The sequence below is a fragment of the Megalops cyprinoides genome, chromosome 2 (genome assembly GCF_013368585.1).
Source record: "Megalops cyprinoides isolate fMegCyp1 chromosome 2, fMegCyp1.pri, whole genome shotgun sequence".
NCBI lineage: Eukaryota > Metazoa > Chordata > Actinopteri > Elopiformes > Megalopidae > Megalops > Megalops cyprinoides.
Genome location: NC_050584.1, coordinates 5755763 through 5899569, shown reverse-complemented (window position 1 = coordinate 5899569; position 143807 = coordinate 5755763). Strand labels below are relative to the sequence as shown.

The following is a 143807-nucleotide window of genomic DNA, read 5'->3' as shown; positions in this document are numbered from 1 at the left end:
GTACTAGCTCTGTAAGAGCTAGGTGAATTGGTAAGATGTTGCTTCAGTTCCAAATTTGCTAAATTTGCCAATGGAAATATAATTGATCATACCCCAATATCATCTTTATGCCCAGAAAGATTAAAGGTGAAGGAACGCCTTAATCATATCTCCTAGAGTGCGCCAGGTTCTGAATCAATAATTTAGTTTGAAATGAGAGTCCATTGCATTCCCTTTGAAGTCCTTTGGCTCCCTTTATGGCTATATTGTGCTGTGTTCTATACATCAGCTCCCCTTATCCCATAGACACATTCAGTCCCAAAGGTGGGAGAACATTTCCAAAAAGAGTAATGCCTTTAAATGCAGGACAGGACACAAACTGCACTCATAGGGGAAGGAAAGGCGGAAATCTCAAAAGGATTCTGTAAAGACGAGTTCTTTTTTTTTTTTTGATGGTGAAAAAAGAATCCTATAAATCATTTCAGCTGGACAGGTGAGGCAGGCTCCTTGCCTTTGAAGCTCAGGGTTGCAGATGTTTTAGGGCAAGAACATTGTTATCTTCAAAGGAGTTCTCTTCCTCTCTCTCTCTCCCCGTTTCTCTCTCTCTCTCTCTTGCTCACTCTTTCCTCTCTCACTCTCACTTTCTGTCTCTCCCTCTTTGTGCTCTTTTCCTCTCACTCCATCTCAAACAATGTGGAACATCAGAGCAGAGAAACAGCATCAAGGGGTCCTGTCAGTCACCACAAAGGGCCCTGTGGCTCAGCCTTCTGGTGATGAGAGAGACACCTGTCAATCTGACATCAGCAGCAGGGGTATGTGTTCTATATCTCTCTCATATGTGGCAGGGCTCAGACCATACTCCCTAAGTGATCTCCGTCAAGATGCTAGTGAAATGGGGCATCTAAATATTTTGGCCAGTCTTGGGGAAAAAAAACCTAAATTAGCTTTTTTCGCTTTTTCTGACATTGTGTCCAGGCCCGGCACTATGGGGATACTTGGGAGTGCTTGGGGGTGCACTGCGCCCCCAGATGGACCTCAGTGCACCCCCAGTTGTCTCCTTATATCTCAAAGTCTACATAGTATTTATGTGTTTTGTGCACCCCATGGATTGCAGTTGGACCCCTCTGTATTTTTGTTGAGGCTTAATTTCATGGAAGAATTAGACTGTGACACAAAGAGAAAGAGGGAAGTTCTTTTTGGAAATTGAGTTTTTATCCTTGTCACTGGTAGGGCTTGGCCATTGTGCCTCAAATATATGGTGATTTTGCAGGTGTGCAATACACTTTTTTGTAATTGGGCCTAACATCAGTTTCCCATGTGGTATCGTTATGATAAATAATGACCACACTGCTTTCCCAATGGAAGAAACAAAAATGACATCAAAACTAAAGACCCAAATGTTCAGATGTACATGTGACTGAAATTCAAAAAAAGAAATCACTGCTGGATAGAAATACTGTTATGGTTAGGTAAAACAGAACTTACAGTTAATATGATATTCCAATAATATCTTTGAGTTACATAGAATTCCTGAGCCAGTACAACATCTTTTGAGTTGTTTGCACTGTATTTTTGCTTGTGCACAGGATCCATTGCCAGTCCAAGCTGCTGTGACCCAAATTTTCAAGCAGGGGGAGTCTGCCTTAAAAAAATAAGTCACACTTCTCCCCTCATCAAGAGAAAGTCTGGACAAGGATTAGGTATAATCAAATCCCAACGGAAGTCTCTGTTTTGATCTGCGCTTTGGAGCATTTTTAGGCGCATCTGTGCACATTGTGATTGCGGCGTGAGGAACACAGGGTGGTTATTCTATTATACCTGTCTGTTTATCCCACATCCTCTTCTCCTCACATCATTTGTTTACATGCTGGAAACTTGAAGGCAGTGGGGGGGGGGGGGGGGGGGGGAGCTAAGGCTAGTCTTATCTCATTGAGACAGGCACAGAAATGAAGAGGGTCAGTGGCAAATAATTAAAGAACTCTGCAGTAAAACTTTTTAAACCATTAAAACTACTTAGTTTCACACAGAGCATGTACTCACCCACACAGCAAAAAGACATAAGTGACTTGTGGAATGCAACTTTGTTGCCTTAACTGGCCCCAATACTGCTGTTAAAGGACAACAATACAGTAAGCCAACAGAAAGGCCCATTGCACATTACAGTATTGCCTACAATATACTAAAATATATTCTATAACTGATTAAAATCAGTAAAATTCAACATTAAAGATAACATTCACATGCACTTCACTTTGCAGACTAAAGTTAAAACACAAAAAGATAAAAAGGTGCACTGGAGCCCAGGTTGCTATGGTTCCCAATGTCACAGAAAGCAGACCAATTAACTTTGAACCCACAAACTTTGCACTTGCATGCAAGTGCTCTCCAGAAAGCTTCGATTTGCTCATTCAACAAAAAGCACCAATCCTTAAATCAGGGGTTTATCATGGCTTTTATCATGACTGTCATGCCAGCTCACACAAAGAATATGCTCACCAATTCTATGAATAAACTGCAGAGTAGCATGTTTAATCAATGGAAATCCACACTGAGGAATGACACTCAAAAACACACGCCATTATATTACCTGTGGGTAAAGCTTTTGACAGACTGATTCATGCATTTTATTTAAACTATTGCTATTGTCTTTTTTATCTGCTAAATAACAGGCCCACAACAAATGAGTATGTCTGTATATTAGGCTTTATCAAGAAATTCAAGCCTGAATGTGTTGGTCTGTTTATTCTATATGTGGCACGGGGATAGGGCAATAGCCAAACTACGCCACCTCAGGGGCTTCACCTGAGGACCATTAAAAGGGGGAAGCCAACTCAAATGCCTCTACTGCACCAAATAAGTTTCTATGTTCATGTCATTCAAAAGAAGACAGAGACGTGGTTTCCAATATCAAATACAGTTTATTAAGCAAAATCAATAACTCACATTTACACCGAGAGCTTTATGGAGCTTCTCTAAATCCAAGTAAAATAGCTCTTTTCTGTTACAATATTTAGTCAAAATACGGTCGCTGTCAGCGCTATCAAACGAGCGGGCTGCGGGCCAGCTAAGGGGGAGGTATACTCACGGCTAAGGGGGGATCCCACCAGCGCAGAATGCTCACCACCACGCGTGCTCACACACTCTGGAACAAAATGAAATCTTGCTGGGGAAAAAAGTGAATGGGTGCAGTTACTTTTAACACGCGTGTGAAGGGGGCGTTCACCCACTATGACCAACCTCCCGCCGCAGCGGGACTAGGCTCCACTATTTAAACAGCGCTAATGCGCGCCCCATTAAATATCACACATAAAAGTACACCGTTGGATAAAATTGGGAACCAGTTGGTTTTCCCGAACAAAGAGATTTAATACCGTACTCTTGCAACGTAATTGGAGTTAGGAGCCGCAACTCCAGAAAGGATTATGCTAGCAGCAGAGGCAGTAGCTAGCTAGCACGGCGCTCGGTATGTCATACTACGCGAAGCTAACAGCAGCTTAAACTTAGCTGTGCATCACCAGCGACGCTAAATAACCGGAAGGCTAGCGAGTTCGCATGTGAAGTGAAATACCCAAATACTAAAAGAGGCAAAACAGCGCTGGAGATTTACAGAACACAAGAGGGGAATGAACGAGTCCGCAACAATCGCTATGGACAATGAAAATCTCAAGTGCTATAGGGGCAATCCTACTCACCGCAAGTCGTCTAATATAACAGTACCCCTTGCGTGAGGATGACTAATGCACCCACTTGTAGATGGCAAGATAGCACCAACCGACTGATACCTGTAAACAAACCAGGTTCATGTAAGCGAGTGGAAACTTGCCAAATCAATTTAATTTTGGAGTAGCCACCTACCCACACACAGCGGCAACAGTCTGCAGTGGTATCAGCAAGTCAAGACCCGGGAGCTATGAATGTGCAAACAATCAATTGTCAGATAGTTAACATCAGAAACACTACCTACGCGATTCCGTGGTACGGCTGCACATACCTCGCATCAAAACGGGACGACTCATGGGAAGGGAGGCGGACCGGATTAGAAGACAGTCAGATGGCAGGTACCTGCTAGAGCTACCAAACTTGGTAGATAGGTTCCTATGGTCACCCACTACTCAGGTAAAAAAAATTACCCCGATTGGCCAGATGGTGGCGCTATAGGAGGCCACAACGCGTTTTGGGCTATAACTCCTGAACCGTTTGGGGCAGAATCAACATTATTTTTTTTCTCCTGATTCCCTGGCTTCAGATGAACAAAAAAGCCAATTGGACCAAAATGATGCACCATATTGGATTTTCCACCATGTTGATTTTTTTGAAAAACCTTTAAAATCTATCTCCTCCTAGACGGTTTGTCCAATTTGTACCAAATTTGGTACACAGCATCTTCAGACCAAGATTTTTAATTCCAGCATCTTTTGCTATGTTAAAAGATGTGGCTGCAGTAAGCCAATGAAATTGGTGGGTGTGGCCTCTATTGATATAATGAGTTGTAACTCCTGAATGCAGTGGCTAATCATCACCGAACTTGAGATCCCTCATCTACAGGCCATTAGAGTCAAGCCTACCAAATTTGGTGTAAATCTATCTATAGGTGGCACTATAGCAAACAAATGGTCATAACTCCTAAAGGCAGAATGCACTTAGCACTATGTGGACAAAAGAAACTCATTTTGTAGACAAAAGTAATTCTGTCCACGTAACAGATATCCTAGGCCAGCATTTATGCTGTTGTGGCATGAATTGCAGAATGCACTACACTATCATCATTCTGTGCCATCAAATGTTCATTTTTTCCACTTAATTGTTTTGCTGTATTACTGATAATATGATGTGCACGAAAGGGATTCCTACAACAACTTAGCAACACCCTGGCAACCACCCAACAATGCACTAGCAACTGCATAGCAACCGCCTAGCAACACCTTAGCAAACGCCTAGCAACCACTTAGCAACACTTTGGTGACCACCCAGCAACACCCAGCAACCATATTGTTTACCCTGGCAACCACCTAGCAACACCTTGGCAATAACTTAGTAGCACCCTAGCAACCAGCTAGCAACCACTTAGCAACACCCTAGCAACCACCCAACAATGCCTTAGGAACCACCCCAGCAACTACCTTATATACCTTAGCAACCGCCTAGCAACCACTTAGCAACACTCTAGTCATTGCCTACCAACACCCTAGCAACCACCTAGCAACCACTTAGCAACACTTTGGCAACCACCCAACAACGCCCTAGCAACCAACTCATATACCTTAGTAACGATCTAACAACACCCTAGCAACCACCTAGCAACAGGTTAGCAACCACTTAGCCACATCCTAGAGATCGTCTCAAATACGTTAGCATGTTTTTGCTGCCAGGTTGCAATCACACTGCATTTTCTTCAGAAAATGCACTTTTCTAGTTCTAAAATGTGATCCTTTTAGCTTGACTGTGTTTGTGACAATAGAGGATTGTCGAGAGCTCTGTGACTGAGGAGACTAAAATAACAATTATATGTAGTTTTACTAACATTTTGGTTGTTCAGTACTGAGGGAAAACAGCTCGGTAAGGATGAGGGACTTTGATGGTTCGATATGTGCTAAGTTGTGCAGACTACACTGTCAACATAGTTTGAACCACAACCACATAAAGGTGTTGCACAGGTTCATGCTTCTCAGCTTCACACTTGCAGAGATGCATCACCAAGTGTTTTGCTCACTAAACACAGATGAAGATTGCCAGCAAAATGGTGTATTTCACAAATAAAGAAAGGTCAAACCTTTGATGTAAGCAAGTTAGCTTTGATGTAAGTTAACATACACCAACCTTCAGTAAAATGTACCTGTAAAATTATATTACATATACATTAAGTAATGTAGAATTGCTTCTTGGAGTGTTTGGGGAGTCCATGTACATTTTATGAGTGGTGAAATAAGGAAGTTTATTGAAAGCTGGTAGACTCAGCTTATAGATACAGAAGCCGTATTGAAAGAATTACATGTCATAATGAAGATGCTGATTTGAGTTAACTGGGCTGGCATCTCTCTTTTGAGAATAAAACTAATTTAAGATGACATTCTCTCATATTTCAGTAAGGCCCATTTGGAAGTTCTCAATCACATTACATAGCTGTAGGTTTCCCCCTCAAAGTCATGTGATACTGGATGACTTTACCTGATAGATTTACTGGCTTGGTACTTGCAGTGTGGAAATGATCAACTATGGGGCGCACTGAAATATTTAGCAAATTTGACATGGGAGTGATAAAATCTCTGCAGTCAGGCACGAGCATAAGAGCAAATTAGATAGTTGCACAGGAGAACCAGGAGAAGGGTTCTCTAGTATAATGGCATGATCATGCATGGCATTCCTCATCTGAATTATTCAGTTTCAATCATGGCTTCCCTGACCTGGATGAAATAAGGCCAACTTTTGTTTTTATCAGAGTCAGTGAAAAAACAACGTTAACAACAAGCATAAACATTAAGAAACTTTTCTATATATACTACAGATTTTGTGGCTCAGTGTGTAATTGTTCAGCATGTCATGTTATATAATCGAGATTCTTAATCCATCAATGTGGCAAGTAGTATGAGTACCTTATCATATACACTCCCAGGCAAAAAAAAAAGGACCAAGCCGAAAATGGCAAAACATTAAGCTTTTAATTATCTTAATTACAAATAACTTTTCAGGAAATTAGCAAGAATTAAACAAATAGATAAAGTAACTTAGTATGGGATAGCCTTGAGGGTAAACTTGCAGACAGCTTTTTACAGAAGGAAGAGTCAATACTGGCTTCAAACAGTTGATGAGTAGTTGAAAAACATTTCCTGGCTAGTTTGTGTTTAATGTGAGACCAAATATTCTCTATAGGGTTCAAATCTGGACTCTGGCCAGGCCAAAACATGAGCCTGATGGACTTATTGTCAAGCCACTTCTTGGTGGTCTTTGCAGTGTGGGCAGGAGCATTGTCTTGTTGAAAAATAATGTTTGATTGTTTCTCTTCAGAAAACAAGCAAGTCTTTCTCCTGTACTCCAAAGCATTAATTGACTTTTCACAGTGAAGCAGCTCACCAGTACCAGCAGCTGAAAAGGTTCCCCACACCATTACATTGTGGTAGAGATGCATATATTGTATTTCTCACCAGGTCTTTGAAGACACCTCTCTGGAGCATCACCATCCAACTCAAACCATGATTCATCACTCCACACAACTCTGCTGAACCACTCTGAATCAAACTTTCCATATTCTGCCAAAAACTTCATTCTGTCTTTGATGTTTTTCTCAGACAGCAATGGCTTTTTAACACATCTTCTAGACACAAAACCTGCAATAGACAACCTTCTGGTAATTGTTGTTCTCGAAAGATTCTTGTTGTATGAGGTCTTGAATTTTTCTGACAGTTTTTGTCCTGTCTTTGAGAACTGTAAATTTCAGCAGGTGGTCATCCCTGCATGACATGGCTTTGGGCCTTCCAGATCCTTTCTTTCTGGCAACATCACCTGTCGTTTCAAAGTGTTGACATATTCTCTTAATAGCTGATAGAGAAATAGAGATTTTCTCTGCCTTTAGGGTCTTGTAAATTTCAGAATAACTACAGTTGGCCTGATGAAGACCAGCTATACAATTTCTGACAGCAGCCCCTGCATGATATTTTGCTTTTTTTGGAGCAGATTTTCCTTGGGACTCACAACACTGCATATTGTAGATCTCTCTATCACTCCTGGCTTCACTTACGAGCTCATTATCAGGCCTTTGATGGGCTGCGTTAGGTGTGGCAGATCACCAAATAATGACTTATCTTTTCAGATTAAAAACATCCCAGAAGATATTTTTAGAAAATTTTGTACGTCCAGACATGTGTTAGTGTCAGGACTGCGGCGTCTTAGCCGGTTGTTTTGTTTTCCCTGGCCATGTGCTTTTGTTTTTCCCTGTGTTCCAGACCTGCCCTGCTCTCTGCCCTGTCGCCGCCCATCTGATTGCCTGACTGTCTTCACCTGCATCCCGTCTTCTCATCAGCCTTGCCCTATTTAAGTCCTGCTTGTGTCTTGTCTCGTTGCTAGTTCGTCCCGGTTCGCTGTGTCGTAACTCGCTGTCTTTTCATCGTGTCTGCCTGGCGGTTCTGTTTTCTTGCCTGTTTTCCCCACTTCGCTCCTCGTTCCTCCCCTGTGGTTTTGGTCGCCGTGTCTGCTCTGGTTCCTTGACTTTGCCTGCCTTGACTTAGTTTCTGGATTGCCCTCTGGGCTTAATAAACCCGTGTGCCCAGTTTTCTCTGTCTACGCTTGAGTCCCTGCCTGAGTTCTGACAGTTAGTTTGAATTTTATATCAAACATTTTAATCATTATCATTATTTTACCTTGTGCACAAGAACACTATATAAGTGAATTTCCCTGTTTCCAGCTTTCTCCCAAACTATTCACTGCAGCAAAAGCTAACCAGCAAATGGTGGCACAGAAGGTCTCAGGAGTGTATTTGTTTAATTCCTGACCAATGATTTGTTATTAAGACCATTAAAAGCTTAATGTTTTGCGATTTTGGGCTTGGCCCATTTTTTTGCCCGGGAGTGCATTGTAGGATGTTGTGGTAGAGGTTTGAGAGGAAGGGAGAGAGTAAGGTTGAGAATGATGCCTATGGGTGTGCAGGTGACTACAGGTGAGCTATGAGTTAAGCATTCAAGTGGGATCTGCTGCTGCTGCTGCAGAGATGTTTACCTGTTTAATGGTGCCATTTCCTGTTGTCATAGGTGGAAACATTTATTTTTCTGTGGTCTCATATAGTCTCTGCACGTACAGGTTCATGCTACCTGCTAACCACAAAAACAAAGCATTTTTCCACCGAATTTGATTAGAAGCAAATATTGACTTACAAAGACTGAAGATTAGGCTCAACACTGTGATAAGTTTCAATATTCCAAGCAATTTCAGTGTTTGTTAACAGAGTATACATATTTGACTTTAAAAAGCTGGTAGCACTGAGAGCATTGGCATAAAAATAAAGTAACTGCCATTACTTTATTTGCTTCTCATTGGGTGTGGAGACTGGAGTTTGCACAAGTGCCAAAACACGTCCTTATTCAGCAACCTGAACCCTTTTTTGCCAGTTTTGAACCTCTTAAGTTCCAGATTAAAGAATACCTTTGCAATTTTCCATAGCTGTGTACATCCAATCATTTAAAGTGTTCCTCTGCAATAATGGAGGTTACCTAAAGCTTTTCATATATCACTCCAGTCTCTATTAGAATGGAACCTGATGTAGAGGAGCCAGAGCAATGATTAGAGCTTTGTCGACTACGCCACCTACTGGAGGTCTGATCTCTATGTAGGAAATTAGCCTGGTAGAAACTAACAACCGGTTACCAAATACAACCAGCTTCCCGTATAATCCACACCAAGGCACACAGGTTCTTGCAAGGATGAAGCAGAGACAGGGTTCTATTAAAATTGTATACACTCTTTATTTTGATTGATATGATGGTTACATTTTCATTAGTGGGGCTAAACACCCAGTTAGACACAGAGGAATATCGTACCGATAACGGACGCCGAAGACACAAAATAAACTAGGATGAACAGGAGCAGAGCTTACCAGAGGGAGACCTTGTCTGGAAGGAGGGTCAGAAGGACCACACGTGCTACACACACACACACTGCACTGCACACCCCGGTGACACTACACTGCAAATGATGGTGGAGCAAAGACACAAATACCCACCACCAGGTGTCAAGCCTCCCTACTGGATGTCCCCAGTCCTGCCAGGAAAGAAAAGAAAGACACAATAATGAGACAACATAAAAAAAGGGCCCCACCAGTTAGGTCTGAGCCCACAGGGCTAACCAAATAGCAATTATGGACACAGGTAATAACACACGTACAGATCACAACAAATAACACTTCCCCAACGGGCACAACAAGGCGCCTTAACCAATCCTGGAATGTGTGAAAAGTCAAGGTGAAACACACGGGCCCAGGAGGGCAGACTAGTCACAGATGGGGCCTAGCAACAGACGCAAGACACCCAAACCGAAAATAAACAACAGAAAACAACAACCATGACAGCTAACAAGGAAGATTATGTTTTACAATACAATACAATACCACAGTAGACCATTCCTCATGCTACCCACCAGGAAACCCCATACCCGATGTCCATACACACACACACACGCACGAGCATGCACCCCACACCAACACGGAGCACGTCTACACACACTCAGCACCCTCAACACTAACTCACACAATCACCTGCACGCGCACACGCACCAACACACACGATCACACGTTACCACTCGGATGCTCCGGCCACCCTCGTACGGTGCCGCCGCGGTAGAGCATTCGCTGAATAAGAGTCATAAAACGAAAAGAATTATTGAAGACAAAACAGCAGCCGGTGACCAGAATGCGGCCTTGATCTTGTGCACTTCCGGTAAGCGACCCACCATGGCAAAAGACGAAGAGAGGTGAACTCCCGTTGCGAAGTACTGACACCGCAACACAGCAAAGCAGCCGGTAACATAAACAAGGACACGCACACACCGATTGAGTGGTACCCCAAATACGGCACACTGCGAATCACGATAGGGGCAATATTCCAAATGTTTGGCCCTTCACGGTTGAGACGTGGGCACCCAACTACTGCTCAACAGCGATAGCGACTGGAGCAGAGGACGCAAAATGCCAAATTGAGCAGAATTCAAATCGCCTACCTGGCTGCAGCAGTGCCGGGCTTTTAAAGGAATCCCACAGCAAACAATTGGCATGACTAGTGTCGCATACAGTGACGTCAGTCGATGCGACGCCGCACTGCTGCTGTTGCTTCTGCTTAAAGGTGCAGGTACTCCGTTACACTGAGATTAATTATAAGTATTTAAGTATTTTAAAAATGTAACCCAAGGGAACACATTTAGTTTGACATGCTAAGCACAACTTACAGAGCAGATTTTTTTTTACTTTCTCTATGCATTTCCCCCTTTTTTCACCCCTCTTTTTTTTCGGAATTGTCAGATATGTGTTGCTTGTCTTATTGTTGCTCATCCCGCCAAGACAACCTCTGCACTATCACAGGAGGCAGGAGTTCTGGATGTGGAGAATTCAATCATTCAATATACATGATAATACATGAGGATTCCTGTAAGTCAAACGGGGGAAAAAGAGGGAAAGAGTGGGGTACTATCTGCATAACCGTACTGGGAGACACCAATTAGCAGAGTTAATAGAACCGAGTGATCTGATGTCAGAAGGGGGTCTCTGACTGAGACCTGGGGAACTCCAGTAGAGAGACAGTGAGACATCAAGACTGGACCTTTCCAGATGACTTTGTATGACCATTTCAAGGGCAGGAGGAGAATTAGATTAGTGCAGTATTTGAAATTGCAAGGCCAGCCTGGGAGGACATGGTGATCAGTGGTGTCATATGAGTTCCAGAAGAATTATAACTGACGTGAGCCAACGTCTGTTGTAGAGTGGAGGGCTTAAAAAACTGAGCGAAAAGCTAAGAAATGTCTAGCTTGGAAATCAGGCAGGCTGGGGTCTAAGGGAATTGGACAATTTGTAGAGATACAGCATGTTCACTTTTTTTTTCTTGAGACTGAATAGGGGGAAGAGACAAGATGATAAATTTTGGCTATAGAGGGGTCAAAAGTGCATGCTTAGAAGAGGTGTGATGTCAGTCTACGTGAGGGCAGGAGGAGAACAACAAGAAAGGTGCCAATGAGGGATAAGATGAAAAAATCATGAAAAAGAGGAGAAAGGGGATAGCTGCCAGAGAACATGTCATTGTTTTGTAAGGCAGGAGAAGATAGGAGACATCAGAGTTTGTGTCGGAGAATGTCAAGGCTTTCTTTGACAATCTGGAGAAGGTGTTAGACCTACATTCACTGGGACCAGGGGACATCTGGAATATGGATGAAACTGGTGTGACGACTGTACAGAAACCAGACCGATCGGTGGTCAGGCTTGGGTTTAAACAGGTAGGGTCACTGACATCTGGTGAAAGGGGTACCCTAGTGACACTAGCATGTGTAGTCTCAGCAACAGGGAACAATATTCCCCCCTACTTCATACTCCCTCGGGTTAACTTCCGCAATCACTTCCTCAACAATGGGCCACCTGGCAGCAAAGGAGAAGGAAACCCTTCTGGCTGGATGAAGGAAACACACTTTGTGGGTTTCCTCAATCATTTTGTTGAACATGCCAAGTGTTCAAAGGAAAAGCCATGCTTATGTAACCGGCAGAATTACCCTTTTTGCCTCTCACAATTTTTCCTCCTTTCAGCCACTGTAGCTCCTTCCCTTCTCGGCCACGCCCCCCAAGTAGCACTCGAGTGGCTAACTGCTAATTAGTCAAAGTTCCATTTGTGTATATACAGTAGCTCTGTCGGGTATGGCCGTTCAAGTTCCCTGGTTTATTGCTTTCCAGTTTGCACTGCGATCGACGCTGACAGGTATGTGCTCCCTGTTTGGTTTTTAATCACCGTTAAATCATTGTTGTTGCTCACGTGTGTGTCTAAAATTGAATTGTTTGGTAACAGGTATTTGCATTTTATTCAATCTGTTGCACCCGTAGCTTAATTTAAATTCGTGTTACAAACGAGTGTTCTTGTATTTTAAATATGCGTGTATGTAACGGCGATGTTTTAATTTAGGTCTGTGCTGGAGACACAGAGTAAGCACCAGTCTTGCCCACGTTAACTGGAAGGCATGTAGAGGTAAAATTAAACTAGGGTTGCCTCTTCCTGTGTGTGTAGCTCGTGGCAATCGGGTAATGTGTGTTGTGTACTCATAGTACTGATATGTGTGAAGATTTGCCACTGCTGCTTTGACTCCTTTAATCTTAGTTAGCTTTTGCCTTGCTGGGTTTTTATATACAAGTGGCCTGAATTGGTGTGTTTGGCCACCTGTTGTGTGTGATTTTTTTTTTTTTTAATCTGTGGATGGACTTTAGATGTGGTACTGGCTGCCCCAGTGTTTCTCCTCCTTTATTTTGTTGTTTTTACTGTTTTGCCCTGTGTTTTTAGGTGAAGTTTGTCTTTAGTCCTTAGCCAGCTGGTTGGGGCTCTAATCATTCTCCTCCATAGCGTTATCAGGAAGTATAGCAGCTGGTCTGCGGGGCGGGTCACTGGATCTGGGTCCCCTCCTTCACATACTGCATGCAGTGTTTCGTAGTGGTAAAGTGCACTTCACCATTTACTGTGATCACTATTTGCTGGGTGTGTGTGTGTGTGTGTGTGTAAGCAGGCATCAGGAACAAGGGCACGCGTGGTGTGTTGGTCTCTCCCCCCTCCCAGCGAAGGTAACCTCCCCAGTGGTCAGCCTGCTCATCCCTTGTCATTTCCCATCCCAGTTATTGTCTGTGGTGGCAGCCATTACCCCTTCCTCTGGCAGCGTTGCTTGCCCTTATTACATTCTGTCCTGTTTTTAAAAGTTTGTAGCTATAACTTGTAGACTTGTATTTTAACTTCATTTGTTAAACTTTTGTATTCAACCTGGAATACCACGTCTCTGTCATCACTGCTAACTTACCTGCATGTGAGAACCTTCTTGTCTCCACACATTTTAGGAGAATAAATTGAAAACATTTCTTGGGGTGAAAGTCCTCAGGTGGCGTAGTTGAGCACCCTAGAGCAAAGACCTTTTACTTTATGCCCCCAGGTCACACTTGCTCCTTCTGGACAACCACAGCTCCCATCTTCCATTGATGGACTAAATTTTGCCAAAGAAAATGGCATAATTATGCTCTCCTTCCCACCCCACTGCTCACATAGGCTGCAACCTTTGGACGTGTAACAGGTGTGGGTCGGCAAGCGAGCGAGTTTCGAACCGAGGTTCTCTCTGCTCGCTGCCAACCCCTTATACAACCAGCGTCGTTGCCAGTTGAGCTAAAGGCAAATTGCCGTTAGCCTGTCGGCAACAACGCTACTTAACCAGGTCTCGGGGAGTGACGTAGCCGCTGCAACCGCTCGGCTACCTGCTACCCGCTACCTAAGGCTTTTCACGCAGGACTCACACGAGCTATTACTTTAGCTCTGCTACAGACAGAACCTTTTATGGGCCGCTGAAGAGGCACATAAACTCAGTGTCTGATTCCTGGATGAGGAACAACCCAGGAAAAACAATCACAATCTATGACATCCCTGGGATTGTGGCAATTGCATATCGTTTGGCTGCAACCCCACTGAATATTCAGGCCGGCTTTCGGGTGACAGGGATTCAACCTTACAACAGGGATGTGTTCTTGGAGACAGAATTTGCACCATCCTGTTTCTCAGATTGTCCCTTCCGGAACCCAGGCCTTCCAGGCCCCAGCATCAACCCAGCCCTTCCCATTAGCACCACCTCACCCTTGCCTAGAAATGCCAGCTCCACCCACCAATCAACTCCAGAGGACATTTGGCCATACCCAAAAGCTGGTCCAAGAAAACTAGCCTGCCAACCCAAAAAACAAGAAAAACTACTATTCTCACTGACACACGAGTGAAGGAGGCACTTGCGGCTAAAAGGCAGGCACAAGGTAAAAAGAATCTATTCCAAAAGAAATGTGAGGGAACCAAATCTAAAACACCAAAGAAAAAGAAGGCAGGTATAAAAAAGACTCCAGATGCCTCTTCATCAGATGATGAGTGCCTGTGCCTTATTTGTGTGGAGCCATTTGCGAACAGCTGTCCAAGAGAGACTTGGGTCCAGTGCCTGAAATGCAAACAAGTAGGCTCATGAAGAGTGCACCCCTGGCAAGGCAATTTATGTGTGCCAGAACTGCAGTTCTGATGACCAGTCTGACTAGTGGGGTTTGAGATTTGTTTGAATGCTTGACATGTTTTATTTGAAAGTTTGTTTGAAATGATTTTCCAGTTGTTGTAGTTGGGACTGATTTAACAACCATGTTCCAGGATTGATTCAAGTTCAGTGGTTAATCAATCTTTTTTCTGTATCTGAATTTAATTTTGAATTTGAAGTAAAAAAAAAATTGTAATAACCCAACAATGAATTGGGTCTTGTTTTATTTGTTGCAAAATCCAGTCTGGATATTGTGTGGCTGAGTAAGCTTTTGTCTGCCTCCTGAGCGGTGTGAGGCCATTTTGGCGATGGGAACAAGAAGTAGCCAGCGATCGCCTAGTTGCCACTTTGGGACTGAACAGACGGTGTAATTTTTCTGTTTCTACACTTACACAAGGATACCTGACAGCAAATGAAGTTTTCTTCAACTTCATTGTGTCTCTGCGCATTCAAAATGGAGACAGCGATGGGAATTAAAATGAAGCCGGCGATCGCCAAGCTCGTGCTTTGGGACTCAAACAGAGGGCCTAATGGTTTTGATCGACACCCAGCTAAGTTTCACACCCTGTGAGCATGCTAGCTGCAGCAATGTCATGCTTTTCTCTGCCTCCTGAGTGGTGTGAGGACATTTTCAAATATCGCGGCTCCGGCAGCAGTGACAGCCATGGGAACAAAACGCAGCCAGCGATCGCCTCGTTGCCACTTTGGGACTGAACAGACAGCGTCATTTGTTCTGTTTGTACAGGCGATCGCCGCTGGCTTGTGTTATTTCCCATGGCCGTCACTGCTGACAAAGTCGCGATATTTAAAAATGGCCTCACACTGCTCAGGGAGCAGACAAAAGCATGACATTGCTGCAGTTAGCATGCTCCCAGCGCGAGAAACTTAGCTAGGTGTCATGAGGTATAGCGAGCTCCGTTGGCTGCATAGAAGTTGACCTGAAAAGTCTAGGAATGTGTTGTTCTGACATCATTTGCAGCAAGGAGGTTCGAAAGGTTGGGGAGGTTAGCCTATATCTACCTTTATAATCAATAAATATCACAACTTTGGACGCTGCAAGTCAAGTTCCGCTCTGTTACACAGTCTGTCTGTCTGTTTTTTTTTTGTTTTTTTTTTTACTAAAAACACCTCCTTTTTCAGGGCGAAAATATTCGGGGATAGACTTAAAATTTTCAGGGCTATAGCCCTGAATGATCGGACTTAACGACGCCACTGGTGCAGGTATAAATACGCGACGATTCAGGCAATCGAGGCACGGGGGAGGCCTGTTGGGTAACGGGGGCTAACATCGGCGTTTGTGGCTCCTGACAGAAGCAAGGAGAGGGACCTGTATTCTTTCTGTATTCTGCTGTGAAGAAGCTGGTAACCAGCAAGATTTTTTTTTTAAAAATAGAAGAGCTGGGGTAAGAGCACAGCTTCTCTAGAGGTGGTTTAGTAATGTTAAATTTTGTGAGTTTCTTGTACTGGCAATTTTGAGCCAGTTTTTTCTGCAATAATTCTGATTTGGAGCCATTTTGGTTTGCACCACTCCATGTATCCCAGCCATCTACAACCTGGGTTGTGTTACAAAAGACATTGCAGCTCCTGCACATACCAGTTACACAAGCCATGAATGGGTGGTGTAACTGGTATGTGGGTGAGGCGACTGACTGACCAAGCGTCAGGTTGGCAGAGTGCTTGAATTAGCTCCATTTCTCTTTGTGAATCTCAGGAGGAATGCAAGAGGATCACAGTATCACTCTGTGCCATTGGAAGCTCAGAGGCCTGGAGGAGTCTGGTCATGTCTGGTCAGCTTTAAGAGGAGAGGGCAGTGCAAGTCAATGTGGGATGACAGCACAGACTTGAAAGTTCAAGTTCAATTTTATTGTCATGTGTATTAAAATACAATGAAATGCTTGTGCTCCATCTCTCTCTGCCTTAACATGAAGGGCACACCATCACAGAACCAACAAAGAAGGACAGTACAGACCTACATAGGCTATGTACACCTTGCACATGTAGATATACATTATATACACAGAATACAGTGCACAATAATGTTACATTATATACACAGAGTACAGTATACATTATATACAGTATACAGTATATGGATCCATTATATTATATATAGTGGATGTGTAAAAATTTGATGTGTTGCATTTCCCCATGAATGCAGAGTTAAGCTGCCTGCCTGCCTTGTGCACAAGACAGGACTGTAACAGGGGGGCTGCAGGAGGAACGCAGTAGCCAGGGCACTGGTGACTCTGTATGCTAAAGTTGCCAAGTAGCACCTGTGAAGTACCTTCCTCTTGCAAGCAGGTAAGGAGAAACTCCAGCTGATGAGAGAAGCTGTTAGGTGGACCTGGCATGACAAAGATTAACACTGAGATTTGAAGGCTTTGTAACAGTAACAGCGTGGAGTTCAAAGGAGAATGAGAGTGAGGAGAGAGAGGATAGTTCCAGGAAGTGGAGATGAGCAGTCCAGTGTCACCCCCATGGCCAGAACAAGGAGAGTGAGAGAGTGTGTACCCAGGAGGGTGCAACAAGACTGAATTGGGGGGCAGTGGCATGAGGGGCCTGCAGTCACAGGTATGCCTCCAGTAGAGGTGAATAAAGAGACTACAAAGGAAGAGACACTTATTAAAAGTGGGGCGGTGGAGAAGGGGGTGAGGGGCAAAGAGTAGACACAACCTTGAGCTCTTGGCCTTTGATGCTGTAGTGGCTCGTGGCTCCAACGGCAAGACAATGTCACTACTGTAACTGAAGGAGTACAATTTCCTCAGGAGTTTGCTCTGGTTCTTGTAGCGCATGACCTGATTTAGTAAAAACCCTGCTCTCCACACTGATAAACTTCAAACATATCACTTACTGTCATGGCAGCCAATTTTAAAGCTCTGACACCAATTAATGTCAGTATAACTATCACAATGCTCTTCATAATGATACACACATACCAGGGGAAGTCCAGGCTATTGAATTGTATTTTTACCATAGTTTTACTATATTACAACTATATCCTGAAATTTGTAGTAAAGTGCAACCCCCTTTGTCTTACTGCAGTGGTTTTGCTCCGTACAGGTGAACAGTGTTTTCAGTTCTCTGAAAAGCACTGGTAGTCAAGTTTCCATTTGATTTGAATAAAGCCAGCAAGCCACTGAAAAATAATGCTTGTTTCTCATGTGTAACCGATTCAGGGATATTAACATTATATTTAACTTGCACTGATACAGCTCATGGAGATTGAAACAATAAATAAAGGCATGTAACAGTAGACCAACCAATCTGCATAACAAGCATCTCATTTCTGCTTGTGTGTAACTGACATTGAGGGGGAACATAAACTCTTATGAACACGGATACAGGATAAGTGTGGGCTAGTCTTTCTCCCTACTGAAGAAACTGTGATTGGGTACTTGATCTCTGATTCACCTGATTAATTTTTTTAAATTCTGTTTTATTTTATTATTGTTCCAGTGTGCATTAGGAATTTTAAGGAATTATTCAACAATCACACTGAACCAAATAAAAAATGATTCACTGACATGTTTTGATACTGTGGTCAAAGACAAGGCGAAAGTGCAAGACAAACGTTTTGTGTCTGCGGCTGAATTTGCACCGTGGCGGTATGAAAATGCCAAGTCATACCCAGACAGGCATGAGATAAACTGTGAAGTGGGTTCTCAGAGCTTCTGAATGTCGCATAATCAATGCTTGTACTGAACAGTGTGAATATGGTTGTGTCAAAGGAAGTGCAGTCATTGTGAAAGCACTGTGCGAAGAATTTCACTGGATCACACACTCGGTTGCTTTCTAACCACTGCGTTAACGTTAGAAGTATTATCTTTCCTACTACCCTTTCCCACAAGACACTGATGCAAAACAAAACTCCACAACACCACAACTGTCAAATGAATTGATGAATCATCTAACTTTCATCAAATGTGATGCCAAAAGCCTGAAATCTATTTTCATGATAACTGACACTATTTTTCTGTGGTCTTGTTTCATAAGTCTTTTTTGTGATGATCACCCTGAGCCAATTCTAGTGCAACTGAGGCTGCAGTTCTCAACTCCCAGAATGCACTGAGAATAGAACAGTATAGAACAGTATTCTATTCTATCTTATTCTATCTTAGTGTTTTTAACTAACTTGAATCTGATCTTCTGCAAAAGGGCTCTCATCTGAGCTATAACTATGTAATACATAAATTTTATTGCCATATTAGTGACTTTAAATTTACTTCAATAATCACTTAATATATGCTTTTTAAAAATATATCCCATGTAAGAATCAATGTGTTTTTCATATCATGGCCAAGGTGGCATGCAAATTTCTATTAATATCAAATCTATCTTTATGCACAATTGCACTGAGATCCAAAATCACACTTCTGAATGTTTTTTCTTTTATTTCATGGTATTTACAGGTACATTATACACAGACAAAATTACTGAAGGGAAAAGAAAATACTGTGAGGACAAAGAGAAAAATAGCCACAAATGTTATCAAGTCTTATCAAGTTATTAAGTGGAAAATGAGGCATAATTCTCTACAAACATGGCACAGGGTAAAACTGTCACAATGAATATGCACACACAATGTATAGACATATCATTTACAAGGCTTTTATACAAGAGTTGGGAGCAAAAGTGGGCAGGTTGCTTAATTTATTACAGTCAATATCAGTTCACAGTGATCTCCAACAGGTAAATGTAAAAATAAGAAGGCAACCATAATCATCTACAAAGTCTACATCTTTGAAAACTTGAAAGTGTAAATCATATGCATGCTGTTCATTTTTAAGATTCATTTTCATTCTGTTGGTTATTCTTGGTAAGTCACAAGTAGAATTCTTGGGCAAAGGGAATTCCCCTGACCGCATTGGCACTGGCTTTTTGGGGGGATTTTAATTGAACACCGAATGAAGAAGATAAACCACCTGAAAAGTCATTCACCGAGGTTTCCCGTGAGTTACAGTATAAACAGAATGTGAAAGACAGAACAAAGAGAAAAAAAAAACACCAAGGCTGGCAAAATTTCCCAGCAGTCTCTCCATACAACACCCAACATGGACAAATCAGCACAGCCCTTTCCTCTGTCCAAAGCAGGTTTCATGAGAAATGCGAAGTGCCTGTTTAATTGCCTTTTTAATTGATTAGAAATGAGGGCCACGTGTTGAGGGCAGTGATAGGATCAACCCCATGGTGGCAGCCCTGGTTGAAATCTTAGCTCTCCAGTTCCTGTTTATATTGTGCGTAGCTGCTGTAATAATGCTCAGCGTGAGTTCGCACACATTTGGTGGTTATGTGCAACCGCAAACATATTTTTGCACTCACTGTGGTCCCTGGAGCTGAAAAGAATTATATCAAGGTCAACATTATCATGTTATAAAGGTTTGGTCTGCAGAGCAGAGCAGAAATAATGCTGTAATGCTGCAGGACTGTGGAGGGAATTACAGGGAGAGTATCTCGGTGTCGGACATTACAGACGGGCGTTTGGGGGCACTGTTCTGCTTGCTGAGAATGCCCTGGCCCAGACCACAGGCACAGGCCCGCAAAATCCTCAGCAGGTCCCTACGGAAGCGCACGCCGATGAAGACATAGAGGACAGGGTTGAGGCAGCTGTGGGTGTAGGCCAAGCTTTTCATCACCTGGGTGGCGATGTCGAAGTGGCGAACCACCTTGCAGTCAGTGATGGTGATGTTTGTCGCTTGTGTGGCCTCCACCACCAGCAGGCTATTGTATGGAAGCTGGGAGAGGACAAACACTGCCACCACGGCAAAGATCACCCGCAGTGCCTTGTGCTTCTCAAAGTTCCTGGCCTGAAGCAATGTGTGGATGATGACAGTGTAGCAGTAGAGCATGACCAAAAAGGGCAGACAGAAACCCATGGAGATCTGCAGGGATAGCACCAGGATCTTGGTGCGGTTGTAATCGTTGTTCCAGTAAACCATGGAACAGGAGGATCTGTCCCTGGCATCGGTCTTCACCTGCGCGAAAAGAAACTCGGGAAGGGATAATAGGCCAGACAGCAGCCAGATGGCCACACATACCAGCTTGCTGTAGAAAAGCCGCTTGTTCTTGAAGTTCTGGGCTTTGGTGGCCTGCACAATGGCAATGTAGCGGTCCACGCTGATGCAGGTGAGCAGCAGCATGCTACTGAAGAAGTTGATCTTGTAAACAGCTGACACCATCTTGCACGTGGCTAAGCCAAAGGTCCAGCCACTGTTGGCGTCAGTAGCCCAGAATGGCAGTGTCCCCAGGAAGAGGAGGTCGGCCAAAGCCAGATTAAAGAGGTACACATCTGTCATGGTTTTCAGGCGGTTGCGGACATTAACGTAGATCCAAATGACTACCAGATTGCCCACCGCACCCACGCAGAAGATCAGCCAGTATAGCAGAGGTTCGTAGTACTTGCGGAATGTCCGGACAGAGCTTTTGTCACAAAACCCGATGTCAGGTTCTGTGGTGCTGGTACTGTCATAATCTCCATAGTCCCCAGACCCCTGCAAGAGACAAAATATGTAAATATGGATCTGATATTCTGTTATATAAAGCTGTCTGTAATCCCTCTGTGTTGCATGATCATTTTGATAGCAATGCTTTTGGTGCCGTACTGTAAAGATCTCAAAAAATGTACCTTCTTTGCTGAGGGAAAGAACAGAAATTGCACTCTGCCTTCCTGCTTTGTGTTTGTTTGTCAAGACCCCCCCCTTGAGCATAGACTGCAGGTTGATGATATCAGACCTTGGGTGCATTGATGTCCCAGTTTAGCCCCCATAATCTCCACGCTCAACTCTGCACAGGTGTTGAACCTGCATAAGCGAAACCTCAACACTGCACCCGCTTCCGCCTGTGAACCTGTGTGGGTCGTACGAGACACGGGGGGTCGTGCCATCATGGGGTACAATGTACGTCAGCAGCGCTGTGCAACAGACACATTGACTGGCACAGTTGCAGGAGGTAAACACGTAGGGGGAGGGCTTCTGTCACGTGCAGTGGAAAAAATGATCTTTTTGTACCCTTCAGTATCAGCAAAATTTTCCATGCATTTAAGAAAATGTATAGCTGTAAGTATCCGTGCTAAACCCACCCTGTATGACCAATGTTAGTTGCATGTATAAAAAGTTACAAATCAACATATGTTAAATAATATTCCGCTAAACACTAAACCTCTGCACTTCTGTCATTTACAAGGGGTTGCAACTGTACCTTTTAAGAGTTATTTTTAGTAAAACTACATGGAGGCTTGAATGCATGTAGTATAAAGTCCCCATCTTGGGAAGAACAGCTTTTTAGGGTAGCAAACAACAAAATGAGAACTTGCAGCACCATGCTGGAGTGTGCATCTGACCTGTCGCACATGGATATATGCATGCACAGCACACATTCAGGGTTGTGTGTTCAGTCCACAGACACAACATGATCATCATACATGCACAAGAGCGTAATGTATTAATGTAAGGGTACATCATCAAGGCTTTACCAAAAGTTCTAAACCCCGGACACTTACGGTGTCTGTTGGAAGAATATAGTAGTCAACTTCCCTTGACATCCTACCGAATCTGAAAAAGAATGAATAAACATATTTTATATCCAGTTTTTTACAAGAACACTGTGTCTATTCAACGCACATACCTTTACATACTTTACAGAAAAATTACCATTCAATCTGAAAAGACACAACGGTCATCTTTCTGATCCCAGTGTTTCAATGTGCAATGTGCAATGTACATACAATACAAATCGAGTAACCATGTCACAGATATCAATCACAAACAGTAAAGAGTATAAGGCATGAGCACGTTAGAGGCGTAAGTAAGCCAGCTATGCTTCACGGGCACAAGCACCCTGTGTGCGCACCTTGCACACGAGTGCTTAGTAACAACTTCTACATGTTTATATTTAACTCTTCATCTCTGTGGAAATTCTGTTGTTGATGAAAGCATGGAATGTCACTGGTACTCACCGAAGCTGTGTAATGCCGTGGAATTTAAACCAAATTTCACAACCTCCCCTCTCCTCTGTTGTTTGACTAACTGGGGTGCTGTTTCGTTTTCACCTGCTTTTATGGTTATGGTTTCAGTCGCCTGTGACGCCATCTAATACTCTGCTTGCTTCTCATAAGCAGTTTTTTTTTTCTTTTTTCAGGATCGTTGAAATGTAGCTGTTGCAGTTGGTTGATCTTTTCAAATTAAAGGAGTACTGTACATTTATTTACAGCAGATGAGTATTGTCCATTCTCAATAGCTCCAGTTAAGATTTAAAAGTGTTTTAGCAGAGTTGTAGAAGCAGCTTTGCCACAGTGTAACTGGATTACATGTACGGTAGCTAATGTAATAAGGAAGCATTTATATGCATCTATAGAAGAAGTGAAGAGGTTTGCAAAATGGTGTAGATCTTAAGGCTGACATTTTAGAGAGAAAAAGGTAATCAGCCAAAACGGAAAAGAAAACCAATATGGACATTATTGTTACAGCTCAGCCCTCTGTTTCTGTTTCCTGTTATATGCAGCAATGGCCAGGTGTGAGCAACATATTTTCAGCTTTGTTTGTACAGCTGGGTCAAGTAATTCACAAGAGAGAGGCTTCAACAGAAGTCAAGAGCAATTCATCTTCTGAGAGAAGCCTGGTGGTGACAACAGAAAGCAGGGTTAAGCACCTGCTGGATCGTTGTGGCTTTCACTGCCTATTTCGCTGATAGTAGAGGTGAAATGCAATGCATTCATCAGAATTTCTACCTGGAGATATGGGTTGACCTTATGGAACAACCCATTAGATCATTATACACTATATGGACAAAAGTATTTGGCTACACCTGTTTTTCAGGGTTTGGGCTAGGCCCCTTATCTCCAGTGAAGGGCAATCTTAATGCTTCAGCATACCAAGACGCTTTGGACAATGCTATGCTTCCAATTTTGTGGCAACACTTTGGGGAAGGCCCTTTTCTATTCCAACATGACTGTGCCCCAGTGCACAAAGCAAGGACTATAAAGTCATGGTTTAATGAGTTCGGTGTGGAAGAACTTGACTGGCCCGCAGAGAGCCCTGACCTCAACCCCATCGAGCACCTTTGGGATGAACTGGAGCGGAGATTGCGAGCCAGGCCTTCCTCATCCAACATCAGTGCCTGACCTCATAGATGCTCTACAGAATGAATGGGCACAAATTCCCACAGAAACACTCCAAAATCTTGTGGAAAGCCTTCCAAGAAGAGTGGAAGCTGTTATAGCTGCAAATGGGGTCCCCCATATTAAAGTATATGTATTTGAATACAATGTCATTACAATGTAATGGTCAGGCTGTCAGGGCTCAGGCAAGGACTCAGTCACAGACCACAGGTGTGTCCGGGCAGATTTAATGATATCGTAAGCAGATCGTAAGCAGTTCACAAGCAGGGTCAAAACCAGAGAGGCAGTCCGAGGGAAAATCCAGGTACAGGTAAACCGGAACAGGCAGGGTCGAACAACGGGCAGGCAGAGAAATCGGGCGAACAATGCAGAGCAGCAGGTAGCAATCAGGTCGAAAAACGGGCAGGTCGAAAACGGGAAACAGCACACAGACGAGAAAACGGCGGGGACGAATCAGGTAGGAATACGCTGCTAGGAACTAGCAACGGGACAGGGACACACAGGGAAGATATAGGGCAGGGCTGACAAGGGGATGGGAAGCAGGTGCGCAGGCAGGCAGGTGAAAGCGATGAGCAATCAGGCGGGTGGAGAACCGGGCGGGGAGCAGGGCAGGGCTAGAACACAAGGAAAACAAAAGCACACAGACAGGGAAAAACAAAAACACCACAGCTAGGGGGCGGGAGCACTGACACAGGCATCCGAATACTTTTGTCCATTTAGTGTAATTATGACTATTAAATAGCTGTGCAATGAAGCAGACTGAATGGTTCAACATTTTTCCCTTTAGACAAATACTGTGTAATGTCACCTGTATAACTTAAATCTTTGTTACGAAAAATGCACTCAACCTGTGGGATCAGGGATGCCTGCCGCTGAGTGAGAATAACTATGTAGAATGGATACTTTTCCAAAGATGAAGAAAGAGGTCAAAAATGAATAAGAAGGCAAATGCAGTGGACTGGTGTTTGAAATTAGACTTAAACTCAAATGGATGAAAGGAAAGAGAAAGACTGAGAGGCACGGGGATGTGGGCTCTCTGACTGAACATATCTGCATCAAAAGTCCCAGAAATACCAGCTAGAAAATCTGATGGTTATGCCAAGGGACTGAGAGAAAGGCTTATTCCCTGCCAATCAGAGAAGAACTCAGTTTACAAGAAGTCTGGAACAATGGACACAACATGTGCTGTTAGTCCAAACCTGACCACACTGCAGACACTGATTTACACACTGTATGAAAGTGAATCTGATCATATATGTCAGAAGAATCAAAGGATTGATCAACCAAGGGGGCAGCCAAAAGGACTGATTTCTCTCAACAGAATTCAAGATTCAAGGCCTCAGAAACATCACATGGCTCTAGTGTTTACCACACTGGGGTTTTGCTCTGACGATCTAGTGATGAATCAGTTCAGCTGATTCCATGTATCCTCTGTTAGATCACTCGTGATGTCAGGGAGATGACCAAGTGTTGCACGTAACAAAAGCAGAAGTGAAATTTTGGTCCATCGCATTTGCGCTGCCTCGGCATTTCCACTCATCGATTTGCCACGTGAGTCTATAATGTACTAATGTTATCTGCAAATGATGTGAGTGAGAGTGGGCAGCCCACCTGTCATGGAACACATATTCACATAACACATAAAATTGTTGTGATTTTTTTGTAAAGTAATGAACATGAATAATTAACAGTAACCAATGTCACAATCTCTGCAGCCATGCGAGAGCACTGAATCAAATCTCCCCAATACATTTGCAAGTATGTTTTACTGCTATGTTTTTCCACGATGCAATCCCTCTGTGCACCAGATTGATGTGGGTGCCATGTCAGAAGAATCAAAGTTGGAGGATTGGTGCTAGTCCACTGACGTCATCAGAGCAACTCTCAAGTGCCTGATTACTCACACGGTGCCTTAAAGTCATGTTACAATGAGATCCTTGCCAATCTACTGTTAGAAGACAGTTTCGTGGAATGGCATGGCGTTTGATCCGGAGATACGCTATGTGTATTCGAATACAAACGCTGGAGACAAGCGATGTGTATCCGAATACAAAGCAATGTCGCTACATCCGACCGGAGCCAAACGGCGCCTCTTGTGAACCCTATGGAGCCAATTAGGTTACAGGGCTCAGGAAATACCAAATTAGAGAGGGAGCTGTTTAGCTATGCACAGCTCCACAGAACCAATCAGAAACAGCACCCCTGCTGGTCATCATAACTCTAACTCTGTGCCTGCTATTAACTGTATAAAAAAAGAACTAAATGTTATACTAGTTGAACTTCTGCTCAGTGCTGATGTTCCCACAGCTGGCTGTGCAAATAAGCCTACCTGTCTTTTGCTGTGAACATCGAATCTGCTTCTTTGTCGCAACGAAACACGTTTTACACAGACACACAGACACTTAAACAATTTTAAATGAAGCTGATTGAGAAAGTGCTACTGTTGTTAAATTTATAAAAATGGAAGACAAAGGATCCTCATTTTAAAAATAATACATATTAAACACAAAAATACTACTGACTACTACATTTTTAAAATTATTTTTAAGCGGGGATTGGTAAAAGTTGCTCCAATACTACAATACCTGTTGCAGCAGACCATGATTTTTTTTTTTTTTTTTTTGAGGCCCCGAGAGAGGATCGACAGCAAAGAGGAGATGAAAGTAGATGTAAGTGCATGTGTTTCCTGAATGTGTATTTGTGTGCTGAGGGTGCGAGAATCCCAGCATGGCTATTTGTGGGCAGGGGAAGCTGAAAGCCTTATGCTCCCTGCTCTTTACAGCAGCCCCTTGTGTGAGATGCTAATTAGAAGAAAACTGTGGAGGTGCTGGTTTGCCAGACAATAAAGGTTTTGGTACCCAAACTCCAGTTAAAGCTTAGACATAGTGTAATCTGTTTTACATCCTTTATCTCAAAGGCTGGTGGTGAGAAAGAGAACTCTGAGTCTTGTTGACTTTCTCACTTATAACCGCAAGGAAGTTTTCAAGGTGCCCCGAAAGCCTACGGTATCTGGAAGGTATGGTGAAATGCGGGTTTCAGTATCAGCACTATAACGAACACTGACAGTAAAATCCATTCAGACAGCTGCAACTTCTTCACACACTCTCTCAAAACAAGAGAAGACCCGCTTACACTATAAGGCAACCTGGATTATGGCTTGCTCAGCAATCAAATGCAGCCCATTCAATCAATGATGGCCCATTTGTTTGCATTATGAACTTCCACATGTCAGAGTTTGTGTACCCAGGTGTAAATGTGTCACTCATTCAGGAAAAAGACTCCGATTCCCTGGGTAACATTATAGATGTATCCGTTGGTGTTAGATGCATGTTTTAACAAAAATGAGAACAACCTCTGATTCAAACAGGAGGATTTATTTAGTCAAGGGCAGGGACTTTGCAAAGCCACCCAAGGTCTCCAGTCACCCATATGGTGGTCAGGCAGCTAAGATTCAGATTCCTCAGGATCAGAAAGGATGGTAGTTTCTGTGTGCTCCTCTAAGTGGAAAGACAACATGTTGAATTTAAACATTCCGCACAATTCTTGGCAGGCTGTATCACGGAGGGATTGTATAAAAGTAAACATCTAAGTTAGACCCTCCGAGGTCTGAGATACCAATGACACTTGCACAGGTCCCAGATGTCCTATTTGAATTTCATACAAAAATAAATTACCAAGACCAAGTTTGAGCCATTATATTCATTAATTTGTACCAAAATGTATGAAAATCAGATTAGGTAAGAGCTATTTGGTATTGCATTGTGAATGCATTTGAACAATGATACTCACCTGTGATGATTTCCTTGCTCTCAGTCTTACTTTCAGTCACTAGAAAGAGAGAGAGAGAAATATAAAACATATTTCAACATAGACAGGGATCCAAGACAGGGCAGCTGCAGTCCAGCACTACTGACTTCGTGCCTAGTAACATAAGGGTGTAAGAATGTATGTCAAATGCATTTTGGCCTGGAAAAACTTAAATTAACATCCTTATCCTCAACAATACCAGGCTGCCATTTTGTATGGATCTGACAGTGACGTTCTTGTGCACGCACAGACACATGCATATTAGCAAACATTGTTGAAAATGACTTTGGTATCTTCTGACAGACAAGCACAATTGAAAGCAGGGAACCGCACTGTGCTATGGCCCTGTGTCAGCTCTCTTCCTCATGCTACAGTTGGTGTGCTTGTCATGACTCTTCTCCATAGTCTCTTTGCAATGCAATCTACTCTGATCTACTAATTGCTCAAACCTAATGTACTCTATTTTGTAGTTTGTGCATGTGCTTGCTAAAGTGTCCAGTGTCCAGTTGCACTGAGTGCAGTTGTCGTTGTGCCAGTGTGACTCATAAAGTTATCTGTGCACAGACATATAGCCCTGAGAGATGCGCAACTGTGCAAAGCTGAGACGCTGTAAACGATCAGGCCACAAAGTAACGGAAAACAACGACTACTTTCACTTCACACCACACTTTAAACCACTACTGGAGCAAAACCCTCAGCACCTGATGTCATTATAATTGCCCTAGAACACAGAATAATTTAGTGTACTTTAATTTAGTGTACACAGTAACAATTTAAGAGGGATGGTGTTAAGGAATATTATTTCCTTTGCTTTTTACTTGCATGGCAGACTACCTTATGAAGCATAACTTACATAGCTTACAATGAACATTTTATATATTTGTACAGGTGAAAATTTGCTTAAGCAATTCCAGAAACAAGGACTGGAGTCCAGCTGGGATTTAAACCCACATCTTCCTAATGAATTTCCTATGAACCAGTAGGTAGGATAAAGGTGTTTGTAAAAAGGTTTGCTTAGGGATTTTCAGCCCATGTACAACCTAAAGTTGACCGTCTTCTTCAAAATCACTGTGGCAACATTGGCCTGTTTTATTTCTGCCATTCTCTTACCTGTGTAGCAGTAGGTCTCTGTGTATGAAGAGGTCTCCGCCGCTCTGAGAGAAAGATTGAAAACAATGGTCAATACTGATTAACAAATGTCTCAGTTGTTTATAGGCTAATGATTTACAGTTACCTATATAATACGATTGATTAAAGTTTCCTTGCCAGAGGTCATAAGTAGCTCAAAGTTCAAGGGGACATTTCCACCTGACCGAAATGGCAAAATAGCCCAACTTTCAGATTCGGGCAATAACTTTACTAACATAAATACAGTCTTCCCATTGCACAGGGTTTATGGTCGCTTTCAAATAAGTCTCCAAATATATATACTTTTCAGTATCTTCTGCTGTGAATTCCACATTTGGCAGTGCGGGATTGACAGTAGACTGGCTCTCCTCAGCGGCAGGTGGAGATTTGCTACGGGTGGGGAAGAGAGGGGAGCTTGATAGGTAGAATGATGTGGGCCTACTGCTGGACTGCACAGAGACGCTGCGATAAATGACAAAAACAAGGGCAAAAAATTGTAAACAAAGACAACCTGAACTGCTGTGGTTTACAGAAAGAAACCTTCATCACAATGAATGTCAGAATATGCTCTGGGTATTTCAAGATTGTATATTCGAACATCTTACCCGTAATACATTAGGACGACCAGAACATTTAAATTTGTGTATATCTGTTAGGAAAGTGGGCTTGTGGTCTATGCCCAGATTACTAGATGCAACATGAAACTATAACCAAAACACTGTATATATTTTACTATCTATGTACATGTCAGTTTGGCCATTGTTTATATTTGAACATAACAATGTTTGCACCTGCTCTCCTCTCTGATGCAATCATTGAACTTTGTTTTACCGTACTTTCAAAACCTGACAATGTTTTGGTTGATAAAAAATCGAAAAGCCAATCCATAAACCAAGCAACTGGATAAACATCTCAATCAACTGAGCTATCAATTCACAAATTGCAGCTCAAGCCATCCAATGAGGTCCTAAACATCCCTGAATCAACCAATGAGCTTGTGATGGCATTCACATATCTACCAATGACAGCACTCACTTGAAGCTGTCTCCTTCCAGCAGTTTCTTGTAGGTGGAGAGCTCCACATCCAGGGCCAGCTTGATATCCAGCAGGTCCTGGTTCACCAGGATTTGCTTGTGCAGGTCCGACTTTGCCGTCTCAATAGCTGACTCCAGGCCAGCAATCTGAGCCTGGTGTTCAGCCACACCAATGCTAGACTGGGCCTGTGCTTCTGCCAGGCTCTGCTCTAGGACAAGGTTCTGAAGGAGAAGAGGTAACAGTTACAACGGGTAGAAAACAGCTCTGGCTATGAATGTGGTTGTGGTGAAAAGAGGGATAACCAATCAAGTTTCTTAAGGTCCTGACTAGTTGGATTCACAGTTGCTAGGAATGGATACAGCTACAGAGGTGAAAGGGTAAAGAGTCAGACCAGAATCACTGCAGACACTTCAGTTTCTTCTCACAGCTATTTTGACTTCCTTGTGACTTTACTGATGAATTATAGTGGGGTGTGGTAGTGTGCTTGTATGAGGAGTGCTTCTCTAAGATAAATCCAGCATTATTACTTGGAATTATAACAAGGCTGCTTCCCTGAATAAATGCAAGGATCCCAAAATAAATATTTTATTAAATTTCAGGAATGCTTTCTCAGTCAGCAGAATTAAAGACTGTTTTTCTATAATAATTACAATAAACTCCTCTGACGATGAAGAAAGACCAAGGGCTTACAACATGAGAACCTGTCATTTCCGACTGTTCTTCTGTGAAATGATTAGATACACTTGCTGACAATTTTCTCCTCAGGAAGGTGATAAACCCCCTATCCCCAATTCTCGAACATGAAGTCAATCAGTGTGTAAACACAGAGACCCAGGTTTGTTCCAGGAACGTCCTATCGTGCTGCTATGTGCGTGTACGGCCGGGGACTCTGCCAGTTCTGACAAGGATGGTGTAACCACTTCCTCTCACATTTACGCATTGCATTTTTCTGTAAGCTGTGATTTACTCTATAGTCAGATCTTATCGGGCACATCTGGAGAGTCTTCATTACCAGAACACCAGGCTGCCAGTCCTTCCCAAAACTGTGTGATAGAAGTCTTTGCTTAGGACAGCATATGTAATGCCCGACTCCTTTGTTGCCTTTCATTCGGTAAGGCTTTTGTTCTGTCTGTACTTTCCAAAAATCTTCTCTCTATCTACAAAACTAGTCCCCATGATTTGACAGGATGTTTTACATTTGTTGTAGGCTATCAATCCTATGCTCTCATTGCCAGGTCCAATGCAGAAGCAAACATCACTTCAGTGAGCTTGGATTTACCTATCTTGCATTGAATGACATTTATCCAGATGTGTGTACACATTTCACTATATGTATATGTTATTTTTCTATAGCTTACCATTCTCCAAAACCCCCCAATTCTGTAGCAACCTGAGTGATAAAAACATGGCATAGTCCCTGGGAGTGAACTGACAGGTGTTTTCCTTTTGATTTGTTTTTGTATTCAAACAATCAGGGTTTTTGTGCAGTAGAGCATTGACTCATGGTACTGTGACTGGCAGCCACTGACAGCAAGAGGAGTCTCCTCACTATCTGTATTGTGTGGATGACCTATCAGTTGCTACAGCGCATCTGAGAGAATGGCTGTTCCTTTTAGGGGGAACCCCACAGAGATTCCATCTACTCTCAAGTTCATTGTCATCAATTGGCTGCCACTTTGTTAAAAGTTTTAAAGCTATGGGCACTGCATGCAGGTTTACGCTGAGGCCGAGCCATCACCAATGGATACTTGCTCCTCAACCCTCTGCTCTGCTGTGCTAAGGATTCTGCTGCAGCATGTGTGGAGCCTGTGTGCAGTCCTGCAACATCCTGCCGTTCCAGTGGTGCTGTATAAACGTGAAGGGCCGGCTGAGAGGTAGGGACTCACCATGGACACCAGGCTCTGCAGCTCCAGACTCAGGGCCTGCAGCTCCTTCTTGGAGACTATGACCTCTGCAGTAGCGGAGGAGATGGCCTCCGAACTCTTTGCACTGGCTGTCTGTATCTCTTCCATCTGCAGCGATAGGGGGTGGGGTTCATCCAATCATTTGTCATTCATCTGTGCAACAGTGTCTATTTCACACTAAAATCCATATCATGTGAATTAAAACAAAAATTCCAACTTTTTGTGTCTGCTGTTTTTTTGTTTGTTTTGGCCGATGAGAGGTGTGCGTACTCATATGCATGCATGTGTGGATGTATGTATTTATGTTGTTTGTTTGTGTGTGTGTGTGTGGCAGAGTAACAGCCTTATAATACCATATTCTACTGGTAGAAACAGTAAAGTTAAAACAATAGTAACAGTAGAGTTATCAAACAACATGAGCTTGGATCCAAACTCCTTTAAGTATCACCAAGATGCACAGAAGTCACACAGTGAGTTGATTCTCTGTCCCCAGATCTACCCATCAGGGCCATAGGATTTCTTATGTTCATGCAATAGTGTCCTCTCTCAAAGAATCAACAACCCCATGCTAATACAGTGTCTGCGACTAAACCCACAGCAGTCATGAGGATACACTTTTGTGGCGTGCGGTTGAGTATGAGTAAAAGCAAGAGGCGGCTGGTGATGGAGAGGCTGGGCTTGTGACAAACAAACAGCTGCCACCTTCACAACCGCTCAAGGGTGCTGGGAGGATGGGCCCCATGGTCTGCCGCGCTGCCTGCTCTGGACAGGGCTCACCCGCAGGGGGCTGAGCGACATAGCTCAGTGCCTCAGCACATGTGTCATACTCAAAGGCCTCTCTTATTTACAATGACATCCCACACATGACCTACTACCTGTGCAATCTGTTACAGTGTTGTCTACCGTGCCGCCTTATCGATGAAGATTTACTGTGCATTTTATCACAGTTATATCCTAGATACAATTTTAAGTGAAACTGTTCTATGGGAGGAGTTCACATTAGCTTCCCTCTGTTGAAATATTCTGCACAACACTGGTGGCCAACTTAGAATTCAAATCCACAAATATCTGGTCAGTCTAGTACCCCGACCCTTTAGCACCTATCTGCACTGTCCACGGTCTTCCTATTTACATGTTTTAATGTCTACACGATGTCTTTGCTTTAAATAAGACTGTTGCCATCTGGCAATATCATTATCTTTATTGCTGAGTGTGCCATAGTAATGTGATGGTGTGTGGGTGAACTGTACCTTGAGTTTGTAGTAGGCATCAGCCTCCTCTCTGTGCTGCTGAACTGACTTCTCGTATTCCGTCCTCATCTTGTTGAGAGCGGCGGAGATGTCAAAGGACTTGCCTGTGTCCACCTCAATCATCGACACAGGCATGTCCACGGAGGTGGTGCCCAGCTTGGATTGCAGGCTGGACATCTCCTGCAGAGACAGGTATGTACACAGATCTCCTTCATTCAAAATCAGGGGTACACAACAGTCTTTCATTCTAGGCATTCTGACAAACATATGTACGTATCTACAAAGAAACGCAGCCTGGCAGTCACATACCTGTATATTCAATACCACCCCACAGGCAGTCCGCCTTATGGGCAAACATTTAATTACACGCACTGTACCATATTACATATTTTCTGAACAGACATCTTTATCCATTGCGACTTACATAGGTTCATAGTTCTACATTCGTATAACTTTAATTATGCCATTAACGTTGAACACCCTGCTTAAGGATGCAACAGCACTTTCCCATCTGGGATTTCAACCTACAACCTTTAGGCTACAAGGTCACCTCCTTAACCACTCCACCACACTGCTGTGCCACAGCAGACACGCAGTCATGAATTGCGGTGTAGTTATGCAGTGCTTTCACTACCTAGTAACACTTCACAGTTTTGCAGACTCTCAGTCACACAATCACTGGCTTCATTACCTCCATTTGATACTTGGTGACAAAGTCCAGCTCGCTCTTCAGGCTAGAGTGCTTTGCGTCCAGGTCGATGCGCATGTCAGATGCCATCTCGATGTCCTGAACAGATATGAATTAACACGTTGTGGAGAACATGAGCCAAAATAAACAGTGCTCCATGGCTGCAAATACTTGGTTGGGCTCTATATTAGTGCCTTTTTGCTATGTTGTGGTAAAACACAGTTACTGCCTGGGCCTGCCCTAGCCATATGCCCTATAGGCAGTCTCCCAGGGCACCGCTGATTACCAGGGGTGCTATGTGTCAGTGTTTTTTATTTATTTCATTTTTTTTAGTAAGCCATAGGGGTGTACGCTCAAGTTGAAAAATACAACTAACATGATGGACAATTTTCTAACTATGACACTCATGCATGCCACTAGTTTTCAAAGGAACTGTTGATCATTTCAAAGATAACTGGAAACTGCTTAATTCAGTAAGTCATTTGTAATTGCACTTTTATTGGATATTACTACTTCCAATCAATATATGAACACTATTGTCGGGAGAGTACTACTGCATTTTACAGTTCTTTGCCTGGTCTGGGTTTTTATGATTCCTTCCCCCACTCAGGACCAGACCAAGGGCAGATAAGATCAGTCAACAAATACACACACATAGCAGGCAAGAGGGCGAATGGCCTACCACCATAAATACCCCTAAATCAGTGACCTCAGGTCACATACCCACTTAAGATAAGCAGCCGTTGCTTTAAGAATTGCAAGAAGTTACCGGGAACCCAATCAGATTAATGAGATTAACCAAAGTAATGGTTGCCGATTTGGATTTACATTTGATAAAAGCGGAAGTAGGGTGTGGTACGCCTGCTTTGTGTATTGGTAAACCCCTCAGATGTAGAATCCTTGGCTAATCCTTGGCCACAGTCATGTTTGATTTAATCTGAAAGAGGTTCAGGTACCAAATACTTCTAAGATAATATTAAAGAACGCTGCATTTTGTGTGCATGTGTGTGTTTGTGTGTGTATGTGTGTGTTTGTGTGTGTATGTGTGTGTTTGTTTGTATCTACATGTTCAGATCACTTACCCTTTTATACCCCACAGTTAATTGTACCCTCATATTATGGGAAAAATGTTGGAAAACCCAATGCCGTGTGAGAACATGTGTATTTCTCAATATAGCAGCAAAACCACCATTTTACCAGTTCCTCTCAGCCAACTCTCTCCTCTCAAACCATGCCTACTAATGTTTGGTGTCATTGTGATGCTCATGAAGATCTTAATGCTTAATAATCTCAAAAATATATCTGGTATTTCCAGATGTTGGGATCTGAAGCAGAAAATTAAGTCCTGAAGAAACTTCCAGGCACTCCCCCACCATAAAATTAATTATGCATAGGTCAGGGAGGTGGAGAGAGCCAGTCAGGCCTAGAACAGGCCTCTTTGCTCAGTTTTTGTGGCGCGGTTTCTGCTTATGCTCAGTTTTTGCCTACACTCAGCGTTGATGTTCAGCCAGCTCAGATAGATGCTCAGTCATCTGTTCAGTCATCCAGTCTGTGGCTCAGTTTCTTCTGCAACTTTTTGGATTTTTCGTTTTGGAGTTTTGCAGCTATTGTGAGTGGTTCCTGTGTTCTTCCTTGGGAGAGGTAAACAATTAGCTTGGGTAATTTTCTTTTCACACATTCATTCATCCATTCTGTGATCCGTCCATGTTCTTGTTTTGTCAATGTCTTCATGTAATTTAATGTCTGTTAAGGTAGTGGACCAGGTCTGTAGCCCAGACTTTGTCTTGTCGTAGTGCAACTTCTCAGTAAACCTTTTTAATTTATTCCAGTTGTTTGTATAATTCTGACAAAGGTTGATCCACCAGGCTGCTCATCTCCTATCAACGAATTCGGCGATTTAATTGATAATTAATATCTACATTATTATCTAACTTAATAATTATTACATTAAATAAATTCTTTTAATTATTTTACATGTTGGTTAAGTGAGGAGTTTTAGTAATTGGCGTCATTTGTGTTTGATATTCAGAGTGCCAGACGATAAACAAGGGCATTAATTTCTAAGACTGCTGGGTTCAGACCGTGTAATGTTTATTAAATTCTCACTTCCCCGACACTATGATTGGAGTACATGTCTCTGATCCGCCCTCTCTCCGCCATATATCACTTCTAACTTGCAAGCAACCATATAGCCACCTCTGTGAAACACTGTTCCGCAGATCATCTTGCTGTTTCTCAGCTTTGTCTTGAAGGAAAACAAAAGCCCTTGCAGCTATACTTTTTCTTTTTTCTATTATTTTTTACCATATGGAATCTATTTCATTATAAGGAATGAAGGAAGAATATGACCATAACTGTAGTGAATTAGTGACGCATAGGAATCAGGGTTTCCGTTATCCGGTAATTACCGCTTTTTGCCTGGTAAAATTTATTAAAAAAAAAAAAAAAAGATAAATTAAAAACTTGGCGGTCAAAATGGCCAGTAATAATGCTCATGCACAACATAGCTATAACAAAGGCTATCCCTAAACAGGACATTTGTGTTTTGACAGCGAAACAGCCTATTAACAGCCTACAGTACTTTTTTTTCTCCAAAAGCATGTAGTGGCAGTGGTGACGGCGCTCCACGGTTATGGGGGTTTAACTTTTGCAACAGCTTGCAAAGTGCTCATTTATGAGTTCAGCCAGCTGCACCCCGACTGAGCTACACTGGCTAAAATTGCCTGTGTTCTGCCTGTGTCATGTGTGCCAGCAGAGGGGCTTCTCTCTGCAGAATCGAATTAAGACGGCGCTGCGAAGTCGTCTGGAGGACGAGAGAGTGACGCATCTTATGTGCATTGCAAGCTGCAAAGACACATCGGACAAGTTTGATTTCAAGTCGGCAGCAGAGGACTTTGCCGCAATGAAAAAAAAAGGAGAAAATAAAATGTTACCTGGTAGCCTATAGCCTACATTTGATGCCATGTAGGCCTAGCCTTTTTTTTTTAAAACAGGCTACAGATGTTACAAGTTACAGACGTTTCGTAATAGCCTACATTTTAGCGGCTAATGTTGAGGTTTCGATCAATTGTTACTGTTCATTAAGTAGTCAAACTGATTTGAGGTCCTTGTCATTCTTTCATCAACCTAGGTGTACATTATATTTGCGTTTGTAACATAGACTGTTATTGAAACACGACCGGTAAGTTTCGAATTTGTCCGGTAAAATAAATTTTTTCCAGACACCGGACCGGCAAGAAAAAATCCTAGTGGAAACCCTGGTAGGAATATGTAATCAACAGAAGGCAATAAGGGTTCTTTGTTACTCTGACCCCAGTCTCCCTTCCCTCACCTTTTTCATGGCAGCAATGTCAGCCTCCAGCTGGAACTTCACCCCCTGCTCAAAATCATACCTGCAGGACAGAGGATGAACATCACTGCGAATAAAACACTTGTTTCGGACAACGTCACGCATAGCCTGGCGACAAGATCAGTCTCTCTGAGCCTTGTAGACCGTAATAGGACTGAGAAACGGATTGCTAACCATTGTATGAAAATCAAATAAATTAGACTGATCTAAAACCAGGCAAGATGATGGAGCAACTCCTAACCACCCAAAAATTAAAAACACAATTCATTTGCAATGGTTCATTTCTGTACATTTTTCAATGACAAAAAGAGAAAGTTCTAAAAAGAAGATATACTCCAAACACAGAAGTTACGTACCACTTACAGGCAAACAATTAGACGCACTGAGGTACTGAAAATGAAGCCATGCATTGCTTTAGGTCTGTAACAGGAAGAGTTTTACAAGCTGACGAAATGGTTTGCGTACACTTATATTACTTTTCCCATCAGGATATTTTCATTTCAGTAATTTTTCAGCACTTGAAAATCAAAGGACTGTTTAAAGATCTCACACCTTCGCATATCCCCTTCTAACTTAGTTTTACTCTCTAACTGAACCTATCATGGGGAAAACATTTTTCCGTCAGTTATACACGTCAGAAAGTGCTGTTTCAAGTTGATTTTTCAGATGATGAAGTTCATAATAAAGAAATATATTGCAGTCTAAATGCCATGCAATGTGGAATTTGTCATATGATGGATGTTTCAAAATCTAATGTAATTGTATGTTATATTTAGAGAGCATTGTACAGACACCTACTTGGCCTTGAGTTCACTGGCAGTTCCACGGATGTTGTCCAGCTCGATCTCCAGTCTGATGGTGTCGAGGGTGAGGGCTTCCAGGGTCTGGCGGTACTCTGCCAGCTGTGCCTCGTAGTCTGCACTGGTGGTGCTGGATGTCTCAGGGGCCATGTCTGCCCCGCCGGTCAGCTGGGACAGCTTGGCCTCCAGAACGGCATTCTCTGCCTGCAGCTCGTGCACTTTGGCCATGTAAGACGAGAAACGGTCGTTGAGGCCGGAGAGGGTGGACTTCTCAGCTGCGCGTGTCAGGACCGGGGCCACCGACGGGCCCGCTGCAGGCTTTGCGACCAGGGCTGAGCCAGCGCTCAGGCCCCCTGCAGCAATGGTGCGCCCCATGTTGAAGGCAGGGCTGGCCATCAGAAACCCTCCACCGCTGCCCCCAGCACCTATGGCTAGCCCAGTTCCCGCTCCTCCTCCGAGGCCGATACCAGAACCGCCCCCCAGCCCCAGCCCCAGGCCCCCTCCAAAACCTAGCCTGCTGCCTGCCCCCACTCCCAGCCCCATCCCAAGGCCTGCACCAGCCCCAAGGCCTAGGCCGACACCTGCCCCACCACCACCCTTGACCAGGCTGAGGCCACCCAATCCTCCAGAGAATCCGAAACCACCAGCCCCTGACATGCTGGCGGAAGACAGAGACAAGGATAAGGACATGTTCTGATGATGATGTATACCACAGGCAGCACTGAGCAACTGGGAGCGCAGGTTGGGCAAAAACTGGGAACTACAGCTTTATATAGAGCCAAGAGAGAGAGGGAGTGGGTTAAGAGAGCTGCTGTCAGCCTGAACCCACCCCTGCACACCCCTTCCTGCTCTGCCCCCCTGTGTACCCTTAGGCCACTCCATTTCAACTGCACCCAAAGGCAGGGGTGTCAGTTTAATTAAGCTCTGTTGAAGATGAGCCACCTTAGGGTAGTTATTTAAGAAACGAGATTTATCTCCCAGGACTGTCTTTGCAACCTGGTCTCATGAAGGAAGAAAACTCACAATGAAATTAAAATAAGACAAATTAGATGAGATGCCGTGGATAGCTGACTTGGTGCCCCTACATAAATTGAGGTTGTCCATTGCTGTAATATAGACTGACTCATTAAGTACTTCATGGTACATTTTCAAAAGCCTTTTGGAATTTCTCAGGTAAAATACTGCTTTGAAAAGAGCACTCCAATTAGCCTTTATTCTTTTCTCAATATTTCACACATTTGGATTGTGTCTTGTACAGAAATGAGAAAGTCTGAAGCCAAAGGCAAAACACTACTGTTTCTCCTTTAACACCACTGTACCACAGTGGACTAGTTTACTATCTCCTTAAGATGGTCAGCATGTGCTTCCAAAGCCACTAAGTATCTGTCACATTGATGCGCAAGACCACAGTCAATTGCAAAAAGAGAATTTCTTTTTTTAATGGCAATAAAATGTACATAGTACAGTGACTGACAGGAGATGTTGTTTGGTCTTGAAAGCCTCTAGGACACATTTGATTGGTATTCTTCCAGGAGTACTAAAGCAGCAAGATAAGACTTGCACACACAGGAGTCAGAATGTACTAATGTCAAATGCATTGAATAAGTGTTCATTTTCCGTATCAAGACCTTAGATCAAATGTTCATTCATTTATCAAGCACAGCTGTCATGAACCTCACTGTGGAAGGCCATACAGGTTTCCCTGCCATCCAGATAAATAAGACTATTCAATCTAAACACAGCGGTCCCTAATAATGAGTCCTGAATTATGAAAAAATTGTTTTTTTCCACAATATCATTAATATGTTGTGTTACCTAAAGTTAATTTTAAAGTTACTTAAATATTCATTTTAAAGTTAAAATTAAGAACAGAAAACATTTCAGTGAGATTCAGAGGCAGAACACTCTCAGATCTAACACAAAGCTGTCAATCAATTTCTATTGAGATCGTTTTTTAAATCAAAATAGCATTTTTGAGAAACGTAAAACAGATTCCACATAAACAAACAGCTTATTTAAAATAGACTAAAATCTGCTTTCTCTATGAATCGCTCAGATGCACACTAAAACCAACAAACACGATGAGGAGGATGAATATCCGCCTATTTCAGTTTTCTCGCTCTCGCTCAAAACTAAGGCCAGGGCATGGAGGTGCTTCGGTCAGTCATAAGGAAAAGAAAGTAGAACAGAAAATGAAACTCATCTCATTAGTATTTATTTCTCCAGCCCCTGTAATGTATTACACAGGCTTCGTCAGACACAACAAATGTCACTTTGTCTTATGTACACAATCTCTGTGACAACAGGCAACAGCAGAAGCCACTACAGTAGAATATTCCTCATTACATAGTACCTCTTATTTATGACAGTCACACTGAAGAAAGAAAGGACATACGTCTTGTAAAAATAAAGCGGGTTCTACAAGTGGCTATCCACCACGTGCTCTCTGCATACACACAGGGATGTACAAATATAGAGATATGTTTATATACTGTCCAAAGACATTCTTAATTCATTAAAGTCTTTTAAAATAATTTTTCATGATTTCATAAAAATATCCACCTTCCAGGAGGAAAAACGTACATTGTTAGTGTTAGCATAAACTTTCGGCATATGGCCAAAATTTTTCCACAATTCAATGTGACAGTTCTTCAGTCATTTCAGTTCTTCAACCATTTCAAAATCCAGATGTGGGACAAAATGTGATTGTTGTACCTTGAGTACCAAAGAACCAAACCATTGGCCCCCCCGGTGAGGAACAATCTCTTCATCTCTGTGGTCGTAGCTTGCTACCTACACCCAGGGCTAATAACTATAAAGCCTGTTAGATATGAACTGATATGGGGTGTCCTGCCACAGCTCAACTGCCTGTGAACTGCTGGGGTTGCACTACACTGTCAAGTTCCCATTTCCAAAGCACTTGCCTTTATCCAAAGCAGAGTCCACTGCAAGAGCAGAAAGTAGTGTGTCCAAAGCAAAGCCCTTCCCATTGCTCTCTCTGTGGCAGTGTTAGCCATTTGCCTGATCTGTGCACAACACACAACAGGCAATTCATCCAACTGGTTTATTCATCTGATTCATACCTGCACAAAAATAAATACACCACGTAATTATTATTGCAATCACTGTACCCGGCTGACGTATATGCGATGCTAAGACAATGAATGGATCAGTGAAGGCTTCTGTGAGGTCAGAACAGCACAGTGAGAGTGTGCTGTGAGGTCAGAAAGGCTAAGTGAGTGTTAACTGTGAGGTCAGAATGGCTCATTGAGAGAATACTGTGAGGTCAGCAAGGATCAGTGAGAGTGTACTATGAAGTCAGAATGGCACAGTGAGGGTGTACTATGTGGTCAGAATGGCTCAGTGAATAGAGATGTCACTCACTTCTGCAAGCGCTTTCTGATCTCCTTAATCTGCTCGTTCTTTTTGGTGAGGATCTCCTTCATGTTTCGGTAGGCGGCAGTTTGCTGAAACTTCTTCTCCAGTTCCTCAAGGAAGACACACCCACAAATACAGCTATCAGACCTGCACTGTTTAACATCGAGCCCAGGTCCAAGTATGAACCTAATGTTTTGAGCAAGTGTTAGTCAACAAAAATGGCAGGGGCTAGGAAGTGGTGGTGTGGGCAAGTGGGGCGGGGCAGGGCGGGGCATACCTTCTCAGCCAGTGATAGTTGCTCCTGCACCCGCAGCAGGTCATGCTTGGCAGTGACTAGGTTCTCCTGCAGGTCCTTCTGGGATGCTGTGCTGGCGCTCAGGGACTTCTGAAAGTCAGCCTTCAGCGCTGCCACTGTGTCCTCCAGGCTACTGATCTCCTGGGAGGGCAGGACCAGCTGGGGGAGAGGGGAAAAAACAGGAGTGAACAAGAGAGAAAAGAGAAAAAAAGAAGTTTCTGAGAGACAGAGAGAGAGAGAAAGAGAGAAAGGAGAGGGAAGTGGGCACCAAACAGAAAGAGAGAAAGACCAGAGCAGTAGTATGGAGTAGCTAGGAGATGGTAGGCTTGGAATAACTGCTCTTAAAACCCACCTGTTGAAGTGGGTGGCAAAAATGTAAATCTTAAACAAAACACAGATACAAATAAGTGATAGAAACAAATAAGTGATATCACTTAATCATACATGGATATAACTGTAATATTGTTCATAGGGAAGACAAGCAATAGGCTACATGGTCTTATTTGACCGTTACCATATAAAGCCCACTTTCTAATACATGGTGACATGCTACCCCCCACCCCACACCCCACCTCTCCCCAAATCCTACTAAGATCTTGGCCAGTCCTAAATGGCACAGTAATCTCTACTCTATCAATCACAACTACATTCATATTCTTTAAACACAGTCTCTAAAGCTGTGGCCTAAGCAGCTATGCATGTTTATCATAGATACATACTGATACATTTCCATGACAGCAAACAAAATAAAAAAGAAAATTAAGTACAATCAAGCAATTTAACAAACAAGCATGGTTTCATTCAAGCATTTTAAAGTTAATATTTTATTTTCTTTTTATTATTTTTATGCAGCGAAAAAACTTGTAGACTGATAATGAGTGAAATGACACAAAAATACAGTATAAGTAATACACTACTTAAATAGTGGTCACATCAAATGTATCCATTAATCTTCAGCTTCCATGCAACAATCACTGCATGTATTGCACTTTCATACTGTACAATATATGCACAAAATAACATTTGAAAATTTACTATGTATATATTAATAACAAGAAACATTTTTGACATGTCCAAAATACATTCCTGCCTTCATATAAACATATATTACTTGTTTTGTGAAGAGAGGGTCAACTGTATGTGTGCATCTGCACTTCAGCACTGACCTGTACTTAACCCTGCAAAATCACCATATAAGCGGTTGGAAATTTGGCACATATGTCATTCATTTATAATAACACATAAAATATAACAGATGACTTTTAGTTCATTTCTAGACTCCTTTAGACATGTTATCCCCTGTACACCTGCCCCAATACCTGCTGGTCTCCTTGAATCTTCTGTAAGTCCTTCAAAGCCTTCTCCACCTTGGATTTCTCATCTAATGCACTTGTAGCCTGAAAAACAATGAGTCCATTATTGCATAGCATAAATGCAGTAAAGTGTGCAATCAAACCTCATCCAAAGTGCAGCAGCATGACTTGTCTACAGTCTACAAAAAGTTACTCCCCTCCTCATCTCACTTCACTGGCTTCCTGTTATCGCTGGCATCAAATTCAAAACCTTGGTGCTGGCATACAGGACAGTGAATGGGACAGCCCCTTCATACCTATGACCCCTCTTCAAACCCCATGTTCCTTCAAGATCGCTGCGCTCTGCATCTACAGGGCAACTGCATGAAGACCTACCTCTTCAGTCCGAATCTCGGTTCCACTTCTATCCCCACACCCTGACACCTGCTACTTCTTGCATTTGATGTTAATTTTATGGGTAATGACCTAATGACCTAAATGTAATGAGTAGTACTATGATGTATCATGAATTTGTGTTCTAGGGACTTTTGTATCATAGTATACTTGGCTTTTATCATAGTGCACAAGTTAACTTGTGGTAGGGCTTGAATAGTCTTATGCTCACACTCACTGGTCTGGAGTGTTGTTAGCCTGGTTTGACACTGTTGCTCGTTTGAATTGAATGGACGCACTTATGTTCTATTGTGATGGAAGTTGCTCTGGATAAGAGTGTCCACTAAATGCATGTAATGATACTCTTGACTGAGGTGTAAGGGTTATTGCCACTAATTTTATTTCCCAGCCCATTTTTGCCAAAACACTTGGATAAACTGTGTTTGCCCTATGAAGGCTCTGAAACAGTTCAGGTGAGTAAAAGTTGTCCATGTAAACAACATGACCCTTCTCCAGCAGTCCAGCATTTCTTAGATTGGTAATAGCTGAATGGCCTACGCCCACAGCCCTATCAAACCGATAGGCTCCTCCAGAATAGACGTCCCACAGGTACGTGTAGTTGGTTTTCACATCAGCTAGGACAAAGTTTTTCATTCCAAAATGATGGTGCTTCGTCAGAATGTACTGCCTTAAAAAATTCTTCCGCAATAGGAAACCATAAATTCATCTATCGTGAGATTTTTCCATGGGTGGTACTCACGTTTGAAGCACTCTGGCCATTGATTACGTATGCGTGGCCTCGGCAATATCGGAGGGCAGCCAAAGCAGGATTGATATTCTTTAATTATTTTTTATATACTAGATATGTACGGCCTTGGAGATAAAAGTGTACAGCCAAGGCGGGGTAATTGTTTTTATAATTAAACAGGTGTGAGCTTGGCAACAATCGTGTACAGAAAAGGCCAAATATGGAATGAGAATGACGCCAGAATGAAAGACAATGGTGTACAGAAAATGTGTTATGAAACTGAAGGAGGGGGTAAGAGCATAAAAGAAAGATGTATTTTGGGGATTTTCAGACCGCTTGGGGGGATTGCTTGGGGTTATGACTGATGACGCTACTGCTCCGCGCGGACCAGCCCGGTTTACTGTATGTGATTTGTGCACATATACAATAAACCAACAGCATCAGACTCTGAAGATTATTTTCTGTACTTATTATATAACATTGTTCAATTCAGAATTGTTACAGCACAAGTGTGGAGGGAGCCACCAGTCTATTCGGCCCAGACTGGAAGGGGTTTTCCCACCACGGACTGACTGTCTGAACTCCAATAATCGGCCATTTTCGGCTTTTTCAGAAGTCCTAAACTAATCTACATAGCAAGAAAAACTCGCACCTCTGCCACATCTGTGGGCTTCCATTCCCTCAGGCGAGCGTTCAGTGCTAGCTCAAGAGCTCGCACAGCCTCAACATACCTGTTGTCCCCCTCCTCTTCTTCAAAACCAAAAAACTCCTCCTCACTGTCACTGTCCCAACTAAAAAACTCGCCATTCTCTCGCTCTGTGATCACCGATAACACACTACAATAATAATGATGACGAAACTGGCTTTTATAGGACCGGATATGCAAATTAGGCAAACATCAACAACCACACAGATCATCTTTGTTGATTCTGCTGACTCGGTTCCTTGTAGTGATATCCTATTCCTACAGACCTGTGTTACTTATGTAAAGTTGACGGAGTAATGTAGCTAGCTAACTTATTCATTTTTGTACAAGTAAATGACAATCAGTTTTTTTCAGCAATGTCAATCGGTCAGCCCCATATACAGTAATGTCTGCGTATGTCAAAGAATTTGAGGTTAGACATTTAATAAACTTGTATAGCTAGCTAGCTAGCTGCTTTGCGTTCGGTTCGCTTTGCTTTCGCTTTACGTTCGGTTAAAACCCACCTTAACGGTATCCACGTAAGAAGCTACGCTCCTAATTTTTAAGTTTGTCGATAATTACATATATTTAGTTGATAACTGATATACACTGTGATATAATTATTGGCACAAATTATTGATTCATCAGTTCATTTCATTACAACAGTATAACTGTATTTTGATTGGATAAAATGACATTTTTCGTTGCTGATGCATTTCTGTCGGAGTCGCCCTTGGCACTCTAGAACGTTCATTGTTTTGGCGACGTTAGTCAACAACGGCACTGAGTGGGTTGAATGTATTTCTGATTTAGATGCAAGGATGAGAATGCATAATGACATGGAGACTTCTGTGAACAATTACCTGTGATTCTAATGTCCGGAGTCTGGCTTTAAGTCTGTCGTTTTCCTCTTGCAGTCTGGCAATCTCCTGCAAGTGCAAGATGAGTTCAGTAACTGCATAGTAATGTATAACATGCGTCCTTCACAGTTAAACATACGTGCTCGCCTGCAGGCCTCAGATGTTTTCAGCAGCGAAGGCATTTCAAACCACTAACAGTCTACGGGAGGGACTTACGGTTGCGGTATGGTTTTATGTTTGTGCACTTTTCAATATCTTCAGTTATTGAAGGTGGTTGATGGGTTTTATGATGAAAAATATTTTGTTGATTAGAAGGACTTAAAAACAAGTCCGAAATCACAGGAATTAGCATTACCAACCTGCTGCTATTTTCTCAATCTGTTTGCATAACAGAGTAGCAATTTACCAAAGAGGGGTAAATCTACATTTCCATAGGTTTCCTCCAATCAGGTTCATATCAACACACGTGACTGCTCTAGTTGCAAAGTTGTTATCAAAAGTTCAAGGTAACCTGAGGTTTGTTTAGAAAATGACAGGTCATTAAACCATGAAACAAAACAAACCTCTCGTACACAACACCACCCACGCAACCACCAGAGTAAACCACCAAGATCAGATGACTGCTTTTTTTTCTAAGCAGAAGACCATGCACATAAAGACATCAGACATACAATGATGTAAACGATATCTTTATAATGTTATAAAAGCTAACATAATGTTTTAACATATGTAAAACAATGTCACATAAAAAACATAAATTATTCCCACTTCAATAAATAATACAGCAAAATTACAATTCATGTGTAAAAAGATGGTATATATGCAACTAGCAATCTTTTATATAAAGCATTAACATGTTGAACATGTTTTGACAGTTAAAAACATATTCCTTCATATTCTACATTCAGACACATTGGTATTACTATGTTCTATGGGTAATCCTCTTATACTTCTTATATACAGTTATGTTGTCCTTCCAGTACATTGCCTCCCAACAGCTGTAACACAATACATGCCTATGGTATTAATTGTCTCTCTAGAACAGATTTGTAAAAATGAGCACATTTAAAAAAAAAGAGAAACCAAATGGAAACAACCATCTCCAGTGAAAAAACTGTGTGGCTGGTGGTTATGTCTTCTGGATTGCAAGCATGCATTTTCAAAAGGAATGGTGGACACAGAGTCAATTCTCACCTTGTTGAGCAGCTCAGACACCCCTCCTTCATTCAGGGGGGCTAACTTAGGCTTGTTGGACTCCTGGACTGCCTGAAAAGAGGAGACAAAAGAAACCATATAGTGTAGCATAGTGGTTAAGGAGCAGGACTCGTAACCGAAAGGTTGCCGGTTCGATCCCCGCTAGGACACTGCTGCTGTACCAAGGTAAGGTACTTAACCCACAACTGCCTCAGTAAATATCCAGCTGTATAAATGGATAACATTGTAAAAAGCTGTAACCTATGTAAGTCGCTTTGGATAAAAGCGTCTGCCAAATGAATAACAGAAAAGAAAAGAAACCACTGGGGCACATGAACAGAGAAAATAGGCCAGCCACTGGAGAACTTAAACAGGGGCTTCAAGAGACATGGCAAACCTGCAACAAAGATCTTACAGAGCACAATGGTTCTATGTTTGCAAGGTAATGGCTGTATTTTAAATGCATTTTTAAAGGACAGGTTTCCTTCTCAAGCACCTTGTGTTCTAGCAGCTTCTCGCATTTGCAAACCTTGCATAAAATTTCCCTTTCGCTACCTGAAGCAAGCAGGCTACCAGGAAATAGAGCAGACATATAACTTAGCTTTAAAATGTGGTTTAAAATGTGAGATCCATTTCTTTCATGTGCAATGGGTGACGGAGAGGTGACGGCAGAAGGCGAGTGTTAACAGCCACTCACCGAATGGAACAGTAACACCCCTCCGATGTGAACACTGCAGCAGAATGTAACCTGGGTGAGGTGTGGAGCACCTTATGACTTATGATTAAAAACAATTCTAATTTCAGCCTGCAGTTCTTTATTATAGTCTCCTCACTGCAGAGGTCTGTCTGTACTGTGTGTACTGCATGTGCATTGTCATTTTTTTGCTGTCACACACTTTTTCCAACTATTTTACAGTTGGAAATATTTTGAATAACCATTGCTGCATACATATAGCATAACTGAACAATTGGTACACCCCCCCACCAAGTAACATTTCCTAAATGTTACTGAGAGACTCTTCGAATGTGAAGGCATTATAGAAATCATGTGTGAGTGAGTGTTACTTGGAGGGTCTTCTTCACACACCTTCTTCCCCGTGGTTTTGAACTCAGCTTTTTCAAACTCAGCAACTTGCTCCAAAAGCTCCCTGGATCAACAGATAGAAAGACATAAGCCGTGTGAGAGAGAGAGAGAGACAGAGAGAGAGACAGGTAGGGAGTGAGTTCTTAGAACATGGGTGCCATGCTTCAAATGAGGCACACAGTGTACACCTATTTAGAGACTCTACAGCTATCAGTCGGACTCAGCATGTCTTGGGCAGGTCCCTGCAATGCACTGCACTGGGCATATGGAAGCACTTAAATGAAAACAGCACTGTGTGGCTGCACAGAGAAAAAACTTTCAATTTTCATGGGTGGATACAGCAATCATTATCACAAATCACTGCAGAATTTGCAGTTCAGACTATAGGAGGCTGTCAATGAATGGTTTGTTCTTTCCATAGAGTTCAGCTTCTCCTATTAACCTCCATCACACCACCTGCCAGACAGAGCACTAGTTTCTGTAGGTCTAGCCAGAAATGGGTTGCATACAAAGAATATCCGAGGAAAAACTTTTCCTCTTCAAAAACTTTCTGTTGCTCGGCAAAACACGTCACATTCTGACTTGTTCATTCCAATCTTGGGCTCCTCTCAAGTCACACAGTTGGGTTCCCTGAAAGGTGAGTTACAGATTACCATCATGTGGAGACTGACACAGGAGCACCAAGCAGTCCTATTCAAGCATGTCAGCATCTACGTGACCTCAGGGTCAAAAATAAACACACACCAAAACAGATAAGACATCTGTCTTGCCGCCTGAAATTTTAGAAGGGAAAAAAGCTATCAAAAATACACTGCTGTTTAGCACTTTTAACGGTTATCTGCGTGAAGCCTCCTCCTTCACGCTTACATGTGGTTTGAGGAGGCTGCCGTGTGCACACACGTGGCGAGGGCGAGTCCTCTGTAACGTCTCCCCCCCCCCCCGCCAGGGCCACACAGGCCTGGGGGCTTCGCTCAAGATCAGTCAGAGAGGCCACGTTCTCAGAAACAAAGCCACCTGGAAAAAAAAAAAAAAAACAGGGAGGCAACCGCCTCAATACAAAATCTTTCAGTTAGTTTTTTTTTTCTTTTTTAAAGTTGTTATTTTTTTCTTTTTTTTTGTTTAGTGCCAAAAATAGGTCAGGGTGATTAAATTCATTAGTAGATGGAAACCCGTCACACTCCAATGGCGACAAAATCAAATGACACACCTGATGGTTCTGCTATACAAAGCACTAGCATCACTGTTTCTCATCTGCATGTCTTCAACAAGTCTAAGCAAATGGTAATACAGTATTGGATATTAGCCTTGGGACACATTCAGATATGCAAACTACAACTCAGAGATGCACATGATCTCTAGTGGCTCTGAGAGGCAATTCACAATTTCACAAAAATGTTCAAAAAGCCCTAAAATATTTCCAACTGCTCCAATGCATCCTGCCTGCTCTCTTTGCATTCCGTCCTAGAGTCTCAGCTCCTAAACATCATTATTAAGTATTAAAGGATGAGCCCCCACCACCACCGCTGCACCCACTCCCCCAAAATCTCATAAATCATTCCCACCTCTCTTTCCGCCCCATTACATTCACACCCCAAGGCTCAGAACTCAGCCTGAGCACACACACCCCCCCAAGGCTCTGAACTCAGCATGCTTACAATTACTGACTGAGGCTATCAATCTTGTCCCCCTGGGCAAGATCGTATGCTTCTTCAGTAGAAAGTTCAGATCCATCCCGAGGGAGGGGCTCCCAATGTGAGGGTGAAAGAATGCAGCACTTTTCACCACCTCTTCCATGAGGACCCCACTTTACGTTGGCCTAATGCTGGTTTAAGGTTACAACAGGATTCAGGCTCTATGTATGCTGTTTATTGTAAACAGGAGAGAAAGCCTGTGTATCCATGCAGGGTATCACAGACTGCAGGGACACATGGTGTGGATATTTCTATAACGATCCTTGTCATTCACTCAAAGCTGCATTTTCACAGAAATGCATTCTTTTGGGCTCTGTAACAAGCCATATCATGTTTTTCGTTCTCTTTTTACATCCAGTGTAGTGTGCTATGAAGATGTTTAAATTTGCCTTTGGCAACATTTATTTTGAAAAGGGCAAAAGTACAATATGAACATTTTCAATGTTGCCCCTGAGACATAACTTATGAAGCAATGCTGCACATTCTGGGTACCTCTTTGTTGTAGCTTGCAACACTTGAGGGGCATTTTTGGCAGCTGGGCCTGCAAACCCAGGGAGACAGTGAAAGTTTTCTTTCACTTATTTGACAAGCATTGGTTTGTGTCAAGTTTCTGCAGAAGGAGATGAGAACTCAGACTGGTCACTGAGTGGCTGGCAGAACCCTGGGGTTTAGAGGCACCAAATCATGCAGTTTTTCCAGACAACAGACAATGGTATTTTCCCACTGGTCTCAAAGTCAACCCTTGTCTTGGGAATTACGTAGCCTACGTGTGCTTATCTGGGCTGGTCTGTATGATACAGCTTACACCTTTTACATTATCCATTTATACAGTTAGCTATTTGCTGAGCTCAACACCTTGCTCAAGGTTACAACATCAGTAAACCACATGGATGTTAATCCTGGTCGCAGTGAAACCAGAAATGGTTCCCCACGGCCCCAACTAGCTCATTCAGCAAGGCACTCACTTTAAGCGCTGGCTGAACCCTATGTCTTGGATTCAAAACCGGCATCTGGTATAACAACGTGACTGCGTACCGCCGGTGACAGACTGGGTAGTCAGCCACTGCATCGTCTCAGTGTACTCAAGCACTCTGCGGTCCCTCAGACACCTGCGAGTTGCTTGGATGACAGCAGCAGAGTATCCTCCAATGAGCACCCACTCCGCTGTGGTGTGCTACGTGACTTGTAGTGTGAAAAACAGCTGCCAAAAACAGTTGGCTGTCTGTGAATGCATCAGAGCATTATATTTGTCTCGCTTCAGTGCTCCTGCACTGAGAGGTTGCAATGGGGACATGAGCCTAATGTGCAATTGCCAATTCCAAAGCAAGGTTGCACAAAAGCGAAAAAAGCATAAAAAAATAAATGGTGCAATATATGGCTATATACCCAAACACAATCTAATCATTTTTCTTTACCAGCATAAAAAGATTCTGCTGTCATTTTTGTCCTTACTCTTTCTCATGTTTATGTATATGCAACAGTGTGTACATAAAAGAACAAACTCATGGCAGAGACCCACAGGAAAGTCAGTCTGGCTGAGACACAGCAAGTTCCAGTGTGTTTCAAACAGCGTGGACCGTTCGTGCCCCACAACACGTCGAGCAGCAGGACGTTCTCATGGGAACACGCAGCTCAGCTCTGAGTTGTTTGTCCCACAGAAACCCTATCTCTCACAGCAGGTGGAAGTGGCTTCGCCTGTGATGTTGTTGATACTCCTGAGACTCAGGGTCACCTCAGTGAGCTGGGACGGTGTGCCACTGCTGCACAGGTGCCAACCTAAGCATGAACCAGACAGACAGACACACACACACACTATATGTGTGCGTACCACTTTGATCTCTTGATATTACTGCAGGTTGTTTCCTGATTACTACTAACCCCTCAGTGACTCCTTACAGGAGGTAAACATCCGCCTGGTTTATGGCACTGAAGGTAGATTGAGGTAGAACCATTACACTGTTTGCCTGCTGGTTTTTGATACATTTATATTGATAACCAAGTTCAACAAACCTGTATGAGGAGTTTGCCACTCATCCACCAGGAAGAATCAATACAGACTGCAAATGTTGTCAGCAAATGCAGACATACTGTAGACCGGTTTCAGAACAAGGATAATGTTGTCAGCGGGTATATGAAATTGCTCACTGGACAGCTCATTTTAGTCTTACCTAAAAGGTCATAGCAGGAGGCAGAAATGTACTTCATTTTACTTCCTTGAAACCATTACATTCTGCTACCAACACCCCAATTTATTTCAGCAGAGCCTTCCACTCTCCCTATCCGCTACTGCCCCCAAGTGTCACAGCTCCCACTGCATTCCAGCGTAGGCCGCGCTGCACCCAGGAGCCTCCGTTGCTGTTGCCCTGCCCTCACCTGTTCTCCAGCTCCGAGATGTCCGTCTGCAGCTTGAGGTAGAACTTCTCGGCCTGAGAGAAGAGCTGACGCAGGAGTAGCACGTTGGTGTGGGCCGTGTTGATGAGCTCCGTCTCCACCTCCCCGTGAACCACCACCCGCAGCCCGTCCAGCATCTCCGTCACCTCATCCACGGTGAAGGTCTCCTCCACCAGCCTGTGAAGAAAGACAAGAGACAGTGCTCTGCGAGATGCCCTGGGGAAAGTCTTTTTTCATCTGTCTTTCACCAGCGTTAAACCACAGGGTGGGGGGTGGGGGGGGGGGGGGGGGTAGGTGAGCATACAGTAAGCATTAGGCTGATATTTCTGACTGTGTGCCTCTTGAACCTTCATGAGACAATGGTTGATTTTGTGGGTCAAAGTCTCTTCCGTATGCACATTGCTATTAAATAGGACTACTGTACTTTTTGTGTTTGCATTGCTGACATTAATTGTAATATTAGAGGTTGAGATTCTTGTGAAAATGACAATGTGAAACTTCATCATAAATAAGCGCACACATGCATGCAAACATAGACACACAAACTTTGTCAGCATGAGGGCTCACCTGCTGTCTTTAAGGTCCTGGAAGCAGGAGTCAATGGTCTTCAGCCTTAGGACTCTCTTTGAGCGGGCAAAGCGCATGTAGTTGATCACCTCGTTCTGGTGGTGCTCATTGAAACCAAATTCAGCCTGAAGTGAAGAAGAAAAGGAAGAAGAAAAAGTCAGGCATTTTCTTGACGCAGGCCTGCCAGTTTAGAAGTGTCGGGAGAGGTTCTGCCGAATGTTCAAAGCAGCTGTGCAAAACTTCATCAGCAGAGGGCGCTGTTTTATTGTCACAGAACATCACATATTCACCTATCGACAAAAACGTGTGCCGTGCCAGAGACTGTGGAAAACAATTATCGGTCTTACAGGCAACTACTTTGTGCTTTCAAGATAAATGCCTCGATATCCGTGGTCAATACACATTGCCCCAAAGGAACAAGAAACCTAAGTGGTAATACGAGTAGCTATGTAGTACTATCTATACAACTTGATTAGTATCTATACTACCTGATTTTGCAGTTTTTTCACAAACCACGCCGTGTTCTGTGACGTGCAGAAGTTAGCTACGTGCATGCTGTATATCAACATTAATGCAAACGCGACGAATGATTTCCTCCCCAATCTATTTCGCCACGTATAAAATAATTCCATAGCTAGCTAACCATTTAAACATCTATTAGGCAGTCTTATGTCAGTCTGTAAGGGCAATCAACGCAGATGTACCGAGGTAGTTACTTAACCTACTATAAATTCACAGACAAATAAGATCATTTTCTCGAGGGCTGGGGGAGGGGAGTAGCATTTGGGAACAATAAGGCGATTAGCTCATTAACGTTAGCTACCAACGATATATTAGCTATGGTGTAAAAATAAGCGTTATCTGGGACTTTGGCTAGCTAGCTTCCCTACCTGTCGATTCTCCATGTACCTCACCCAACCCTTCATGTTTATCTTACGCTGAGGAGTTAGACAGCCTAATTGTAACTACCTAATTAATGGTTAGCTACCTAGTTAGCTTATTTGGAGATGTGATGACATGGATAACAAGCTACTTATGTGGTCTAGCTAGTTTTGGAAACGTCTAACCACAGCATAAGGTTAAGGCGAGCTTCACGACAAAATACAATCAGGACGAGACATGACAAATGTGCCACAAAAGGTCTGTTATTAGCTAACTAATAACGTTATGTCGTTTCGACTTAACGTTCATACTGCAGAAACACGACCCACATTAGCTTGCAGAGTTAAGTTACTTAGTCAAGCTAGCTAGATAGCTTGCTGGCCAGACGGTCTTTCTGGGGCCTGACCACCCCCGGAGGTCTTGCAAACTGTTTTTAAGTGCCAACCAGCAGACAAATATATTACAAAACTGTAATAACGCACTAATTTTTACGTTACGTGTAGAGCGCAAAACGTGTAACTAGTTTATGTAGTTTATCATGACATGCGGAAAAATCATTTCTAGCTAGCCTTCAATTTAGGTTAGGTAGCTACTCGGATATCAAGTTGCTAGCCAAATAAGGTGCTGAACAGAAAAGTTTTTTTTTTATTTTGCATTTTTCCCCCCGAGTCAACCCTGCACGTCCACGTTAGCTCACTTAGTTAACTAACGATATACAATAGACTATCTTAAAGTTTTAACGTTAGTTAAATAACTGTGTTTATTGTGTAGCTAACGGTAGCCAGGTCTTATTCTCATTTAGAGCTAGGCCATTTCATCGGCTCACAGTGCCATGGTAGTGTAGTGAACCGCCTATATCTCTTTGAGAGCATTTACAAAAGTGACACTCATTTTCCCTTTCCGAACTGGCAAGTGTCTCAGCTAACCTTACAGTAGCCAGCTACGTCAGCGAACATATACTTACCATTCTACACAGACTGCTTAGACTGATACACAAACTCAAAATTGGTTATGTTGCCAAGATGTCGTTTTCCACCCAACACAGATAAATCAACACGATCGGGCAATGGAAAAAATAATCCAGTTTTCAAAGTTTTAATTTTGATGTGTGTTCGTCCCTGTATAAACCCAGTTTTCTAGTGTGTAGCTGTGGTGTCATTGCGATGGTAACCGGCTGCTACGCAACGGATGTTGACGTGAGCGTGTACGGCAAGCCGAAAGGTTCATAATATATCAAACTCGTTGGATTAAATAATGACAAGTGAGTGGCAGAGCCATGTAGAGAGTCTACATGGCCCTGGTGAGTGGCTGCCAACATTTGACGCGCCATAATACAAGTCAATCAACAAGTTAACACGTCAAAATATACTTATTAAATCAAAATGTAATAATACTCGACGCCGCTCAATTCAAACTATTTTAGAGTGCAAACATAGGAAGACTACTGGATTTTTGAAGGATCTGTCCATACTGTCTCATTGTGACAGTGAAGACAGGAGATAAATCAATCATATGCTTATACTTTCCATATGCTATAAGTTTTTGTACTTTTAGAATATTTAATTTAGGTAAGCAATACTCAACAAAGCATAAATATCATCTCACTCATCGTCGGATCGTCAGGACCAGACTTTGTCTCATCTTCTAGTTCTACTTCTAATCTGGCATTCCCATTTCAAGACACAGAATGTCATTTTTAAACAGCATTTCATTATGTTCTATTATGTCTCTCTGACCTGAATTTTGTTGATCTCACTAGATGGCTAATACATTGTCAATAAGTGTATTTCAAACTACTCTGTTGTAGATGTGTGGACCTATGCCTTAGACAAGTGTGGGGGTATAGCTGTGAGAATGTGCATTTGTAATTGTATAATTGTGTAATATTGTATTTTGTACACACCAGCTGCTAAGGTATGTTTGGGGAGGGTGGGGGAAGGGGAGTTAGTTCCAAAACAAAAAAGAAGGAAAGTATAATGTATTATTTAATCTGTATTGTATGATTCCTTCAATAAATACATTTTTTTAAATTCCCATGTGTTTAGAAGGTGGTCATCTCAAAAGTGGTACATTGATTCAGTTAATGGTATGACAAAAATAATGAGTAAACAAGTATTTCACGTTGTCTGTAAACAATGCCAATTATGGAATGAAAACTAATAGGAATGACTGCATATTAACAGGAGAAAAACAAGTCGCAATATTTGCTGGGGTTCCAAATACTCAGTGTTTAATACATGCTAACAATAGAAATGATATTCTTTCTCAAGAATTAAAGGGAAAACAGGAAGTTCACAGAGGACTGTGAGGCAGGGCCACAATTTAAAAGAATTTCTTTCAACTACTAATGACTGAGAAGTCATTTACATTCTATTATACGCATGGACCATGGAATGAAAGGCATAGACTTCAACAGAGTCATTCATGTTTCTAGGAGATTCATCACTGACAGATGAGCACTACCAAATACCCTGGAACCTGTTTTTGTTTGTTCCATTTTCTGTGCACATTGTTGGCTTCAGGACATGGTTCACTGTTTCAAACTGTTTCAAAGTCCCAGCAGTATAAGCAGGAACATCAATTTGAAGATGACACGCACACCATAGGAGATACATTCACTCAAGGAAAATGTAATTTCTTAAGAATAAAGGTAAGGTTTCAATGTTAATACAATATATTGTGCACAACCCCCAAACTTTTTTTGAATAGAATGCTGACTCAATTTTGTAGTTCATTTGATCTGACTTAACTTGATCTGGAAGGATACATGCTAAACACATGATAGCCAATTACATCAAGGACATTATGACATCATAGCTCTCCTTTGTTGTATGTAGGTTTCATATTGCATATTTATGTCATATATGATACAAAAATGTATTGGTGGTAAAAATCTCACAAAAATCTCATGTGGTAAAATTTCACAACAATAAAACAGCTCTCCAAACTGAAGGATATTTATACAGAATATGTTATGAAAAAATGTTATGCATATATTCCCAGCATTTTGCGGTCTTATGCCTGGGGTCTGCAGGTACAGTGGTGAAATGAATTGGTACATTCAAAATTTTATAAATTTAATATCAAAAGTTTACTTACCTGTATTTGCTCCTATTTTCCATACATGTCCACAAAGCCTCCAGCGTTGCTATTCGTCAATCATTAAAGACTTCTATGTTTTTATTGTTTTTTGTAAATCATAATTTTAACGAATATCAACAAGTTATTGTCTCTTATGTTTATCTGATTACATGGGAATGTTAGCAATAAGAATGCACAAAAAAGGACAAAACTGCACATTTGATTTGCCTGTGTACTGTTAATTTGCTTCCTGTCCTGTAAGACAGCTGTAGTCTTATTTTCTGTGAGGTAAATTCCGTGAAAAGTCAAGCCTGTCTGCTCTTTCCCCTCTGAAGCCTAAAAAGTCAATATTCGCTTGTTTCAAAGAGTCCTTAAATCCACAACTCTCCCTCTTCCCTTGTGTCAGCAAGTAACTTGATTAGGCTAACCAGCTCCACATGCTTAGGTCCTGGGTCAGATGCTTCATAATGTGATCACTCACTGATGTTCAAATCATCTGCACTCTGCCCCGAGGCTGCCAAGACCATGTTTCCCCTCTACCTTCAGTCACGGTGAGTCATCATGTAGATTGTACGAAGTACAAATGGCATTGTATGAAAAGATAAAGATTTTAAATGATCATGTCTTGTGGCTGTTGCACAACTCTGCATGATTTGCAGGGGAATAGCTATGCAAGTGCAGGAGAACAGCTGGTTTAGATCCAGTCTACTTATGTTTTATACTTACAATCAGCACAGAGAACTAATTTTAAAAAATTGCTCCAGAGAGTCATGAGATGCAACTGAATTTGTCCAGATGGTAAAATGACCCCTGAAACATGTTGGGTGAATCTGGATGACAAATGGAAAACAAATAATTATCCATGCACATTTAAAATATGCATTTGTCATTATACACATTCATACTATGCATCTGATGAAGTTTAATTTAGCTTAAGTGCTGCATTGTTCATTTTGTAATGATATAGCACACCTGCTGAGCTAGAAATCTTACATTACATTTAAAAAATGACTGAATTTTCATTTTAACCCACCTGTCTGCATAATAACTAGGCTGCAAAAGTCACTTTCCCACTTTAACCTTCTACTGATGGATTTGCTATAGTTTAACTAGTTACAGGAAATGTGATGTTAGTTTTAGTACAGTTGCCTTCCCCACATTATACAATCCCAAACATATTGTTGTTAGTTACTTTTTCATTGATGCAGACACTTTCCTAGAATCCTGATACAATCCAACTTGACTTCATGCATAACTCTGTGAGTCTGCCAGCTCTCTGATGATGGGTTCTTAACAGACTATTATTTATACCAACAGCAACAATATTATGGTGGCATTAAACAGCCCCCGCTATCACTGTCATGACCAACCCAAGCACTCAGCACTGGTTAGATCACTGAATGGGTTTGGTTAATCATCTTGATTAGGTTTAAGGCTAATAATTTGCTTAAGGCCAGGGGAAACAAACAGTGCCTCAAAAGACCCCAAAACATGTCTGAGGTGATCCCTGAAATGGCCATTAGAGGCAGTACCACCAATGGATTAACTATGGGTGAGAGGAAAACACTGTGTCAAACCATTTGCTTTGATTTATCAATCATGCTTTACTTTTCTCAAACTGTACTGCAACAGGAGAACGATGTTTGGAAGTATGAATATACTCTGTAACATGAGTGTGCAAACAGACTGGTCATTTTAACGACAAAACCAAGCTGTAGGTCAAAAAAACTTTCATTATTAGGCATACAGAATGTAACAAAATAAACGTCGCAATTCCTCCAATTACACCATTGTATTACACTGCATATTCAGGAGTGAAAATCAAAGGAGACCATTGTCTCGATTCCACCACCGTCTCAGTTGCTGAAGATGATTAAGAGATGGAATTGTGTTTACGTCCCCAGGGGGGCGCTACAGAACCGCCAACGGTGATCAGTCCTCACTTTTAAACGGAGCCTAGGTAACGAAGATGACAGCCATAACAATTTCGCACGGATAGGACGGTACTTGCCTCCGTCAGTTTGAATGACATTAGCCCTTCTTTCAAACACTATTGAAATCATTTTACTAATTGCCAGGAGCCTTGCATGGGAACACATCTGGCAACTGGTTGCACAAATACCAGTCCAGCAAATGTACAATCTGTCCGTCAGGAAGCTCATCACTCCATCGCATTCCTGATCACTCGCTTCACAGCGTTCTCGCTGCTTCCTGGCTAGCCAATCAGCTGACAAACCCATGACAGCCTGGGCCGAGCGCATGCGCAGTGGACCCACTTATGGCAGGAGGAAGATGGCAGCGTCCTGAGTCCTGAGTAGAAAGAGCGCAGAGTCGGCTACCCATTGCACCGGACTGGAATAATAACACAACAACCGTTTACATTGGAGGGAGGGGGCAGAGGAGCTGAAACGATTTACGATTTGTAGCAGCTACTCAGGTAAAAAATCCGATTGCAACATATGCACGGTGTTTGCTCTCTTGGCATTGGACCCCATTTGAGCTTTACTTTTTTCCCCTCTGCCTAAGCCAGGGAGCTCGCCAGCTAGTTAGCTGTAGTTGGTTAGCTAGATAGTTAAGTAGCTTAGTAACTAGCTACCTTCGTAGCGATCTACTACTTTACGTTGTTTAATCGTGAGATTGAAATGCCACAGCTACGTGACAATCCTAGTCTTTGCTAGGTAGCGCTGGAGGCTAGCTATCCCTCTGTATATTATGCTAAGGGATGGGCCTGCTTGCACCTCCCGTTCCGTTCCTTAAGTCAAGCTCAAGTTCTCTTGTCGCCGTAGGTGTGATCCATTGGATCGGCAGTTATGTTACAGGACGCAATGACGATCAGCTAGTTATTTAGCTAGCAATGTAGGATTAGCGTTAAATGATGTTAATAATGAAAACATGGACGTCTGTCTTAATTTTTAAGTCTTAGACACCACTTTAGCAAGCGCTAGCTAACGTTAGCTAGGTGGCGATGACATTAACTAGAATCCTCGAAGCACAGGACGAACGAAGGAACTAAGCTAAGTATATTTCAAGTGCATGCCGACGTATCGTGCTAAGCAGCCAGCTAATTGTTGCACTGAATTAACCGTGGATGTTCAGACGGATGTTATATGGTATCATTTATTTAATCAGTCAGGAAAGTTTGTGACCAAAGCCGGCAGCGTTGTCCTGGTTTCATGTGTTAGCTAGTTAGCTAGCCCTAAGTACAGTGAGCTACCAGGCTTGCTATTAGCTTATGCCAAATGCTCAGCTGATTGGACAGAGTTGGTCATGCATTCTTGGAAAATCTCACTCTTTGGTGTAGCAGACCGTATTTTCGCTTTATGGGGTAATATAAACATGTGGCAACTTACCGCATCTTTTCTATGCAATGTAAATAAGTACACAATCAAATAAATGAGGAAATTGATTTGCAACAAGAACAGTTTTGTTGAACGTGGATTTGTACAAATCATGGTTTTGTTCCGACCAGGGTTTCTGGTTTGTTTTCAGCGGCTATGTTGTAACATTGCATGTAGTGTAGGCCTACTGGTGACTGGTTAACGGTGTGGGAAGAAATCAGTATGAAGGGCCTACTTTTGACGTTTCAAAAATGTCTGTAAACCTTTCTATATCCCAACTGCAACCAAAGATATGGAGTGCGGGGTGTCGCTAACGGTCGCTTAGCTCCCAAATTCTCGCTGTCACCACTTTACATATGAAAATATTAGATGTTGCTGACTTTTTAAACATCAGGTGTGTTAGCAACAACTCTGTAGTACTGCCATTGTAAGTAAACAATGGAGATAGTTTTGTAATAACAAAATGTAATATGCAGAATTATTCAAATACCCTGAGATCCTAAATGGAAAATTTCCAGCAACAGATGGATATAATGGGTCACGGCTGTTCATCGTCATTGAAGAACATATTCTCTGGCAGAGAAATCGTCATGTGCTTTGCTGGTTTTATCCATACATGAATTAGCAGAAGTACATGTCTGTTTTACCAGCGAAAGATCAGATGTTTGAAGTAACCTTGGTCTGTCTGCTGTTAATAAAGTATTACGTTTTGAAGCGGTTTGGCATACATGTATGCGAGGATGAGTGATTTAAATGCTTGCATAGACGTCTGTTTTTAGTGCATACTAAGCTACCGTTACAATGCTGTAGCCCTGATCTACAGGTTCATTTTATGGCAGGGGCTTAGAATCTGAAATATTACATGTGTTTGTGCAATAAAACTGCACAGAGTTCACAGTGACTGTTTCATAATGATCTAGTCAGGTGTCAAAGAACATATTCAAAAATTCCATTTTGCAGTAGTCCTGTTCCTAGTCCTGTGATGGTCATGATGCACAAACACACTCCCCTTTGCATCAACACTGTTGAGTGTTCTCAGTTCTGTTGTTAGTTGACTTCCCTGGGATCAGAGTGAAATTGTTGACTTATAGTGTTATTCATTCATAACTTCATAATGCATGGTCAAAATAATTCCTGTACTGATCCCTGTGCTTTTCAGATAGTTTCTCCTTAACATTAATGTGGTTTATCTACCTTGATGGAAGCTTAGTGTAAAACACAGAATTCCCAAGTATAGGACATGTTGATGAGCAAGGCAGTGTACATTGCACCTCATTATGGAGCTATGTTCAATGAATTTACCCATACTCTAGAAGCTCTGAGTTAAGATGATGGCATCGGAACTTCATTTACTTAATTCATTATTTTACTGCTCCAATACTTAAAATTACAGTGCTTTAAAGTTGCAACACTGAATTCTAATTGACTGTTAAAATAACTGTGCTGTCCAAATGATCACTTTAAATTTTCATACCAAGGTAGCCTTTTTTTTTTTTTTTTTACTTTTACCAACACCAAGTATGTGCAAAAAGAAGTATATAGAGAAATAGAGAAAGACAGCAGTCTCTGTCTTGGTTTTAACTAATGAAAAGGGCATTTTTTTTTGTAATGTTATAGCACACCTGCTAAGCATTGACAGAGGTTATATGTCTCTTGCTTGGGCCAGCCCATCGTATTACTATGGTTGTGAGGAGGTGTGTCTGAAGAGGTTAGCTCAGATTGTGATGTAGAGCTCTTACAAAGGCTGTTTATCCAATAGGTGATGATGACACCCACATAATGGGTAGGCATGACTAACCACCCTCCCCCACCCACCCAATCATTTATCCAATATGGTTGAAATGGCAGGTCATATTTTAGATATAGTTTTATGGCTTTATTTTGCAGTTGGCTAAGAGAACAGGAAAGGGCTGTAATAATTCACCACTTCACTGCACAAGGTCAGCAAAGGTATGTTACTGTAAAATATGAAGCAATACAAATGGCCTCATGGGATAGCTGTTAGGAATTTTGTGCTACCTAACACATGACACTCCTTACAGAATTTCCATAGTAAGGTAATTGTGATGCTATGTCTCTGTGACGTCATTTCTAAGGTGTAACAGTTGTGCGCAGAGTCCACAGGTCCAGTGGCCATCTCTGTAATATCATCAGATGGGTCAGTTCAAAGCTACCTGGATGTCAGTCGCATCCTAAACATGACTGGGATGTTTGCAGACTCCACTCCAAACGTCCAGAGGCCTGAGGGAATTCCCATGTATAGATCTTTGGGGGAAGAAGGTCATTTCCATAGGACAGAGTCAAAGAGCTGGTGAATTCAGCGAACAGACAGTTCTGGTGAACTCATAGAGAGCATGTCTGCATTACCCTCCCTGTAAGTCACATGACCCACCTGGGCTCAGTGGTAAACTGCTAGTAATTGCAGATCAATGGGATGACTTTTTGTAGATGGGCAGCGTTGATAATCAATGTTGGCCGCTGTAGCAGACTTGCATCACGTTTCTCTCAGTGCTATTGGCTGCGCCGGAATGAGCCCTTCTGAGGCTTCACCTGTCAGGAAGGCTTTTAACTCCGCTCTATTGATCGCTGTTACAGCAGGGAAAGACTTGTCACATGACCATGGCCTGTAATCATTGCAGGTCCGTCCTTCTCTTTGCGGTCACAGATTTATGCTGTGTTTGCTTTCAGTAACACTGCAGTGTATTATTCGCCTCAGATTGTTGCAAGTGTCTCAGGACAGTAGCAATTCTGCTTCCCTGTTCTACATTTGATTTGGTGGCATAGATTTGTAGAACACAGAAGTCTACTAATTGATGTTTCCTTCCTACTGTGATTGTATTCCACCATTTAGGCTATAAATGTATACAGAGGTTGGAGGTTGTATCTAGACACAAGCACATTTGCCTGTGTGCTATATTCCCAGTCATTGTGTCGAGGTGATCTTTGTTCCATGGAGCCACGTGAGCCTTCGAGTGATTTGTGTGGCAGAACACTCAGCATGATGTTTCATTCACAGCAGCATGTTGCTTAAGTCAGTAGTTTAGATGTACTGCATTGCAAGTTGCTGAGTTTGTTTTTTAACAGTAGGCTGGAATGGAGAGGAAGGAAGAGTGGAGTCAGTTATTTCCAGGATCTTCACAGAGTGCTGACAAAGGCTCTCCCATTAGCAACCAGCAGTGTGAGGTTATAGTGAATGCTGGTATGCATGAGACACTGTTTATTGCTCTCATGTTTTTTATTATTGTTTTTTTAATGGTTGTAGATTTTCTGCGGCTTGCATATGTCCCTATACTGAGCCTTGTTTTATCTGTGTGTTTGCTTGTGTAGTCTTTAGGCTAGAGTATGTGCATGTAGAAATGTATGTGTTGTGAGTGTAGTATGAGTCGGTCCCCAACACTCAGAGTCGTGACCTCCAGAAGGAATTTGACGTGTGTTGAGGAGTGCCAGCAGAGTGGAGGAGAAAGGGTGACAACAGGGAAGGAAGATGGGTATGGATGAAGTAGCATCTTTTTGTTCTCCTGTGAATTTATTGTAGTGACTTGTCTTTAAAGGAGGGTGCTGCAGAATTAAAAGGGTTTCATAAACCATCTTAAAACCAAGGGAATCATGTGTTATATTGAATACTGTTTTTTAGACCAGAGTTCTTCAAACTGCATCAGAAACAACTGATCACTGATCTTAATTCCCAAAGCTATGTTTAAACCACATTAAAATGGATCTGAGACAGACAAGACAGAGATTGTCGTGGCAATCGGTACGCGGAAACAGCTGTATGCACTTTCCCTTCAACACTTTTCCCCAATGCTATATTCAGTATTAGTGTGGGCAGTGTATGTTCAAGGTTACTTAACCTGTTCCAGCTTAGTGGGTGTTGCTCAGAGTTTCCAGTTGGGCCATAGAATGTCAGTGGCCAGTGTGAAGTGTGTGACTGTATTTTTGGGATTGTGAGATAAGGGAGGGGTGGGACCCGAGGGCTGAGGTCAGTATTGGTCTTGTGTGGCCTCTGATCCCTCAACCACACAGACTTTCTGGGTCAGCACTACATGCAGCCCTTCTGAGCAGTTTGTTCAGGTGGCTAATGGTGTGTGCATGAAAGTGACCTTTATTAATAGCTGCAGTTTGCCTTACATCACCGATGCCTGGCATTTTTGCGAAGTCATCGGCATGCTTTGGCTGAGATGACTTCACTGTCAATCCACCAAACAGATGGGAAGTGAGTGATGGTCAATCCGGTTGCGTAGATAAGTCTGTTGTACTGAATGCAGAAACTTGCATATTGTTCTTTGTTGTCCTCCCCGCCCCAAACATTTACTTCCCGCTGGTCCAGTCTGACTTCAGTGAAAGTGATGTTGGGAGTCCAAACCATGACTCCTACTATTAACGTTTTTGTTTAGGATTTCCCTTCTTGTTATGTCTCACGTGGTTCATTGTGTTTCAGCTCCTGCCAGAAGATGAATATCCTCAAAGACAACAAAGACTTGGCCTGTTTCTACACCACGAAACACTCCTGGAGGGGAAAGTAAGTGTTTCTTTTTCCCTTCTTTTCAAATTGGTAAAACTGTCTGTCTCAAGGGCAGGCCCTTTGTATGGGTGGTATTTTTTCCCATTTACTTGGCTCCACTTCCTCATTGGCTGCCTGTGAGTCTTAGGTGGAGGTTTTACTTGTTGGTCTGCGTTTTACATGTTGATGTGCTTTGCTTGGCTGCAGGCCAGTAAGATGGGGTGTCTAATGTAAGGTGACTCAAGGTCAGGCTCATTTCCGCCTCTGGTGTTGTGTGATTGGTAGCAATGCGATGCTTGTTGGACCAGCACACTGACGTTAATACTCGGGGCAAGGGAAAAGCACGGAATTCACCACACTGTTCTGTTGAGAATGTAACCCATAGCTGTCTGTTTGGACACAGGGTGTCACGAAGTGTTATATCTTTACTCACCTTGATCAGGGTCAGTTCAGACAAAGAATTACATAAAGTGGAATGGTGGTCCTCTTAGGTTTTTAGCTAATATTCAGCATATTATGAAAAGCTAATCTTGGTCTAGCACAGCTGGTGGAACTGTGCTGTCATCTGGCAGAAGTGTTCTGAGGATGGGTTGGATGTAAAGGGAAGGTCATTTTGGCTGATTCCTGCCATAGCTGTGAGAGAAGCCTATATCCTAGTTTAAGGGTGGTCTTCTGGTGTTGCTGTAGGTGGTCACTCAGAAGCAGTTAGACTTGTGATAACAGCTGCCCTGACTTCATACTAAGTCATGTGACATCATTCCTATAGGCATGTGTGACTTTATGACAAACTGGTGACAAAATGGCCATCAAAGCAATAGACACCGTTCGTTGCAGTTATGTGCATGTGCTGGTAATGTTCCCTGATAGGGCCACCAGGGCTGTATTGATGTGGGTGGAGCTGACAGATCTGCTGTTGCTCAGTGCTGGGGCAGGGAGATAGGGATAGAGATTGGGGCCGCAGTAGAATAGAGCTCAAGCCTTTCATTCTCATGTGGGCACAACAGCTTCTAATTAGCTGTGGTGTGCTATACAAATGTGCTAGCTTCAAAGTGCTCTGCCTTCCCTGGGCTATTTGTCTGTATAATGTCATTACCCATGTGGTTGTGCTACTTTGAGGTGACAACAACTGATGTGGTGGTTTCATCTGTAAAATACTAAGGTTCAAAAGACCCATTCATGAGTTTTACCATCAGCTCATAGAATCGTTTTAACAGCCTCTGTTCAAATACTTGAAATTTCACTGAGATAACCTTAGCTATTTTTAGATATTCACCCAGTCTTTATGTAGAAGGGTGAGCAAGAAAAAATAATGTTCCTTTATTGCGGGTGCATGGTTTTTGTTAGGATAGAATTTCATCTGTGACAGTGGCACACGGAGTTGAAAAATTTTCCATCATGAAATTTTGATTTATTGATTTGTTTTGATTGATTTGTTAATATCAAGTAAAATATCACAAGGAATACAGCATGATACCGACACGTGCAGACTCTTTCTTCTAAATTGGCAGGTTCTACAGTGAATATTTCACCATGAGTTCCATGAGAATACACTGTGGCTCTGAAATGTATACTATAATGTAAACTATAATTCAACCTCAATCATTAATTCAAAACTTCATTTATTTTAGCCCATTAACTTTGAGCATTTTGAGCATCAAAACTGGATTACTAATGGGACATTAAAAAGAAGTGTTAGTGATTTGGAAAGCCTTGATTTTGTTCGTCAAGTTTGTCAAGTTTGCAATATTTGGCACATGATGGATAATTATCAGTTAATGGAAACTATGTGATGCAGCTACTGCAGTGCATGATTTTTTGCTATTTAGCCTAAACTATTTATGTATTTCACTTTCTAGCATTATTCAATTTTCATTGTTTCTCCAGTTTATGATCCGTAGAACCCTGTAGCACCCCCCTTTGAAAGTTTAGTCATGTTATATAGGTAAGTCCACTCTGCACAAAACCCTCTTCCAGTGAATGGAAGCACTGGGCAAACCTGTCCCCTCACTTAGACTGCATTCCACAGTTCTCCCAGGAAAACCCCCTTCCCTGCATCCTTGAATAATTATAGAATGGTTTATGGTCCTGTTTTTAAGTGAATGAGGTCATCCATTTAATTATTTTATTTTGAAAGTGTGGTTATAAGCATATGAGGCAGCAAGTAAGAACTATGGAAAGCAATAGCTCGCAGAAAATATGATATCATCCCAGGGGTTGCACAATCGACCTACTGCCTGAGGCATTACGTATGGCTCCGAAAAGTGACGGGTGTTTTTTAAGTTGTGCGACTCACGCTTTTTTGGAGTGTAATTTGATTTGGTGGTTGTGTGTCTAACAGGGCCTCCTGTCTTGTGTGTACAAAGAAGCTCTCTCAGGGACACGGTTGCTTAGGCTGTGAAGAATGTGAAACTTGCCCTGTGCCACGGGACTCTGCGTTTGTGGGAGATGCTGGTTAATCATGCTCCACAGAGTAGGCTGATGGGTTAGTAGTAGTCTCGATATGTTACCATAGTAGGTGACATATTGAGACTACTAGGTGGTTTGTGTAAGATGTTTTTGGATGGGTACTTGTTTTTATTTTAACACAGCCAGTTTACATTCACATTTGTAAGAGTTTTGGCCTTTGGGTATGGAAGGTTAAATTGATTTATAGTGTTTTTGAGTTAGGTCTTCCTTAGGTCTTTGGTCTTCCGATGGAACCACTTTCAGATTAGATCTGTACAAGGGGAAGTAAACTTTGATTTGACCAAGGAGATTTTAGGTCAAACGTGTTTTGTAATCTTTCATCTATAGTCAGACTTTAGAGGCTTAAAGTAAACTGGCTTTGTCCATACTGATATCCACAGAGTGGAGACTTGCGTAAGGGTTATCTTGCACAGTCCTGTGGTTTTGTAGTAGGCGGCTTGATGTGATGCTCTCTGTCTGTGACTACATCACAAATCTTGGAGTTCCTCCTCACAAAGCTGACTTGACATGAATGTTGGGGTCGAAAGCCTTATTACAGAATAACCTGCACTGACCAACTGCTACTGCTCTCTTTTTATTGAATCTGAAGTCATGTGCCACATCCCAAAAATGGATTAAAATAAAATAGATTTCAGTAAATATGACTAATCCAATGAAAAAGGATTCTCACAGTGTGATTTGAAGGGCACTTTGAGACTGGATTCTAAGCACCGGTGTTACGTCACTTTGGTCTGGATCTGTATAGAGAGAAATGTGTTAGCTAGTTGTGGAGACGTTAGAGTCTTATGCTACAATTGACATAACTAACCAATTCTGGCTGCTTGAAGTCATCCCTTTTCTTTTACTGGAAAGACAGAAATGGGTATTTTTTTGACTCAAAGGTCATAATCATTGCTAATAGAGAATGCAGATCAAGAGCTAGCACCCGTTGAGTTGTAATAGAGATGCAGTTTGTGCTCTTGCACATTTCCCCACATCCCCAGTCCCCAAAATAGAATATGTATTCCAGGGCTCTGTCATGTTTGAAGCCAGACACAGGGTAAGCGGACCCGTTTTTCCAGTCCTCCACAGTAGGAGGGTAGAGTGTTTCCCTGTATTGATTTCTTAATAAAATCTGTGTGCATTAAATCCGGCTCCAGTTACCAGAGGCTTTCTGAGATGATTGCTGTGACCATTGCTCAATGGCCCAGCATGTAGCTATCATTGCTCACCAGGCTCTGGCCTTCCGCTTGGCCACCTGGAAACTTAAATACACTGTCAACACCACCACAGCTATCCCTCTGTTTCAGAGTATTTTGTATTACTGGTGTTCTTTCCCCAAATTCATGGACCTCTTTCGGTTACCCCCCACCATCTTGTGCAGTTCGGCTAACTGAGTCAGGAAATGTGAGAATGGGCTTGGCTTGACGCTGGGCCACAACATGGCTACCTAACTGATGCATGTTTTTTTTAATATTGTATTCTGTTAGAGTGAAAGGCATTTTCTACACCACCCCCTTGGTTGCCACTCAACAGTGCTGCCCTGCTGCATCCAGCTCAGTGCACTTCCTGTGGCATTGCTCTTGTTCCTACAGTGACCTTGCCTGACCTAGCTTCCTCCTTGAACTTTAATCATACCAAAGATTCACAAGAACACAATAACAACATACTCAATCGACTGCATTTTTAGTGGAAACACTTGTCCATGCCCATGTACATAGCAAAGACGCATGTGGAGATGTAGTTCTCAGAAAAAAGCATAGAGTCGCTGAAGTGCGGGATATTTTTTTGGTCGGGGGGGGGTGCAAAGAGCAATGCAGAAAGTTCATATTTTCAGTCCTTTACATTTGTGTTGCACAATAAGTTCCAAGCTTTTAACTAGGGGTCGACGGATTATCTGGTCGTTAGATAATCGGGGCCAATATTTGCAATTTTTTGATTATCGGTCATCAGTATATTTTTATCTAAATTCCCGATTTAATAAAAAAAAAAAACTTTTAAAAGCAATGCGTGTACTATCCCGACACATCTCCTCTGTCAGAAAAAATGCTATTGGTATGGCTAACATTCTTTCCACAAAATTCCCTCATTGACCGAGACAGACAAGGTTATCTGATGGTGAAAATCAAACGTTTTCTCAGACCTGCTGCTGGAAATAAGGATGGAAGGTAAGTATCCAGTAAAAGGGTCGTTGTGCTCAAACCATGCCGGTAACCAAATTGCACTAGGCTAATTGTACCTTTTTGAATCAGTATAAGTAGTCTATGCTTAAGCTAAAAACAAGCTTGGAATATAAAAGAAATAAGGACTTAATTGGTGCACTTAAGTTGCATTACACATTTAACAAATAGTAATGTAGGCTTATATTTATTCTTTCAAATCCAACATTCAAATAAATTTACCCTAAAGCACAGCCCTTCTGAATTACAGTCGCCATTTAAGCAACCGTTCCCGAAATTAAACAGCTCGCTTGTGTGTGCACTGTATGTCGGAATGTCGCGGTAAAGCTGAAAATATCCGTTTCTTCATTTGGCCTCATCATCATCATGGAAGTCGAGTTATTAAAATAAAAAATTTGCAGCACACAGTTTGCACATCACAGTATTTTCGCTAACTTTATCACAGTCCTTCCACACGGTACCCTACTTTTGTATGAGCTGTCCATTTTTCACTTAAATGACTTATGAACAAATGGGCTCCTAGAATCTCCCCGCAGCTTCAGAAAAAGCGTGGGCGCGCAGGCTAGATTTAAGGTTTGATATTTCATACTTTATGATGAAAATGCAGCCTAAATGATGTATCAATTTGCTTTATTTCATATGCAATGTTTGCCATTGTTCGTCCGATAATTGAATGCTTTTGAAATGGTGGTAGGCATCTGTTGCGTAGCCAAAATAAGATAACCATAGAGAAATTTACCCACAACTACACGATTAGCCCCCTTTTAGTAGGCCCTGTCTCTCTCTTGTACACCGTCTCATTCGAACGTGCACACCCTCGCACACACGCTGCAGCTCAGATGTGACCCTCACAGATACTCTTGCCAAATGTGGTCATTTTAGTTATTGCAATTTTTAGTTTATTTTTATCTTTGAGAAAGAATTTTCATTTGATCTTTTTGCTTTTTATTTAACTTTATGCCTGAACATATGAGTAAAGAGGCTTTGTAATTAAATCCATGTTGTCACAGCCTATTTCTTTTCACACTGAAAAAAAAAAAACGTTAAAAGAATTAAAATATCGGCCTGAAATATCGGTTATCGTCCTCTTTTTGTCACAGGTAATCATTATCGTATCGGCCTTGAAAAAACCATATCAGTCGACCCCTACTTTTAACCACAAGAAAGTGACCGTGCTATGGACGCACTTTAAAATTTCCTCAGTCACAGTAATACAGATACAGTACACAGCGATATAGAAGATACTCTCTTCTGTGCTGTGAATTGCTCTGCATTATACAAGAGCAAACCTGATTCATGTGGTGTTCTGTTCTCCATCACTCAGGTTGAAAAACACTATATAAATGAAACAAAATGAATCCCGGCAAACTCGAAGCATGCTGAGAGTGCCGACAAAAGCCAAAACCATCTTCTTTCGCTCATAAATTGAGATTCATGGGCCGTTACATTTGTGGCAGCGTTGGGTCTGTGGCTGTCTGCAGTAGACCTTCGGTTTGTGTTCCCTCTGCAATGAGCACAACGAGATGCATAGCTCTTTCTTTCTGTTTGGATTTGCAAAAAGTGAGAAAGAGGGGAGAAGGCAAGGGGGGGGGGGGGGGCATGCAGCGCCGGCGTTTTCCACCTCAGGAAGTTGATCCGTGAGACCCGTTAGATTAGAAGAAACGAAAGCGAAATGCAGGAAGCGTGTCAGACGGAGAGAGAGAGAGGCGACCACACGCTCACAGAAAGCCGCATCGGCATTTTCTGCCTCGGGAATTTGGCCTGTGAAGCCCGCTTGAATGTGAGGTGTTGTGATTGGAGGAGTCAAAAGCACAACGGAGGACACGCATCACACTGAGGTGAAGGCACGCGCTCCCTGCAGACTTGCTGCTTCGTGGGTGGAAGCTGCCACCGCACTTCCCTCAGTCAGTCACGTGATGTCAAACCCATGCAGGAGGCATTACTGGGAGCACCTTCATTGGAGAACACAGTGAAACGTTCACGGGCAGAGTTACTGTCAGGAAGTGTAATCTTGCACAATCCCCACCCCCTCCTTCTCCTTGTCTCTTGTGTAACAGGGAGGAATTGTGGGGCAGACAATAGAGAATGTATAGGGAGAACGGCACATTGTAAATGAAACTGTGAGTGTGCACGCGCATGCGCAACCGTGTGGGACTTCCTACTGTGCCTCAGTGACGTGGGATGTGCTGGGGTGGCCACTTCTTGCAGTTTATTATTTGCAGATCAGCGTGTCTGATCTCAGTCTGCATTGTACTTTACCCTGGGAAGCACTCCCATTACCTTGTACAGTGCAGGCAGTGTAGAGGTTAAAGTCTCCCAGACCTCTCCTCAATCTAGTCTGCGGCCTGTTCGAAAACATCGGCCCTGAAACACAATTCCAGCACCCCCACGTGCTCCCAAATTAGTCTGGCAGTTGAAGAAATGTGAGATTTCCAGGATAACTAGATCAGATCGGTGAACATGTTCCATTCCCACATGTGCTGTTTTTTTTTTTTCCAAGGAGATCTGAGTGAAAGAGGAAAAAGACACACACACCATTTACCACACAGCGTATCTTTTGGAAATTAACCAAAGTTAATCCCTGATTTAATTATGACCACCTCATTATTATTGTTTCCGTTTTGCCTGATGCTTTTTGTAGGGTTCATTCTACGGTCATGGCTGGCCTATGGATTGTGTGCGTACTGCTTATACTGGAAGTCCTCTTCACTCAGTAAAATCTGGCCAAGTCACAGTTTGTGTGAACGTTAAGTATGAAGAGATATGGTGTAGTTCGTAGGGTGTGACTTGGTGATAGATCAGCTGATGTAGGAGATCGTAAGACTGTGCTTCCTGTGCACAGTAAGGTGGCCCGGGCTTGTGCAGCCTCTTTGGGACAGGCTTGCACTGCTCTCAGGGCTGTGCTTGTGGAGGACTCTGGCTGACTGGTGGCATGGAGTGTAGCGGGTCATATGAAGGAGAACTGTGGTGGAACGAACTCCCGGTCTCGCTACGGACAGCTTCTTCACCCCAGTCCTTCAGACGGGGCCTGAAGACGCACCTCTTCAGACTCTACCTGGACTGACCCAGCACACAATTGCTCCCCCCCCCCCCCCCCCCCCCCCCCGCCCATCAGTGCTGTCGTAAATTGCTGTGCTTTTTAAATTGTGCTTTTAAATTTGTCTCTTGTTGCCGCCTTTACCCTGACGCTCATTGCGCCGTTTGAAGTTGTCGAAGTCCGCCGTTTGAAAGTGTATCGTATTAACTGCCCTATAGGCTGTAATTGTACAAATCTAATAGTACTGTGTCCTCAAGCAGACGCTGCTCTCAGCTGAGAACTGTCTCATTGCGGAACTGTACACATCCTGTCCCCGTACTGTCGCTATATTTGCTGTATGCACTTTTGTAAGTCGCTTTGGATAAAAGCGTCTGCTAAATAAATAAATGTAAATGTAAATGTAAACTGTACTGCTGTTAGGCGAATCTGAGCTTCTCCGTCAAGTAAATGTTTAAATCTAATTGCTTTAAATGCTTGACTACTATAACCCAAACGTTCTTCATTGACGTGAAGCGTGGAGTGCTTTTGCTCAGTCGATGCTACCTAGAATTTGTGTTTAGAGGAGTTCCTCTGCACCCTACTCCATTTTAAGTGAAAGTGTATCGTTACGCACTTTTCTGATGCGCGTGTGCGAACAAAGCCAGACCAGACTCCTTTGCATCTACACCTCCGTGGCGGGGTGAGCTCTCCTGCCTGCCAGGAGTAAAAAGGCTTTTCATGAATAATTGAATCCGTAGCATGATGTGGCCCCTCCCAGTCAGCTGTGGCTCCCTCCTGTGGAGCAAGGTCAGAGGGAAAAAACGGAAACTCTGCCTTTCCAGACCGGACCTTGTGACCACTGTCAGGGAGGGGGAGAGATGCCCGTGTGCTGTTTGACACGAGGGGGAGGTCGGCAGCCCGATGCCTAAAGAGTCAGAGGAATGGGAGGGGACAAAGGGAAGGCCTGCTGTCCTTTACCGAGGGGCAAGCTGAGGACAGCGGGGCCAAAGCCAGTGGAAGGAGAGGATACATCCTCCCCTCCACTTTGTGGGAGGGTGGAGGAAAGGCAGGAGGAGGTGGGGAGGGACAGAGAAATGAGCAGGTCTGCTGTGGGAGATTTTAATCTCTGAGGAGTGCACCCACAGATGGTCCCCAGAGATTCTATACAGACAACAATATTCTTGTATGTATTCTTTTAGAGATTGCTTCTTGAAAACTGCTTTGGTGTTGGGTTTTACTAATATGCCTTGTTGTATTCACTTTGTGCGTACAACACTTGCCAACGAGAGATGCCAACTCCACCTCCAAAACTCTTTTTTTTTTTTTTTTTTTTTTTTTGTGTGCTGCAAAATGTCTAGTCTTTTCTCGGGTAGCCCAATACTCAGGAGTAGAAGTTTGGGATAGTGGTGTACTGTTTGACAGTAGGGATACTGGACAGAGAGAATTAAGAATGAGGGTACTAGTCCACAAACTCAAAACCAAAAAAATTACACAGGGAGGAGCTGGTATTGTCATGTGGTCCTGGGTAACTACACAAACATTAACTGAATTGAATGTCCACAGTAGGCCCTAGGAGTTGCCTCTTCCACACAAGGAAAGATCTCTCTGTTCATGAATACTTTCACAGGCTGGCGTCAGTCACGCGCAGCACTTTACAGAGAAATAAGCTCAGTTAAGGTGCTGAACAAATAGGGGTGGGTTGGAGGGCAGTGATTTTTGGAGAAGTTGTGGGTGCACAAAAGAGTTTCACGATTTCATTTGGCAGACTTACAATCCTTTAACATATCGTGAGCAAACAACCCGTTACTCCTGTAAGCTACCATATCTGAAATAAGTACTATATCACAAATTCAGTATGTCTGACAAATTCTTTTGAGAGTTATCTAGGCATCGGTGGAGGCAACAGCCATCCAGCTAGTTGTTTTGTGTTAACAGTTATAAATTGTAGGGGAGAGTCACTTTTGAGCTGGTAGGCCATATTTCCATGGAACACTGTCCTCTTGCTGATATGGCCTCCTTCTGTGCTTCATGACCAGTAGGAGTCACTGTTATGTCTTGTTTTGTGCAGGTTTTTTTCTTAAACAGAAGAGTGTTATTCAGCTACCTGTGTGGACATTTAAAAAAAAAAGAATTTGATTTCTCTTCTTGTTAAGGTGCACAGCTTGAACAGTAACACTTTGTGGGAGCAGCTCCACTCCTGAGTGTGTCAGTCGCTCATCTGTTGTGGTTCACGTTCAGATTATGCAGCTGTGGGGACCTGTGGTGGCAAGCCCACCTACGCACCAGATCACCGCTCTCTGTGCCTGGAAGTTTCTCACAAGCCATCTTTCAAACACGAAAAGTAGGGAGTATGTGGCCTTGATTGTTCAGTTATATCCACCGGGGTCTGGACAGCGGAATTGCTGGCCATCTTCTGACGCAGACTGAAGGCCCACCTCTTCAGACTGCATCTCGGTTCTATCCCCACCCCCTGACACCTGCTACTTTTTGCATTTGATGTTAATTTTATGTGTAGTATTAAGAAATATTATGAATTTGTGTTTGAGGGACTGTTGTTTCATAGTATACTTGGCTTTTGTCAGAGTGCACAAGTTAACTTGTGGTAGGGCTTGAATAGTCTTATACTCACACTCACTGGTCTGTGAGTGTTGTTAGCCTGGTCTGACACTGTTGCTTGTTTGAATCGAATGGATACACTTATGTTCTATTGTGATCGAAGTTGCTCTGGGTAAGAGCGTCTGCTCAATGCATGTAATGTAATGTATTGTAATGAGAGAAAAAAAAACCAGCTCATCTCCCATTCGCCTCCCCTGATTCCTCCTCCACGTGCCAAACAAAGGTCTATGCACAGGAGCCCTACTCTGTATGCATTTCAACGTTTTGCATGTGGGCGAAAAAGATGATTGATACGTTAAGAGAATCCTCTCACAAAACTGCCAGCGCCTGCCGGTGCAGCACGCAGACGGCCTGACAGTCAAGGACAGAATCAGCATTGATGCGTGACTGCTAAAATGGACCGGGACACCAAGGCGAATGCCGTCACCATAGCTGAACCCAAAATAGGACTGTCTAGGTGGTAGTGTCTGCCAGAGAGGCTCTCATCCTTGGCAGACCTCGGTAATCAAGCTCATTGACTGAAGGTTTAAAGGAGATGGCTTCAGTCGAGCACAGACCACACTAAGGGATACGATGACTTTAAAGCAGACATTTTATACACAAAGGTGTATATGTACATATATGTAAATATATTATATATACACACACTATATGGACAGAAGTATTCGGACGCCTGACCATTACACCAACAGGGACTGTAATGACATTGTATTCAAATACATACACTTTAATATGGAGTTGGTCCCCCTTTTGGTCCCCCTTTAATAACAGCTTCCACTCTTCTTGGAAGGCTTTCCACAAGGTTTTGGAGTGTTTCTGTGGGAATTTGTGCCCATTCATTCTGTAGAGCATTTATGAGGTCAGGCACTGATGTTGGACTAGAAGGCCTGGCTCGCAATCTCCGCTCCAGTTCATCCCAAAGGTGCTCGATGGGATTGAGGTCAGGGCTCTGTGCGGGCCAGTCAGGTTCTTCCACACCGAACTCATCAAACCATGTCTTTATAGTCCTTGCTTTGTGCACTGGGGCACAGTCATGTTGGAATAGAAGAGAGCCTTCCCCAAAGTGTTGCCACAAAGTTGGAAGCATAGCATTGTCCAAAATGTCTTGGTATACTGAAGCATTAAGATTGCCCTTCACTGGAGATAAGGGTCCTAGCCCAAACCCTGAAAAACAGCCCCATACCATTATCCCTCCTCCACCAAACTTCACAGTTGGCACAATGCAGTCAGGCAGGTAACGTTCTCCCGGCATCCGCCAAACTCAGACTCGCCCATCTGACTGCCAAACAGAGAAGCGTGATTCGTCACTCCACAGAACACGTTTCCACTGCTCCACAGTCCAGTGTCGGTGTGCTTTACACCACTCAATCCGATGCTTGGCATTGGACTTGGTGATGTGAGGCTTGCATGCAGCTGCTCGGCCATGGAAACCCATTCCATGAAGATCCCGCCGCACAGTTTTTGTGCTGACATTAATGCCATTGGAAGTTCGGAACTCTTCAGCTATGGAATCAGCAGAGCATTGGTGACTTTTACGCACCATGCGCCTTGGCAGTCGTTGGCCGCTTTGTGATTTCACGTGGTCTTCCGCTTCGTGGCTGAGTTGCTGTCGTTCCTAAATGCTTCCACTTTCTAATAATATCACTTACAGTTGACCGTGGAATATCCAGCAGGGATGAAATTTCACGAACCGTCTTATTGCAAAGGTGGCACTTGAAGTCACTGAGCTCTTCAGAACGATCCATTTTGTATCACAAATGTTTTCAAATGGAGACTGCATGGCTGGGTGCTTGATTTTATACACCTGCGGCAACAGGTCTGATTGAAACACCTGAATTCAATAATTAACAGGTGTGGCCAAATACTTCTGTCCATATAGTATATATATAGAAAGAGAGAGAGAGTGTATAATGTGAAAAATGTCACAGACTGAACAATACATCTGGACATTTTATACAGCATGATGCCCAGGAAATGGTTTCCCAGTGACGATGCATGTGTTTTTGCTTTGATATGTGAATAAATATCCATCTGTATGTGTAAAGATATTCATCACTCAGCGCACACCTTTCCAGTGGGTGGGTTGGTTAACAGTTTACATTCCAGGCTACTTCTGGACAATGCACATATTCTGATTCTTGAACAAATAATTCTTGGGTAAAACCTCATATTAATCTTCCTTATTGAATTCAGACTAAATCCAGTATTTGTTCGCCTGCAAACCCCTTATTCAGCACTCCATGTAATGTAATTTTGGGTGCCACTTTGCTAATGTAAACACAAGTATTTATAGACACTGCAGTACTTGAATTGCATTTAGATAAAGTCGAGTAGGCATTAACTAATTATCATCAATGTGACAGGGATCCACCTGCCAGCGCTCAAAACGGCAAGTGCGAAATGTCTCAGCAAGGGAGAGCCATTTCCTCTTTTCCTTAGTTTTGCGTAACAGAGAGAATGCCATACATTTCATCGCATTCAGACATACGGCATGGGAGAATTCCCTGCATTTGGCGTTGCGATGGCAGTGGAGCACAGCAGGCTGCTTTCTTGCTTTCGGTTCAGAAAACCCTGTGCTCATTTCACAGGCCCCGTTTTCTCTGTAATTCCACAGAGCTTATTTGGAGCACAGACTCACTTTTTCTCTGGGTGACCCGAGCGCTTTGTGTTTCGGGAGCTGTGCGCTTGCTTGGCCTCCTCTGGGCTCCTCGGCCCTCCTGTCACTTTGGCTCTCCTCCTCCGAGCGTGGCGCGGGGGCCGCCCCCCTCGTCCAGAGGCAGCCTGATGTGTATGGGGGAGGGGCTCAAGGGGGCAGAGCGGCGGAGGCCATTCAGCTGTGTAGGGCAGGGGTCTGCCTGCATTCTTCCGGCCAAAAGGGATCCATTGTTATTAGACTTATCAGACTCTCTTATCAAACACCAGGGCTGTTTTTACTCACTTATTTATTGACTTTACAGTTACTGTACAGTGACCTTTTGACATATTAAGAGTATACCTAATTGTAACTTTCAGATGGTTTCCTGTGTTGTTAAAAAAAGATTAAAAAATGTTGAAATGAACCCCAGCAAGCATTTGGTTGGGATACACTAAATGAGTGCCCCTAAAGAGAAGATTTAATAATTTGCAGAGTAATAATTTGCTTGTGCAACCAAACGGCTTCCCTAGGTTTTCTTTTCTTGTTGAACAATCCAAGGTGCCTATTAAATGCTTCCCTGTTCAGTCTCATTAACGCGGAGTTTCTTGTTCTTGTGGATTGAGGGATACGGGAGACAGTTTCAGGCTGCTAATTGGCCCTTTCTGACAATGTAAAGCAGCATTGCTGGATGCAGGCGCAGTGTCTGGTTCAAGACCAGCGGGGAGTAAAGCATGAAGACACGCTGGAGAGGTGAAGAGCACAGGATTTGAACATGAGATTGCGTGGCCCACACTAGTCAAAATCACAGCAGTCAGAATGAGTCACAGTTGTCCCAGAGGAACATCACTGTCAGGTTGTCCCCAAACTCGGTCACTGGAACGCGAGGGAGGCGGTGGGGGGGGCGGGGAACGGCTCACCCCCTCAGCAGTCAGAGCTGCGAAATGCTATCGGCCATAGCTGTCCCCGTATTATTACGCCATCAATTATTCACAGGCCAGCCCGGGACAGAGTGTATTCTCGAATGCTGAGTAATAGAGGAGCATGTCAGAACCACTCCCATTCATTTTTAGCGTTGTGCTGAGCCGAGCCGAGCAGAGGCCCCTGTGCTGTGGAGCTAGCCCCAGTCACACGCTCACAGCCTGTAGGTCAAACAATTACATGCATTCTTTTATTAAGGAGAGTCTCCCTGTCTAGTGCTTGCTGGAGACATTTTGATGGTCTTGCCGTCTAAGGGGCTGATACGTGGGTGTCTCCTTAGGATTTGGTTGAAGATGATCGCTTATTATTTTCTTTACTACAGTCGTTGTTGTTTAATTATTAGGACTTATGTGCAGGCTTTTTTCTTCCTCAGTTGTACATCAATTTGCAAATCAGGCTTGTGTCTTCATGGCAGCATTAGGCATAGTGGGCACAGTCCTCCGATGCACTCATTCTATCCCATAGTGCACCGCAGTGAAGCAGATGCTGAGAAGGAGAGGTGCGTCTCCACTGATGCCACCTGAGCGGCTTGTGGATGCCGTGAGCCTGTTTATGGCCAGTATAAAGGAAGGGGTGAATGTCACAGAGACTGGCAAAGATGATGTTATCGCATTTCCTCTCCCTTTCTCTTTCATTGCACACCCCTATCAGACTTTTATATACAACTGGCTTTGTTCCATTTGTGCAGATGCTGTGCACTGTGCTATGTGTTTCAGTTTTGTGCCACACTGTTTAAATACTCATATGAGACAGCTGGCAAAGGTGAAAGCGGAGGCTTTTCTCCGCTGGTCCTGTGTTTCAGTGCACATATGTTGAACTGTTGTTTTGTTTCAGTGTTGGGGTCTCAGTCATGCACATCTGGTCACAATCCTCTTTTGGCTGTTGCAGGTATAAAAGAGTCTTTTCTGTGGGAACCCATGGCATCACCACCTACAATCCCACCACATTAGAAGTAACAAATCAGGTAATGGGGTAAATATTTGTGTTTTTCTGTGGGGCTAAATCTCTGTAGTGCTTTCTCGGCCCTCATTAATTTGTTGTTGCATACATTTGTGTGTGTGTGTGTGTGTGTGTGTGTGTGTGTGTGTGTGTGTGTGTGTGTGTGTGTGTGTGTGTGTGTGTGTGCGCGCGCGTGTGTGTGTGCCTGTGTGTCTGTGACAGTGGCCTTACGGGGACATCTGTGGCATCAGCCCTGTGGGGAAGGGCCAGGGCACGGAGTTCAGCCTCACGTTCCGAAAGGGGAGCAGCAAGAAGTCTGAGACGCTTAAATTCTCCACTGAGCACAGGACAGAGCTGCTCACAGAGGCACTGGTAAGACCTCACCTCGCTCCATTTTACCCTGTTTCACCCCTCTGTTACCATGTCGCACAGAGGACCGAATCCCAGCTTAGAGCCCAAATTGGTCTTTGCGGTTTCCATTAGAGTGCTTTCTAATTGTTGACACCTGTATGTTTTTACCTTTCTCAGTCCTGTTTGTAGTTATATTAATTGCAAATGTTATTGTTGACCGTTATATTGCAGGGCTTAGAAAGTGTGATTATTATGTGATTTTAAACAGTTAGCCCACTAACTACTACACATTCAGACTTGTCTTGCAGTCTGTACATTTGTTGAAATTTTTTTTTGTTTCGGGAAGCTCAAATTAATGTAATAAACTAATGCATATTTTTCTTTATCCCTGCCACTCCCTCTCTCACTTGCTTTTTGCAGAGGTTCCGAACAGATTTCTCAGAGGGGAAGATAACTGGCAGGGTAGGTAATGTGTGTGTGTGTGTATAATTTGCATGGTATGTGTGGGTGTGTGTTTATCATCTTATTTCTGCAAATGGGGTGGACGTGACATGTTGTCACCTAAAGGAGATCCCCATAGTAGGGACACATGGAGGACAGAACCGTGAAGCAGAAAACCCGCTACTGCAGCCTCTAGTTGGACTTTGTGTGCTGAGAGTAGGATATTGTCCTCACGTGTATTTGGTGTGAGACGCTGTAGACCTTGCAGCTTTCTGTTTTACCTCTGTGTTTTATCATCTGAATTGCATTTGCGTAGACCGGTTCATAATAGAGCACAATGTACCGCAAGAGTGACTTTCATCTCGGTCAATCAATACAGTTTCCTGTTGTCTAAGACACATTACCGGTACTTACCCTGTGTTACACTGGCTGACTGAAAACTCCATCTGATATTTGCCGTTGTGTTCTTCTGTTGATAGTGTCGTTATATAGTAATGCTGTGAACACTTTGGCATTTAGCACAGAGAACTCTGGGAAATGACACCTCACATATTTGCTTAGGTGTTCCAGTACTGCACATGATCTCTGCCCTGCGGTGTGAAGTGTGGGCTTGCCCTCATTTGCTCCATGTGGAAATGGATATGCAACCTTTTGCACTGTACCTATGCTTCCCAGAAACAGTGGCAATATGGTGTAGCTAAAGTGTAATCAATAAATGGGTTTGTGATGGTGCATTTTTACAATGGCATTATCACAAAGCACTTGTGAAAGCACGTCCATTGGTTCACTGACTGAATGCAGAGGTATAGAGCTTGGCGCCCTGTGGAAGGCGTACAGGTGAGGGCAGCCCAACCATCTCAACCCAGTGATGGCCTTAATCCAATGGTGCTGGGTGGCCCAGTAATGGAAGGGGAAAACGCTCCTTGTGCCTGGAGGTTGGGCTGCTGCGGTGATTTAGATCAGTGATTTATATTGCCCCAAAACAGCCGTAACAGTATGCGTAGTTATAAAGTGGTGAAGTGCCATGTCATGCCAACAAATACTCAGTAGACCTTATTAGTGAATAATTAAATAATTAAAAACAGCAGTAGCTGTGGATTTGAGCCTCTGGCCAGCTTATTTCAGACTTTTTGACCAGACCAGAACGGACCTCTGCAGTAGTAAAGGGTGGTGTTTATTGTCCATGTTTGTGAATGTGTGGGTACGCATGCATGAATCTATCTTTTCTCAGTTTCTGAACAGAAACACTTATCCCTCACTGTCAAGTAATAAAAACAGTCCACAAAATGGCAACCTCCTTATGTCCCAGGCGCATATATCCTAAAAAAGACCGCTTGTGTGCTTTGTGCAGTAAGTGATCGTTAGCTCTGTAGCTCCCCAGCGTTAGCATGCCACTGTAAAGTAAACACATTACTTTCCATACTGTAATCCCATGATAATGCACATTCTCCCTGCAGCGCTACAACTGTTACAAGCACCACTGGAGCGACTCCAGGCGGTCGGTGGTGCTGGAGGTCACCCCGGGGGGCATCGACCAGATTGACCCGCAGACCAACCGCCTGCTCTGCTCATACGACTACCGATCAGTGGAGGGCTTCGTCGAGGTCTCTGACTACCAGGGAGGCTTCTGCATCCTGTATGGAGGCTTCAGCCGGCTGGTACGTTGTGTGCGTGTGTGCGTGTGTGCGTGTGTGCGCGCAGCAACGGAAAGTGACAGTATCGAATTACAGCTCACGTCAAACTGTGATGCATGAGGTACAGTTGAAAACTTGCCCAAGGAATGCAGAAGAGGAAATTTGCAAATATTTCATATATTATCAAAATTGAATTAGATAATTTAGTGTTGAGCAGGTTGTTGATGTTACTTTGGCATTGGTGTTGTTATGAGTTCAAGTAATGCAAAAATGACTTTAAAGCTATTCAGGAAATATACATGTGTGAGAGTGCACGTGTGCGTGCATGCGCCCTTATTCATACACCACTTGTTGTAAAAGAACGATTTTCTTATTTTTGTTGATGAAAGATCGGAGCATTTCTTGGCCAATTTCGTGAGCGTTTCTCTGCTCTCTCTCTCACCCTCAACCCCTCCTCCTCTTTCTTTCCCGTTCCCTCGTTCCCGCCCCTCCTCTCTGTTGTTTCCTCAGCACCTCTTTGCCTCGGAGCACCGGGATGAGATAATCCGTAGCGCCGTCGAGCATGCCGGGAACTTCATTGGCATCACGCTACGGCTGCGCAAGGAGGCCCTGAGCTTCGAGAGCTTCCTGACGGAGCGGCTGGGGAAGTACGGCTCCGACGACTGCATCACCTCGCTGGCCGAGTTCGTCGTGCAGAAGATCACGCCCCGACACACGGTCAGAGGCCCCTACCTCTCACTTTCCTCTGTTTTTGCTTTCTCCTTTACCTTTCCCGCACTCCCTCTCCCGTGGCAGTCTCCCGTCTTCCTGAACGTCTCTCCGAGTGTTGTCCGTCACCCCCGCCGCATCCGTTTGGCTGGCTGTCTTTCAGCTTTCAGTCACTCCTCCATCAGCTTTCCCAGTTGTCTGAGCACTGTTTCTCTCCGTTCTGTCCGTGTTCCACCCTGTCAGACTCTCCTCTGGCATTGTTTTGTTCAGCGTTTCACGAGCATGAAGATTTCGAGCAGCGTTTCTTGTCAAATGTAAAAAGTGCCATGTTTCTGCTCTTTCAAAGCGCTTAGCTTGGTGCACATTTTTCATGTGTGGTAAACACCGTAAGTAAGCTATGTCAGCTGTGTGTAAAAATGACTTTGAACTTGGTCTCTGTCAAGGATTCATTCACAAGTTCTGTAGTTATGTCACTCTTGAGAGTAGCTTCAAAGATGTGTTTAGCCAGTGACACCCACTTCTGTAGAGAAAAGAAACCGTAGCAACATCTACCCTGCAGTACTGTTGTGACAGCTCATAGGCCATAGCTGTTTGTCAGCAAAATGAGGTATTGTTTCCAATTTGAAATCAGCATTGCATTTCACATTCTTCCTGCACCTGAAAATTAGCTTTGTTTCAATATCAGAAGAGTTAATGATACCAGATGGAAACAGCCCCTGCTGAGCAACTGTGCTGGCCTGCTCCCTCAGCTGCTTGACTGATTACAGACATTTCCTCATAGAAGCAGTCCACTTTTCACTGTCATGTGTAATGAAAGCTGATGGAGTTTCCATTTAGGAGGGCTAATCTCAGTGCCAAATGTCCCAACAGGAGCCAGTGAAGAGGATACTGGCCCTCACGGAGACATGTCTGGTGGAGAGGGACCCAGCCTCCTACAACATCGTCACTGTCAAGCCCTTTGGCGAGGTAGGTTCAGTCCCAACCAAGAGACAGGGACGGAGGAGGAACTGCGCTGTACCGATGGAGCCAAGCTGCGTTCCGCTCCTCCGGGTTTCTCTGCTGTCCTCAGGCCGAATGCTGCAGCACACACTTGCGCTTTATTGTCTGTGGCACAAGGAGTCCTTCTCGCTGCTCCCCTTTTGCGGTCCGGCAACATCCTCATCCAGCGGAAGTGGCCGTTGTCGTCGATATGAAATGGGTTTTAGGTGGACGATGGGAGCTGAATTCTTGTTTTGGTTTTCCGTGACTTTTAGCTTCGGACTTTTAGCTTTTAGCTTTTAGCGAGTCCCCCGCTGCAAGACGTTGAACGCAGCCTATCATACCGCTTTTCCCTGTTAATGGCTGTAAATGCTCTGGTGCAGTGTCAAAATTGCAGGGGAAGCTGTTGGTGGGTAGAACACACAAGAGCAATGCAGCCGGAGCAGTCAGTGAGGTCTCTAATGCACATGGTCATAATCGCACTCCCACAATCACACCGACAAAAGCCCCTTTTACTTCTGCCTGTTCCTGTACTCTGTCTCCAATCCCACTGTTTCTGTAGGCAGCTTTTTCAGCTACGTACAAATTGAGCGAGCAACACGACCGTGAGGAACAATGAGAAAACGTGCTTTTCGTCTTGAATCGTCTCAAAATCTGTGTGCATAGCGCTGGGACCCTGTACAATGCATCAATGCAAAAAAGATTTACATTAGTTGTAAAGAACATGCGAGAGAAAGCAAAACAAAATACTTTCAATTGAACAAAATGGTAAAGCAGCTCATGCGGAAGCACAGTGCTGATAACAGCGGAATGGCCTGGTCACATGAGTTAGCAGAGTCAAACCAGATTCTTCTGCCACAAGTGCTTTCCTGTCTCTGCCAGACAAAGGGAATCTGTCTTGTTTATAAAAAGGTCCGTGCCCATTTAATAACCAGTTACCCAGTATCCCTGCCACATATTCACTGATATGCTTGGAGGTACATTTATGAATAATAAGCATTCGGTTTTAAAGTCTGACTGAAAAAATTAGCATAATGATTTCATTGTCTGCATGTGCAAATGGCATTAGTTAGTAGGTTGAAGAGGGCCTCCCAAGTGACTCAGTCAGCAAGATGCTCCACTTGTTTGGTTTGAAACTGGCTGGCCGGAAGCCCACAGCAATGAAAGAGACTAGCTCCCACTGGGGATAGGGTTGGGGAGCTTTCTCTTGCCTCACTGCTCTCAGGCACCCTGTGATTTGTCAGGAGTTGCGTGGGTGACATCAGTGGAGTAGCACCTATATTCCAGTGAGCCCCCGCTTGGCTGTGGTGCACCGAGTGACTTCTAGTGCGGGGGGAACAATGTAAGTCAGTAGCAATACAAGTCAGTATTGCACAGTGTGACCTCTGTGATTGATAGCCATTGGCTTGCAAGTGCGTCAAGATCGCATTCACCTCATCTCAGTGCTCCTGTGTGATTGCGCAAAGGTTGTTGTGATGAGATGAGCCTAACATACAATTAGGGCAAGGAACAGTTCAAATATGCAAGCATGTGTGACTTTACTGTAGGAAACTCTAGGAGTTATTTAGGGTGACAAGACATACCTTGTAGACCAGCTGGTAGGTCATAGATATTGTTGACAAGTCAGTAAAGTGAAACTGCATAGATGCTGTAGGAGGAAGTGGGAAGTAGGTCATGAAATCAGTAAAAAAAAATCTGTAAAAAGTGGTGAGTGGTCTGTTTTGGTAGATTTATCATTGTGAATGGCAAAACTACTGATGGTATACAGAGCATATGTATCAACTCTGTATGGGGGAAAGTGAAAAGGAGAAGTCTGACAGCATCTACATGAATACACAATGTGCAAGAACACTGTAGCACATATTTACATAAGTTACACTTGCCATTAAAACAGTATGCAGTCCAGTTCTGAAGGCCTCCAGATATTACAGTTTAACAGCCATAGAGTAGCACTTTCTCTTCTGTTATATACAGAGTTATAGTTACTATCACCACATTAACTGACCCACTGGTAAGCAGAATCCCCGGATTGATATCAGTGGGGCTGCACATCATGATTTGCTCTGTGTCCTTAATGTTCTCCATGTTCTCCCTCTTGTTGCAGGTATTTGCGCTAATTTGCGATGTGGACAACCCCCAGGTGTTCACTGTGGAGTTCATCAGAGGGCAGATCAGAAAGTACTCTTCCACAGAAAGGTGTGTAGGATTGTTTACGCATATAGCTGTGGGCTTTCCCCTGTGCCGTGTGCTTGTATATATATGTAGTGACTCATTTCACCTCTACTATATGCTTGTATCTGTGTGTAGTGACCTGTTTCCCCTGTGCTGTGTGCTTGTGTATGTGTGTGGTGACCCGCTTCCCTTTGGCTGTGCGCTCCTGCAGAGACTCCCTGATGGCCAGCCTGCTGGACGGGGTGCGGGCCTCTGGGAACCGGGACGTGTGTGTGAAGATGTCCCCCACGCAGAGGGGCCAGCGCTGGGGCCTGCTCAGCATGCCTGTGGACGAGGAGGTGGAGAGCCTGCACCTCCGATTCCTCGCTGCACCCCCGAGTAAGCCACTCTCACAAAGACAAGGTCAAACTCACAGTACTTGAGATGTGCATGCAGGCAGTTAAGGTTAGAAGTAAAAGGAGAAAGAGGGATGCCAGTAGGCCAATCCAAATGTTAAAAACCTTGAGCTTCTTTGACTCATGTCCCTGAACGTCATATGCACATTCCCTGGTAAGCCAGTGCCTTTCCAAAACCGGATTTCTGGGCCAATCAGAGGTGATTCTGTGGAATAGTGTAATGGAAGAAGTAATGGTATAAAGATTGCAAGAGCAGTTCTGTCACAGGACAGACTCTAAAACATTAGCATCAGAGATCGCCTAGATTTACTCTCCCAGCACAGGCCTGACCTTTATTCTTTTCTTATCTAGGGGAAATTGGACTGAGCAATTGTTCTTTCTTTTTCTCAGCTTGTTTTATGAGAACTTCCACTTATGTTTAAAATGTTGTGAATCCAAGGAAGTGTTGTAAATTTGATTGCAAAATGAGTTTGTCTCCCTCAGATGGAAACTTTGGTGACGCTGTGTTTAGATTCAACGCCAATATTTCCTACAGCGGTGTGCTTCACGCCGTCACACAAGATGTAAGTGCGTTCCCCCTAAACAGCAAATCCTCCCATACCCCAACAACACCTCACAACATTGGTCTATGGATTAGTAGTGCATTTCCCATCCTTATGCACCACAGAAAGTTAGGCCCTGTTTGGGGTTTCCTATATAAACAACCTCTATAACCCAGGATGCTTATAAACGTTTACCGTTTATCTCTACTATCTAACTTCATTTGAACATATAGAATCCAGGTACAACTTCATACATCTGCACAATAAACACCAAAACATATACTTTCCTCTTCTTCTGCTACTCCCTTTGCAACATTGAAAATCCAGCATCTTAGACTTCATAATGGGTCATAAGCCACCCAGCCACCAAATAACATGCGAGTAAACTGTCCTCCCGGTGCCGCACACTAAATATGAGCTACCCTCTAGCTAGCTGTCGCCCTCCCATCCTGACAGATAAGCTCCTTCTCTTCCACTTCCTCTTCCAGGGCCTTTTCTCCGAGAATAAGGAGAAGCTGATCAACAACGCCATCCTGGCCCTGCTCTTCCAGGACTCAGAGCTGCCAGGCCCTAACGCCGAGCTGGAGAGCCAGTTCCAGGCCATCCGCCGGCTGGTGGCGTCCAAGGCTGGTTTCCAAGCCTTCACCCAACTCCCCAAGTAAGCTGACTCAGCCCTGCCCACTGTCCCCCTCTCCCCCATCTCTCTTCCTCTTCTTTCCCCTCCTTTCTCTGTAGCTTATTCACTCTTTTTGGTTTTTGTTTTTTTTTTTCCCTCTTGTGTGAGCCGATAGTGGTGGCCACAGCATAACACAGGTGTGCTCTGTCTTTCTAAGATCTGGTCAAGTGGCTGAACCCCGGGGTGAAACGTAAATATGAAAACGTTCATTTCACAGTCTCCTGTCTTGTCTGTCATTTCTTTGTCTTCAAATGCCGTGGGACACTTTTGCAAGGAGAGGGAAAAAGTGTTGAATGGGTTCTGAAGGATCTCTGACATGTGTTGTGTTGAAAGTGTATGTTGTTGTCTGAGGAAGTTCTACTACTTCCTAGTAGGCATGTCACGATACCAGAAATTTAGTAGTCGATACCAATACCAGTGAAATTCCACAATTCTCAATACCCAATTCGATACCATGGTAAAAAACAAAAACAAAACAATAAATTCCATGTACTTCAACGTACACTCCTTTATTAAAAACATTTGAACATTACAAAAAACAACAGTGGCATGTAGCCTTCAAGTATTTAAAACAAACAATACTGTGCTTAATTACAAACAATCAACTTTTTATGATGGTACAGCATTTCAATTGCAGTACCCGGCCAAGACATGAAAAAAATATGGAAATAATAAATAAGCCTATATATAATAATAAAAAGTAACAACTATTAACATTACAAAAAAGAACAGTGGCATTGTATTTTCTGTGCCTCTGAAAAGCTTCTGATATGGTTGGCTGTGTATGTGTTTTGCTCCTGCCTCTCCTGGTCGACATCCTCCTCTGGCTGATACTGTGAAAGGAAAATAATGAGATTTCAGTTATCAGGTATAGCTCAATGACTGCAAGAAAACAGCAGGGTTTGCACACACAATGTACTAACACACACACACACACACACACACACACACACACACACACACACAACCTTTATATACTCAGAGTGCAAGCAGTAGTTTAAATTTACTGACATGGTGACAGACCATTAGTCCGGAAATATTTATTTAAAACGCTAACATTATATTTTGATGACAAATGACAACAGACTGAACGGTAAGGACGGTAGCCTACTATTACAAGCTATGGTTGCATTACGTTAGCCTAAACACGGTAGCCTTTAGCGTTTAGCCATTGCAAACGTCGTATGGAACATAGTTGGCTACACAGCAATGCCAGCTGTCTCAAACAAAAATAATGGCAACGTGTATTTCAGGATAGCAAGGACAACACTTTGGATACGTTGTTAATGTAACGTTAACACGAATTGAAACTCACTCACCTTGAATTCTTTGAATAAATCTGGATGTCTGTCTTTGAGGTGCTTCGCTACGTTGGAAGTGTTTCCTCCTTTCGTCTGAAAAGTTCAATGGCACCGTTTGCATAGTGGTTTTTGCGAATTTATCATTAATCCCTGATGATCCGCCTCGAACGCAAAGTACTTCCATACACGACTCTTACTGTTTTTCTTTTCGACGAGTCGGGGCGGAGCTGTCGCTGCAGCTGCACTTGTCACCATCTTCCAAGTGTTGTTCTTCTTCCTTTGGCATTTTAACGGCAGACTAGAACAGTTCAGAATTTAGTTTATTGCCAAGTAGGTTGCCCCAACAAGGATTTTTTTTTTTTGTATTATAGTGCTCCATACAAATACATCACTAAGTAAAATGAATAATAAAAGCAACAAGTACTGAAAAACAAACAGGCGTATATGCTGCCCCCGTCAGGTCCGGAAGAATAACATCCCCGATACCTACGCTACTGTAGAAAAACAAGTAGCATCACGCTTTCAGAATTTTGGTATCGACTTGGTTCCGAAGCATCGGTACCTACGGTACTGTAGAAAAACGAGTACCGTCACGTTTTCAGGATTTTGGCATGAACTTGGTACCGAAGTATCGGTTCTCGTGACATCCCTACTTCCTAGTTCAGCCAGTGGTTTGAAGCCCTTATACAGTGGCTAAGGGAAGTATTCACCCCCTTGCAGTTTTGTTGTGTTACAACTTGCATTTGTATGGATTTTTTTCCTACAATTAACAAAACATTTTAACGGAGGAAAATCATAAATTATACATTACTATTACAAATTTATATACATAACAGAAAAATCCATCTTGGATGAGTATTCACCCCCTTGAGTTATTTTGCGTTTAGTACTTGTATTTAGTACAGCCTCAAGTCCTGTGGTAAGTTTTCACAAGCCTTTCACATTTTGTGGGTTTCATTTTTGCCCGCTCTTCCTTGCGAAACTGCTCTCTTTGTTGCACACTACGTGGGGACTGGCATTGTATGGCAATCTGAAGCTCCTGCCACAGATTTTCTATTGGGTTTTAATTCTGGACTTTGACTTGGTCACTCTAGGACATTGACTTTCTTGTTTTTAAGCCACTGTAGGGTTGCTTTGGCTCTGTGTTTGGGGTCATTGTCCTGTTGAAAGATGAATCTCCATCCCAGTTTTAGGCCAACATTTTTCTTTATCCATTCTTCTTTCAATTTTGACAAGCCTACCAGTCCCTGTTGATGAAAAGCAACCCAAAAAAATAGTGCTGCTACTGCCATACTTCACAGCGGGGCATGGTGCTGTCAGAGTGATAAGCAGCACCCTTCTCTCGCCAGACATAGTTTTAGCAGTAAAGCCAGATTTTTATTTCATCACACAATCTTCCACATTGTCTGAGAGGTTTCCACATGCCTTGTTGTATACTCTAAATGGGACTCAATGTCATTTTTTTAAGTATGGCTTCCTCTTCTCCTAACATACAGCCCAGATTTGTGGAATACCTCTGCAATTGTTGTCTTATTTGCGATTTCTCCAGTCTCAGTCAGGAAGCGTTGTAGGTTACACTCAGCCTCTTGGTTGCTGTGCCTTTCAGTTCTTGACAATTGATTTCACAGTGCTTTGTGCTCAAAGCTTTGGAAATCTTTTTGTATCCCTCCCTCTGACTTGTCTGTGTTCGTAGCTCTTTCCCTGAGTTGTTGGAAAAGCTCCTTTGACTTCATATTTTCTTGTATAGACTGCCCAATGGTGGGACCTCACACAGACAAGTGTATTTAACCTTACAAAGACAGGTTTGTATAATCAAAAGTGTTAACCACTTTGGTTACAAACAGTTGGATACCATCCAACAAATGGCGTGAATTTCAACAGCGACTGGCTGAGCAAGAGCCTATTTAGGGGAGTTATTATTAAGGGGGTGAATACTTTTCCATTGATTTTTTTTTTTTTTTGTTTTCACACACATTTTTAGCACATTGAAAGTGTAGAGCAGGTTGTATACATCAGAAAAAATACTGATCAAGTATTTTAACTGATCAAGCTTTCAGGCTGTAACACAACAAAACGTGGTGTTAGGTTCTACTTTGTGGAACAGACAGTCGGATGAATGAGATGAGACTGGTCTTGCAGAGACAAGGGTTATTCCCCAGGAGCCAAAGTTATACACACAAACAGCGCCCGAACTAAGACTGCTTAGGCTCAGATGTGCACTCACAGAAATGCCTATTTGTGATTAGGCCACCCCTCAACAGTTGTTGATTGGGTTTAGACAGAGGCAGTGGACTACAGGCATTCATGTGTTGATGGCCCTTTGTTCTAGGACAGTTCCCGTACACAATTTGGTGTGATCTGTCCCGATATGGTGGTGACACTTTGCCCTAGGACAGTTCCTGTGGATAATTAGATAAATACAATGTAGATCCTAACGGTGGTTAACGCCCAGGAGGGTGAATACTTTCTCTGGACCCTGTATTTGTATACAAGCAGCACGATGCAAATATTGGTCATGTTAGTGCCTTCATAATGGTGGTTTAGAGGGCCTTGTTCCACCATGTTGTCGAAGGCCGAGCCTGAATCCTCCCTGCCGCTGATTCTGTTTCAAAAAAAAAAAATAACGTGGTGCTTGAGGCTTGCACTGTACTAGGATGTAAGAGAATGTGGGTACGTCTCTGTACGTGTGTCTGTGGATGTGTGTGTTGCAGGTTCCGGGAGAAGCTAGGAGTGAAGACCGTCAAGGCTCTGAAGAGGAACAACAACGGTGTTACTCACGCTGCTATCGACATGCTCTGTGCCCTCATGTGTGTAAGTGAAGCTTCCTATTGCTGGGTGGGCGGGCTGTGGACACGTTATGATAACCTTTGGTGTTTTGACCACCATGGTTATGAGTGTGACCTTGCTGTGCAATATTGACGGTAAGGCAGAGGAGGAGAATCTATAGCTGTTCCGCTGGTGATAGTGTCAATGCCATGAAGAGGACAGTGACAGCGGTGGTACATTTGTTGTAAGCGATGGGGTGAGGTGATGAAGAAAATAGTGTGGGTGCAGTGTGATCATGTGAATGTTTTCATGGCGATAATGACGGAGAGGAGAGAGAGTAATAAGAGTCTGCTCTGCCTGTAGCCGATGCATGACGACTACGACCTGCGGCAGGAGCAGCTGAACAAGGCCTCCCTGCTCTCATCCAAGAAGTTCCTAGAGAACCTGCTGGAGAAGTTCATCAGTAATGTGGTGAGTATGAGGTTTAGCAGGGCGAATGCCATTGACTGGCTGCTTGGTCAAACACACACAATCCTCTTATCAATTTGAGTCAGGGGTTTACAGGGAGTGTGTTTTTAGTGGTGGAAATAAAGCGGCAATGGCGCTGTTCAATGTAGTGCTTTTTTTGGAGATATGGGATATGGTAAAATTCACTTTCTGGGTCATCTTAAAGGAATGAATAATGAAGAATGAAGACAGACAATTTCATTTGCTTATATAAAGAGTTTGACATATTATCACACCATATTGTCCTGAATATAAGGGGGTTCTGATTATGAGGTAACCCCCCCCCCCCCCCCCATTTTTAAAGATCATACCATGAATCAAACTAAAACTAATGGAACTTTAGCAGTCAGTGGGGAGTATCGTTCTGCACTCATGCAGGAAGCATAGTGTGTGCAACCCTCCAATATATTATTCACCCACAGCCAGTGGCTGTTCATAGCCGACAAGCATTTCAGTTCATTATGGGAGATGTTATTGGAGAATCTGGTGCTTTGTGATGAAAATTTGGCAAATCAAAGACCTGGAAGTTGAAGGGAAAGTCTATTTTGACAAACATAAATAATTTTTTATGGTCTATTGGATTTCAAACTACTGTTGAATTATAAACACAAGCCTCTCCATATTGCTGGTGAGTAAGATATTTTTCAAAGTGCATGACTTAGCTGTTGGCAGCTGTAGGGCATCGAAAGATTCTTATTGGCGTGTCTCACTTCTGCACGTCGTGTGAGAGTACACATACAGCAAAAATCTATTCACAAGAGTGTGCTGAGCAACTGTAATGATATGAGCTTAGTGCTCAATTAGCAATTCCAAGGTGAAAAAAGGAGGGATTGTATTGATTGAATCTGTTGTCATTGCGTTTTGCAAACGGCACTACTTAACATCGTAATTATCAGTTTTGATTAATCCGCAACTGTCGGACGTGTTTCATTTTTAATACCTTATTTGGGGTTAAAATTACCTTATATTTGAGTCAGTATGGTAATCTGTAATAATAATAATAATGCTTATTACATGGTCATAGATTCATTTTAGTCAGTATTTAGCCTTTCAGATATTAAACTCTTGCACTTTTGCTGTTGATTTCTCCATTGATACTTCTCCTACTGAATATTAATAAAGGAGCATAAACCTCATCAAAGTCTCCAGAAACTGAAAATGAGAAGAAAATAATGTGTCCTTTAAACTTTGCTTCCTACACACACACACACACAAACACACTTACTTACCTCTCTCTTTGTCTCTTTCACACTCTCACCTGCTCTCTCTCCACAGGATCATGGCACTGGCGCCCTGGTCATCAGCTCGCTTCTGGATTTCCTGACCTTTGCCCTCTGCGCCCCCTACAGCGAGACCAGCGAAGGCCAGCAGTTTGACATGCTGCTGGAGATGGTGGCATCCAATGGCCGCACCCTATTCAAACTCTTCCAGGTGGGACTTAGGGTGTACTCACACTTGGCAATGCGTACCGTGCCCGAGCACGTTTGACCCCCAAAGGTTCAGTCGGGCTCGGGCACCGTACGCATCCAGTGTGATCGCTAACCGTGCCCAAGCACGGAACTCGAACATGACGTCAATGATGCGACTGTCCCATTTAACAAACATATCCGTTATAGCAACAGTTAGCTGGATATCTGTTACACGCCCAGTCATAATAATTCCTTTAAACCATCATTTGATTAGCCAGCTGACGTCCTTAAATATAACAAGCTGGCTACCTCCAAAATGATCTTTGATTGGTTAGTTCTGTAGATCTACACCCAAAAATAACTGTGGATCCCCACATTAGCTTGATTACTAGCAAGCGAAATAAAACTAACCATACTTTACGTGGCGATGTAAGCATTGCTGTTGTCAGAGGCTTAGTCAGAGTATCACAAAGGAAGCAGCCGACCTGTTTAAGTAGCTAGTCTTCAACAATCGTTCAGATAGGTAGCCTGTTAGTTAAGTAGCTATGTTTGTCAAATCTATCGCTAGATAGCTAACGTTAGCTCCCCAGCCAGTTAGCATCGATTGTGCAACACAGCGATTTTCAGTTAATCGTGCTGCACGTATAAGAAGATTTTTACGGAGGCAGCTGACGTTGAGGGAGGAATTTGGAGCTTTAATCTCAGACTACAGTTCACGCTCATCAATAAGGTGAGAATCAGACCCGTAATTAACCCAAATGTTCTCGAATAAATTGAAAAATGTACTCTCACCGCTACTATACATCCTCTACACAGATATGTGTCAGAGCAGGTGGGAGAATAGGACCATTATTAAGTACGCCGATGACTCAGTCATTGTCAGTCAGCTTCATGACAATGAAACTGGCCATGGTCCAGTCCTCGATGACTTTGTCAAGTGGTGTGAGGAGTCTTACCTTCAGTTGAATATATCTAAGACAAAAGACGTGATCATTGATTTTAGGAAAAATGCCCATGCACAGGAGATCACATCCATTAAAGGTCAGACTGTTGAATGTGTGCAATCTTATAAATATCTGGGCGCAATTATTGACTCTAAACTGACCTTTGAAGTGAATTGTGAAGCAGTGTGTAAGAAGGGGCACCAGCGCCTATTCTGTCTGAGAAAACTGAATCGTTTCCAAATTGACAAATCCATGATGACCTTATTTTATCATGCTTTTATTGAATCAGTTTTATCTTTTTCTTTGGTGTCATGGTTTGGAAACCTTTCTCTAAACAACAAAAACTCACTCAATCAAATAGTTAAGTGGTCTAGCAGGCTGGTTGGTGAGTCACAAGCTAATTTGGAGGTCCTGTATATCAGGCAACTAAAGCGAATAACAAACTCAGTTTTAAGTGACGCCTCCCACCCCCTACACACAGAGTTTCAGCTCCTTCCTTCTGATCGCAGGTTTTTAGTTCCAAGTTGTAGAACAAAACGATACAAAAACAGTTTTGTTCCAGTAGCCATTACACAGAAGAATAAGTCATAGTATAATTATTGTTAGCATAATTGTTAATAATGCTTTTCATTTTTATTTTATTTATTTATTTTAATTGATTGAACTCTTTTATTGACTGTTTTATTGTCTTTTAGTACACTTTTAAATGTCTTAAGAAAGACTGGACCCCTGAGAACTTTTATGTTATGTTTTATGTTTATGTGTTACGGTCTTTGTTGCCTGTGGAGCAAGTGTGAAGATGAATGATGTATGACAAGTGTATGTCTGTTACTACATGTGTGTACATGAATTAAGACTCTTTACTGCAAACCAAATCTACCTCTGGGTACAAATAAAGTAACCTGAACCTATCCAAGGAGTAATAGAAGATGCTTGCTGTTGTAATGATGACAGTTGTGCACACACAAGTAGTAGCCCTAACTGGTTAACATTAGCTAACATTATTGTGATTAGGCTACTGTAATCTGACACAAAATATTGGTCTGTCCCTTAGCATAATGATTGAAACGTCAGCTGCCTCCGTAAAAATCATCTTATACGTGCAGCACGATTAAATGAAAATCGTGAACTCCATTGTGCTGTGTGAGAGCGCTTTTCTTCAACACAAAAAGTTGCATCGTGATGACGTAAGCGTGCTTGGGCCCGGAACATTAATGGCAATGTGAGCGCAGGCCAGCGAGGGAGTGGGGAGGGGGGGACAATTGTGCTCAGGCACGGTACAAGGCAACCGGGCCTAGTGCGCCCTTAGAGGAGAGAGAGAGGGGGAGCAGCAGAACAAGGTAGAAGCAGGTGAGGCCAGTTGGAAGCAGATGAGAAAGAAGTGCTGAGAAGATTGTTTGGTTTCATTCTCACATTGACTTTTTCTGTCTTGGGAGGCCGCTTTGACAACTTTTCATGCCAGTGAAGCTTGTTTGAAGTTTGATTTGATAAAAGGAGAGCCCCCAGGTTTGTTAAGGTATTGGGGAGATATCTTTGAAATTTCCTCACAAACTTTCTGAGAGGACCAGCAATGGTTCTGTTGTGATGTTGTCTGGATGCTGGGATTGATATGATTGTATGCTGCATCTCGTGCGGTGTGTCCTTCAGCTCGGTGATCATGTGTCTGTCTCTCTGCAGCATCCCTCTATGGCTATTGTGAAGGGAGCGGGCTTAGTCATGAAGGCTATCATCGAGGTGAGACTGCTTAACTGGTCAGTGTCCTAACAGTGAGAAGTTGAAACTGTTACTATCATCCCTACTGTAATATAAAATGAGATTTAAAAAGATACCAATGTAACTCTGTTAGATTAGAATGGTACCCTGTGCAACAATGGATATGGAATAAATCAGTTGTTGGCAAGTAGATCAGAAGTTCTGTAAACATAGTTAAAATGATTAACAATAAACGTTTTTGAGCATGATTATCTCCCCAGCCGAGCTTAATTGAATGACCATCACGTTTGTCAGCATAATCAGAGTAATCGTTAGTGGAGAGTAATCAGTTCTTTAACAAGAGTGACCGCAGTTGCAGCGATTATAGTAATTTCTGTGTCATGCGGCACCAGGAGGGGGACAAGGAGATCGCCACCAAGATGCAGGAGCTGGCCCTGAGCGAGGGAGCGCTGCCCAGACACCTTCATACCTCCATGTTCACCGTCAGCACCGACCAGCGGATGCTTACCAACAGGTCAGGCACCGTGCCAACCGCTGCAGTGCCGCCTCTGCTGAGACAGAGGGAGGCAGCCGCAGTGCTGCCAAACCCGCACGATGCAGGGCATAATGCCGTCTGCAAGCCTGTGCCTCACAGGCTGTGTACAGCCCATCGAGCCATTTATATATGTCCGTGTAATCCATTCAGGCCAAAGATGCACTCGCAAGCATCAAACTCATACGCAAAGGCTGTGTGACATTTTGAGATCCTTAATCCTGGTGTGGTTAAGCCCGTTGCCGTTCAATGAGGTGAATTTTTGTGTTTTAGGTTGTGCACATGGATGCCAAAGTGTAATTTAATGTTTTACAACTCACAGATCCTCTTGGCCTCCATCTTATCTCACAGTGCAGTTTTTCAGTATTTTAAAGGTTCAGCTTCACTCCCCTGTCTTCATCCATCTTTCTAAATTACCTACCCAGCTACGGTATTAGATGAGTTCACTGCTGTAAGGCAGCCAACATCACTGTTTTGGCTTCACTTTTGACTCCGAATAATTAAATAGGCGGATGGTTTATTCTAGGGCTGCCCCCGACCAAAGATTTTCCTGGTCACCTATTAGTCGTTAGTTCAAGCCATTAGTCGACTAGTCGTCGCTCTTTATGACATTAATTTATTTATTTAAATATATATATTTTTGGGACATCAGAAAATGGTTTGATTTCCAGGGCTGAGGAAGAATGTTATAAGTAACATTGTTAACACTGTGCTACCTTACAGAGAAATACAAAACCGTAATAATGAGCCTTTAAAATATAAATTTTACAAGCGCACGCATGAAGCGAGTCACCTGTTAATGACAATGCTAACAGTAAAAGCGGTAATGATTCTGAATGTGTCGGAACAACCAGCAAAGAGACTGAACATTTGGTAATTTATTTCAACACAGTATTACGTAACACAACTTATGAACTTGTAACACCAACACAATGACTTATAAAACAAATGATATCCTAAATAAAAAACAGAACATGAAGTTAAACATGCAGTAAGCGAGGTAATTTAGCTTCCTCAGTCCCCACGAACACTTGGATAAGCCTAATAGCGCATATGACAATATATTTATTTAGCTGCATATAGCCTTAACTTTGCAATTCGTTGATGTTAATTGGGCCATTAATTATTTAGCATAATGGAGTAACCCTTTTTCGTGTACGGTCACACCGGTGTGATTAGCCGTTTAACGTGTATGCTAAAACCAGTGCGATTAGAGAGTGGGGGGGAAAAAAGGTTTTGGTTTGAGGGTGACGAATGATAGGCGAATCTTTGCATGCAGAGTTTGCATGTCATCTTCTTGGGGTCGTCCTTTACATGCTCGAAATGATCCCACAGGATGATTTCCTGCCCGACATAGTCTGATAACTTTTTAAAGGCAAGGCGAAGCTCCCAAATGAATTTTGAGGGTTTTTTTTTCTGCAACTAACCAACTACTGAAAACTTGGTCGAGTAAGACTCTTCTCATCGACTAACATTTATTCGACTATTAGGGGGCAGCCCTAGTTTTTTCCTTTTGAAAAATTGTTGAGGAGAATAGCACTTGCTGTCTGACCACATAGCCTCACATTCTTATCACACCTCATATTCACTCATGTTCTTCTTTCTCTTAGGCAGCTAAGCCGTCACCTGGTAGGGCTGTGGACTGCGGAGAACCCAGTTGCCATGAACCTGCTCAAGAGGATATTGGTGAGATCTGCTGGCCCTCTGGTTGTCAGACAACACCGCTGCACATCCTGTGAAACATGCTAAACCCAGTTGCTGGTTATATGCTGTGGCCTATGAGACAGTATGCTCATCGCTGGGAGTCCGTGTGTAGTCTTTGGATGTCATTGAGGAAAAAGGATGCCTTGATCCTGATCCTCACTGAGCTGTGTGGCCAACATCATTGGCTCAGAACCTGATTGGTGCAAAGTTTAGTTAAAGGGTGAGACAATTTCCAAGGATTTCCACCTGTGCTTTCACCTAAGAGGTGGAGTATTTAGTAGCTTCTGTCAGATCAGACTTGGAGGTTCTGGCTGCCTAACTGTAACTCTGCCGCAGCTAGGCCAAACTCCAAACGTACCACTTTCTGGTCATCTGATGATCTTTCAGTTTAATTGGCTGAACAAATACAACGCATGTGGAGAGATAAGTGTGTTGTGGTGAATGCATTGCCCTCATTACCTAAGTGTAAGTTACACATAATGGGTTCCCGTTTGTGTAAAGCACTTAGGGGTGGCACTGGAAGAATGCCGTACGTATACAATGCATTCAGTTGCCTCTTCTCTGTTGATCTGTTGGTACGCATGTGTGATGTCATGTGTGTCCCCCTTGTCTGCAGCCAACAGGGTTGTTGGCATACCTGGATAGCTCAGAGGCGGTGCCCGAGAAGGACGTGGACAGAATGCACATCCGAGACAACCTGAAGATTGCCACGGTATCTGCTGCAAACATTCGCCCTCACTCTTTCTCCTGTGGCTGTCGTTAATATGCTTCTTCAGAACTGGGAGCATTTGCGTTGACATGTGAGCCAGTGACAGGCTGTAGCCCTGGGCACTGTGTGCTTTGTATCTGCTGGTCAGCCTGTGCTCTAAGGCTGCTCCTCCTCGTCTTCTGCAGGACCAGTTTGGGCGTAACAAAGTGCCCGAGTGGCAGCGGCTGGCGGGCAAGGCGGCCAAGGAGGTGGAGAAGTTCGCCAAGGAGAAGGCTGACATCGTGCTGATGCACTGGAGGGACAAGATGGGCATCGCGCAGAAAGAGGTGAGCTGCATTCTGTCTTTCACCGGCTAGCTGTGTCAGAAAGATGAGACCCGGGCATGCCCACTGCCGCCATGCTCCTGCTCTTGCTCAGCCCTTCTCCCCCTGCTGGTGCCGGGAGGTACTGCGAGCACAGCAGTGATTGGCTCAGCGCTGAACTAGGCTGTTGTTTGCTTGGCGGGCAGCCTGTGCTTGTGTGCTTATGGTGACTTTTAATTCACATGGACTGCCAGAAGGACAGACCTGGATCACAACAGCTCTTTTCAAGGCTTCCGCGCTGTCTTGTTGTTGGTTTCTGTGGCACTTTGTGTTTATATGACTTAAATGGGATACAGAACTTTTGAAACCTTTACTGTTTCAGGGATATTCAGTATCTTCTTTGGAGTGGGAAATTCAGTGGTGTTAAATCCTACTTCTTTCACCGCTCCGTTCTTCTCTGAAGGGTGGTTCTCCAGACTCTTAAGAGTGAACTACCCACTGCCTTTCTGTTGCTTGTTCCTGCTGGATTTCAACACTGAGGCTGAAAGCTCACACCCAAAGCTTGCAAGCTGCTCGTAGAGCTTGTGTTAACGGGAGAGGAAGCACTCACAACTTCTCTCTGGCGTAATTATTCACAGTAATTCTGAAACCAATATGTTGGTATATCAACCAGTAAGTTGCTACTGCTGTAAAGTAACTCGCACACCCTCTGACTTCTTGCAGTCGGCACAGAAAATATAATGGAAGCGCTTATTGCAGTGTGTCATCTGGAAATATTATATGGTCAGTCTTTGAATCTTAGGGCAATTGTTTTGTGACTGCTGTCCTGGTAGATGTTCCCTCAGAAACAGTGATGTTGCTGGCTTCTAAACAGTGATTTATGATGGAAAAACCTTCATTATCACGTTAAGAGTGAATTATTTAATCACAAGGTACAATAATTTTTCTATGTTGTCTCTGCCCACACCCCTCCCTCTTCTCTGTGGCTTTCTGCTGTCAATCAATGCAGCAGGACAGGAATAACCTGGTGAGTAGAACACTGTGCTGACCAGTCGAAGGCCTCTCTCTCACTTAGACCCGCCCCTTCATGGACGACCATTAGAAATCATATAACATACATTCTGTGGGTTCCCGTAATATGCATTGGTGTGTATTTGTAATTCTGTTGTGTCATGCTGTATTAAGACATGACTGTGTACTTGTTTACTTTTGCTTTTGTTTATTGTGCATGTTGAGCAACCACCAGTCGTCTGTCTAAATACCATCTGTAAACAAGGGTTATCATGTGTGAGGGTTTCAGGCGGATGATCAGTAAAACTTTGTACATTGTGTGGATGTGTGCGAAGCACCTACGTAATAGTTAATCTAAGAATAGATAAGTCAACTATTAAGTGCATTATAACTCACACAACTGTAGGTGAACAGATAAGTCTGTAGGTGTGTGAGCTATAATGCACTTAATCAACAGTGTCAACCCTTTGTGTTATCCTCCAGTGTTAATGTCATAATCACTAGTTGCCATCACCATCGGAATCTGTTTTGTGTCCTTTACTCGTGTAGGACGCCTCAGTTCATGGACTGAGACTTCTGAACCGAGACTCCCATGGACCAATGGAGAATGGCAGTTGTAGTGACTGACACCATTTCCTCTTGTTCCAGAACCCGAACCAAAAACCTGTGATCTTGAGGAAGAGGAGGCAGAGGATCAAGATTGAGGCCAACTGGGAGCTTTTCTACTACAGGTACTGTTCTGCTGCTGTCCTCATCAGGGGAGATCTGCATAGCCCAACCATTTATACTACTGCATGTTAAAATGAAATGGCTAGCTTTCCTAAGGCTAGATGGGCAGTGCTCTGTGAGTGGAACTTGAAGGGTGGAGCCGAATCCGAATACGGTATTCGGCAAAGCACAAATAGTGGGTTTTTACGAATATTTATTTCGTACAAATATTTTAAAAATGATTTGTTTTTGGAAAGAAAAAAATGTAAAATAGATGGTGTTCCTCATAGCTGTGAGCGCGGTTAGGGTTATTTGTTTTTCAGTTGAATTATATTTAATGTTAAAACATAGCAAATACTAACTGAGAACTATGAAAAGCTTAATAACGCTAATGAAAACATAAATCAGCAAGAATTTCCTCTAGTCATTATAATATTAATAATTCATTAATTATATTTTTCCTAAACATGAAATGTAGTTAAATGTGCAGGGTGAGACATGGTGAAAAAGGGATTAGGATTAGGAATTTGTTTAAAACAGGTATAGCAGAGAACGGGAGAGTTCGCTCTGTAAGTTTTAATCCTCAGTTTTGCAATACAAATAAAGACTCACCCCCTGATTTCCTGAGGTAGGTGCAAACCAGGTAGATTTAAGAATAATTGTTATGTTTGCGCCTAAATTAAAATGTGCTTTCACTGGGCGGTATAGTGTGATTAATTAAGATGTTTTTCCTTTAAATCGGGCGCAAGGAGCTAAAATAATAATTATAATAAACCCATCCTCCATTTTTGCGCTCTCTAGCTGACACTCCTTGAAATACATAGCCTATTCATCAGTTCTACGGCTCAAGTTGATCCCCGGGAAATCCTTGCAAATAAGTAATAAATATATTTTTCTACGTTGTAGCAGAGACACTGGAATTATAGTGTGTGTGTGGCAGGGTGCGCTGTGATGTCTGTCAGCCATTGGTGATGGACAAACCCTACTTGACATGGATTGAGATATTTGCATAGCCTGTTAGGCTACTCTCCTTTTTTTCAGACAGCAAGATCTATAGTTTGACAGGCTCAAGAACACTTATATTAACACTTTAATATCCTAAAATTAGAAGTGTAATAAAAACAAAAACAGGATTGTTACGCCTATTTCCACTTTTATTCGAATACAAATACAGATACAGAATTTTGCTGCCTCAACAAATACAGATACAAATACAAATACTGGGCTCTCTGCACATGCCTACAGCCAGCACACTCTGACATTCATAACTAGTCCACCACTTACTGTAGCAAAACTGGCTGTGTTGCACTGGATGCCACCAGCAGAAGTCATTTAAATGTGACAGATGCTAAGGCTGAAAATTGCAGTCACGGCAAATGTCCCAAATCCTCTTCTCTACCTCTTTTCCCATCCCTCTACAACTCCTTCCATCATTTTCCATCATTCTGAACGATGTCACCCCCCCTTTCCTCCATCACTCTTTTCACATCTGTTCCCTGTCTTATCCCCCTCTCTCACTCCCTTTTTTAACTCCTCTTCTTACCCACACTCCCTTTCTTTGTCCTCCTCTCTGTCCCTGTCTGTGATCCCCCACCTCCCTCCATCCCCTCCGCCTCCCATCTCTTCTGTTTCTTCCTGTTCCCCGCGCCCTCTCCCGCAGGTTCCAGCTGGACCACGCGCGCTCAAACCTGATCTGGAACCTGAAGACACGGGAGGAGCTGCGAGACGCCCTGGAGGCGGAGATGCGCGCCTTCGGCGTGGACCGCGAGCTGGGCAGCAGCAGCGTCATATCCTGGAACCACCAAGAGTTCGAGGTAATGGCCAGCAGGGGGCACACTTTGCGGTCTGCTAAAAAACCAGACCTGTTTCGGAAGACCTTACGTTGAGTACACAGAGTGAATGAAGAAATGACACCTGATGTTCAGTGTATGACAACAGGGGCAGAAGATGACTGTTAATAGCCATGCTGTGGATATATACATGTATATATATTCAGTGTATATGTACATGTGCAGCTGTACTGTAAAAGGAATAAGGTGGATGCTGGACTGCACTGGTTAGTTAGATCCATAGGAGAAATTTTACTCTGAAGGTTCCTCTTTACACAGAAAGTTATACATTCATGGGATAATTTGCTGACTTGCTGGCTTTTGTAGTGGCACCGTGGGATATGAGGATCCTTTAATATCAATCTGAACACAGTGAGTCAGTCTGATTAATTACAGGCGAATGTGCAGCTACAATGGGCTAAACGACCTCATTTCCTCTGTTTTTTTGTGTCAAATTTGATGTGTTTCTCTCCTGGAGTCATGGCGGGTTTCTGTAGTTCCTGCGTTTGTTTGTATGTCACATGTTCAGGTGAAGTACGAGTGCCTTTCAGACGAGATTAAGATTGGAGATTATTACCTGCGTCTGCTTCTAGAAGAGGATGAGAATGAGGAGACAGGGGCCATCAAGAGATCGTAAGACATCTTTCTGTGTGTGGAGATTTAGATCTCAAGCAACAACTCACATGTATTTCGCCCCTAACCTCTTTATAGTTTTATAATCCTCATTATTATTAATACTCATTATTATAAAGTAACTATGGCCTCTTAATACTGTATGCTGTGATTTCAGCTTTGTCAGGTAATTACTGGCTAAAGTTTTAAGAATAAATTCAGTAGAATCAAAGCAATTATCCTGATGTAATGTGCGCCAGGCCTCAGTCTTCAGTCTGAATGAGCAAAGCCATTGGTGACTGGGAGTCCATTTGTAGGTGTGGGCTTTGGTCGGGTTTCATTGCTCTGAAAATGGCCATTGTTTTTCACCCGGGCATTTGGTGGCCTGTACTGTAACTGGCACAAGTAGTCGCGTGTCCAGGGGCGTTGTAGTTGTAGTGACACAAGTTTATCCAAATTGGCAGTGACAATAAATGGCAGCATCGCACCATAATGCAAGTTGACCTCTCTCTCTCTCTTCCCCCTCTGTTTCTCCCTTTCCCTTCTCTGGCCGGCTCTCGTTCTTCCTCTCTCTCTTGTGTCCCAGGTACGAGTTCTTCAACGAGCTGTACCACCGCTTCCTGCTCACGCCTAAAGTCCACATGAAGTGCCTGTGTCTGCAGGCCCTGACCATCGTCTACGGGAAGTGCTGCGACGAGATCGGGCCCTTCACCGACACCAAGTACATCGTCGGCATGCTGGACCGGGTCAGTGCTGCTGGATGTGGGGCAGGGCACACAGGGACCCGGGATACATGTCAGCACGTTGGGCTTAGGCTGTTCTGTTGTCCCTCTCTGGGCCTTCTAAAACATAGCTCTCTTGAGTCTTCTCGAGTACAGTGTAATTCCAGCATCCTTATGAGTTTGTCTTTGATTCCTGTCTTTATTTAATGTTTTGTTTGATTCCCAGTGACATCTCTTCTATTTGACTTCAATTCCTTTTTGCTCTTTCTCCCCCCTTCTTCCCTCTCCTTCCTTGTCTTTATTAGCGGCTTCACCTACTCAAGCCGTACAGCCTTGCTTTCGGTTTTTCAACTTGTGTCAGAGTCAGTCGCTTGAGTCATTCTAGCGAGGGTGAAAATAATTGAAATGTACTTTCTCACTCTGCTGACAGTGCACGGACAGGCTGGAGCGAGACAGACTCATCCTCTTCCTCAACAAGCTCATTCTGAACAAGGTGAGCCAAGCCGCCACTCTTTCTGCCGTTCTTTTACGCTCCTCTCATCCGCTTCCCCCTGAGCGCCGCCCACTTAAGGGTGTTTCGTGTGCTTAGCCCTCTTTGTAAACGCGCCTGACCAAATGGTGTCATCAACATGGCAGTCACAGGAGATTAACTGAAAACCTCACCCGGAATTACACTGCATCACATGTGCAGAGATGCACACGGCGCTTTTCGCCTCGGACGGCGCTGCTGATTGAGAAAGCTCAGCCTCTGACTCCCGTCTCCCCGGCAGAAAAACGTGAAGGAGGTGATGGACTCGAATGGAGTGCGCATCCTGGTGGATCTGCTCACCTTGGCGCACCTGCACACCAGCCGGGCCACAGTCCCCCTGCAGGTATGGCCCTGTTTGTGTGCATCACGTGAAGACTTTATGCAGATGTTATGAACGTCTGTGAATGCCACTATGTAGGCTCAGGGGGTGCTTGTGAGTACTTTATAAAGTAAAGTGGTACCATTCACTATATCCACAAATTCCAGATTTGTAAGAATTTCAATATACTTACTGTTTTACATTACTGTTTTAATAGAACATCAAATTCTTCCAGCTTTTTGACTTAGTAATTAGTACCATAAATTCTAAACAGGCGTCCATCAATGTCAAAATCAGGTGAGTAGTGATGTATGAATGCAGGTATGTGAAGACTGGGAGATGGTAGAGAGTGTAGGTAGTATTCACACCTGCTTAGGCGCAGTAGTAGACTAGAATGACAGAGGCTATGGTACTAGAGGTATATATAAGGATCTGCTTTGTCCTGATATTTGTCTGTGTGTGTGTGTGCGTCTGTGTGTGTGCGTGCCTGCGTGCGTGCGTGCGTATGTGTGTGCGTGTGCACGCGTGTGTGTGTGTGTGTGTGTGTGTGTGTGTGTGTGTATTCCAGAGCAACGTACTGGAGGCAGCACCAGACATGAAGAGGGACAGTGAGAAGGAGTGGTACTTTGGCAACGCAGACAAGGAGAGGAGGGGCCCCTTCAGTTTCGAGGAGGTAAGCGCCTACCCCACAGACTGGCAGCGCAGCCAGACCAGAACCAGTCGGCGACACGGGAGGCCTCACAGCCACCCTGGGGAGGCACTGTCAGAACAGAGCGTAGGCCAGTCACAAAGCCTCAAAAGGAAGCAAGACTAGATGCTGAGTACGGTACAGTTGAGAAATTCAGTTTCAGTTCGCTGTTTTTTTTGAAGCCAAAGCTCGGTGTGCAAATTGTGTGAAACCACAGCACAACGATCTCAAAGCCACACGTTCCCCTCTGTGTCTTAACTTTCTCACCATCAGCGATGTGGAACATGTACAGTTCCAGCGTGTGGCATGGTTTGGCACTGCCGTCGCAGTGGGGTTTATTCCGTGCTGTACCCTGCTGCATAGTATACCTCACTCTCTGTATTTGTGTCCACTGATGGAATACATCAGATGGAGCTGTTAGGTCATTCATGCTGCCTTTTAGGGGAGTTGGTGAAGCCTTTGAAGAATAAAATGTGTTGAGTGGCAAGCAGTGTTTCCTGCCAGTTAGTGTCAGGTGTTCATCACTGAGAATTTAAATTTTTCATAAACTGACAATTATCAGGAATGCTGTGCCTTATAGTAATTTATCTCTTTGTGCAATGTTGGTCTCCTCCGTAGCCATCTGTGCTCTGACTTACCATGCTGTTTCCACTCAGTGTAAAGTTTAACCTTGGCATGCGTCTCTGTCCTGCAGATGCAGGAGTTCTGGACCTCAGGGACACTCACAGCCAAGACGCGGTGCTGGGCGCAGGGCATGGATGGGTGGCGCCCCCTGCAGGCCATCCCTCAGCTGAAGTGGTGCCTGCTGGCCAGCGGGCAGGCGGTGATGAACGAGACAGACCTGGCCACTCTCATCCTCAACATGCTCATCACCATGTGCTCCTACTTCCCGAGCAGGTAGCGTACAGCACAGTCACCACTCAACACAGTCTGTAACCCCACGGCACAGTCACCACTCAACACAGTCTGTAACCACACGGCACAGTCACCACTCAACACAGTCTTTAACCACACAGCACAGTCACCACTCAACACAGTCTTTAACCACACAGCACAGTCACCACTCAACACAGTCTGTTACCACACGGCACAGTTTCCACGGCACAGTTCCCACTCCACACAGTCTGTAACCACATGGCACAGTTCCCACTCAACACAGTCTGTTACCACACGGCACAGTTCCCACTCAACACAGTCTGTAACCACACAGGACAGTCCATACCCCAAAGCACAGTATGTACTCATCAGTCTGTACACCCATAGTACAGTGTGCACACAACAGCGGTCCCCACTCCATTGCCTAGTGTCCACTCAACACGGCCCGTACCCACGCAGCATAGTGCCAGTTTCACACTGCAGTCTGCACACAGAACTGGAAAATGCAACTCTCTAGACTCCCGTGTGAAGTTACATTACATCACTGCAGGTTTGTTTTGCTCTATGCAGTGTATTTGAGTACTGGTAACTGCTTGTGTGGCTGTGTGCGCAGGGACCAGGACAATGCCATCATTCGCCCACTTCCTAGAGTCAAGAGATTAATCAGCGACAACACCTGTCTACCCCACATCGTCCAGGTGAGCCAGATTGGCCAGCGTGTTTGTACACAATCATTAGTAGCGTTGATTATTATGGGCACTACTGAAGTGTAATTTGTTAGTTGCCAAAATGGAAATACGTGCTTCTGTGTTTGACACATTACTGTATCCCTCCCCTCAGCTGCTGCTGACCTTTGACCCCATCCTGGTGGAGAAGGTGGCAAACCTGCTGTACCTGGTGATGCAAGACAACCCCAACCTGCAGCGCCTTTACCTCACCGGAGTCTTCTTCTTCATCATGATGTACACGGGCTCCAACGTACTGCCTATTGCCCGGTGAGAGTGCATGGATGAACACGTGCATACACACACCACACACACAGACGCCTCTCCCAGCTGAGGTGTGGTCATAATAAACAACGGCTCCAACGTGTTAGCTGTAGCATTGTGTGCTAACAAATACTACAGCTAATGTAAGGCTTTCGGGGGAATCCATGACCACTAGCCATACTTTTCAACGATGGCCTTCATTAAGAGCACTGAAAATTCTGTTTGTAATCCAGCTACAAATATAAGGTTCAATTTAAAACACGCAGCACAATTGTTTTCATTATAATTAATTGCACAAAATTTCACTACATGGAAATTATGTGATATTAAACTTTTGAAACCTATGAAAGCTTTCAGATGTAGGGCACAGCTCTTTCTCCCTGAGTTTCCTCAGTGTTGCAACCTTGGTAAATTTCCCATAGCGAAATGACCTGTGCTTGTGTGTCTGCTTGTCTCCTCTAGGTTCCTGAAGTATACTCACCTGAAACAAGCCTTCAAGTCTGAAGAGGTGAGCTGCACAATGGAGACTCCTACGAGTCTGTCCACCTAACAGAATGAACTATAGAATATTGACTGACCTTTCACCCCCAGGCCAAGGGTCAGGACATTGTCCAGCGCAGCGTGCTGGGTCCGGTGCTGCCAGAGGCCATGGTCTGCTACTTGGAGAACTACGAGGCAGAACGCTTCTCCGAGATTTTCCTGGGTGAATTTGACACCCCTGAGGCCATCTGGAGCAGCGAGATGAGGTGGGGGTCAGGCTCCGTTTCACCCCTCTTTCTTCTGCTGGAATATAATGGTCCTAATAAATGAGTGGGGCTGGATCAGAAATTACATTACATTACATTACATTATTAGTATTTAGCAGACGCTCTTATCCAGAGCAACTTACATCAGTTACGGGTTTTTACGATGTTATCCATTTATACGGGATACCGCAGCTTTGCTGAGGTAATTGCGGGTTAATTACTTTGCCCAAGGGTACAGCAGCAGTGTCCCAGCGGGGAATTGAACCAGCAGCCTTTCGGTTACAAGGCCTGCTCTGTAACCACTATTCTACACTGCTGCCACAGCGCGGCAGACGCAGTTGTTACCATGCGTGTCTGCCCACGCCAGGCGGATGATGATAGAGAAGATCGCCGCCCACCTGGCCGACTTCTCCCCGCGCCTGCAGAGCAACACGAGGGCGCTCTACCAGTACTGCCCCATCCCCGTGGTCAGCTTCCCGCAGCTGGACAACGAGCTCTTCTGCAACATCTACTACCTCAGGCACCTGTGCGACGCCACCCGCTTCCCCAATTGGCCCATCCGCGAGCCAGTAAGTGGCGTGTCGGTCTCGTGCCCCTGTGTGTGCGTGCGTGAGCGCGCACCGGCCGCGCGCTCGTGCGAGCGCTCGGGGGGTTGGTCTCCTCGCGGTACGTGTGAAAGTGAGTGTGGCTTTGTTCAGTCTGTTGCTCAGTGTGATCTGCTGCCCCCTGCAGGTGAAGCTTCTGAAGGACACGCTGGAGGCCTGGAAGAGGGAGGTGGAGAAGAAGCCGCCATCCATGTCTGCAGACGATGCCTACGAGGTCCTCAATTTGCCAAAGGGACAGGGGCAGTAAGTCTTTCGTTTTCTTATTGAGTGTTACATATATAAATGTATATACTGTATATGTAAATATATATATACACTGTATAGAGCATAATTAACGAGTGGTACTAAATGTATTAAGTGGTACATAAAATCAGTTTTAAAAAGCCATTAATGGTGAACATATATATAATGTGAATCATAAGGTGATTTAAAGTGAAGTATTTTTGATGTATAGAGATCGTGAAAATTAATTTTCAAGTTAGATCATAACTGGTGAGAATGAATTGATTTGAGCTCTACTCAAATTACAATTACACTTTGCGCTAATTTTAAAGAATATATGAATGTCATATAATTATATATATTATAGATAAAGTCTGAGTTGGAAGTGGGCAGTCATGTCCAGTGTGCTGCAGTCACTGCTGCTGTTTGCCTGCAGGCACGAGGAGAGTAAGATCAGGAAGGCCTACTTCAGACTGGCACAGAAGTACCACCCAGACAAGAACCCAGAGGGCAGGGTATGTGGGGCTCCGCCTTTGCTCAATCTTTGTGTTGTGACTGGCTGTCAGTGGCTACGTCATGCAGTCAGAATAAGGACACGTGTAAATGTCAGTATGAACAATGTGAAGAAGGAATTTATTTACCTCTGCGCCACTACGGTGTCATCTGAACACTGTCCCTCTCCGTTTGCTCAGGACATGTTTGAGAGGGTAAACAAGGCCTACGAGTTCCTGTGCACCAAGTCGGCCCGCATTGTGGACGGGCCCGACCCGGAAAACATCATCCTCATCCTGAAGGCCCAGAGCATCCTCTTCAACCGGCACCGCCAAGGTGAGGTCCAATCTGCCAGCCCATCCGTCTGCCTTTGTTTATCTCTAAAGATCACACTCCCCGCCAAGGACCTACCCGATAACCTTTGACCTCTTGTTGGTCTTTCTCAGAGCTGGAGCCATACAAGTATGCTGGCTACCCCATGCTCATCAAGACCATCACCATGGAGACGGGTGACGACCAGCTCTTCTCCAAAACCTCCCCCCTGCTTCCTGCTGCTGCTGAGCTGGCCTTCCACACCGTCAACTGCTCCGCCCTCAACGCCGAGGAGCTGAGGAGGGAGAACGGCATTGAGGTACAGCGGACACGCCTTGGCATCGCAAAACTAGCGCTTAATTGGCTCTGAAAATTCACCTCATTAATAGTGTCACCAGATGGACTTCAAGCTGTGGAGGGTTGAGATAAGTGAAATGAGCTACTGGTAAAATATGTCTTACTGCACACAGAGTTGTCCAAATGATAAAGTCCTGGCTTTTTCCTCTGTCTCTGCTCCTCTCCAGGTGCTGTTGGAGGCCCTGTCTCGGTGTGTGGCTGTGCTCACTGCCTCCAGCAAGCCGGATGACATGGCTGTGCAGGTGGGCAAGGGGGCCACTCAGGGGCCGACCTGGGGCTGTCTCCGTCACATTCATCCCCTTCATCTCCTTCTGTCTTTCAGTTTGAATTCTCTACCCTTATGGCACTGCATTAGTTAAAAGAGGTATTATTATGTAAGAGTAATATTTGTTATGAGAGTAGTGCAAGTCTTCTTTATTCCTGTTCACTGATAGCGAAGTGCTTTCTTGAACAAGTCTGCAAGGCATTCATGAGTGTTTTCTGAGCCATGAATCATCCATCAGATAGTTTGCTGTGACAGCTGACAAAAACTGACAGCATCCTATTATGTCTCTGTCATGGTCGATGATTCACGGAAACTTTTTGGATGTGTGGGGGGTGCTGCTTGGTGCTGTGTAATGATGCCGACGGTTACCCGTCTCCAGGTGTGTGGCCACATCTGTAAGTGCTACAGCGTGGCTGCACAGTTTGAGGAGTGCAGGGAGAAGATCATCGAGCTGCCCAACATCATCCGAGACCTGTGCCATGTGCTGTACTACGGAAAGGTAAGGACAGTATACAGTGGACAAACACCTAAATAGAATGAATATACATTTCTGTTACATTGTGCCTCTCCGGACTGCCCTTCAAGAAACAGGCCGATGACAGTGGAAAGACTTCCAAGGGAGATATTTATGTTACAATAAATGACATAATGTGGAAATTGACTTCAGTTAACTTCATGCAGTGGGGATGCCTGGATCACACGTTCCCATGTTATGGCTTAGCAGTTTATCCAGGATCAGTTAACCTAAACCTAATCCACAACCCAACTGTTGTTACGAGGATAAACCGCTGATCCAGAGTCAGCGACGTGTGTGAGCCGCGTGTCTCCTCCCCGCAGGGCCTCCCCCGCATGGCGTCCCTGGCAGTGCAGTGCGTCAGCTCCTTCGCCGTGGACTTCTTCCTGCAGACGCACCTCTACCACGCCGGCATCCTCTGGCACCTGCTGGTGCACCTCTTCAACTACGACTACACGCTGGAGGAGAGCGGCGTGCAGAAGAGCCAGGAGACCAACCAGCAGGAGGTGGCCAACAGCCTGGCCAAGCTCAGCCTGGTGGCCCTGAGCCGGCTCGGCGGCTACGGGCCCGGGCCCACTGAAGAGGGGGCCAACGGCGTGGACGGGACGCCGCCGGAGAACCCCACAATCAGGAAGAGCCTGGCCGCCATGCTCACGCCCTACATCTCCCGAAAGCTGGGCGCAAGCTCGCCTGCCGAGGTAGGCGGCACCGAGGTGGAGACACCAAACGGCACGCTGGCATAGTGCACACACACACACACACACACACACACACACAATGTACAAGTCTGTGATTATGCTGGCCTCTTGTAAAAGAGAGCAGTGGTACCAGGTTGTAGAGAACAGCCTCACCGAGTGCTCTCTCTGCGTTCCCTCTCTCCCAGGTTCTGAAGTTGCTCAACAGTAACTCGGAGAACCCGTACTTGATTTGGAATAACGGGACACGAGCCGAGCTGCTGGAGTTCCTTGAAGGACAGCAGGAAGGCAACATTAGGAGGGTGAGCGAGTGGGGCATTAACACAGGCACGGACATGGACGTCTGACTTCAAGCCCTTGCATGTCTTTCCCCGAGTCTCAGCTATTCTGTGCTGGTGCAGAGAAGTAGGCCGAGGCCACTTGACCAGGTCTTGCTCATTTCTGTGTGCGCTAGATTGCTCACTGATATCGCCGCTCATGACGGTACATCCTCTGCTCAGCGTTGCGTGAACTTTCCCTGCTCAGCTGATTGGCTCGGTCTTTTACTGTCCCCGGCTTTTCCCCCAGGGCGAGTGTGACAAGAGCTTCGGGTCAGACTTTGTGTTCGCCGACCATGGCAAGGAGCTGATCGTGGGCGAGATCTTCGTGAGAGTGTACAACGAACAGCCAACCTTCCCCCTCGAGGTCAGTTCTCCCACAGTTGACTATTTATGCATCTGTCACTGCTTTTGTCTGTCAGGCAAGCAGGCATTTATCTTTTTTTTTTTTTTTTTCTTTTTTGAGTAGGTTAGCCATAATGTTAACACACGCCTTTACCTACCTCTCCACATGCCTACCCCCACAGTTCCCCAAGGCATTTGCAGCCAGCCTGCTGGATTACGTGGGCTCCCAGGCCCAGTACCTGCACACGCTGCTGGCCATGACCCAGACCAGCAAGGTGGAGTCTCAGCAGCATGCTCAAAGGCTGCGCTGGGCCGAGATGGCCCTGGAGGCCCTGCGCAATGTCATCAAGAACAACCCAGGTATGGGCGGCTGGCTCCAGACTGGGGCAGCGCGTGAGGGTACACTGCACATTCCCCTTCTCAGATACACGCGGGGCTCGTTTAATAGGCAGGATAGGTCTTGTTCTGGTGGTCTGGTGGTCACATCCAGCACTGGTTGGATTTCAGGGCTGTTGAGAAGTTTGCAGAAAGTGTGTTGGTTGTAATGCCTGAAAGGCAACTGGCTCGTTGCCTGATCATAGTTGTTTTTTTATTAGTTCCATAAAATGTTTCATGTGAGCAGTGCCAGTCAGCGATAAGCATCCTCCACTAGGTCAGTAATGCCCCTCCAGTCCCTCACATTGCTGTATTAACTCACCCCGCCACTCCACAGCCAGTTCCACTGTTCTAATATTCACTAATGAAACCAGTCAGTGATACAACCACACCACAGGCTCAGAGGCCTTTGAAATTAGCAGAAGGCTGCTGGAACACCTGTAGGTTTTAGTTAGTTGCTTATAGAAAAAACACCATAACGTACCGTAATGTTTGGTGGTAATTACCAAGCTAAATCATCGTTTCATTCAAGTCAACAAGAATATTGTGGCAGGTACAACTCTCCCTAAAAGGCAGTAAAATGTGTATGTGCAAATATGGAGACAAACATGATTGGGTAAAGTAAAAGCTCTTATTTATTTATGAAGATCAACCATTATCAGTCCCTTTTCAAGCTGAGGTCCTGGTTGTAGGTTTGCACCAGATTTAAAAGTGGCCCTGCTATGCATGAAATGTATCATTAATTGCTGAACTGCATTCTGTTTAATTCTGTTTAATCATTAAAGATGATTCTGATTGTGATTCTAAATGCTTTTCATTCAGCGTGGCATGGCAAGCCAACAATTAAATGAAGGAAGAAATTGTTAGCAAGTGCTCAGTGTTGTGTATATATGTATTCAAATGTACTTTTTGTACAGAAATAGATTTCTGTACAGCAGCAGCTTATTTGAAGTGGAAGTAAGAGTGCACAGTGTATGTTACTGTCTAATGGTAATGCAGGATGTGTAGCCTCCATATGTATTTATTTTTAATTTACCAAGGGCTTAAAAACAGGTGACAGTCAAAAACAACATATAGGATAATTTTATTTGATTGTGATGTTTATGAATACTAGATATACCTTTATGAATACTAGATATACCCTGCAGCTTACCTGTTCCCTCAAATGTTGGCATCGGTATTGACCCCAAAAAGGGGATGTTTGGCGCCCTCTGGTGTTCAGTGAGATGTGTTGCTGTGTGTTGCAGGCTCTGAGTCTGAATGCATTGGCCACTTCAAGCTCCTTTTCTCCTTGCTGCGGATCCATGGGGCAGGCAAGGTCCAGCAGCTGGCTCTGGAGGTGCCCGTCTCTCTGTCCTCATTTTCTTTGAACAGGAGATGTCAATCCTCTGCTCTGTGTTCAGAAGCGATGTGTAATAATGCTCAGTGCACTAAGCTAATTCCTGTTTGCTAACACATGGCGTCCAGTCCTACCTGTGACAGATGTGTACCACTGCACAAGTAAATTAAAAAGAAAACTTCAACAGAATAACCCGTTTACAGCTATAAATATAGGTAATATGTAATTATCATAATGTGCAGTATGTAATTATCAGCCTGGAAGAATAAATGTGTTTTTAGTGTCTGTACTCTTACCTGTGCTTGCAATTGGACCTCAGGTTGTGAACACGGTCACTACGAACCAGGACTGTGTTAGCAACATTGCCGAGTCCATGGTGCTGTCCAATCTGCTGGTGCTGCTCCACTCCCTGCCCTCCAGTAAGAACACACTGCTCACTGCTTTTTCTCAGCCTCCACCGTCCACAAGGGGGAGCTCTAGCCAACTGAGGCCAGTTACGGGGAAAATTCACGGCAGCACAATGTACTAAACAAAAAGAAGCATTTCGTGTTCATTCTTGTGTGTTTATTTCTGCATCTCTTAGGCAGACAGCTGGTGCTGGAAACCCTGTATGCCTTGACTTCCAACACTAAGATTATTAAAGAGGCCATGGCCAAAGGTGAGGATTTTTGTGCATTGTGCTGCCTTTCAAAATATGCAAATGTCCCAGCTGACTGAAAGCCCATGTTATAGGTGTGACTTCATATAAGAGAATGTCCTGCATAATGAGGAGTGTTTACAGTGATCTCACCCCTTTGGTGCTCTCTCCCCCACCCCCCAGGTGCCCTGATCTACCTGCTGGACCTCTTCTGTAACTCCACCCACCCTCAGGTGCGCTCTCAGACTGCTGAGCTCTTCGCCAAGATGACCTCTGACAAGCTAGTGGGGCCCAAGGTACGACAGGCATCCCTGCACCGTCCTCCGAGAACACAGTGTAAATGTGAGATACACGAAAAAGGCAGCCTGGGTCTCATCGTCTCTGTGTAGACCAGTGGTCTTCAAAGACGTTCACAGGAGAGATGTCTGTTGTGCCCACAAAGCATGTGAGACCAGTTGGCAAAAAATCTCCCATTGACATGTAACTGCCAGCAAATATGTGTTTTTGTCATTCATTAATGAGTCTATCTTATACATTTTGTGAATGTCATGGCCACAAACACGCAAAATATGTGACAGCCAGATCACTTGATCATCCTTCACTTATTACCTGGCACCCTCCAATGAGGCAAAATGTTGTATGCTTTTTGGGTAAGTTACGCAGATAATTAAATTAAAGTAATGGTGGTATCTTAGGTCCAGTGCTTCATTACACTTCCTCAAAAAGTGTATTAAAAAAAACCTTTGAAAAAAATCAGTGTGTTATTAATTGTGCAGTATGCAGTGATTAAGCAAATGTCTGCTACGTCTGGAAAGCATGACCAATAAAGTTACAAGAAAACATCGATTTATGTTCGCAGTTATTTAAAACAGGGTGTCTGTTTGTAAATTTCCGGTGCGACAGTTTTTCTTTTACCCCCCCCTCCTCCCCAGGTGCGGCTGACGCTGATGCGCTTCCTGCCAGGGGTCTTCATGGAGGCGATGCGGGACAATGCCGAGGCAGCGGTGCACATTTTCGAGGGGACGCACGAAAACCCCGAGCTGATCTGGAACGACAGCTCCCGGGAGACGGTCTCCACCACCGTGCGGGAGATGATGCTGGAGTACGAGAGCTCCTCTGTGCTTTCTCTCCCTTCCCATAGGGGGATATGCAGTATGACTTTTTGCCAGTGTTGCATACAGCGCTCTGGTATCGTCTGTAATTCCTGCATGTCTCGCGAACCCTGAGATCCCTAAGCATTACCTTTAATCTTTTCAGTTTTGCTGTAGGTTACGGAAGGAACAACGCTGACGAGTTGAATGAAGCCATTCTAACGTTTCGCTTTCTGTCCCCTTAGGCACTTTAAGCAGCAAAAGGATAATCCTGACGTTAACTGGAAAGTAAGTGTACACTTTTGAATATTTATGATTTAAGTTGATTGTATTCACAGCAGCTGTGAATAATATTGGCTTAGTTAAAGAATATTTTGTGGGATCAGAACAGTGTTTCACCATACCATTCATATTGAGCGCTAAGTTATAGCTTCCTTGCGCATTCTCAAAGTGTATCCTGTTAAAGGACCAGATCAAATATATCGATTGTCCTTGCTTCATAGTGGAGTCAGGCTCAGACTATGTAAGGGGAATATGCTGGGGTTACGATGCTCAGTGTTAAGGTTGTGCTTAACGGTCAGTGCTGAGCGGGGGTGTTGAGACTCTGTTTGCGTCTGCAGCTGCCGGAGGACTTCACGGTGGCGTACGGGGCGGGGCAGGGTGAGCTGGCTGTGGGCGGCGTCTTCCTGCGCATCTTCATTGCCCAGCCAGGCTGGGTGCTGCGTAAACCCCGCGAATTCCTGGTGTCCCTGATGGAGACCCTGACAGAGCTGCTGGAGAAGAACAACCCCAATGTGAGCACGGTTATACACACACGCACACACAGGCACATAACTGTGCAGGCATACGTACAAACTAGGGATGAAACGGTTACCGGTTTCAGGGTAAACCGCGGTAAAATTCCCGATGGTTAGTATTACCGTTTAAAATTTTAATTATCATTAAAACCGTGGTTGAATACCGCACTTTGGAAAAGACTCACGTTAAATACTGTCCAGCATCAACCAAAGTTAGCAACAGTCTCCCAGACACATTCAGCATTATCATGATATTCTGAAATGACCTACAAATGAGCCTGTATTATACCAAGGCTTTTAGAAAACAACATGCACAAGCAGACTCGACTCTTCCCTTTGTGCTTGATTTGTGGTGAATAACACATCCTTAGCGTCCTCACTCAGAAATTCACATCTTCCTTACAAGCTCATTTAAGCAACTGGAGCAATGTTGGACCAGGTAGCTTAAGTTTTGCATTTAAAAACACGTGTGTGCACTTCATTTTATAGGCACTTCTTAAAATAGCACTACACCCCTGCATGTTGTGCTGCTGCTGTATGCGTTGTGTGTCTGCAGACTCGCCCATTGCACACGATAACACGTTACGTAGTTTACTCACCCAACCAACATATTTTGTTCATTTAAAATCCGACAGTCGTTGGATTGGTTGTAAAAGTGTTCCAACAGGAGAAACACTATACTCCTCCATATTTATGTCAGTTGTTGAGCTCATTGCAATTACTATCACTGTTTTCTTAACACTCATTTGTATTTATGTAAATTTTGCATTGGGTCATTGCATATACTCAAATGCGCATTTGATATGGTTTTCATATGTTTACATAAGGTATTGGCTATGTTATTATTTTAATGTTTATGCAAACGAACACTGCATAGTGCTGCTAATCTTATTTGTGGTTTTCAATATAAAACATTTTCAGCACATTCTAACAATACCGCAATAATATTGATAACCGTGAAAATTTTGGTCACTACAATCGTGATATTAAATTTTTATACCGTTTCATCTCTAGTACAAACCCGCGTATACATTACACTACGTCATTTAGCAGACGCTCTTACCCGGAGCTACTTCCAAATAAGTGCATCACTGTGCTAGTTATCGAGCAGTTATCGAGAAGTATTACAGTAAGATACTGAGGTCAGTAAGATACTGCGTTAAGTACTGTACACACACAAATTCAGATGCTAACACGCAGGCATACACACAAACATCCACACCATACACATACAGTGTATATGTATGTAATATACAGGGTATATTAGGGTAAAAATTCAAAAATGTACACGTACATTCCAGTCTAATGTGCAAGCTTGTAGACATGAGCAAACTCTTATTGGCCTATACAGTATGCGCCTTTAACTAAGCATAACTCCCCTTCCTGTGCAGGGTGAAGCTCTGGAGACGGTCACCACAGCAGCGGTGTGCCTCTTCAGCACTCAGACCCAGCTGGCCGACCAGGTCCCGCCCCTCGGTCATCTCCCCCGCATCCTCGCGGCCCTCAATCACAAGAACAACGCTGTGCCCAAGAGTTCCATCCGCCTTATCCACGTCCTCTCCGACAACGAGGTGAGGGGAGGTCACTCTTCAAAGCTCCAGTCCCCGCCGCCCGCGACGGTGGGCGTGTGCCAGACCCCGCTGACTGCCTGTTCCTCCGTGTGTCTGCAGCTGTGTGTGCGCTCCATGGCCGCCCTGGAGACCATCGGGCCTCTGATGACCGGGATGAAGGTGCGGGCCGACATGGCAGGGCTGGCCTGCGAGGCGCTCAACAGAATGTTCCAGAAGGAGCAGACCGACCTGGTGGCGCAGGTGCGGCGCTTCTCCGACTCTCCCTCTCCGCCATTATGTTACATTACGTGCATTTAGCAGGCGCTCTTATCGAGAGCGACTTCCAGCGCAACAGAACATAAGTGTGTCCATTCAATTTAAACCGGCAACAGTGTCAGGCCAGGCTAATAACACTCACAGGCCAGGGAGTGTGAGCATCATTCTGCGTGTCTGTGTCACAGTGTTCCAGTAGGAGCCTGGCAATATATATTTTCTTTTCAGGTTCTCCTGCACTCGTTCCTCTTGTTTTTCTGTCCGCTCTGTTCGTTTCTGACGTTTGTTTCTCCTGTGTGTGTGCGCATCTGTCTGTGTCTGTGTGCGTGCGTCCGTGCGTGCGTGTGTGTGTGACTCTGCACACAGGCCCTGAGGGTGGAGCTGGTGCCCTACCTGCTGCGCTTGCTGGAAGGAGTGGGGCTGGAGACACTGGACAACCCGTCTGCCACTAAGGCGCAGATCGTCAAGGCGCTCAAGTCCATGACCCGCAGCCTGCAGTACGGAGAGCAGGTGAAGCAGATCTGCGCAGTCATATCTGTAATCCAGGGCACAACGGTAGCAGATCAGTGCAGTCGTAAATATAACACAAAAGTAGTTGGATACAACTAATACTGAGAGATGATTTTCTTAAAGCAGGTGACGCAGATACATTCGTACTACAGCTCTTTCCAGTGGGTCTTTCAGCTGAGTGAATAGTAGATCACTGTTCGGTGTACATTGCAGAACTGCTACTGACAGCAAGGGTGTCTCTGTCTCAGGTGAATGAAATCCTCTCTCGTTCCACCGTGTGGAGTGCCTTCAAAGACCAGAAACATGACCTCTTCATCTCCGAGTCTCAGACTGCAGGGTATCTAACAGGTATGTGTGTGCACACCGTCACACGGGTGCACGCAACAAGTGTACCTGTTCCACAGCTCACAGTGGACGGTTCATTCATCTCCCTGCCATCAGAAAGCACAAAATCAACAAGGAATAAGGACATAGCAAAATATATCTCTCTTTCTTCTTTCTTCACCTGTCTTCTGATCTTTGCCTGTGTCTGAGATTGTCTTGCATTCTGATCTCTGCCTGACTGCCTGACACTGTGTGACTAACTGAGAACCAATGCATGTGGCACCTAGTACAACCGGTATAGGGAAGAGGCTTCACTGTCTTGTGCCTTGAGACTAAAGGTTTTGTTGGAGTGATTTTTAATACATTGAGCCAGTATGAAATTGTATTGAATTAAATTTATCAGAGATACTAAGGATTAATAACAACATGCAAAAGGACAGAAATACATGTGTGTTCTATATCTTGTATGCAAGGAGGATGTATTTTATTCAGGTTTAAACATGTGTAGTGCAGTGTAGCATAGTGGTTAAGGAGCAGGACTCGTAACCGAAAGGTTGCCGGTGCGATCCCCGCTGGGCCACTGCTGCTGTACCCTTGGGCAAGGTACTTAACCCACAATTGCCTCAGTAAATATCCAGCTGTATAAATGGATAACATTGTAAAGAACTGTAACCTATGTAAGTCGCTGTGGATAGAAGCGTCTGCTAAATGAATAAATGTAAATGTAACACTTACTCTTAATAAGTTAAGTTACAATGACTTGGTGACAAAAGCTGGATACTGTAGTAAGTTGCTGCAGCCTTTCCTTCTCTAAAGGGTAATTACCACAAAAATGTCAATACTACCCCCTGACCTAGCACATTGCTTACAAAACTGTATTTTATAATATCCCAGTACAGGATTTATGGTTTGTGTAGTTAATTAATTTAGCTGTTAAATAGTGTGGTCAGGCATTATTACCAAGTGTACTGGAAGCAGTGTAGGGCCAGTAGAGGTTGTGCTTTGGTCTGGATGTGAACACACACTAACTCCCTCCTAAGATCAGAACTCAGGTGGCCGAACAGTTCCGGTGTGAAGGATCCCGTTGTCTGTCTTCCTCTGTCGCACCCGTTGCCGGTCTCCTCCCTTTCTTCCTCCTCCTCCTCCTCCTCCTCTGTCCTGTCTCCTCAGGTGTGTCCACCCCCTCTCTCCTGGCTGCCAGCAGCCCCCTGCGGAGCGGGCTGTAGTCGCCGCAGCGGGGGGCCTCCTTGCCCTCCTCTCTCTTGCTCTGACGCAGGTAGATGGCTTTTGTGTCCCCCTGCGTCCCCCCCCCACTCCCCAAACTCCTCATCACGCTCTCCACTCTCCATCTGCCATTTCAATTTTCCAGTCTGCTGTAGTTTCACTCTCCCTCTCATTTAGCCCTCTTGTAGCAAGTGCCAATCAAAGTGCAGACCACACCTCCCATGATAACTTGCATCTCGTAACAGGTAGGTTTTGGTTTGGTGGAGCAGAAAGGCAGAGTAGTTAGAGTGCTGGGCATGATAGAGCCACATATTACCTAATATCGGTAGGGTGAAGTCTCACTTGGGCCACGGCTGTTGCTGCAGTAGCAAGATACTCTTGCCGGGGAAATCTAACTGTAGGCAGTCTAAGTCAAATAAATAGTGTAGTACAAAACTAAACAAGAGCATCTGTGTAATTTTGAATGAAGCGATTTTTTTTTTTATTGTCATAAATGTTGAAACAGAGATGGAGTAAGAATTTCAGGAGGCTGCATTGTGAGTCTCCCATGAAACAGAATTTTACTCCTGCTGCTCAGCAATCTGGAGTGGTTGTTGGTAAGCGTAGTGTAGCATAAGGCATTCTGTGTTTGCACAGATAAGGCATGTATGTGCAGTGGCATGGTCATTTATGTATCTGCTTAACTGCATGTAAAAGAACTTAAATTGTTTTGTCAGTGGGAGCTAAATTAGATTTTGCCTGCACAAAAATGAAACAATGACTTCTAAATCAACCTGTCTCTTACCAGTTGTGTCAGTATACTGGGGCATAAGGGATCAGTTTGGTAATGCACATACATAGAAAAATTACTAGTGCAGGGGAATTATGGATGGATGGGCACTGAGTCTTCAGTGTGGCCAGTCCAGATGCCTTCTCTGACCAATCTGCCCCTTTAGACAGTCATTCCATTTGCTTGTTCCCTTACTCTTCCAGAACTACATGCTTATCATGTTACCTGTATAATTGTATACGCGTCACAGAGCCAATTTGTTATTACTATACAGTATATAGATGGGGGTTTATGCGTTCTAAAATTCATATAATGCTACATGAAGCCTTAGAGAATCACACATACCATTGTTTTGAGATATAGAGAGGGTGCTTTGGCACTTTTGAGACATTTGAACACAGACCAGAGTACTATGTCTGTGAGTAGCCTGTAATTAGTGTTTTAAAACGGCTGTCATGGTCTCCAATGTTTTAAACAAAATTCACATTCAAAACATTTTTGCACCTCAAACCTTGTACAACCTTGTGACCATTACAATCAAGCATCTGGCTTTAGCTGGACTTGAGCAACTAGAGAATGTGTTTCAGTGAGAGGGAAAACAAAATTATCCCGAGTCTTGTTACCGATACTAGATTTTCCAAATTATTTACCATTTGAAGTAGCACTACAGGGAATGAGTACAGCAAGCGGTGAATATGCTGTTGCCTGTGCATTCTTGACCTTTTTGAAGCAGGGACCACCCAAAGCTCTTTGTATGATGTTATTAACCATTTTAGAAATCACAGTTAATTAAGTTACGGCGAATAACGGGCTTGTGGTTGCTACAAATGTGAACATTCCACCCTAGCTGCATTGTGTTCATGGGCCATCTTTGTTGGTGACTTCATGGCATTGTATCAGCAATCATCAAGGATCATTTGGCAGCATGCCCCTTTGTATATTTTTCTGTAGCAGGTCTGTCTCTTAGACTGAGTGTATGACGCAATCAGCCCTGTATCATGTGTCCTCTCTCCTCCTGTTCTCTCCTGCTCTCACCGGCCCCCAGGTCCAGGAGTAGCGGGCTACTTGACAGCTGGGACAGGCTCCACAGTTATGCCCAGCGTACCACCACCTGTGGACAATGACATCGGGGACCTGGGCTGATGGACAGACAGACGGACATGTCCAGGCAGACAGACCAGCCCTGCAGACCCAGGCTGCAGCTCCGTTAGACTGTACAGCACACAGAGAAAGATGGGAAGGAGGGGCTGGGGGGCCGGGACTGGCCCTCAAACTCACCAACACTGTCCCTGCCCCCACTCCCCCCCACCCCCAAAATGTCCTCCAATCAGCACTCGCTCTCTTCTCTAGCAATTTTTTTGGTTTGTTTTAAATAAACAACACATTTTTGTGCTGTTTTTTTTTTCTTTTCCTCTTTGTTTCCAATGAGACGAGCATAGTTTACTTTTGTATTAATATATTTTTTACTCTTTTTTGTGTGCGCGTGGAAAATATCAACCCAAGTCTGAAGATGTCACCATGCAGTGGACCTGTCTCCTCCCTCCCTCCCTTTCCGCTCCCTTCTTCCAGCTCTGAAAGACCGCTTTGCCCCAACTAGTAACACTCAGCCGTGCCCTGTCCATGCAGAAGGAGGTCAAGCCTAGCTGTGTGCAGTGGATCGAGGGGACTTTTTTCGTTCCTTACAGTACTTAAAACGTGATGTACATCAGTTTACAAGACTGCGATCCTGATATGAATCCTTTTCCTAATTTTTTTTTTTATATTGTTGTTTTATAGTGTTGTATGGAAAAGAAAAGAATGAATCTCACACAGTGATGATATTTTATGGCTGTTGGCTTTCTAGAACCAGGTGGAATGTCTAGACAAGAGGTTTGTGTCCAGACGGGCGTGAGATGTCTAGTCAAGACCTTGTACGCTCATCTGGGCACGGACGCTGCTCCATTGGCAGTTTGTCATGTATGTTATACTTGTGATCAAGTTCTGCACTTCTTTACTGTCGCTCTGTCCTTTTCTCTGTAAACGAAATCTTTCGTACCTTATTTTCCCTCTCCAGACTGTAAAAAGCACTAGAATATTTATACCTAGTTAAATAACGGCCTTTACAAACAAGCTTCTGCAGAGACAAAAAGAGGAACAATAATATCGACTCCTGATTATAAAACTATGTGAACAACTAGTGCAATTGTGAAATGTTCATATAATATGCCGTATATAAACTTTCTATATTGAATGTACATTAAAAAAAAAAAAAAAATCAGTCGCACTTGTACATAAAATTTTAAGAATAAACAAAGGGAATCCACAATCTTTTTTCCTCAACATTTTTTATTGCAGAGTATTGCATAATCTACAGAGTATTCAGAGAATACTGTAGAATATTATATAAATATATATAAGAGATTATGCGGTATATTGGTGATCTACATGGAAAGTTCTCATGAACGACCAGTTTACCAAGGCTGGTGATCACTGTTACTGGGATTATTTGATTTGTTTCATGAAGAAAACCATGTAAAATATTAGTTCACTGGTTTTGAACTCTTCTACCTTACACCAATTCATCATCCATCACACAATACTTGCCTTAACATAAAATAATGTTTGTAGTCCATTATCATTTTAGTGCATTTGCCTCTAGATTTGGCAAATTTTGGACCCTTTGTTACTTTTATTTTGTTACAAACACCTGATGATGTACAGTATATAGTGCTTTCCAGTATTCGTTTGGGCACTTTAAAAAGTAAATGTATTAAATATATGGTGTGAATATTTTTTTCAGTTATAATCTATTCTGTTGTCCAAGTATTACTGCATGCTGTGTGCAGATCTGCTCCTCCCGAGCCTGGCCCTCCAGCTCCCCCTTCCCACTCCAACTACCTTGGATTAACAGGTGTACAGAGGAATGGAATTGCATAGTTCACTGTCATAATGTTTCTCAACCAGAGATGTGAGGCAAAATATGGGCCTTGCTACCATTAAACTGAGATCCCTTTAGCGAGATGTGGTTAAAAACATAGGTGCTGACACCAGTAGAGCACCCATATCAATCGTTTTCAACACATTAGGTTGTACTACTTCAGTTCCACGAAGTGAGGAAAAATGAATCATTGCTGCATACTTGTCCTGATCAAACCTGGTATTTTTGACACACTTCTTTTATTGTCTGAAAGCTGTCGGAGTAAAGAATTGCACCTTGCTCAATGTTACAACAGGAGCAACAGATGTGTTGCAAGCTCCCTTACCACCAGTTCAAATTGCTGCCCTCCTGCATCAGGGAAAAATTGAAATGCCTATATGGGTTCCTACAAGGAATTTGCTTTTAACATGCAAATTCTCATCTGGTTGTGATGATACTGTTGTTACTCTTGTTGTCACAATTGTTGATAAACATGCAGTTGTGAAACATGCAAGTTTTACATGTTTGCATTTATCTGGGCATAAAAGATTGCATGTGTCTTCTGTAATAATCTTTTTATTACAACATATCAAGGCTATGAAATTCAGAGGTCATTCTGCCTCACATAGGCACCCCTTTCATGTGTAACAGGTAACCTCAAACCTGTAGGTAGTTTAATTCCTAATGAAATTAGTCTAGCAGTGATTGTATTTCATCCATGCAAATTTTAATTTTTTTTGTTGTGGTCATTATTATTACACGCAGAACTGTGTACGAAACAGTGATAAGCACATATGTTCTTCTCTGCACTAGGCACTCTTGAGCACCCAGCCACAATCCATACTCAAGCTAGCAGACCTCTATACTTGAACTGACATTAGCAAAAGAAAAAGTCTTCACAGTAGCAATGTCATAATATAACCACCTATGTCCATATGGTACATTTGTACAGTATGTTTTTGAAAATTTGCTGTAACTGTGTCATTTGACCTGGGTGACATTTGGCAACTTGGGTATACAGTTATGTCCCTTAGTTTCTGCAGCATGTGATAACTAGCATCTATAGACATAATTCAGGCTTCCTTATTAAAATGTGTCTTCTAGCACCAAGGACCAATTTTCTAGCACCAACAGGAGTAAGAGATGGCTGTAAGTATCTTTAAAACTGTGAAACCTGAGGGCAGAACTGTCAAGCAGGCTATAATCAGCACCATATGTAACTTAAGTTCATGATCTTCCTACATAATGACAATATCCCCTCTGCCACTGGCCCAGAGCTCAACCATGAAAACCGAGGTGCTCCCAGTTAACTCCAGTAAATCAGGACTGTGAAAACAGGTGGTTTACCCTCACACTTAAAACACTATATTTTTAATGTAGTGTGACTTTCTGCAAATACCATATCTCATAATATTGTAGAGGTGCTTACCGAAGAAAACCACTTGCTTTATGCAGGACCTCTTCTGACCACAGGGCAACATTATATTCTTACTGGGAAGGCAGGTACACCATCTTTCAAGTTACAGGCTGGCAAGACACATATCATACCTAAACAAAAACCAAAAATGGCTCCTGTTGGGGGCATTCTACAGAAATATATGTTGAAAATATATATTTATTTACATTACCCAGATGTTGGCATCATTACAATTACTTTTATTGTAACTAAGTTCAACTCAGCACAGAGATTTTGAATTCAGCTTCATTCTGCCACACAATAAATGCTCAGACTTAGACATTTGTTATGTGTTGTATATATACTTTCATTTATGTCTACCCAGTCATTGAAAAACAATGTTTGGGCAGCCTAATTTTTCTGGCATGCCAGAAAAATGGCATGTCATTTCCCAATATTTCGCACAATTTTTAATCTTTGTTCATATATGTATGTAAAATAATTTTGGTTACTATGGTTGACAACTATCCTGTGTGTCTGATGAAAATACTGTACGTGCTAATAGCCATTTCTCTCTCACACTTGCATACTTTTAAATCTCATAAAGCTATTCATTACTTTAATGAACGGTAATGTGCCATGGTAGCAGTGAAAATTGAATACTGAATGAAGAATATTTTAAACGCGTTTATTAAGAAATTCACTGAAAACAGCTCGCAGCTTGCTAAACCGTTCTCTCCCAAGCTAACTCGTGATGTCAGCTAAACGTTAACTACATAACGTTAGAACACACGACCTCGCGAGGTGCAGCCGCTATTATACTCCGCTCGTCGCACACTAGCTAGCCTGCTATCTCATCAGCCTTTACACTACAGTCTACATAAATGCCTGGCAAATATTATCCAACTCTTACATGAGAACACGGTTTAGGTAGACACTCAAATATAACTAGTTACTGTATGACAAATCCATCAATCAATAGATGGTAGGCTACCCTACTCTACTGTTGCGGGTCTTCCACGGTAAGAGCCCGTTCACTTCCGTCTTTCTTTGATTACGATTGGCGCGAATATCTGATGGAGCCTCACAACACAACGGGGGAAGCTGAGCTCTCTGCGTAGATGAATGTATACTTTTTATTCAGAGAATGAAACACTGTTCGTCATTTTAAGAGCAAGGCATGTGTTCGCTTAATAGATAACATGATAATTGCCTTTGGTGTTATTCTAGCTGAAATACCCATTGTTAGCCAGCCTGCTGTTGTTGTTACTTAAGATTCTCGCTAGCTAATGTGCTGAGGTGAAGTGCGAGCAGTGACAGCGATTTTAGCTAGTTAGCTAACATTATCTGGCCAGTAACATTACCTAAACGCCTGTCAGAATACAGACGACACTCTTGCATGGTAGTAGAAAGTGAAGAATACTGTTATAAGGTGGTAGGTAGCATGTTTATAAGTTAATTTATACTTTGCTGTCTACACAAGCCAACTTAACAGCTACTGCTCAAGGCTAACATTAACGTTAGCTTGCTACTAGTTCGGTGGGATACGATTGTATAACGCTCCCGTAGCTTTACCAAATATCAAGCCAGCTAGCTATACGATTGTAACATTTGATGGACATTTTTACAGTTAGCGAATATCAGCTAAATCTAAGTAGCAAGCCAGCTATTATATGTGTTACGAAGTGTACATATAGTTGTAGACTCGGTAACGTTGGTTAAACTCGCTAGTCTTATTTCACATGAATCCTTTCAGGACTGCTGTGATTCTCATATGAAATCTTTTTTTTGTTGTTTGTTTAATTGTTGAAGATGGCCAAGACTTCAAAAGGGGACAGAGAGGGCTTTGTTGTGAAGTTTGTGGAAACCAATCAGCGAAAATCTGAACTTTCATCCAAGGCCTATGAGGTAAGAGCAGTGACTTTACCGAGTTCTGTTAGAATGGAGCACGGCTACAGCAGTGGCATTTCTAATGTGTTGGTAATGTGTACCCTGGTTGGTAACTGCAACCCCCCCCCCCCCCCCCCGCCAATGTACTAGGCCATCCTGGAGCTGCAGTCTGAAAAGTACCTGCAGACCATCGATGAGGAGACGGCACTGCACCTGGACCGCAATGACAAGTCTCTGTATGTCTTCAGCAACTTTTCCAGCCCTGCTTTTCATCACTGCAGGAAGGTGGGTGCCACTTAGTCAGATCATGCACACAGCGCTTCTATTGCTGTGCATTTCACATGGCGAAACAGACTTGTGTGCATAGAAAGACTGGTGAGATTAGGGGGTTTGTGCTGCTTCAGCAAAGGTCACTTAATTGACATGTATGTCCCTTTCTCCACAATACACTTAGTTCAGTAAAGGCATTAAGGTAAATTACTGTTGGTGGTAACTCAGCTGCAGTAGGGTTTTGTTCAGCAGTGCATTCCTGGGGCATGCTGGTGTGTCAGTGTGACTGCAAAAGCCAGCTTGGCATGTCCATGTCCATGTGCCAGCTTTCAATGTCCGCAGCCATTTCCTATTGAAGGTCCCTCCTGCTAAGCTTCTGCCTCCCTTTCCTGCTGTAGCTGGGGTGCAGAGTGGTGAGCCCGCTGGTCGTGCTCTACTGTCTGCAGCTGCAGCGCTGTGTGCCCAAGGCGGAGCAGCCAGTCTACAACATGGCCATGGCCGATGTCACCATCTCCTGCACCAGCCTGGACAAGGACACGCGGGTGAGCCGCCTGACCCGCTCACAGTGCGACACACACTCAGCCGTAAACATACAGTTTTTGCCTGTTGTTTTGTGACTAGGGATAGTTTGCTCCTAAATTTCCTTGCATTACATTATTTCCGCTCCGTAGTGTTAACTCTATAGCCATCAGCTTCAGGCCTGTCTCGTTCAGCTTGCACTGTACAGTGAATTGTCAATGAATGGGGTGTGCACATTAGTGTTTGTGCCCTCCACACACGGACGAGGTGCAACTGGCGCTACACAATGACTTTGTGATGAATGAGAGGGTATATTATAGCATGTCCCCCTCCTCATGTAAGTGAGACACAGCTGGGACTGTGCAATACATTGGTGTTGAGCGGGAGGGTATATGAGTGTGTGTGCTCTGTCCCAGGCTGAGGTGATGGAATTGGTGCAGCTGATGGGTGGCCGCGTGTACCGGGATCTCAACGTGTCCGTCACACACCTGGTGGCTGGGGAGGTGGGCAGCAAGAAGTACCTGGTGGCCGCCAGCCTGGGCAAGCCCATCTTGCTGCCCACCTGGGTCAGAGCATGCTGGGATAGATCTCAGGACAGGTAACAGGACCTCTGCCCACAGCTGGTTTACACAAGTGGCATGTTTTGAAATGAAGGCCAAGACCACATACATCTGTCAATATTTATCTCTAACCTTTGCATGGAACTCAGACACAACCTTCATTCTTGATTTATATCATACTTTCATGCTTTTATTATGACAACAGATAAACCAAGTCAATAACATACAAGAATTTATTGTCTCATTCTCACATGAGTTAGTATCTGCTCCTTTTTTCTGCTGCTTGTGTGTTTTACTGCCCACTAGCTGTAGGCTGTTCTGAGTACCAGTGACTCAACTGAATCAAACTGAAACACTTTAAAATTCTACTATTTAACTTCTTTATCTTGGGGCTTCATGTTATTGGATTTTATCATTGTGGTAAAGGGTGCAGTGGTATGCCATTTAGATGTCAGGTTAGATGTCACCCAGATGAAACCCGTGAAGACTGTGTATGCTGTGATGGTGGCGGTGACGGAATGGTGTTGGATCTCCCCCACCCCCCCACCCCCCCAGCCTGTTCCAGCACTCGGAGCTCCCCCTGGAGGAGTACCTGGTTCCTGTGCTGCGCGGCTGCACGGTGTGTGTCACGGGCCTGACGACCGTGGAGCGCAAGGAGGTGCAGCGGCTCTGTGAGCAGCATGGAGGCCTCTACACTGGCCACCTCAAGATGAACGAGTGCACGCACCTCATCGTCGGCGACCCCAAAGGTGCCCTCCTCCTCCTTCTCCTCCTACTTCTCTTCCTCCTCATCTACCTCCTTGCCCTCTCTCTCCCAGCGCTGTGGTTCTTTGCAGGAATGTGATCAATATCTATTCTTTTTTTTTTTGCTCTGTGGTCTTCTCATTGTCTTCATTTGGATAAGCTGACCGTGGCACAGTGTACCCTTAGAGGGTTTCATAGTTGTCCATTTTACTGAATCTGAATTTGACAGGATTAGCAGTTAATCCATTCACTCTCTCTCGTTGCCAGATGGCTTTTTGATGTTGATTTGCACATTTTTCGTCTCGGTCATCCTTCCCTGCTACTTTGGTATTGAATGATCCCGGCGCTTGTGACACAGACAGGCTAGTGAAACGTCCCCTCTCATCCATCTTCCCGCTGTGTCTCCAGGCCAGAAGTACGAGTGTGCGCGGAAGTGGAACGTGTACTGCGTGTCCTTGCACTGGCTGTTTGACAGCATCGAGAAGGGCTTCTGCCAGGACGAGAGCCGCTATCGCGTGGAGCCCCGAGCCCAGCCGGCCGGCCAGCCCAGCACCTCCACCCCGAGCGATAAGAGGAAAGATGCTGCTGCCCAGATGCGGGGTAATGTGGCTTTCACACCCTGCACCTGCTGTACAGGCTGAGAGGTGCTCGCTGTGCGGGTGTTGAGCCAAATTTTATTCGCTGCCCAAATTTGATTTGTCCTTAGAGTGAAAGAGTGTATCATGAAAGCTTGCTTCATGCAGTCATCGGCAGGGAGCTGGATAGCATGTGCTGCATGTGTTGTCTTAGTCTTTCTGTTGTGGGTTATAGATGCGTCTTTTCCCCCAGCAGGCACATCTCTGCTGGGCGTGAGCCAGATCTCCAACATCAGCCTGACATCTGTGAACGACTCGGCCCTCAGCACAGCCATAGCCAGCCGCCTTGGGACGCCCGATGCCCTGGACGCTCTGGACAGCACCACCTGCCCTGTGGATGATCTGCTGGACGGCTGCAAGGTCAGTGCCGTGCACCACAGTGCCAGCAGCTCAGTGAAGTGGAGCTGCATTTACCTGAGCTCCTGAGACTTCTCTCTTTTCAGCATGCACACAGGGCCATTGTCTTCTGACAGATGCCATGAATTGATGGTTACTTGTGCTGGCCTGTCTGAAAGTTCGTGGAACATGCATGTAAAATCGTATATTTTTCACCTTCCACTCAGAAACGGTTTCTTAACTCTGAGCATTATTGTGTGCATGTGGAAACCAGTGATCATGCTACCACAAGCAAAGCAAGCTTGGAGTCTCAGCTTATAACAGGTCACATTTTTAGTACTTGCTGACACAAAAGAAAGAATATTGCACTGTGCTGTTGTTCAAAAGACAGTGTTATAGGTCCAAAGTTTTTCACTCATATGTGTAGACCACCTGTATTTGTGGGACTGGAGCTGCTGCCTAGCACTCCATCCATCCATTGTATGAGGTTAGGGCTCTAATGTCATGCTGACTCCTGTCCTCCGGGCAGCTCTTCCTGTGCGGACTCTCGGGGAAGAGGCTGGAGAAGGTGCGGCGCATGGTGAACAGTGCCGGCGGCCTGCGCTTCAGCCAGCCCAGCGAGGAGCTCACCCACGTCATCATGGGGGAGCCAGACCATGACCTCGTCGGCTTCCTGTCCAAAGCCTCTCGCAGGTGAGGCTCCAGCGCCCGACCGGCTGCTTCACAGCCTACATGCCCGCCGGCATCGCACGCAGTGCTGCACCTGCTCATTGTTAAGCTGGGTACAACCCTTGCCCTAGAGAGCTGCAGACAGTTGCTTGTTGTTTCAGCAGAATTTTAAGTGAGTTGATTGGATCAGGCTCTTGATGAGCTACTTATCTCTTTGTTTGGGCTAGTGCTACGTTTATGTAGAACCTTCTCTAATTCAAAGGATAAATATAAATAAATGTGGCAGGGGATAAGCTTATCAAGCAGAGTACCTGTCGAATGGAAGTAATTTAAAGACTATAAATGTCTGTCAGGCTATTCTCATCGTTCCCCCTGCTCTTTTTGAATGGCCTGTTTTGACGTGTCCCAATCAGGCCCCACGTGGTGACAGTGCAGTGGCTGCTGGACAGCTTCTCCAAGGGCTGCCGGCTCCCGGAGGAGGGCTACTTCCACCCCGCCTGCCTGCCCCCTGCGCCGGCCTCCCCGGAGATGCCTGCCGCCTGTGCCCCTCCCCGTACGCCCGTCTCCTCCTCCGCGGGGCCACCATTTCCCAGCCCCAGCACTTCTCGCAAGAAGAAGGCAGAGGAGGAGCTGCTCTCACAGTACCTGGACCAAGAGCAGACTGTGGGTGAGGAGCTCATTTACCGCCATGCCTTCATATCACTGGGCATCTTAACCGCATGCAGCAGGGAACAGTATTATCAATGGTGCCCAGAAAATGTAACGTGATGGAACTATATAGGTGTGAAACATGTAATGTATGCTGTTTAGCAGGATCTTGCCCCTTTTGGTCACATCACATCGGTCCTCAAGCATTCACAATTCAGTCAAGAGTCACCAGTTGGTTCATGCTAGTACTGTTTAGTAGGAAAGCCAACATGGCAGCTATCTAAAGTGGGAGCTATGAGACTGACTGTTGATCATCCTCTGTCTTCGTATCCTTCCTCTTATGTTTCTGTCACAAAATGTCATTAATAGCAGTTTTGTACAAACTTTGTCTAAGCAGGTACACATGAATTTCAAAAACAGTAGAAGAATGCTGCAGCTGTGCATCTTGCCAGTCTCTAACACCGCCTTTCTGTAATTCTGCCCCTCTCTGACGTAGTTGAAGTGGCTCAGCCTGGCAGCAGTAGCAGAGGGCAGAGCACGCTCATCCCGGAGCCAGAGGCTTTAAACCCAGAGCCAGTGCAGCAGCAGGACTCCACCCTCGCCGGCCCAGAGGAGGGCGGCCTGTTTTCGGGGAGGTGCTTCCTGCTGGTCGGCTTTGGCGCAGAGGCCGAGGTCCAGCTGTCAGCGCTGGTGGCGGAGAATGGCGGGAAGGTGCTGGGTGCGCGCACACGCACGGTGGCCGACTACGCCATCGTGCCGCTGCTGGGCTGTGAGGTGGAAGCCACCGTAGCGGAGGTCGCTACGGACACCTGGCTGGTGAGGAAGACACACACACGGAAGCCTAGCCAGAACTGTATCTGCATTGTCAGCCAATCGCTAAAAAAGCACTAAAATACACCAGCAACTAGCAGAGGGCCTTACTACAATGAAACCAGAGGCAGAACAGAAGAAAACTATTTTTAGTAAATATGTTTACTCTGCAGTTTGTTTAATTCATTTATGTTATTTGTGTTTTCATCTAAAAATGTATATGTGGATGCAGTTGTACATGCTTGTATATAGTTGTTGAAATTCAACCACTTGAGCCCAAGATATTCAAAGGGATTTTTTTATACACACACATTTGATAAAAAAGGAAAATGTTTGTCCAGTTGTAAGGGGATTTCAGAACAACCCTTCTATATATGGAACAAAAGGACAAACAGTTCAGTAATGTATTTATTTACATAGATTAATTATTATGTATTTTTGTTCATACATTATTTTCATTTTTTTCCTTTACCAAGGAGTATCTACGTGCCCTGCATAGGGAGTGTAGCAGAAACTGTGTGAGATGTGTTGTAACCATGGTGTGCGCGGTGTGTGTGTGCGCAGGCGATGTGTGTGGAGCAGCAACGTGCGCTGGAGCTGTACTCGCACCCCCTCTTCACCCCGCTGGCTGTGCTGGACGGCAGAGCCCCCCTAAAGGACTGCGTGCTGTCCGTCAGCCAGTTCACTGGGGCCGAGCGCGAGTCCCTTGTGGAGCTGGCCAAGCACCTGGGTGCCAGGTGAGACAGCCTTGACCCCCGCCCCATCTGCATCACTGCGGCAGCTTCACTGTGGCGTAACATTGCAGATCATTTAACCATATCACAACCAGGCAACACAGTAGTCACAGTATTACACAGTATGACTGCTGCCTGGGTTCCCCTCCCTGAGTTCTGTGTCCCTCCTCCTGCAGTGTACAGGACTGCTTCGTGCGCACAGCCAACCAGCGCAAGGGCATGCTGGCCAGCACCCATCTGGTGCTGAGGACCCCGGAGGGCAGCAAGTACCAGGCCGCGCAGAAGTGGGGGCTGCCCGCGGTGACCATGCGCTGGGTGCTGGAGTCGGCCAGGAGGGGGCGCCGTGCCGACGAGAGCAACTTCCTTGTGGACCGTCCACCCTCTCCAGGTCAGACACCAGGGCGGGAAGGAAGACGGCCTTTCCTTTGTGTCGCGTTCTCAAAGGGGCTCAGTGATTACCTGCACATTTACACGTGATGGTTATTTGTGAATGTGTGAAAGAAGTGAGTGTGGGAGAGAGTCGGTGGACCTTGTACTCGGTAGAATAATATGTGTCTTAGTAGCCCCTGTATCCCGAGGTCTGCGTTTGCCAGAGCGCCTCAGTCTGGAGCTGCATGTGAATGAGCCTGCATGTGTTTGCCCCGTGTCCGCTCCTCAGAGAGAGAGGATGAGAGCTTCGTCGGGGGGTCTCAGAAGGCCCCTGAGCCTGCGCCCCGCGCCTCCCCGGAGATCCCCCTACTGGGGCCACAAGGCGGGGCGACCGTCACCCCCCTGGACGTGGGTCGCTTCCAGAGCAAGGCCTTCCGCTCTGCGCTCAGGCAGGGTCGTCAACAGGAGGATACGATCCAGGAGCAGGAAGGCAGGAGAGCAGCCCAGAGAGAGCCCTCTCTGCAGCTGGACACGCCCTCCCGCTTCCTGTGCAGAGATCAGCTCTTCAGACCAACTTTCAACGTCAAGGTGAGCATGTGACTGCACTGCCTCTGTCGCGTGGCCAGTGGTGTTACATCAGCGTGTTACTTTTCTTACTCCAGGCCTTGAGATAGCAGATCCTGCATTAGCATGGATTAAGTGTTAGCATCAGAGCACCTTTGTTTGGTTACGTTTTCCCCAGTCCCAGCGGGGTTGTGAGACAGGAAGCATGAATAAAGCAGAGGTGCTTGTGTGTTTGTGGTTGAAGCTGCAGTATGTGTGCACAGGATGCGTTGGCTGCTCTGGAGACCCCAGGGGGCAGGACACAGCAGGGCAGAGGGGTCGCAACCCCGCTGTCGGAGGTCATCGGGAGGAACCTGCAGGTGGCCCTGGCCAACAGCACCCGCGGCCACATCAGCGCGATGACTGCCCTGACCGCCAGCCCTCAGCTGAGCAGGGAGCCGGAGCGCGCGGTACGTAACCACGTACGCTCACACTCTTTCGCACACCTGGGGCCAAGTCCATTCCTCCTCTTCTTTCCCCCTGTGGCCTTCATCGGGTGGCCCTTCAACACGATGTTTTGCTGACGTCCCTGAGCGGGCCACTTGAGTAGGTGAGCAGGGAAGAGGGGTGAGAGGCAGGAAGTTTAAATCCTTCAGTCTGGGACATGGCTTTATTCAGCCAAGCTCAGCGTCAGTCAGTGGTGTTCTGCGGCACATTTGTTTGATAATCAGTGCTCGTTCATGCATCTTCTACAGGCAGTACTCAACTGCAGAAGCACCCGGGCTGCACTAATGTATTGCCGACACCCAGATCCAGCAAAGGCGCGCTTATGTGATGTATGTCCCTGCGACGGCTGTGGTTTGCAGGTGCAGGAGAAGCAGCCTGCTCCCCTGGCAGGCGTGGTGATCTGCGTCAGCAAGAAGCTGAGCAAGAAGCAGAGCGAGCTGAACGCCATCGCTGCCTCGCTGGGCGCAGACTTCAGGTTTCACCCCCCCGCCCCCCCCCGCCCCCCCGCCCCGTGGAGTTCTGACCGCACGCACAACACTGTACCAACAGCAGGCTCTCCAACGCTTAGTCTTATTCATTCCTGAGGGTTGGGTACCAGTATATATGCGCATGGTAATGATGGTCATGTTATTATCGTTATACATGGCACGTGCAACCGTGAGTGAAGGGTCAGCTTGACTACCCTCTTTGCTAGTCAGCCATGCATTTGACAGTCAGGTTGTTGAAGCCCCACTACACACGAATGTAGGCCTGTCTGAGTGTGGTTCCCCTTTACTATTTGTAGTGTCTGTGTGGATGAGTGACGATGCGGTGACGGGTGTGTTGCTCCGTCTCTCAGGTGGTCCTGCGATGACACGGTGACCCACTACATCTACCAGGGGCGAGTCGGGGACAGCAGCCGGGAGTACAGGGCAGTGAAGGAGAGAGGGGTGCACGTGGTCTCCCAGCACTGGCTGCAGGCGGTATGTGTGCGAGGACCCTTCGGTCATGCCAGCGTTACTGCAGGTCACTGTGTCTGAGCTCATTCCGTGGCTTTATCTTAAGGCTGGTTTATGTAAAAGCACTCCTGGAGATGAAGCCTGTCAGCTGCAGAGCCAAACCACCTGTTTAATACTGAGTGCAAGCAGAGAGGCAGCAGTAACATCAGTCTCAGTTTGGTGTGCCTCTCTTAGGGATTTAACAGCCTTCCACAGTCAAGACACAGCACCGGGTAACAGCCACACACAATCTCCAGTGCAAACAAAATATTTTCTCTCAGTTTTTGCCTAAAATGGAAGCAGCACCAATGTGTCACCCGAGATGATGTTTCTTCGAAAAGCATGATGAAACAACAAAGTCGTGTTTTGTCGTGAATGATAATCATGTCCACCCTAGTGTCACGTTATAAATGAATGCTGATGACATCTTTGGGTGCGTACTTATCTGCAAGGTTCTTTGTGCTTTGCAGGAAGCATGTGACTCACTCGTAGTCAGAGGTATGCGCGAGCGCTTTAGAATGCAGCCCTGCTCCGACCCCACAGAGAATGCTGAATAGCCCATTGTGTGCTTCTGTGTTGCAGTGTGCAGAGGAGCAGAAGCATGTGTCCGAGTCCCTGTACCCCTTCACCTACAACCCCAAGATGAGCCTGAACCTCAGCCAGGTGGCAGACAGCACACAGAGGTCACCCCCAGCATCTCGCGCTCAGGCCAGAGACCTCACCGAGACCCCGGGGGACAGGGTGAGCACAGCCAATCTTACATGTTAAATAAATATTACTACATGTGGAACTCATGACACGCCAGATTAAGAGAACTATTCCACATTTTTGTCTTAATAAGAATAAGAATAAGAAATACTTTATTAATCCCGAAGGAAATTTGAGTGTCACAACTGCACTGTCCGGCACACATCTTGTGTAGAACCCAGTCCCTTCCATTTATAGGCTAGAGAAAGGAACAGCGGGGTGAGATAAGTTGCTGAGCCATTAGGTCCCCTATTTTCGTTTACTTAAGTAATGGGTCTGTGTTACTACAAATACAGCTTCCAGAATATTAGTCATATTTTGAGCTGTCAATTGTTCACACAAGCAGAGGCCTACCTTTTTGTGGCCATTTATGCACAGTGAAAACTAGACATTGCCTTCTCATTTGTTGACATTATTTGTACATTGTCCTTATTTGGCCAAAGCCCTTCACTCCAGTGACTTAAGGAGCAAAATCAGTACTGTTACCAGGCATGAGTGCAAGAGACAGTATAACAACCAAAAGAAAAACAGACCGATAGATGAGACCAAGAGCTTAAACATTCAAAAGCATTAACTTCCGGTGCACACGGATCGTGGGAGTCAGATTTTATATATTTAGATAAAGATGTAAATCAATCTGAAAATAAATTGTAGACAATATAAATCAACCTCATCACAAATAAATAAGAATGTTACATTAACACAGTTTGACACCAAACACTAACATGCATCATCATTTTACACAAGTGAAGGACAGAACAGAGAGGAGTGATGCAGATGAGTGGATTTTTACAACAGAAGTACAAGTATCCAAATACCCCTTGCAGTTTTAGTGTCTGCCAAGCGTAGAACCTATAATCTTCCATTCTGAACTTGAGAGCCTAGCACCAGCTCCAGTTCAGCCCTGCACCAGATACCTGTACTGACCGGGTCCTTTTCTCAGTCCCTGTGTGGCCCGGAGGACAACGGCAAAGAAAGCAGAAAAACCCTACAGTGTGTCAGCAATGGAGATGCTGAGAAAGAGCCGGCAGAGCAGGACAACACGGAGCAGAGAGGTACTTCGTTTCACACGCACAAAATGGCTGCCATGTAAACTAATCTTTTTTTTTTTTTTGTGTCTCTTTAATCGTTGTGCTTTCCAACAGCATGGATTTGATAGTTTTATGATGCTATTTCTAAAGTACAGTTTTAGCGAATGAATGTTTATTCTGTATTAGTGTGGTGGATGGCCATATTGTAGATAGATAAGTGAGCCAGTATTTTGAGTAGTCGGTGTGATTGAGCAGCTGATTCACTGTTTGACAGAGCAGTGTGTGCACTGCCCGAGCTGCATACCACAGTTGCTCTCTCTCCCTCCCTCTGCTCAGACCTGGCGGAGGCCCTGGAGATGAGGGAGAACCTGCAGCGCCAGCTCCAGGAAATCATGTCAGCCACCACTCTGGCCAGTGGGCGGCGCTCTTCCACTAGGCTGGCGAGGGTTGGATCGGGAGGGCTGGACACCAACCCGCACACCCCTGACAGCGCGGGCCGAGCCGGGAGGACGGGAAGGAGCCGCGCGCTAGAGGCCCTACGGTACGAGAGTCCCGAATGAGTGGGGCCTTGCTGACACGTGCAGGTTTATTAACAGACGCTTTGAAAGGGTTTTCATGGCGCTCCATTATTTCCGAAGTTCACAGCTACTTAACCCCAGCAGCTGTCTTCACCTGACCTCCAGCCGTCCCCCTCCTCTCGCAGGCACTCCCGGCGGGCCGCCCCGGAGGTTAACACGGAGCCCTCGCAGAGCGAGCAGATCGTGTGGGATGACCCCACTGCGCGGGAGGAGCGCGCCAAGCTGGCCGACAACCTACAGTGGCCCGGCAGCCCCTCCCAGCACTCGGACCCACTGCCCCTGCATGGCCTGGGGGGCGCGGTCAACGGCCACGCAGAGCCCAGAGACCACACCAGGGAGTCCATGACCGACTCCGAGCTGGTGGAAATGGGTGAGGGAGCTGGGAGGGAAAAGGGGAGGGGCGTGTACATAATCGCTGAGGTAGAGTGCAGCCTGCTTTTCTTACATTGGAACATGGAATAAGTCAGCGTTAATCGCTCGCCCCTCCAGTGTCATGACTCATTAAATGGGTTTGTGGAGACAAATGATTATATCAGAGCCTTTTAGGAATGGTGACTTTTTGCTAACCTCTGTTCTCCCCTGGTACTCCGGTCCCACAGCGGCCTGCGATGTGATCGATGAGCACATGGGAAAGAAGGCCTTAACGCCCCCCCAGGAGGAGACGGAGCCCCGGATTCTCACCCCCCAGGCGCCCAGCATCGCCTTCCCCATCACCAACCCTCCCATGCCACCCCAGCCGCAGGTAGACCAGTGTGCCCGTTCCTGTGTGCTTCCCTCTGCGCGCAGGTCCACGCTGTGCGTCTCTGTACCTCTGACAGCGGCAGTAAAGTTGCAGCTCTGCTCCCTGTGCAGGCGGAGGACATTAGCGAGGCGGCGGAGGCCGAGGCAGAGCCGCCGCGGTTCCAGCTCTCATCCCTCAACCCGCAGGAGCGAATCAACTACAGCCACCTGATAGATGAGCTGGGTGAGCCTCTCGAGCCCCCGGACCCCTGCAGCGCTGTGTACGTCTCTCCGTCTGTCTGACAGCCCGTCCCTGTGTCCTGCCCCCCACAGGAGGAGTGGTCCTGGACAAGCAGTGCTTCGACCCCAGCTGCTCCCACATCATCGTCGGACAGCCGCTGCGCAACGAGAAGTACCTGGCCGCCATGGCCGCTGGGAAGTGGATCCTGCACCGCTCCTACCTGGAGGCCTGCCGCGCTGTCGGCCGCTTCGTCCAGGTGAGCACCCGAGACTCCGACGCTCTTCCGCTCACCCGCAGCCCGGTTTTACTACAGCAGGGTTCCGTATGACACTTCCTGTGTTGTCTGTCTGTACCAGGAGGAGGACTATGAGTGGGGCAGCAGCTCCATCCTGGAAGCCCTGCCCGGCATCAGCCCCCAGCAGCGCAGGCTGGCCCTGGCAGCCATGAGGTGGCGGAGGAACCTGCAGGGCCAGCAGGGCCGAGAGGTAAACCTCCTGTGTTCCGCTCTGTTCTCATATTGATCAACACAGAAAAAGGCTCTGACTGCTCAGCGGTCGCGTCAGTGTCAAAGTGCGGAGACTGTTCCTGTGGAGCCTGACAGAAGGCCCAGCCTGCCTTCACTGCGGTCAGGTTACACGCCCCCTGTCCCGCCCTAATGCCACCCCTACCGCCCTCCACATTCCCTGCAGGGAGCCTTCAGTGGTTGGACTGTCATGCTGAATATCGACACAGCGCGAGAGGCGGGGTTCCGACGGCTCCTGCAGTCTGGGGGTGCCAAGGTGAGAGCGCCTCAGCCTGTCTGTGTCCGTAGTAGGGGTCGAGTGATATGGTTTTTTCAAGGCCGATCCGATAATGATTACCTGTGACAAAAGGAGGACTATAACCGATATTTCAGGCCGATATTTGAATTCTTTTAACGTTTTTTTTTTTTTCAGTGTGAAAAGAAATAGGCTGTGACAAAATGGATTTAATTACAAACCCTCTTTAGTTAGTGTTATGTTTTCAGGCATAAAGTTAAATAAAGAGCAAAATGATCAAGTGAAAATTCTTTCTCAAAGATAAAAGTAAACTGAAAATTGCAATAACTAAAATGACCACATTTGGCAAGATTATCTGTGAGGGTCACATTTGAGCTGCAGCGTGGGTGTGATGGTGTGCACGTTCGAATGAGACGGTGTACGAGAGAGAGACAGGGCCTACTAAAAGGGGGCTAATCGTGTAGTTGTGGGTAAATTTCTCTATGGTTATCTTATTTTGGCTACGCAACAGATGCCTATTGCTATTTCAGAAGCATTCAATTATCGGACGAACAATGGCAAACATTGCATAAGAAATAAAGCGAATTGATACATCATTTAGGCTGCATTTTCATCATAAAGTATGAAAGATCAAACCTTAAATCTAGCCTGTGCGTCCACGCTTTTTCTGAAGCTGCGGGGAGATTCTAGGAGCCCATTTGTTCATAAGTCATTTATGTGAAAAATGGACAGCTCATACAAAAGTAGGGTACCGTGTGGAAGGACTGTGATAAAGTTAGCGAAAATACTGTGAAGTGCTGCAAATTTTTATTTTAATTACTCTACTTCCATGATGATGATGAGGCCAAATGAAGAGACATTGAAGCGGCAAACGGGTATTTTCAGCTTTACCGCGAGGTTCCGACATACAGTGCACACACAAACGAGCTAAAGTTTAATTTCGGGAACGGTTGCTTAAATGGCGACTGTAATTCAGAAGGGCTGTGCTTTAGGGTAAATTTCTTTGAATGTTTCATTTGAAAGAATAAATATACATTACTATTTGTTAAATGTGCAGTGTCAAACTTGCACCAGTTAGTCCTTATTACAAGTCCATATTTCTTTTATATTCCAAGCTTGTTTTTTAGCTTAAGCGTAGACTACTTATACTGATTCAAAAAGGTACAATTAGCCTTGTGCAATTTGGTTGACGGCATGATTTGAGCACAACGACCCTTTCACTGGATACTTACCTTCCATCCTTATTTCCAGCAGCAGGTCTGAGAAAACGTTTGATTTTCACCGTCAGATAGCGTTGTCTGTCTCGGCCGATGAGGGAATTTTGTGGAATGTTAGCCATACCAGTAGCAGTTTTTCTGACAGAGGAGATGTGTCGGGATAGTACACGCATTGCTTTTAAAAGTTTTTTTTTTTTTTTTTAAATCGGGAATTTAGATAAAAATATACAGAGGACCGATAATCAAAAATTTGCAAATAACGGCCCCGATTATCTAACGACCCGGTAATCGGGTGACCCCTAGTCCGTACCTCTTCGCTTCTCCTCTCTTTCCACAGCCGCATGACAGTCATGATCACCCCTCTCCCCAGGTGTTCCCCAGCCCCCTCCCCGCCCTCTACAAGGAGACCACACACCTGTTTGCAGACTTCAGCCGACTGAAGCCAGGCGACTTCCGTGTGAACGTACAGGAGGCTGTGGCCCAGGGGGTGAAGTGCCTGAAGCCAGAGTTCATTGCCGACTACCTGATGCAGGTGACAGTTGTGGGTGGGGCGTAGAGATAGGCAGCATAACAGGGATTGATGTGGAAAAGAACAGTCAGGTGAGCACAGGCCGTGCTGTTCTGCCTGCATTTCATTTTGGACAGAAGTAAAGGCTTTAGGAATGAAAGAATGGGGGCACCGCGTGAAACCCCTGAGGTAAGAGAGATATAATGTTTCAGAAGTTAATGAGGCTGGCTCTGAGAAAGTAAAACCCAGAGCCAGCGTTTGGTTGGATGTTCTCAGCTTTTTAGCATTGTCAGGGTCACTGACTGATGTGTGCAGTGTATCCAGAATGAATGGAACAGCTTAACAGTTTTTACTTGTGATCCATTAGCACAGCTGGATATTTACTGAGTAAACTGGGGTTCATTGCCCAAGGGCACAATACACCCAGCTAAAACTTTCCCTCAGGGTCATTGTCAAATACTTTTTCCAGACTTCTTGAAATTAATTTCAGGCTCCCATAAGATATACTTGTTAAAATGGTGATTTTTTTTTTCTTTGAGAAAACAGCCCTCTGTGTCTATTAACCGCCTAAGAGTGTGTGCACAGGGCCAGCGCAGTCTTAGGGAATCAGTATATGGGGCTGCAAAGGGCGTAGTCGTTCAGAGTGCAGGCCAATAGCTTAGGCCAGAGTTGAAGCCTGAACTGTGTAATTCATCAACAATAACTGGGAACCCTTGGTGGCGGAACATAATTGGCTTTTTTCTGCTAGCATGGTTTTAACCAGCCAGGATCCCCTCATCTCTGCTCTACTCATGACATCAGGGAGAAGCGGCATTCAGCATTTGCTCTCCCAATGTACTGTGGGACTTGTAGTGTGTAGTATAGTAATTGTTGCCATGTGTGTATCAAAGGATAGCATTCAATGTAGAGGGAGTCTCGCAGTAAAACAAGCCAAATGTACAAATGACAGCTCCAATGTAGTTGGAGGGTTTTTCCAAGATGAAAAAACGGGGGGGGGCAGGACATACTGTAACTACACTAAAAAGCTTCATACTGTTGGACAGATGGAGCTAACTGCTGTTTCACCCCCAGGAGCCGTCGCCCACAGCGGAGCTGTATTACCTGCCCGAGGCTGCGCAGCACCTGCAGGGCGATGCCTGCAGCAGCCGAGCCACGCCGTCACGCAAGCGCAAAGCCTCCGGAGACTCCGCCACGCTGAAGAAGACCAGGCTCATGTGAGACCGGGCCAGCACACCCTCCTGCCTCTCTGCAGTTTTTACACACTTCACCTTCTTTCCTGTAACAATAGTAATAAGAAAGACTACGTTTGTAAATAAGATTTTTATTTGTACGAAAAATAAAATGAATGCAACTTGAAGCATTGAGTGCGATTCTGTGGAACTGCTATGCTTTGGCTGTAGTTGGAAAGTTTTATCCTCTGAATTTGTTTTAACATAGTTGTGTTAAATCAGTTTTTATTAATCAATTTTTACTATCCCAGTAATGTGAATGGCTTCATTATAGCCATTTGCCTACTGAAAAGGAAACTGAGTTTTGATGAATGTATGTTTAGTATGAGTGAACAGCAGGGGGTTCAAGAAAAAAGGCAAGGATGGTAACTACCATGATCATAATTTCACAGAGAATGGTTGGAGGGCAGTTAAGGGCAGCCGGCCTTTCTCAAACACAGGGTCCACATGAAACATTGAGATACTTAAAGGAATCCCTGTCAGTACCTGACAATCTGATTGCAAACTGATCTGAAACCACAGTAAAACTGCTGCTTGTGTTCGAATCCTCAAACACAGGAAACAGCAATACAAGTTTATGTAGTATATAATTGTATAATCTAGTGATACATAATTTTTCTGTTAATCATTTAACAACTTTAGGATCTTTAGCATAATCAAAATATTCAGTGTTCCCAATACTTGAGGAAGGTGCCTCGTTGATTTTCATTTCAGTCTAAAACTATCCCTATACTTTGCCATTGGGTAAATTCAGTGTGCAGATGTTAAATACACAGAAACTGTGTACAGATGGAGGAGCTATCAGCTCTCTGTGCTGTTATAAAACAACCACAGACTTCGTTTCGGCATCCAGTACAGAAAGTCCCTTTGGAAATGAGACATGGGCTCTCCCTTTGACCATGTTGTCAGTAATTCAGTACACACATTAAGAAAATTTTAAGAGATTTTTAAAAATCAGTAAATGCAATGATAAACCACTTAATAATTTATCAATAGCAATACATGAAAGAATTTAAAATAGTAATTTATGCAGTTAATATTGAGTTGGCATGAATATTAAAAAAAACATTCATAGTGTGGATAAGCTGTGCATAACTTTATATAACAAATACCAGAGCATAAGAACTGCATTATGTATAACTATGTATATACTGTACTGTAGGTTATACTGTATGTATAACTTTCAAACAGTTTAGGGACAATATTCAACACTAATCTGCATTTCTAGTTTACAGTTCTTTCTGTCACAATTATTTCTTTAAGAAAAGATGGAACTGAAAGATGCCAGAGACAATTCCACTGAACTGTTATTTTGACACACCATAAATATTTAAGGAAGAAACAATGGCGGCTGGTGAGCTGGAAACAGGGGAAGCCCGAACACTACCTTTAAATCTATCATTACTTTCAACCTGTTCCCCTTTATCCTCCTTGATTAACAATAA

The 143807-nt window shown here is 44.3% G+C and overlaps 5 protein-coding genes across 5 annotated transcripts; 2 read left to right on the top strand and 3 right to left on the bottom strand.

The window, feature by feature from the left end:
* Positions 1-19767: 19767 nt before the first annotated feature.
* LOC118773026 (C-C chemokine receptor type 9-like) lies at positions 19768-22752 on the bottom strand. The gene is made up of 3 exons (XM_036521762.1): positions 22694-22752; positions 22238-22289; positions 19768-21230 (listed from the first exon to the last, which is right to left on the bottom strand). Exons 2-3 carry the CDS (start codon positions 22277-22279, stop codon positions 20178-20180), a joined length of 1095 nt encoding a protein of 364 aa, XP_036377655.1. The 5' UTR covers positions 22280-22289; positions 22694-22752; the 3' UTR covers positions 19768-20177.
* A 4498-nt stretch (positions 22753-27250) lies between these two features.
* On the bottom strand, positions 27251-38505 carry LOC118795108 (thread biopolymer filament subunit gamma-like). Its single transcript, XM_036553474.1, has 10 exons — positions 37814-38505; positions 36998-37058; positions 33670-33765; positions 32979-33158; positions 31711-31836; positions 29825-30045; positions 29093-29251; positions 28772-28815; positions 27644-27682; positions 27251-27339 (listed from the first exon to the last, which is right to left on the bottom strand). The coding sequence occupies exons 1-10, from the start codon at positions 38503-38505 to the stop codon at positions 27299-27301; spliced, it is 1659 nt and encodes a 552-aa protein (XP_036409367.1). The 3' UTR covers positions 27251-27298.
* Positions 38506-40566: 2061 nt separating this feature from the next.
* On the bottom strand, positions 40567-54408 carry LOC118773519 (leucine zipper transcription factor-like protein 1). Its single transcript, XM_036522497.1, has 10 exons — positions 54240-54408; positions 52394-52518; positions 51809-52003; positions 47748-47808; positions 46661-46732; positions 45470-45535; positions 42808-42885; positions 41471-41647; positions 41200-41303; positions 40567-40898 (listed from the first exon to the last, which is right to left on the bottom strand). Exons 1-10 carry the CDS (start codon positions 54240-54242, stop codon positions 40880-40882), a joined length of 900 nt encoding a protein of 299 aa, XP_036378390.1. The 5' UTR covers positions 54243-54408; the 3' UTR covers positions 40567-40879.
* A 4229-nt stretch (positions 54409-58637) lies between these two features.
* Positions 58638-123118, top strand: LOC118772406 (dnaJ homolog subfamily C member 13-like). Its single transcript, XM_036520706.1, has 56 exons — positions 58638-58793; positions 64133-64213; positions 78954-79029; positions 79227-79376; positions 79776-79817; positions 81254-81454; positions 81941-82147; positions 83009-83104; positions 85221-85312; positions 85500-85666; positions 86167-86246; positions 86714-86883; positions 90914-91013; positions 91332-91439; positions 92751-92906; positions 95506-95562; positions 95934-96055; positions 97684-97759; positions 98394-98489; positions 98672-98812; positions 99801-99815; positions 100448-100530; positions 102168-102321; positions 102866-102969; positions 103535-103694; positions 104101-104163; positions 104441-104542; positions 105087-105191; positions 105901-106103; positions 106696-106780; positions 106923-107077; positions 107534-107579; positions 107663-107817; positions 108185-108386; positions 108550-108665; positions 109081-109159; positions 109337-109472; positions 109583-109767; positions 109973-110047; positions 110450-110569; positions 110908-111282; positions 111468-111581; positions 111847-111963; positions 112124-112301; positions 113564-113655; positions 113975-114074; positions 114239-114313; positions 114476-114588; positions 115225-115394; positions 115629-115671; positions 116004-116177; positions 117572-117751; positions 117851-117991; positions 118370-118513; positions 118762-118861; positions 121876-123118. Exons 2-56 carry the CDS (start codon positions 64146-64148, stop codon positions 121971-121973), a joined length of 6762 nt encoding a protein of 2253 aa, XP_036376599.1. The 5' UTR covers positions 58638-58793; positions 64133-64145; the 3' UTR covers positions 121974-123118.
* A 3070-nt stretch (positions 123119-126188) lies between these two features.
* topbp1 (DNA topoisomerase II binding protein 1) lies at positions 126189-142363 on the top strand. Its single transcript, XM_036521265.1, has 28 exons — positions 126189-126249; positions 126935-127030; positions 127163-127297; positions 127681-127824; positions 128218-128399; positions 128917-129110; positions 129514-129705; positions 129937-130100; positions 130606-130769; positions 131159-131412; positions 131890-132209; positions 132768-132940; positions 133114-133325; positions 133596-133894; positions 134134-134319; positions 134716-134831; positions 135195-135318; positions 135916-136074; positions 137024-137135; positions 137448-137652; positions 137815-138059; positions 138289-138431; positions 138542-138653; positions 138743-138906; positions 139007-139135; positions 139340-139429; positions 140996-141157; positions 142205-142363. The coding sequence occupies exons 1-28, from the start codon at positions 126244-126246 to the stop codon at positions 142349-142351; spliced, it is 4629 nt and encodes a 1542-aa protein (XP_036377158.1). The 5' UTR covers positions 126189-126243; the 3' UTR covers positions 142352-142363.
* Positions 142364-143807: the final 1444 nt, after the last annotated feature.

Excerpts from the sequence above, each read along its gene's own strand:
- LOC118773026 (XM_036521762.1), bottom strand. The coding sequence starts at position 22,279 with ATGTCAAGGGAAGTTGACTACTATATTCTTCCAACAGACACC. Across the intron at positions 21,231-22,237 it reads ATATTCTTCCAACAGACACC|GGGTCTGGGGACTATGGAGA; the intron begins GTAAGTGTCCGG and ends TGTCTCTTGCAG.
- LOC118795108 (XM_036553474.1), bottom strand. The coding sequence starts at position 38,505 with ATGTCCTTATCCTTGTCTCTGTCTTCCGCCAGCATGTCAGGGGCTGGT. Across the intron at positions 31,837-32,978 it reads ATGCCTACTACAAACTCAAG|ATGGAAGAGATACAGACAGC; the intron begins GTACAGTTCACC and ends CTATCGCTGCAG. Across the intron at positions 30,046-31,710 it reads TGCAGAGCCTGGTGTCCATG|AACCTTGTCCTAGAGCAGAG; the intron begins GTGAGTCCCTAC and ends CTTCTCCTTCAG.
- LOC118773519 (XM_036522497.1), bottom strand. Across the intron at positions 41,648-42,807 it reads AGATTCAAGGAGACCAGCAG|CTGGTCCTGCCCTCCCAGGA; the intron begins GTATTGGGGCAG and ends CCTCTCCCCCAG. Across the intron at positions 41,304-41,470 it reads AACTATCACTGGCTGAGAAG|GAACTGGAGAAGAAGTTTCA; the intron begins GTATGCCCCGCC and ends GTCTTCCTTGAG.
- LOC118772406 (XM_036520706.1), top strand. The coding sequence starts at position 64,146 with ATGAATATCCTCAAAGACAACAAAGACTTGGCCTGTTTCTACACCACG. Across the intron at positions 109,768-109,972 it reads GGAGGGAGAACGGCATTGAG|GTGCTGTTGGAGGCCCTGTC; the intron begins GTACAGCGGACA and ends GCTCCTCTCCAG. Across the intron at positions 114,589-115,224 it reads ACAAGCTAGTGGGGCCCAAG|GTGCGGCTGACGCTGATGCG; the intron begins GTACGACAGGCA and ends CCTCCTCCCCAG.
- topbp1 (XM_036521265.1), top strand. Across the intron at positions 132,210-132,767 it reads TCGCTACGGACACCTGGCTG|GCGATGTGTGTGGAGCAGCA; the intron begins GTGAGGAAGACA and ends GTGTGTGCGCAG. Across the intron at positions 138,060-138,288 it reads CTCCGAGCTGGTGGAAATGG|CGGCCTGCGATGTGATCGAT; the intron begins GTGAGGGAGCTG and ends CCGGTCCCACAG.